This window comes from Capsicum annuum, chromosome 6 (genome assembly GCF_002878395.1).
Source record: "Capsicum annuum cultivar UCD-10X-F1 chromosome 6, UCD10Xv1.1, whole genome shotgun sequence".
Taxonomy (NCBI): domain Eukaryota; kingdom Viridiplantae; phylum Streptophyta; class Magnoliopsida; order Solanales; family Solanaceae; genus Capsicum; species Capsicum annuum.
In genome coordinates this window covers 165314304-165457870 of record NC_061116.1, presented here as the reverse complement: position 1 = coordinate 165457870, position 143567 = coordinate 165314304, and the positions used below count along the sequence as shown (strand labels likewise).

The 143567-nt window shown below is 34.5% G+C and overlaps 2 non-coding genes and 1 pseudogene across 2 annotated transcripts; 1 reads left to right on the top strand and 2 right to left on the bottom strand.

Moving 5' to 3' along the window:
* Positions 1-36203: 36203 nt before the first annotated feature.
* On the bottom strand, positions 36204-117091 carry LOC124899545 (annotated as a pseudogene).
* LOC124899819 lies at positions 46718-46824 on the bottom strand. Its single transcript, XR_007057383.1, has one exon. It is a non-coding gene; the product is annotated as a small nucleolar RNA R71 (small nucleolar RNA).
* LOC124899790 lies at positions 71862-71968 on the top strand. Its single transcript, XR_007057354.1, has one exon. It is a non-coding gene; the product is annotated as a small nucleolar RNA R71 (small nucleolar RNA).
* Positions 117092-143567: the final 26476 nt, after the last annotated feature.

Genomic DNA, 143567 nt, shown 5'->3' with positions numbered 1-143567 from the left:
CCCCCCCCCCCCCCCCAACCAACTCACCCACTCTTTCTTCTTCAACTCAATTCACCATTAAAGCTTCTATTGAAGCTTTTTTTTTCTTTAAATCATTCATTAAAGCTCCATTTTACAACTAAATCATATCATTTAACTACCTACCATTTCTTCTTCAACACAATATCTTCTTCAACACTATTAAAGTTCTTCAACACAATGTCATCATTAAAGCTCCTCCATTGAAGCTTTTTTTTTAAAAAATCATATCATTAAAGCTCAATTTTTCAGTTAAATCAGATCATTTAACTATCTTTAAAACTCTCAATTCAATCATAAAACTATTTTTTGAATTGATTTGAAAAAACATGAACGGAGAAAGAGAATGGTGATGGAGTGGGTGGGTGGGTGGGGGGGGTTTGGGGTGCTTGGGGGAGATGCTGATGGGGTGGGGGTGCTGAATGGGGGTGGGGAGTGGAGGAGAGCTGCTGGGGAAGGGGAGTTGCTAGATGGGGTGGGGGAAAAGGGGGTGGGGTGTCAAATTAAATAAAAAGTAAAATTTTATTAAAAAAATAATAAAATATATATATTTAATGTATTTGACATGTGGAAGCACCTGATTGGCGCGTGTATTTCACTCTCCTTGTTGTGACTGTGATTCAACAAAAAATGGTGTGTTTGCAACGAAATAAAAAAAAATCATGGGGTAATAGGTCGAATTCAAAGTTTAGGTGTCTTTTTGAAAATCTCGGCCAACATCAGTGGGGTAATTATGTATTTACTCAAAAATATATACACATGTATACTTTAGATAAATACTAGTTTAGATTCTATAGAAAATATATGTACATATATACGTACAATACAATATATATACTACTTTAAATAATATACATACAACATATATACACTAAATATATATACTACTTTAGAAAATATATACACATGTATTCATTAAATAGATACTAGTTTAGATTCTATAGAAAATATATGCACCTATATAAGTACAATACAATTTATATATACTGTTTTAAATAATATGCCTACAACACATATATACACTAAATATATACTACTTTCGAAAACATAAATACATGTATACTTTAAATAGATACTAGTTTAGATTCTATAGAAAATATATGCACATATATACGTACAATATATACATTACATATAATACTACTTTAGAAACATATACACATGTATACATTAAATGCCACTTGAAAGTTGAAAGATATATACATTACATATTATAGTATTTTAGAAAACACATATATACATATAAGATTACAATGTATACTACTTAATATAGTAATAGTTGAACTTTATTATACTACTTTAGAAACTTATACACATTAAATATATACTATTTTAGTCTATATAAAATATATAGACATATATGTAGAATATATACTACTTAAAATACCACTTGATATATATATATATATATATATATATATATATAAATATATATATTGCTTTAAATACCACTTGTATATATATGTAGAATATATGTGTATATATGTTTGTTATGTTTATTACTTAGTGTAAAGTTTGATAGTAATATATTAAAAGTATTTAATTCAAACTAGAAATTCAATTTGAATGAAAAAAATAACAAAGTAAGGAGTGAATGAATGTTATATTTTATTGATTTGAAAATGATCCAAAACTAATAATTTAAATGAATGAAAAATCTACAAATTTTGCATCTTTTTTTCAACTCGTCCATGTTAATATTAACGGGAACTGTCATAGGATAGTCAAAATCAATGGGGGCAAAATCATGCATTGGACTTGATTGTGTTAAGTTCCCCCTTGAAGTCAGAATTTATTCCATATTATGTTCGTCTTTTGGCTCTACCTCTATTCCTTGATTTCTTCATTCCGCTCTAATCTAATATCTAAGGCAAACTAGAACATTCATAGCATTTCTTCCCAATGAGTGTCGGTTGTCTCCAAGCTGTTGTCATCCCTAACTAAAAGCATTCTTCGATGCAACGGTTGACATTGAAACATTTAATATATCTCTAGCTAATCTTGAAAGCATAGGATATTGTCTTTCATTATTCTTTCACCAATCCACTGCGTTGATCCTTGCTCTATGATCCTCTATCGGCTGTCGAAGATAGTACTTAAGCTCTTTTCGATAATTTATGTTGTATGTTAAAGGAGAAACTATGTCCCAAATGTTTAAATCATAAAAGTAATCAGGAAAACTACTATGTGCCCTCCTTTTAGAAGATGATGGATCCTCGGGAGCTTGAGGAGAGACAATTGGAGTGATATTTTTCGGTACAGCTACATCAAATAAATTGGTATAATGGTTATATAATGCTTCTATGTAAATATTTGCATCACTCATAGCCGTAAACAAAGCTGGTTGTTCATCAGGCTCTATCTCTAAGGAATTATAAATAATAGAACTAAAGTCGCACATAGTATTATATTTCATACATGGATTTAGTATAGCACCAACCAAGTAAATTTGAGAAGCGGATAAAAATACTTTTTAAATTTAGTAAAAATAGCACCAACAGCTTCTTTGTAACCTTCTCTACTCTTATATTCTTTAAGCAAACAAGAAATATCGGCTAAATAAGTCAAAATATTGCAAATAGTAGGATAATAAGAACAAAAAAATTCAACCGTAGCTATATAAATTTTTTCCAAAAGCTTAACAAGATCATCAATTGCAGCCCAATCAAAATCATGTAGCATACACTCAAGAAAAGAACCACAATATTGATTAAAAGTCATTGTAATAGGAACATTATAAGCAAGACAAGTTTTAAATAAGTATAAGTAGTATTCCATCTAGTATCACATTCTTTAGGTATTAATATCGATCTAAGTCCATTTTGTTCACATTTAATTTTAAATTCTCTCACTCTACCTCTTCGATTATTTCCTTGAATAAAGCCACCAGCAAGCCGGACCTTTTCAATATAAAGCTTAAAAAATTCAAGACCATCTTTTACAATTAAATTATATATATGACAAGCATACCTAACATGAAATATTTTAGGTAACGGCGGATGATGTGCTAGCCTTCTGTTAGCACATTTAAGACTTTTTAACTTGAAATAATTGTAAGTTCTTAAGTAGCTACTGTTGTTTTTGATCATATTTTATGTGATTTTGTAGGAAAGTCAGGATGCATGGAAATATATGAAAGCTACGTCAAGAAGTATGCTTTTTGGTAAAAATAATTGAGTTTTGGAAACTTCACCTGACGACAGGGTTTGATAAGCTATCAGATCTCTGATAAGCCTTCAGACATGTCATTACATTGAGGCAGAGAATTAAAATATGGAGACATGTCTGACGATATGCCTGATAAGTTATCAGATCTCTGATAAGTCGTCAGACATGTCATCACACTGAAGCAGAACACAAGAAAATTAAAGTGGTTCTGACGACATTTTTTGATAAGTCGCTAGATTCCTGATAAGATGTCACATTTGGTGTCACACTAAAAAAGGTCTGACGATATTCTCTGATAAGCTATCAGATTTGTGATAAGCTATCAGACATGTCGTCAGCTAAAGGAGAAAAAGATGAATTTTAATTTCAATTTTTTCTTAAAGTACGGATATAAATAGTGGCTTTGAGAGTTTCATTCAGTATCTGGAACTTATTCCAAAGGCAAAGTCACCTCTTTTTGGGAACTTTGTGATTGGGTTGTGGGAAATTTTCTTAAATTTGGAAGAGAACGAACCTCAAACTTCATCTTTTGTAAGTTTAATTTCTTTGAATGATGAATTTAATTTTTGCTATCTCTTTCTATATCAGGTGGAACTAAAACCCACAACTGGGGTTGTGGAATCTATGATTATTCCTCCATGTATTTAATAGTTTGTTAGGGCTTGAGTGATTGTGGGGACATCTTGATAATTCCTTTGTAATGATAGTTATCCATTGGTTGCAAATAATAGATCCCGCCTTATGTTGGTTTGCTTGAACTGAGAAATAAACTAAAGGTAGCGAATTATCAATGAGGATTTGGGAAGGTTAAGTTCTCATCTAATGATTAATGTTGTAATAAGATTGATTAACTCAAGATAAAATCAGTATGAATAGAATATTTTCGTAATTTCAAGAGAATCAGGGAGTTCAATATCTAGGTAGGTTGAGAAACACTTAGATGGACTGTCAAAACTGATAATTTGGTGTTTCCCACAAGTCATGAGAATCCAGTACTACAACTATTATTCAATGAGGGGTTAATAATCATAGTGATCATAACCCTAGTTTCTCTCTATCATTGATTTGAACCATTAAAATTTTAGCTTTGAGTTCTGAAGCAAGTCAAAACTTTTATCAACCATTAAAACCCCCCCATTTTATCTTTTGGTATCATTTGTTTGAAGTTAACTTGTAGCTATAGTTTCAAATTAGTTTAATCGAACTCACATTGTTCCTCGTGGATTCGACCCCGACTCGAAAGTTGGGTAATTATATTGACGACGACTGCCTTACAGTAAATTAACGTGTAAGTTGAGCATTGTCAAAAATGGCTCCGTTGCCGGGGAACTATTTGGCGTATTGAGTTGGTTTGAAATTTTAAATTACTTGCTTGAATTCAAACGTGTAATATTTGTTTGTAATTTTCTTTTATTTCTTTTGTTAGGTAGATTTTTATTTTAGTTTATTTATTATTATGGCATCTTGGAATGAATATGAGTTTTATGGTTGGAAATCCTACCTTGATGATCCATGTCCATATTGTGATGGACCTCACTTTTGACAAGATTATAGATATGCTCCTCGGAGAGAGATGTATGCACCATCTCCATCCTATTGGGAGGATTATTATTCTTTATATGGTGGTCAAGATGGACTTTGGAGTGATTGTTCAAATGCCCCCTCCCCCCCGTTGTGCTAACCCAAATTCTAGTTCTTCTTATGATTTTGATAGGTCTTATGGTCAAGAACAGAAAGAACGAAGAACCAAAATGAGTCACATTGAAGCTTTGTTTCAATAAATTTTGGATAGCCAGGAAGAAATGCTCCAAGACATTAGTGAATGGAAAGAGGAAATAAAAAGGATAGAGGAGATGGATATAGAGGTCAATCATTCAAAGCACTTTTCAACCTTATGTTTAGATGATATCTTGTCTGTGGAATCATTTAAAATAATGAAAGAGTGTAAAGATGAGGAGCAAGAATCCTATATTGATGTTGAGTTTGATGATGATCAACTCTCGGTAATTTTCCAACCAACCGAACCAACCATGAGAGATGATGCCAAGATTGAGGAAATAGTGCTAGAAGCGAAATAAGAAATCGAGCCAATCTCTTATAAAGACTAGCCCAATTCAGGGTAAAGAGGTCGAGAAGGATGCAACTCCAAAATTAGGGAGAAGACCTCACTCGAATCACTTTTCAACATTATGCTTGATGGATGTGATGAAAGTCGAATCACCCAAGCAAATGATGAATTTTGGAAATGAGGAGGAAAATTCCTACATTTTGGAGTTTGTCTTTCTGAAAGAGCCAATCTTGAAGACCAAGAAGCTTAAAGATCAATGTCCATAAATTGATTTCTTAAGATTCTCACCGTTGCCAAATGAGCCCACACAAAAGTTTGATGCAAAATTGGGCAAGCAGTTCAAGTCTTCAAAGTGGCGTGATAAAACTTTCCTTATCATGCTCTCTCATTTGCCCAACGCACCTCAAAGATATAAAGATCAAAAAATGGGTCGATGATTCAAATCATCTAAGTGGAGGGATAAAGGATGAAGCACTTTCAAGGTATCTTGATGAATTCTGAGTAGTCAAGATAACCTAGTCGTGCCGCGATATTAAATCATGCGCTGCTTGGGAGGCAACCCAAGGTATTTTGTTATTTGTATTTATATTATGTGATTGACATCAGATCTCTGCACCTATGGTTCCACATGTATGTTTCTAACTTTCTTGTTTTAGTTTAATGCATTGGGGACAATGCATGATTTTAAGTTGAGGGTGAGATTGCTTGTAGGTGTTGATGTCCTCTTGGGGTTTTTGTTGCCGTGCCTCTTTTCGCCAGAGTTTTGTTCCTAGTAGAGCCGATATGTTTAGGTGTACTGTGTTTTTTTGTGATATATTGTGGTTAATTGGGAGAAAAATAAGTATCTGGATAGTTAACATATATTTTTTTGTTTATTTTTGGGAATGATAAATACCTCTCCAATTGTCTATTTTGTAATTGTGTGATGTTTATCTATATGCGACTACTGTGAATCTTTTTATGGCATTGATATTAGGGACATGATAATCATTTCTAATAATTGCATGAACCGGATAGGTAGTAGCTTGTGATGTACCTTTGTGCCATGTGTAGTGAGATACTATCAAGTTTTCGTTATGTGTTAAATCCAAAACTTGCCCGGTTGGTCTTTCCTTGGTTGTAGGAGATTGGTTAGAAAAGGATCATAGGCTATTTTTGATATTAGTCCACGTTTAGCCTAAATGACCTTCCCTGTTTAAATAATATCCCTTGATCCTAATTTTGAGCTTGAATGCCTATAAATATTTATTTTTTTATTATACCTATCACCTCCCCACTTGTATCACAATGAACCTGTTTTGGCCCTAGTCCTCTTTGGGCATTATGCACTTTAACTTAGGCAAATCGGCTAAGTTGAGGGTAACTATCATAGGGGTGCGTGATGTAAAATAAGTATGAAGAAGGGTAAAAAAAAGAATAAGAAAAGAAAAATTGTGAAAAAAAGAAAATGAAAGACTAAAGAACCGCATCCAGCCTGAATTTGCTTCAATAAAGAAAGGGAGAAATAAGTTAAAGGTTGATAAGTGAGACCCCAAAAAAAATAAAAATAAAAAAATAGTGTAGTCCTTGTGTATCATACCAGCGCCAAGCTTATATTATAAGCTAAAGAAAAGTCATATAGTGATCCTAGCTTAACTGTATGAAAGCCTCGGTGATAAAAATAAGGGAAAGCTTATGGTATTTGACATACATTGAATGAAACTTCTTTTTGAGAGTGAGTGTCTCTTGACCTTCCTTGCATTTACGTGCTTGATTTCATATATGAGTGAAGAGGGACTTCTCTGTTGTAAGGGCACATCAGTTGCATTTCTAGCTGCTTATTTATTTGGGTAGTGTAACTTGTACATATGTATGGTTATTCTTGCTATTTGATGTCATATCTTGATTTCTTTGTGTCACATTATTGATCTTTATTGATATATATAGTTGGGTTTGAAGGTGATTGAAATTGGAGAGGGTAATGTGTTTTGAGCAAAAATTGATAATCAACTGTCGTAGGTATCTTATGTTTCTCTTGGTTAAGCATCGTAGTATGGTGTTATGTAGTTTCTTGAGGACAAGTAATGGTTTTAAGTTGACGGTGTTGATGCGCTAGCCTTCTGTTAGTACATTTAAGATTTTTAACTTGAAATAATTGTAAGTTATTAAGTAGCTACTGTTGTTTTTGATCATATTTCATGTGATTTTGTAGGAAAGTCAGGATGCATGGAAATATATGAAAGCTACATCAAGAAAGATATTTTTTGGTGAAAATAATTGAGTTTTAAAAACTTTACCTGATATAGGGTCTAATAAGCTATCAGATATCTGATAAGCCGTCAGACATATCGTCACATTGATGCAGAGAACAAGAAAATGGAGACATGTCTGATAAGTTATCAGATCTATGATAAGCCGTCAGACATGTCATCACACTGAAGCAGAACACAAGAAAATTGAAGTAGTTCTGACGACATTTTCTGATAAGTCGTCAGATTCCTAATAAGCCGTCATATTTGGCGTCACACTGAAGAAGGTCTGACGACATTCTTGATAAGCTATCAGCTTTGTGATAAGCTACCAGACATGTCGTCAGCTAAAGGAGAAAAAACTGATTTTTTAATTTCAAATTTTTCTTAAAGTACTTCATTCAGTATTTGGAACTTATTTCAAAGACAAAGTCACCTCTTTTTGGGCCCCTTAACTTAAAATTTAATTTTCAACTATGTGATTGGGTTGTGGGAACTTCTTCTTGAATTTGGAAGAGAACGAACCTCAAACTTCATCTTTTGTAAGTTTAATTTCTTTGAATGATGAATTCAATTATTGCTATCTCTTTCTATATCAGGTGGAACTAAAACCCACAACTGGGGTTATGGGATCTATGATTATTCCTTCATGGATTTAATAGTTTGTTAGGGTTTGAGTGATTGTGGGTACATCTTGATAATTCCTTTGTAATGATAGTTATCTATTGATTACAAATAATAGATTCTATCTTATGTTAATTTGGTCAAACTGAGAAATAAACTAAAGGTAGTTAATTATCAACAAGGATTTGGGAAGGTTAAGTTCTCATCTAATGATTAATGCTGTAACAAGATTGATCAACTCGAGATAAAATCAGTATGAATAGAATGTTTTTCTAAGTTCGAGAGAATTAGGGAGTTCAACATCTAGGTAGGTTGAGAAACACTTAGATGGACTGTCGAAACTGATAATTTGGTGTTTCCCACAAGTCATGAGCATCCAGTACTACAACTATTATTCAATGAGGGGTTAATAATCATAGTGATCATAACCCTAGTTTCTCTCTATCATTGATTTGAACTATTGAAATTTTATCTTTGAGTTCTGAAGCAAGTCGAACTTTTATCAACCATTAACCCCCCCTCCCCCCCCCCCCCCCCAATTTTATTTTTTCATATTATTTGTTTGAAGTTAACTTGTAGCTATAGTTTCAAATTAGTTTAATCAAACTCACATTGTTCCTTGTGGATTCGACCCCGACTCAAAAGTTGGGTAATTATATTGACGACGACCGCCTTGCATTAAGTTGACGTGTAAGTTGAGCGTTATCAGTGGAGAAAGGTCAGCTTTTAACTTTTCAATAGCAGCCTTGTTGTTAGATGCATTATCAAAAGCAATACATAAAAATTTTCTTTCAATACCATAATATTCTGCAACTTTAGTGATAGATTCTGAAATAAATTTTTTAGTATGTCTACGATCTTCATCATATAAAAATGCTAGATTACATTTTTGCATAATAAAATTACTATCTATCCAGTGACGAGTAATCGTTAAATAATTATTTTTATTAACAGCACGATCAAGATCAGAAGTTGGAGCAATTCTACATTGAATATTTTTTAATAATGTAGATAAATAATAAATATATTGAGCATGAAGTCTAAAAATATCGGCCCGACAAGTACTTCTAGGAATACCATTAAACATAGGATTATAAATTGCTTGAATATAATGAATAAAATCATCCGAAGAAGCAAAAGTGAAAGGCAAACAACTCACAGCTATCATTTTTGCTATTTCTACCTGGTCCTTCATTTTATTATAATTCTTAATTAATTGACCGATTGTTGGGTTCAATCTGGTTTATGTGGGCCCACCAACAGCCTCACCATTTGTACAATAAGTAAATCTCTAGCATGATTTTTTCTTATATGTCTCATCAACAAACCCGTACCCTCTTGATTGCCTCCTCTTTTATGCTCATATACAATTTAACAAATATTGCATTGTATCTTAGTTTGTCTTTCTATTTTCGTAAAAAAAATCTCATGCAATATTAGTTTTTCTATGAGCTCTTGGGGCAAGGGGAGGACGGGAGGAAGATTAACCAATTCAGATCTAACATTAGCATTTCCTACTGCGGGTGTCTCACCAATATTTTCATCATCTTCATCTAAATTAACCGCATCTACTTCATTTTCTTCTTCAATACCATAATTTTCCTGAGCTTCTGATTAATTCATATCGTGAGCACCTACACCTATTTCTTTCTCAAAAGGTTAACTAACCGGTACCGGAGGTACACGGGTATATCTATTACTTGAACTTTCTCTACCAAAACCGCCATCAATTTGTTTTTTAGTACCACTACCACTTTAGGGATAAAATTTTTTGACACTTTTACCAAGGTTTCTTATTTTATCCATATTAAAAAATAAACTAAAATATTTCAAATACACATAAATAATAAAAATAAATATTCAACAATTAATACACTAATTAAAAATTAAAGGTAAGAGATGAAACGACAATACTAAATTTTGGAAGTATCTAAAGTTGCGACTTTAGAAAACTTTCACTTGTATTTGTAATTCCAAAATTAAAAAATAAAATTGAGCATTTTAGTGGATAATTAGAATATTTGAGAGAATGAGATTTGTGTGAAAAATGAATTTTGAATTGAGGGTATTTATAGAAAAAAATTTTGAATTACTTTTTTTTAAAAATTAGTCAATTGGCAGTTGGGGGTCCAAACAGCTATAATGTCGTTGGTCCAACGGTCCAATTTGGCTTTTGGGGCCAAACGGGTAAATGTCATTTTTTATTTCTTTTTTGGTTACTGGGCCGGGCCGAGCCGTGTACCCGATGGGCCTAGTCCGGGTTTGTATCGGTCCGGGATTATCGAGCCAGTCAACATGGACGACCCAGATCGGGACCGACAGCCCTATAGCCCGTGGGCTCACCGGACTGGGTCAAACTAGGCTGAGCCAAGTAAATGTGACGGAACAGGCCAGCCCGATCTGTTTGACAGGTTTACTTCAATGTTCCATATCATGTTGTGTCTTTTTCTTCCATTACTACTGTTATGTCCAAGATCTCCATTTTTTGTATCTTATCCTAATTTTTTGAATCTACACTATGGCGGAGTAAAAAAAATAAAACACTCACTAGATATTACATAAAAGTTAAAACTCATCATAATTAACCCAAAAGGTTATCTATTCAATTCATATCATTTCTTTTTTGTTTTTTCTTTTCTTCCATTGGTATTCGATATCTTCACTGGAGCTTCGATTAATCAGAATCGCGCATTGTAGGGCCTACTGGGGGTGGTGCTCCCAACAGAATTTTCTCCATATCTAGGACTTGAACTCAAACCTCTAATTAAGGATGAAACAATCCCACCACCACTCTACGACCCATGTTGGTAATTCATATCATTTCTTAAGTTAGATATTGATAACATTCAAAGAGAGTGGCGAAATTCAATTGATACAATAAATAAACAAGTAATAATGGATAAAAGGAAAAAGAATAATGAGAATAATACCTTGGATAATGAGATTGATTTTTTCTATAGATAATGTTGCTTCTTTTCTTTCTTCCCAGGTCCAAAAAAATGGTAAACTTGTTAGAAATAAAAGGATACTACTTTTCATTAGTCACTCTTCATTTTTCAAACACATTTATTAGTGAAAGTGTATAACAAATTAATTTTATACTTCCATAATAAAATTGAAGCAGTTTTGGCAAATAATATATGCAGAACATCAAATTTTCATACTCTTTCATATTAAGAATCCAAATAATCTAAAACGTAAAACAAAAATTTATATCTATAATCTATATCTATATCTATAATATATAATATATTAAAAGTGTGAAAACCCTTAGAAAAGTGATTTGAACTTTTTGTCCTTTATGAAATGATTCTACAATAGACAAAATCATCCTTTTAATATTTTTTATGAATTATTATTTAATTATTTTTATAATATTGACTCTAATAATATATGAGATCAATCCTTTAAAGTATAGAGTAATAATTCTTTTTAAGTTAGGAGTCCTAATATATATGGTAAGAGGTGACTTTTATTTTGTAATCTGTATGTTTAGTTGTCCTTATTTGTTATGATTTGTTTGTGTAAAATCAAATTTATGTTGATTATTTGTTGTCAATATCCCATTCTTTTAAAAAAAAAAAAATTGATCTGATTGTTTTTTTTTTTTAAAATTTTTTTTTATATATATATATAATTATTCACTAAGAGGTTTCTCTTTGTTGTAGACGAACTTGGCAGTTTGATCAGTTTTATCTTCCTTCATGTTAAGTTTGGAATAATTGCCATAGTTTTTGCTATTGCACAACCTATCAATGCAAACCTACGAGCGAAGAAACCTATTTTTTTTAGATCTACGAGTGAATATATATATATGTCACACCCCTTTTTCAACTTCAAAAGAGATTAATTTTTAAGTTCGAAAGAGTTTTTATCATCAAAGTGATGAAAAATGAAAATTTGTTTCAAAAAAGGATTATTTACATTTTTTATTCAGAGTCGCCACTTGGCATAAAACGGTGTACCAAGTCACCTTTGAAAAATCCTTTTCAAAATAAATTTGACTCTTTAAAACTGATCCGCGAACAGAGATTCCGGCTAAGGAATTCTGTTGACCGAGGGGAAGGTGTTAGACACCCCTCGATCCTGTGGTTCGACCACGGTCGCTTGGTAGAGCGTATCGACTAACTTTGACATCATGAGGGTATAAACCACACAAAACATGCAAAACAATCAATCAAGTAAACAAGATAAAACAATCCAAAATTTAGTGTCCAATCCAATTATACAGTCCAAAAATAAAAAAATGCGTAAAAATAAATCTTACTCTAAATTAATTCTAGACTAATGCTCTACCCGACGTCTCGGACCTTCATCACGAACGTATTCCGCCAACATAGTACGTCGGGGAATTCCCCGATGAATAAATACAATATGGCTCGGGGCATTCCCCGGCTAAATGAGTACACTTTTTGAATTAAATACGATAAATTAGAAAGAAACATTCATACGCACATTTCAACATTCCACCATGTTTCAAACATCATTCCTAAATTTGCCAACCCGAACCTAAACATCTTTTGCCTATCCAATTCAACCTACCATGATACTATCACCGTTCGACATCAACAACGAATCAAAATTACTATAATATTTACTCTTTCAATTTACGATCCCCACCCCCAAATTCCTTTTCAATACAAATCCAAATTCATATTATCATCACCTTTATACCACTGAGATCTATTACTTAAAAGCAAATAAAAAAATCAAACATCACCCAAATCAACCAACAAATTGTACAAGACATCGAATCACACCCACAATCATATTGAAATTAAAATAAAGGGAGAGAGGAGAGAATTGGACCTCAAATGAAGCTTTTGAATTCAAATAAGAGAAATAGGAGTCCGTCCAAGAACCTCGAAGAACCCCAACGAGATCTCAATCCTCCGAATTAGCCGGGTAACAGTCCAAGAATGCAACTAACTCCAATTTCTACTTTCTGGATTAGTTAAGAAACAACCAGCAAATCAATGACCAAATTCCGATTTGAACAAAATAGATATAAGAATAGAATCAATGAACGATCGAGCCCAAATACCAAAGTCTAGCTCGCACAAAATAAAACCCGCGTGGAGCAACGAGTTCCATGACTAGAATTTCATAAGAAAGAAAATAATAGAAACCCACGATACCGGAGCTTCGGTGAGCTTGGTAGCAAAACGATGGAACAGAGATTGGATTCCAAGAAACCCAGTACTTTATGGCTATATTTCTCCCCAAAATCGAGGAAGAACAAAACCTGCACCCTTAATTCTCGCTGGATTCAGTCTGAACTTTGTCGGAATTGACCCAAATAAGCTGGAATTGACCCAAACAGGCTTGTTTCAGGATGATCCGATCAGAAAGTTTTGGTTCTTGGCGACGAGTGACCGAAAAAATTGATTTTCGGTCAAAATCTTTTCTTTCAAACTCCTGATCTCGATCTCTCTCTTTGCTACTCTTTCTCTCTCGACTTCATCTTGTATCTCCTCTCTGAAACTCCAGCTTCCTTGAAATCTATCGTGTGTGTGCATATGGTGAGGTTTTGTTGTGTGTCTATGGCGTGAGGTTAGTGAAAAAAATCCCCTAAGAGTGTACTGTATATGTGTATATATGCCCCCAAAATGGAGTGTGGTCCCTGTATGTATAAAAAAAATAAAAAACAAAAGGGTTCTGGCACCTTCCTGGAAGGTTCCCTCGTGGGACCCCCTTTTTAGTGTATGTTTATCCTTTTTGCCTTTGTGGAAAAGAAATGGAGGGGTGGTGAGGTGTTGCCATTTGATAGGGTAGGTTGTTGGTTTGTTATTTTTGTCTTTTTATAGAGGAATTATCATACGGATGAGGATACACGGTAGAATAACGTAAATAGGCAAAAAATATCTTTCAGAGGGACAAAGTTACGTGTCTATATTATGCCCCCTTTGAATGTAAACGCGCAGAGTTTTTAGACAAAGAAGTAGATAATGAGACAGAATTTTATCTCGACCCTTATTCAAAAATGAAACAAAAAGAAGGAGGAAAACGAAGTATTGATTTAGGACATCCTACCTACCCAAGTTATGAAGGAATCAAGTGACGGGTATCTCAAAGGATTGAAAAGAGATGGACTATACCGAGTAGGAGAGTCGAGTGAGGTTCCACGAGGTTCCGGTCCGTGGCTCTGTCATTACATCAAAATGAAAATTATCAGTTAAAACATAAATAAAATTACAAAATCCTATCTATGTAGTTTTCCTTGACTCTTGATTCGATTTTTATCACCCTATTCTTCAAGTGGACTCCTGACTTGCAATTCCCTTAACTTGTTGTTTGGCTTTCAATTGCTTCACCTTATTGCTTGACTTTCAATTGTTTCACCCCGTTCTCCAGGCGGGCTCCTGACTTGCTATTTTTGGCTTTCAATTTCTTTGCCTTATTGCTTGGCTTTTAGCTTCTTCATCCTGTTCCTTTGATGGGTTCCCGACTTGTAATTTCTTCACCCTGTTCTTCAGACGGGCTCCTGAAACCAGAATTAAAACTAGAACGAAAATTATCCCAAACAAAGATTATAGTAAAGCAGTATTTCATTTTTGAAAGTGTAGTCCCATTTTTCAAGAGGGTCCTGAGCAGAAAGTAAAATTCCATGTTTCAGGAGGGTCCTGAACTGAAAGTAAATTCCCATTCTTTAGGAGGGTCCTGAACAGAAAGTAAAATCTCATTTTTCAAGAGTGTCCTAAACTTAAAGTAAAATTTCATTTTTAGGAGGGTCCTGAATAGAACGTAAAATCTCATTTTTCAGGAGGGTCCTGAACAGAACGTAAAATCCCATTTTTCAGAAGGGTCCTGAACAAAAAGTAAAATCCCATTTTTTGGGATGGTCCTGAACAAAACGTAAAATCCCATTTTCAGGAGGGTCCTGAACAGAAAGTAAAATCCTATTTTTCAGGAGGGTCCTGAACTGAAAGTAAAATCCCATTTTTCAGGAGGGTCCTGAGCAGAAAGTAAAATCTCATTTTTCAGGAGAGTCCTGAATAGAAAGTAAAGTTCCATTTTCTAGGAGGGTCCTGAACAAAAGGTAAAGTCCTATTTTTTAGGAGGGTCTTGAGCAGAAAGTAAAATCCCATTTTTCAGGAGGATCCTGAACAGAAAGTAAAATCCTATTTTTTAGGAGGGTCCTGAACATAAAGTAAAACCCCATTTTTTAGGAGAGTCTTAAACAAAATATAAAATCCCATTTTTCAGGAGGGTCCTGAACAGAACGTAAAATCCCATTTTTCAAGAGGGTCCTGAACAGAAAGTAAAATCCCATTTTTCAGGAGGGTCCTGAACAGAAAGTAAAATCCCATTTTTTAGGAGGGTCCTGAGCAGAAAGTAGAATCCCATTTTTCAGGAGGGTCCTGAGTAGAAAGTAAAATCCCATTTTTCAGGAGGGTCCTGAACAGAAAGTAAAGTCTCATTTTTCAGGAGGGTCCTGAACAAAAAGTAAAATCTCACAGATGTGCATTTCCAATGGTAGCTAAATTAAGTGAAGAGAATTTGCCCCTATTTCAACAAAGAAAATTTGTCAGTTAAAAACTTAGTGGTGGCTTGCAGCTCTTGGCTTCTTGGGTATCTGCCCCAGCACTCGTTCCTTTCATCTTTGTTCTAAATCGCTGACACTTGCCCTATCTTGCTGCATCATTGACCTGGATACAGATTGAGGGAAATGAGTTCTGACTTGAACAATGGGTTTCCATTTTACCATGCCTGTGAGGTGCACTCTTTTCCCAAATTTGAATGCTTCCACGAATCCAACAGCCTGTTGGTTAATAGAATTCCTTTGCTTCGTGTTGAATTACGATCATATTTCTTTCATGTGCTGGTCCTTGGATTTTCCTCATATAATTGGAAATACTGGTAGTAAATTTTGAAATCCTTTCTCGCTTGTTTTGACATAGACTTGACTTAAAATGTAAAGAAATGATGGTGACTTTTATTTTGATAAATGACATAAAAAGACAAAAAACATGAATATGTAAATGAAAGAAAAGGGCAATGTCCCATATTCAAAAAGAAAACTTATCTGAATACGACAACCAACTCCAATGAGTATGACATACATTTTGGATTAAGCTGCCTTATCTTCCTATCCAAACTCCCCATTTGTTGTTAAGTTCGTGACTTTGCCGCTGAGCCGCTTCTTCAAATCCATTGGACTCACACATCACATTCAATTGACGACATATTAACAGACTTTTGCTGACAAATATCTTTCTTTTCACTTTTCACTTTTCTCTTGAACTCGCCATCGCCTTACGATGCCCGTGAGGGTTTTCAGCAATAAGACTCTCTCATTTTTATTTCTCTCTACTCACCATCGCCTTATGGTACCTGCGAGGGTTTTCACCACTAAGACTCTCTCATTTTCATTTCTCTCAACCCACTATCGCCTTATGATGCCCGCGGGGGTTTTCACCAATAAGACTCTTTTATTTTGTATATTTTTCCTGATTTCTTATGCTAAGGGAGACAAGTGGTACCTCACAATGTATCATCATATCCATTACATGCTTAGCCTTAACATTATCAAAAATTAATCTAAAGGACTTTCTTTGGTTGTAACTTGGCTTTCGGATAAGGTTAGAAAAGGATGGCAAGAGGTTCAAACGACACTTGAAGTGAGGGTGGGACTTACAACTTTTGGAATTGACTCAAACAACACATTAACTGATACCCCAGTTTTTGTTGACTGGGTGGCTCTAAAATCTTTATTTGGTTGGACCAAGCCTAAAATAGGGCAGCCTACGTATCTCACTCTCTCGAGAGGAGAATCAGGTCGCAGGTAGTTCCATAATCTTGTTCTTTGTTTTGATTTGATTTTTTTTGAACTCTTTATTTTCTTCTTATTTTCTTGACATTTATCTTTGACTCTATTTTGATTCCAAAAGAGGAATATGAAAGAAAAAACAAAACAAAGCTCAAACGGGTAAACAAAGGATAACATAATGTTTGGATGGGAGAATAAAATGCCTTCATTATATCAATCTTAAAAAATGCAAGTACTAAACATGCAATAAAATCAACAATGTATAAAATATCATACATAATATCTTTTGACCGCATCAGCATTGATAGCTATTTCTGCCATTTTGCCTTTAATATCTGTAAAATATAAGGTTCCATTGGGCAACACTTTCTTCATAATGAAGGGACCTTGCCAGTTAGGGGAGAACTTGCCTTTCACTTCAACCTGGTGAGGAAGGATACGTTTCAATACCAACTGACCAACTTTAAAATTCCTGGGATGAACCTTTTTGTTATACGCTCGAGCCATCCTCCTATGATACAACTGGCCATGACACACAGACATTAGCCTTTTTTCCTTAATCAAACTCAAATGTTCTAGTCGGGTTTTGGCCCATTCGTCATCATCAATCTCTGCTTCTACAATGACTCGAGGAGAGGGAATTTCAACTTTTGCAGGGATGACTACTTTTGTCCCATACACTAATAAATATGGAGTTTCCCCTATTGAAGTGCGAACAGTGATGCGATAACCTAGCAATGCAAATGGCAACTTTTTATGCCATTGTCTAGACCCTTGTACCATTTTTTGCAGTATTTTTTTTATTCTTATTGGCGGCTTCTACAACACCATTAGCCTTTGGACGATATGGAGTAGAATTTCGATGTGCGATCTTAAACTGTTGACACACTTCTTGCATCAAATGACTATTGAGATTGACAGCATTGTCTGTAATGATCATCTTAGGAATTCCAAACCTACAAATGATGTTAACATGAATAAAATCTACCACAGCCTTCTTTGTCATTGACTTGAAAGTTACTGCTTCTACCCACTTTGTGAAGAAATCAATGGCTACCAAAATGAATCTATGTCCATTTGATGCCCTTGGCTCAATCGGTCCAATCACATCTATTCCCCAAGCCACAAACAGCCATGGATCGACCATTATATGTAACTCAGCAGGAGGAGAACGTATCAGATCACCGTGTACCTGACATTGGTGACACTTTCTAACAAATCGAATAGAATCCCTCTCCATAGTAAGCCAGTAATAACCTGCTCAAAGAATTTTTTTTGATAAGACATGACCATTTATATGCGACCCGCATACTCCATAATGTATTTCAACAATAATTGTCGAGGCCTCTTACATCTACACACCTCAAAAGTCCCAGATCTAGGGTTCTCTTATATAAAATCCCCTCACTTAAGAAAAATCCACTAGCTAAACGCCTAATAGTCCTCTTATGATCATTGGTGGCCTATGTTGGGTATTCTCCTGACTGAATGTATTATTTGATATCCAAGAACCAGGGTTCTCTATCGAACTCTTCTTCAACTATATTACAGTAAGCATGCTGATCATAACTCTGTATATGCATTGTATCGATGTAGACTTTATCAGGATGTTGGATCATTAAAGACAGAGTGGTTAAAGCATCAACAATTTCATTATGAATCTTTGGAATATGCCTAAATTTTACTAACATAAATCGTTGACATAGATCCTGCAAGCATTGTCGATACGAGATGAGCTTCAAATCTCACGTCTCCTAATCGCCTTGAATTTGATGGACAAGCAAATCTGAATCCCCCAATACCAATAATCTGTACTCCCATATGAACAGCTAACCTCAAACCAAAAATGCAAGCTTCATACTCTGCCATGTTGTTAGTACAGTAAAATCAAAGTTGTGCTGTTATCGGAAAATGTTATCTCGATTCAGAGATAAGAACCACACTTATTCCGACTCCTTTCATATTGATTACTCCATCAAAGAATAACTTCCAACTTGGATCAGCATCTATAACGACTTTATCAACACATAACACTTCTTCGTCAAGAAAATATGTCTTTAATGGCTCGTACTCTTCATCGATGGGATTCTCAGCAAGATGATCTGCCAAGGCTTAGGATTTCATGGCGGTTCGAGTCACATATACAATGTCAAACTCGGTAAGCAATATTTGTCACTTTGCCATTTGACTTGTCGGTATAGGCTTCTGAAAGATATACTTTAAAGGATCCATGTGGGAGATGAGATAAGTTGTATAGGATGAGAGATAATGCTTCAACTTATGTGCTACCCAAGTTAGGGCACAACACGTCCTTTTAAGAAGAGTATACCTGGCCTCATATGCGGTGAACTTCTTGCTAAGATAATAAATAGCCTGCTCCTTTTTGCCTGTGACATCATGTTAACCCAGGACACAATCGAAAGAATTTTCCATGACTGATAAATATAAGATCAAAGGCCTACTAGGCTCCGGTGGTACCAGCATGGGCGGATTTGACAAATATCTTTTGATTCTGTCGAACGCTTCCTGACATTCTTCAGTCCATTCTACTGCAACACTCTTTTTTAGCAACTTGAATATGGGCTCCCAAGTGGTTGTGAGTTGAGCAATAAACCTGCTAATGTAGTTCAGTCTACCAAGCAAACTCATCACCTCCGTCCTATTCTTGGGCAAGGGCAAATCCTGAATGGCTTTGACTTTCGAGGGATCCAATTCAATCCCCCGAAGGTTGATCACAAACCCCAACAGCTTTCCAGACGGAACTCCAAATACAGATTTTGTTGGGTTAAGCTTGAGATTATACCTGCGAAGCCTTTCAAAGAACTTTCTTAAATCTTTAACATGGTCGGTCCGACTTTTTGACTTAATAATCACATCATACACGTATACCTCAATCTCCTTATGCATAATATCATGAAAAATAGTGGTCATGGCTCTCATGTATGTTGCTCCAGCATTCTTCAAACCAAACGTCATCACTTGATAACAATAGGTCCCCCATGGTTTGATAAAAGACGTCTTCTCCGCGTCTTCATCATCCATAATGATCTGGTGATATCCGGCATAACAATCCACAAAAGAGGCAATCTCGTGTTTAGCACAGTTGTCTAGCAAAATATGGATGTTCGGTAGTGGAAAATCATCTTTCGAACTTGCTCTGTTCAAATTATGGTAATCAACACACACTCAAATTTTTCCATCTTTCTTTGGTACGGGAACAACATTGGATAACCACATGGGATAACGAGCCACTCGAATTACGTTGGCTTCAAGTTGTTTCATGATTTCCTCTTTGATTTTAATACTTACATCAGTTTTAAAATTTCTCAACTTCTGTTTGACAGGAGGGAATGCGGGATCAGTTGGCAATTTGTGAGCCACTAATTCAGTGCTTAAACCTGGCATATCATTATAAGATCATGCAAAAACATCCTTATAATCAATTAATGCTTGAATCATTCCATCTTTTAGCTGTGGAAAAGCATGTACACTGATTTTAGTTTCCCTAACAACTTCTTGATTCCCTAGATTTATTGGATTGGTCTCATTCAAATTAGGATTCGGTTTGTCTTCAAACTGTTCCAAATCTTTGCTTATTTCTTCTAGTGCTTCTTCTTCATCATATTCCCCATCCTGCTTCATTACATCTTGATTAGTTTGGATTTTAAGATCAGGCTGAAAATTTTGCATGCATGTCATGTCATTAGAATCAGCATAAAGAGAACTGTATAAAAAAAGAAAAACAAAATATATTAGATACGAAACAAAAGAGACATTGCATTTCATTAAATATAAATATAGAAGGGTTTAAACATAGATGCCAACATAACATAAACAAACTAAAATCTGAATTACAATCCTGAAATAACTCGAATAAATAGAATGAAAAATAAAATAAACTACTAAAACTCCCTCCTAACGGGGAGAGGAGTGACTTTTCAATTATTGAGCCGGACAGCTAGACCTATGAATTGTATGTCTGCCATACTGGTACCTTCTCCTTCTTCGACCATATCAACTTCAATAAAAAGGTTCTGACTGTCATCAACCAATTTAACTTCAAATTCCACATATTTCGTGACACCGCTCTTAACAAATGATTCACTGAGTAGTGGCATTGGGCGAGAGAGTGACTATGTTTCCTTTTCCCTTCCCTTGGCTTTCTTCAAATCTTCAGCCCTGGGCTCAAAACCCAGACCAAATGTACCCACGTTCTCACTTGAACATATGGGATTAACTATATCATGCATAGATGCTCCCAAACCCTTTCTTGGCTCAAATCCATATTTCCAAAGTTCACTCACCATCATGATAGAAGCGGAAGACAATTGCGGTCCCGGTATAACCTGCCATTCAAGGATACAAATTCACTGGCACTGTATCAAAAATTTGATAGACGAATGTCTCCTCTACGTTATTTGATTCAACAATAGACAAGGGAGAATCTTCACAGGTGAAAAAATCTCATTCATCGTGAATAACCACTTCTTGCCTGTTATGCTCAAACTTAATCATTTGGTGCAGTGTAGATGCAACTGCCTTGGCCTTGTAGATCTACAGCCTTCCCAATAACAGATTATAAGAGGAGTCTATATTCAATACTTGAAATTCTATGGTGAACTCAACAGGCCCTGTGATCAACATTAGTTCTATTTCGCCAATGGAGTTTGATTTTGCACCATTGAAAGCCCTGACACATACATTGTTGGGCCTGATCCTCTCAGCACCAATATTTAACTTTTGTAAAGTAGAAATAGGGAAGATGTTTGCACTTGAACCTCCATCAATTATAACATGAGTGACGTAGAAATATTCATACTTCACTGTAATGTAAAGGCCCCGGTTATGCCCTGTACCTTCAACAAGAAATTCATCGTCAGAAAAGCCGATCCAATTGACCTCAAAGATTTTTCCAACCATTTTCTCAAGCTGATTTACTGTAGTCTCCCTAGGAACATATGATTCATTTAATGCCTTCAGTAAAATATCACGACGCTCCTTGGTGTGCAACAACAAAGATAAGAGGGAAATTTGAGTAGGGGTTTTCTTCAACTTGTCTATTATTAAATATTCTGGCAGTTTTATCTTTTTTAAAAATTCTTTGGCTTCTTCTTCGGTGATAGGCTTTTTGATAGATGAAAGTCCACTCATAATTGGCTTGGACTTTCTTAAACTTTTAGGGACGAAGCATCTTCCTGACCGAGTCAAAACCTTTACCTCATCTACATCTTCCACTACTTCTTTCCCATGATAGGTCATCATAGTCCACCCATAATTCTAGAGAAACCTTTTTGTATCAACTATCAGAGGTTGGGTTACCTGTTTGAGGATAATAGGCGCTCCAAGCGTTCCTTTCACCATCAAGATACGCTTACTCGGAGCTCCTACCACTATCAACTTAGGTTTATCCTGACTTAAATCAACATACCTTCTGGCACCTTACACCGTGATCAGGGGTTTCTTTGTGCTTTCTTGGGCTTTATCTTCTCTCATTTCTTTCTTGCTCAATGACATTACTTTCAAAGACTCTGCTACATTTACCGATTTCTCCTTAATGGTTTGTATCTTGATGATAGGCTTATAACACCTTAACGAGTCTTTCCCGTCATATACCAATTCTAATATATTGGTTTCAGCATGGGTTGGCAGCAGATTCTGGTTAATGTTTGGACCCTCCGGGGCCTGGACCAGTATCTGATTTGTGTCAATTAAATCTTGGACAACTCTCTTTAAATGCCAGTATTTCTCGATATCATGGCCTGGTATATCAGAACAGTATGCACACCTTAAATAATAATCGAGATTCCTCGGCAGTGGATTTGAAAGCCTTTCTTGAATTGGGCTTAAGACCTTCAACTTTCTCAATTTATCAAACAAGCTAGCATATGACTCTGCAAGAGGTGTGAATTGATTTTTGACCGCCTTCTCTTTCTTATACTTGGACCTAGGTTAAAAATTGGGTCTAGAGGGGTTTAGGTAATTCGGTAGAGTAGAGGGGCGATTTTGTGGACCTTGCGCGTGCCATTATGGGTAAGAAGGGGTTTGGGCATATGGTTGTGTGCTATATACTGGGTACGGGGGTGGTGTAATGAAATATAAAGGGTTTGGTGGAGGGTAGTAATGGTGGGGAGAAATATATGAAGCTTGGGCGTAGACTTGGGCTTGGTATTGGGGATAGGGGCGAAGTGGTCTTTTAGGATAGGAATGGGTTCCAGCTATGACAGTCACTACGTCCTCTTTCTTCTTTTTACCTTCGAATGCACCAGATCCACCTTGAATCACATGTGTGGTGGCTTTCAATGTTGCAAAACTCACTATTCGTCCGGTATTGATTCCGTCCTCTATAATCTCCCCTATTTTGAGGACTTCAATAAAAGACTTTCCCATTGGCAGAAGTAAATGTTGAAAATAGGTCTCATCCTATGACTGATTGAAAACCTGTACTAACTTACTTTCTTTCATTGGAGGCTTTACCCAGGCAGCCTATTCACGTCACCTTATCGCGTATTCCCTGAAACCTTCAGTGCTTTTCTTCTTCATATTGACCAAGGATTTTTTTGTCCGAAATTAGGTTGATGTTATATTTAAAATGTTGCACAAACTTAGAAGCTAAGTCATCCCAGTTGTTCCACTTGTCGATATCTTGATCGATAAACCATTTTGAAGCCAGATCAGAAAGAATCTTGCCAAAGAAAGCCATGGGCAGCTCTTTCCTTCCTTCTGTAGCCCTCAGTTGGTTGATATAACGTCTCAAGTGTGCGATGGGATCACCGTTCCCTACATACTTCTCAAACTTAGGCATTAAATTGAAACCGAAGGGAAGGTTGATGTCTAGGAACATGCAAAGATCTTTATAGGAAACACTCTTATAACCTCCGATTCCCTGCAAATTCCTTATGGCCTGTTCTAAACTTCTCAACTTCCGCGCTATGACTTCTTGTTCCTATGTTGCGATAGGTTTCTCCGTATCAAATGGAAATGTAGGTGGCTGAGTATACCCATATGGTTCATTCATTCTCAAAGTAGGCTCTGGGGTATAATACTGACTATCTGGAACCTTCAGTACTAGCTCACTGGCAGATCGAGGAAGCCCCATTGTCGGATGCACAACATATATGGGAGCTTCAGGTGGTGGCAGAGTCACGAATACTGGTGTGATCGGTGGCACCGACTAAGCATCGGGTCTTGATTGGGGAGCTTCCTTGGGCACACTAGAACTACCAGGATAATAATGTCGCGAAGTGAATCCTGGCGCGTGCTCAGGTGACTCAGTAGGAGCAGAGAATTATGCCTGAGAGAGTGGTGGGCAATTAGAGATATTCCCAAGACCTTTAGGGAGCGGAGGAAGAGGCATTCCGCTGGCCCATGCCTGGTGGAAATCTATCAATTGTTGCCTGAGTCTTACCACCTCATCATTGTGTTCTAAACTTTCTTCCCTGTGATCCTAATCCGGGTCAATGAGCGAATTTTCAATCTCCCTGATAGCCATGGCAGGCTTTGCTTTAGATCTAGTAAAGTATGGGTGACTAGCCAGAGTGCTGCAAACCTACCACTGTTATCTGAAATAACATGCTTATCAAAGACAACATACGTTAGGATTAGGGCACACAACAAGCATGGGAATCACATTGGTAAAATTGTCCTAAATTCATGTCCATTTCTACCAGCTTTTGAGGGTAGCGAGGTCATTTTAACATCATCCCGATTTTTATCTACACTTATTTGCTTCTTTTCTCCAAACACCCTTTTTTTTCGCCTTTCTTTCCCTTTTTTTCGTATCAGTCTCTGTTCTTTCCCTTTATTGTCTCATCATCCTTTCTTTCTTTTCTTCTCTTGCTATCAACCTTTATTTTATCATTCTTTATGGCTTTTTTTTCCTTAAAAGAGGATAAATAATGAAAAACAACAAAATAAAATGATTAGATCGAACCCAAAAGTAGCTTGCCTACGTATCATGTTGTACATGAATCAGATCTTGCGTAGTTTGGGATGCATATGCATAAACATCACACAATTGAAGGTTTTTTTTCATGAAAAATAAAAACAAACAAATAAAAGAAAGATGTAACATCATAACATTTTGATGAATGAAACAGAAAAACATACAAAGAATTTAGGACCACTTTAAAACTAAACAACAAATACAAAACAACATTCTAGACCCCTATGACCACATACGTGAAATTACTAATAAAGACCCTAATATCAAAAACAACTTGACTTCGACTTAAAGCAGACACCACCCTACAGTGACAGAAACATAAAAGACTCAAACTGAATAAAGATAAGAAATGCTCTTTCAGACTGGTGCTCTGCGTGATGACCCCGGCTGAGATAGACCTGCCTGTGAAGTTCTCTTTCTTTCATTAAAACTTTGTAGCATATCCTGTAAAGACACCCTGATATTAGGGAAGAAGCTTCGGACCCGTATTCCTGCCTCATGAGGAGTGCACTTGGAAAGATTATTCTGACACCTTTTTACCATCTTGAACAAATCTTCTAACTGAACTCTCAGTGTCTCCACTTTGGACCCCTGACTTTCATCCTGATGATCGTCAACTATGCATTCTTCCTGTATTCTTCCCCTAAGTTGCGCTGGTAAGCGTTGGCTGATACCCTGAGGGATAAATTAAAGCCAGACCCCATATCCCTGAGTGTACCCCGGATTATCCAAACTTTCTTTGAGAGTGTCCACACCTAGCTTTGTTGCATGCTTCAAGAACTGCTCATATTTACTTTCACCTAAGGCTTGGTCCTTGAAGTACTCAACATCCTTTAGAAGATCCACTAATGGTGGCACGTCCTGTGGCCTACCCAACTGGCGCATTACCCTAGAAGGATTGTATGGTCTAGTACAATTGAGCCCTAACATAACTCGAATTTTTCCATCTTTCTTTGGTACGGGAACAACATTGGATAACCACATGGGATAACGAGCCACTCAAATTACTTTGGCTTCAAGTTGTTTCATGATTTCCTCTTTGATTTGAATACTTACATCAGTTTTAAAATTTCTCAATTTCTATTTGACAGGAGGGAATACGAGATCAGTTGACAATTTGTGAGCCACTAATTCAGTGCTTAAACCCGGCATATCATTATAAGATCATGCAAAAACATCCTTATAATCAATTAATGCTTGAATCATTTCATCTTTTAGCTGTGGCAAAGCATGTACACTGATTTTAGTTTCCCTAACATCTTCTTGATTCCCTAGATTTATTGGCTCAGTATTATTCAAATTAGGATTCAGTTTGTCTTTAAACTGTTCCAAATCCTTGCTTATTTCTTCTAGTGCTTTTTCTTCATCATATTCCCCATCCTGCTTCATTACATCTTGATTAGTTTGGATTTTAAGATCAGGCTGAAAATTCCGTATGTATGTCATGTCATTAGAATCAGCATAAAGAGAACTGTATAAAAAAAGAAAAACAAAATATATTAGACACGAAACAAAAGGGACATTGCATTTCATTAAATAAAAAGATAGAAGGGTTTAAACATAGATGCCAACATAACATAAACAAACTAAAATCCGAATTACAATCCTGAAATAACTCGAATAAATAGAAATAAAAATAAAATAAACTACCAAAACTCCCTCCTGACGGGGAGAGGAGTGACTTCTCAATTATTGAGCCGGAAAGGTAGACCTATGAATTGCATGTCTGCCATATTGGTACCTTCTCCTTCTTCGACCATATCAACTTCAATAAAAAGGTTCTGGCAGTCATCAACCAATTCAAATTCAAATTCCACATGCTTTGTGACACCGCTCTTAACAAATGATTCACTGAGTAGTGGCATTAGGAAAGAGAGTGACCATGTTTCCTTTTTCCTTTCCTTGACTTTCTTCAGATCTTCAGCCGTGGGCTCAAAACCCAGACCAAACATGTCCGCGTTCTAACTTGAACATATGGGATTAACTATACCGTGCAGAGATGCTCCTAAACCCTTCCTGGATCAAATCCATATTTCTAAAGTGCACTCACCATCATGATAGAAACAGAAGACAATTGCGGTCCCGGTATAACCTGCAATTCAAGGATACAATTCACTGGCACTGTATCAAAAATTTGATAGACGAATGTCTCCTCTACGTTATTTGCTTCAATAAGAGACAAGGGGGAATCTTCGCAGGTGGAAAAATCTCCTTCACCGTGAATAACCACTTCTTGCCTGTCATGCTCAAACTTAATCATTTGGTGCAGTGTAGATGCAACTGCCTTGGCCTTGTAGATCCACGGCCTTCCCAATAACAGATTATAAGAGGAGTCTATATTCAATACTTGAAACTCTATGGCGAACTCAACAGGCCCTATGATCAACATTAGTTCTATTTTGCCAATGGAGTTTGATTTTGCACCATCGAAAGCCCTGACACATACATTGTTGGGCCTGATCCTCTCAGCACCAATATTCAACTTTTGTAAAGTAGAAATAGGGCAGATATTTGCACCTGAACCTCCGTCAATCATAACATGAGTGACGTAGAAATATTCATACGTCACTGTAATGTAAAGGCCCCAGTTATGCCCTGTACCTTCAACAGGAAATTCATCGTCAGAAAAGCTGATTCGAGTGACCTCAAAGATTTTTCCAACCATTTTCTCAAGCTGATTTACTGTAATCTCCCTAGGAACATATGCTTCATTTAATGCCTTCAGTAAAATATCACGATGCTCCTTGGAGTGCAACAACAATGATAAGAGGGAAATTTGAGCAGGGGTTTTCTTCAACTGGTCTATTATTGAATACTCTTGCAGTTTTATGTTTTTCAAAAATTCTTCCACTTCTTATTCGGTGATAGGCTTTTTGATAGATGACGGTCCATTCACAATTGGCTTGGACTTTCTTAAACTTTCAGGCACGAAGCATCTTCCTGACCGAGTCAAAACCTTTACCTCATCTACATCTTCCACTACTTCTTTCCCATGATAGGTCATCATAGTCTGACCATAATTCCAGAGAACCCTTTTCGTATTAACTATCGGAGGTTAGGTCACCGGTTTGAGGACAATAGGCGCTACCAGCGTTTCTTTCACCTTCAAGATGCGCTTACTCAGAGCTCCTACCACTGTCAACTTAGGTTTATCCTGACTTAAATCAACATACCTTCTTGCACCTTGCACGTCATCATGGGATTATTTATGCTTTCTTGGGATTTATCTTCTCTCATTCCTTCCTGGCTCAATGACATTACTTTCAAAGACTCTGCTACATTCACCGATTTCTCCTTAATGGTTTGTATCTTGACGATAGGCTTATAACACCTTGATAAGTATTTTCCGTTATATATCAATTCTAACATATTGGTTTCAGCATGGGTTGGCAGCGGATTCTGGTTAATGTTTGGACCCTCCGGGGCCTAGACCAGTATCTGATTTATGTCAATTAAATCTTGGAAAGGTCTCTTTAAATGCCAGCATTTCTTGATATCATGGCCTGGTATATCAGAACGGTACGCACACCTTAAAAAATAATCGAGATTCCTCGGCAGTGGATTTGAAAGCCTTTCTTAAATTGGGATTAAGACCTTCAACTTTCTCAACCTATCAAACAAGCTAGCATATGACTCCTCAAGAGGTGTGAATTGATTTTTTACCGCCTTCTCTTTCTTATACTCGGGCCTAGGTTAAAAACTGGGTCTAGAGGGGTTTAGGTAATTTGGTGGAGTGGAGGGGCGATTTTGTGGATCTTACGCATGCCATTGCGGGTAAGAAGGGGTTTGGGCATATGGATGCGCGCTATATACTGGGTACGGAGGTGGTGTAGTAAAATATAAAAGGTTTTATGGAGGGTAGTAATGGTGGGGAAAAATATATGGAGCTTGGGCGTAGACTTGGTCTTGGGATTGGGGATAGGGGTGAGGTGGTCTTTTGGGATAAGAATGGGTTCCAGCTACAACAGTCGCCACATCCTCTTTTTTTTTTTACCTCCGAATGCACCAGATCCACCTTGAATCGCTTGTGTGGTGGCTTTTAATGCGGCAAAACTCACTATTCAGCCGGTCTTGATTCTGTCCTCTATCATCTCCCCTATTTTGAGGACTTCAATAAAAGACTTTTCCATTGCCGGAAGTAAATATTGAAAATAGGTCTCATCCTGTGCCTGATTGAAAACCTCTACCAACTTACTTTCTTTCATTGGAGGCTTTACCCTGGCGGCCTGTTCACGCCACCTTATCGCGTATTCCCTAAAACCTTCAGTGATTTTCTTCTTCATATTGACCAAGGATTTTTCGTTCGAAATTAGGTCAATGTTATATTGAAAATGTTGCACAAACTTAGAAGCTAAGTCATCCCAGCTATTCCACTTGTTGATATCTTGATCGATAAACCATTTTGAAGCCAGGTCAGAAAGAATCTCACAAAAGAAAGCCATGAGCAGCTCTTCCCTTCCTCCTGTAGCCCTCAATTGGTTGCAATAACGTCTCAAGTGTGCGACGGGATCACCGTTCCCTACATACTTCTCAAACTTGGGCATTAAATTGAAACTGAAGGGAAGGTTGATGTCTAGGAGCATGCAAAGATCTTTATAGGAAACACTCTTATAACCTCCGATTCCCTGCAAATTCCTCATGGCCTGTTCTAAACTTTTCAACTTCCGTGCTATGACTTCCTGTTCCTCTGTTGCGATAGGTTTATCCTTATCAAATGGAAATGTAGGTGGCTGAGTATACCCATACGGTTCATTCATTCTCAAAGTAGGCTCTGGGGCATAATACTGACTATCTGGAACCTTTAATACTAGTTCACTGGCAGACCGAGGAAGCCCCATTGTCGAACGCACAACATATATGGGAGCTTCAGGTGGTGGCAGAGCCACGAATACCGGTGTGATCGGTGGTGCTGGCTAAGCAGCGGGTCTTGATTGGGGAGCTTCCTAGGGCACACTAGAACTATTAGGATAATAATGTCGCGGAGTGAATCCTAGCGTGTGCTCAGGTGACTCAGTAGGTGCAGAGAATTATGCCTGAAAGAGCGGTGGGCAATTAGAGATATTCCCAAGACCTTTAGGGTGCGGAGGAGGAGGCATTCCGCTGGCCCATGCCCGGTGCAAATCTATCAATTGTTGCTTGAGTCTTACCACCTTATTATTGTGTTCTAAACTTTCTTCCCTGTGATCCTGATCCGGGTCAATGAGCAAATTTTCAATCTCCCTGATTACCATGGCGAGCTTTGTTTTTGATCTAGTGAAGTATGGATGACTAGCCAGGGTGTTTCAAACCTACCATTGTTATCTGAAAGAACATGCTCATCAAAGACGACATATGTTAGGATTAGGGCACACAACAAGCATGGGAATCACATTGGTAAAATTGTCCTAAATTCATGTCCATTTCTACCAGCTTTTGAGGGTAGCGAGGTCATTTTAACATCATCCCAATTTTTATCTACACTTATTTGCTTCTTTACTCTAAACTCACCCTTTTTTTTCTGCCTTTCTTTACCTTTTGTTTTCGTATCAATCTCTGTTCTTTCCCTTTATTGTCTCATCATCCTTTCTTTCTTTTCTTCTCTCGCTATCAACCTTCATTTTATCATTCTTTATGGCTTTTTTTTCTTTAAAAGAGGATAAATAGTGAAAAACAATGAAATAAAATGATTAGATCAAACCCAAAAGTAGGTTGCCTACGTATCATGTTGTACATGAATCAGATCTTGCGTAGTTTGGGCTGCATATGCATAAACATCACACAATTGAAGGTTTTTTTTCATGAAATACAAAAACAAACAAACAAAAGAAAGATGTAACATCATAACATTTTGATGAAAGAAACAAAAAAACATACAAAGAATTTAGGACCACTTTAAAATTAAACAGCAAATACAAAACAACATTCTAGACCCCTAAGACGACATACATGAAATTACTAATAAAGACCTTAATATCAAAAACAACTTGACTTCGACTTAAAGCAGACACCACCCTACAATGACAGAAACATAAAAGACTCAAACTGAATAAAGATAAGAAATGCTCTTTCAGACTGGTGCTCTGCGTGATGACCCTGGCTGAGATGGACATGCCTGTGAAGTTCTCTTTTTTTTTTATTCAAACTTTGTAGCATATCCTGTAAAGACACCCTAATATTAGGGAAGAAGCTTCGGACCCGTATTCCTGCCTCATGAGGAGTGCACTTGGAAAGATTATTTTGACACCTTTCTACCATCTTGAACAAATCTGCTAACTGAACTCTCAGTGTCTCTACTTTGGACCCCGCACTTTCATCCTGATGAACGTCAACTGTGCATTCTTCCCCTAAGTTGCGCTGGTAAGGGTTGGCTGATACCCCGAGGGATAGATTGAAGCTAGTCCCCATATCCCTGAGTGTACCCCGGATTATCCAAACTTTCTTTGAGAGTGTCCACACCTAGCTTTGTTGCATGCTTCCAGAACTGCTCATATTTACTTTCACCTAAGGCTTGATCCTTGAAGTACTCAACATCCTTTAGAAGATCCACTACTGGTGGCACGTCCTGTGGCCTACCCAACTGGTGCATTACCCTAGAAGGACTGTATGGTCTAGTGCAATTGAGCCCTAGCATAACTAAAAGAAGCTGTATTTGACAACCAAACAAGATTATCTTTGGTCGAATCCACAGACAAGTCCACAAAATGTTATCCCCGGTTCTTGACTCAAGAAATTCAATCCAAGCGTCGACTCCCACTGGTAGTGAGGATTTATCCAAACGGAACCTGAGGTCTATGGCTTTTACTCGATTGGGAATACAACGATCAACCACGTCTGGTCTAACTAAAGAAGGTGCATGCAAATGCTCCATCATCCATAACTGCAATATCAGGTTACTGCCCTTAAAAAATCTCATCCACTCCTCCACTTCGGTTAAAGCCTTATATATTTCTATTAAGATCATGGGTATAATAGTGAACCTGCCCTTTTGATTAATGACCTTGCCCTTTTGATTAGTGCCCTTTTTATTTTGATCCTTATGAAATAAAGCCATCACCACAGATTGTAAATGTGTATTAATACATCTTTATTCTAGCAGAAACCCTAAAGTACCTAACAAAGCGAGGGTGAAGACTTCAAGACGCTTTCTCTCCCACTTCTCCTTAGTCATATGAAATTCATCCCAAAAGCAATCAAAACCTTCCGAGGGCCCGAATCTAGCGAACAAACAATCCAAGGAAACCCACGAATCACTTAAACAACCCAAATGCATACCCTCACTTTTTAAACCACAAGACTGCAAAAACCTCACGCTAGTATGATTTCGTGCTCGAATCATATCTTTCTCGATATAGGGCAAATGCAACAAACCGGATATTTTTACTAAAGTAGGAGTCATTTCACATTCCATAAACCTGAACACCAAACTACTTGGATCCCAAAAGGTCAACACAGCCTCTATTAAATCTGGACGAGGGGTAACATACAGAAGTTCCGTAAGATCACCTAATATTTTAATCAGTTTCTGCTGGTCAACATAGTTAAACATTTCCCACCACTTGATTAACTTTTTGGGCACTTTGACAACCATCAGGACTCTCAACTTAGTGGACAAATGCATCCTGTAATAATACATAAGACGTTATCTCAAAAATTCGATAGGAGTAGAAGATTCCCAACCCTTGGGATTTTTGACGCAGACATATGTCGATGGGGCAGAACACTTCATGACTCCAATTTGCCGAACAAAAGTAATGAGCAAAATCAGTCTACTTAGCTAACAACTCTAGATTATGGGGCGAGAGACCTAGGCTAATAATAAGACAAAGGCCAACAAAAAGATTACCGGACCCACCGAGGGTTGCCTACGTATCCCAACCCGAGGGAAGGGAATTAGTTATGCGTAGTTCATCCAGATTGAACAATTAACGATTAACTAATAAATTGACCCTAACTTAAGAGACAACTAAAAACAAACAAAAAAACTTTTTGGATTTTCAACTAGACACTTCAACTAAGACTGACACCACCAATTATGAAGAAAAATCTTTTTGGTATTCTTGATTTTGACAAATAAGTAGAAAAGACAAACAAAACCCTCTTTTTTTGTTTGAACTTACGGTACTTTGAGAAGATAAACGCAAAACGTAAAAAAAATCTTTTTGAGTTTTTGGATCGTGAAGAACAAAAGCTATAAAGAACTCTAAAATAAACTACGACTCCTTTTGATTCATTCTTTTCGACTCACTTTTTCTATTTTTTCCTCTTTTTTTCTTTTTTTTCTTTTTTTTTCTTTTTTGTTTTTTTACCTACGCACCTTACTCCTAACAAATGTTTTTTTTTCCAAATCAGTCCATCAAATGACCACATTACCCTTAAAGATGCAACAGTTAGCACGTAGGGATGCTTTAGAGGTGAGTCTCCCACAAAGGGCCATGTGGGTCCCGCTAGATCTCAGTATGATGCACATAAGCATGACCTAAAGCCTGACCTACGTTGTGGTTCACTAACAAGGTTGTTCAGGGGAGCGTATGATCGATAGTGGCTGCTTTGCTTTCCACCTACTCCATAACACCGACGGCTCCCCCCTAAAATAAGGGTGACTCAACTAGAGGTCGTGTACAACACGTGTACTATGGACTTGTTGCAGAAAGAAGTCCTGGGGGTAGACACATAATGCCAGATATAAAAGCGGTAACATATAGGATAAATACTGTACACAAAGAGCACGAAAATATTCCACAATGATAAAAGAACAACACAAAACAACACAAACAAAATGTTTATACACCTGTAGTGCCAAACAAAGCCGATACAACTCTAAAATAAGCTCGAATTCTGAACAAGTCCCCAGCAGAGTCACCAGAGCTGTCACACCCCTTTTTCAAATCTAAAAGAGATTAATTTTTAAGTTCGAAAGGGTTTTTATTATCAAAGTGACAAAAAATGAAAATTTGTTTCAAAAAAGGATTATTTACATTTTTTATTCAGAGTTGCCACTTGGCATAATCCGGTGTGCCAAGTCACCTTTGAAAAATCCTTTTTAAAATAAATTTGTCTTTTTAAAACTGATCTGCAAATAGAGATTCCGGCTAAGGAATTCTGTTGACCGAGGGGAAGGTGTTAGGCACCCCTCGATCCCGTGGTTCGACCATGACTTCTTGGTAGAGCGTATCGGCTAACTTTGACACTACGAGGGTATAAACCACAAAAAATATGCAAAACAATCAATCAAGCAAACAAGATAAAACAATCTAAAATTTAGTGTCCAGTCCAATTATACAGTCCAAAAATAAAAAATGCGTAAAAATAAATCTTACTTTAAATTAATTCTAGACTAATGCTCTACCCGACGCCTCGAGCCTTCATCACGAACGTCTTCCGCCAACATAGTACGTCGGGGCATTCCCCGGTGAATAAATACAATATGGATCGGGGTATTCTCCGGCTAAGTAAGTACATTTTTTGAATTAAATGCGATAAACTAGAAAGAAACATTCATACGCACATTTCAACATTCCACCATGTTTCAAACATCATTCCTAAATTTGCCTACCTGAACCTAAACATCTTTTGACTATCCAATTCAACCTACCATGATACTATCACCGTTCGACATCAACAACGAATCAAAATTACTATAATATTTACTCTTTCAATTTACGATCCCCACCCCCAAATTCCTTTTCGATACAAATCCAAATTCATATTATCATCACCTTTATACCACTGAGATCAATTACTCAAAAACAAAGAAAAAAAATCAAACATCACCCAAATCAACCAACAAATTGCACAAGACATCTAATCACACCCACAATCATATCAAAATTAAAATAAAGGGAGAGAGAAGAGAATTGGACCTCAATTGAAGCTTTCGAATTCAAATAAGAGAAATAAGAGCCCGTCCAAGAACCTCGAAGAACCCCAATGAGATCTCAATCCTCTGAATTAGCCGGGTAACAGTTCAAGAATGCAATAACTCTAATTCCTACTTTCTGGATCAGTCAAGAAATAGCCAGCAAATCAATGACCAAATTCTGATTTGAACAAAATAGATATAAGAATAGAATCAATGAACGACCAGCCAAATACCGAAGTCTAGCTCGCACAAAATAAAACCCACGTGGACCAACGAGTACCAGGACTAGAATTTTAGAAGAAAGAAAATAATAAAAACCCACGATATCGGAGCTCCGATGAGCTTGGCGGCAAGATAATGGAACAGGGATTGGATTCCAAGAAACCCAATACTTTTTGGCTATATTTCTCCCCAAAATCGAGGAAGAACAAGTCCCGCACCCCCAATTCTGGCTGGATTCAGCCTGAACTTTGTCAGAATCGATCCAAATAAGCTGGAATCAACCCGAACAGGCTTGTTTTGGGATGATTCGATCAACAAGTTCTTGTTCTTGGTGACAAGTGACCGAAAAACTTAATTTTCGGTCAAAATCTTCTCTTTTGAACTCCCGATCTCTATCTCTCTCTTCGTGACTCTCTCTCAACTTCAACTTGTATCTCCTCTCTGAAAATCTATCTCTCTTGAATTCTATCGTGTGTGTGCGTATGGTAACGTTTTGGTGTGTGTCTATGGAGTGAGGTTAGTGAAAAAATCCCCTGAGAGTGTATTGTGTATGTGTATATATGCCCCCAAAATGGAGTGTGGTCCATATATGTATAAAAAAAATGGAAAACAAAAGGGTTCTTGGCACCTTCCTGGAAGGTTCCCTCGTGGGACCCCCTTTTTAGTGTATGTTTATCCTTTTTGCCTTTATGGATAAGAAATGGAGGGGTGGTGAGGTGTTGTCATTTGATAGGGTAGGTTGTTGGTTTGTTATTTTTGTCTTTTTGCATAGGAATTATCATACGAATGAGGATACATGGTGGAATAAGGGAAATAGACAAAAAATATCTTTTGGAGGGACAAAATTACGTGTCTACAATATATATATATATATATATATATTCACTAAGAGTTTTCTCTTTGTTATAGCCGAACTTGGCGATTTGATCAGTTTCACCTTCTTTCACGTCATGTTTAAAATGGTTGCCATAGTTTTTGCTATTGCACAACCTATCAATGCAAACCTACCAGCGAAGAAACCCGGAGAAGGAGAGGTTTGTTCACATCTCTTAATATTAGATTTATATACCAAAATCTTATATTTATATGTGAAATTATATTTACTTTTAACTACATTTATAATGTTAGGTCATGTCTCAAGTTAAGGCAAAATTCGTATACTTTGGTGTTATAATTTTTTGAACAATGAGACCAACATATTTTAACAATGAACTCGTGTTATGTTACTATTTGTTGCGTTTGTTGCTATTATTTGTTGTTTCTTGTACCCGACTCAGCATTCTTGAAAAACAATCGAATCAAGGGTTCGGTGGAGAATTGACCATTCAATCATGTGAACTAATCAAGATCAAAATTAAAAAAAGAGATACGAATGGATAGAAATAATCAATCGATGAAAGAATATGAAACCATTTTGTTTCAATAGAGGTACGGAAAACGGTTGGGGGCAATAAAGTCGGTGAAGTGGTTGGATTTTGTGAGTTGTTCCAATCACTGCTGGATGTAATTCCAAGATCCAAACGAGAATGAATACCACATAGAAGAGTCAAGATCAGGCTACCTAATGGAATGTTTAACCGATCTATTCCGGATTGACCAAATTGGTACGGAAGTTGTAACATGGGAAAACTACAGAAAACATGACTTATTTCAATAATCCGGTGACCTACCAATTGTATAAGTAGAATTTTTTGCAAGCAATAAGAACTTAAATATTACAATTCAAGTGTATCATCTTCTTTCTCATTTCAAGAAAAAGGTGCGGAAGAAAAAGGAAACAATGGAGGAATCCGAGGGTCTATCAGAAATAATAAAAATATATTATTGTCGATAGTTTTTTCTAAACTATTTTGTTTTGTGTTTGTGAAATTTGTAGAATATTAACCAGATATACAAAAAGAGGAGGAAAATGTCCATAAAGCAACTAAAGAAGTAGCAAAAAGGAATCTTATGGGTTCTATGGAGGGGATTGACTGCTTAGTTGAACTTTTAATTTGAAAAACCTATAGCATAAACCTTTTTTCTGGTATGACTACTTTTTGTTTTCCACATATGTTTATAATTTCAGTCTATAGGGAGTATACTAAGAAATAATTTAAAATAAGCTCTTATAGAAATTGTGTCACTCTAAAGTTAGAAAAAAAATTATAGATGTTTTCGTATAGTTAGATGTGATTAATTACCTAAAGCATGAATCTTTACAAGAACAAGAAGACAAAAAAAGCGTTGAAACCTACAAGATCTACACCTCAAAGGTGTTGAAGAAAGTTCAGATATCGATATTTTCAGTAAGTTGATGTATATAATAAATAGTTCATTAATGATATTTTGAGAAGCTTACTCAGGAATCTTTTAAATTGGCTAGGATCAACAAGAAGTCAACTATTACATCTACGAAAATTCACACTACAATGAAAATTGTTTTGCATGATGAATTGGCTAAGCATGTTGTTTTCTTAAGGGGCTAAGGTTGTAGCTTTTTGGATTAGGGTCAATGTAAAGATTGGTGGTTTTTCATGTTTGTTTGTGAATTAGCCTTAGTAAGATTACTGCTAAATGAATGGAAGTTTTTTAGATATTAAAAAAAAATATGGCAAATTTTTTAATTAACCTAATATTAATTAGCTTATTATTTTCAACTTGGTTTAATGTGTCTAAATTTCAATAGTAATATATTGAAGAAATATATCACATGGAGTATAACCTTTTTGCAATTCTGAAATACGAGCTTAAATGTTTTACAATAGCAGGTCGGTACACAAAAGTTTCCACAAATGCGGAGGTTCGAGGATGACCAGACCACAAAGATCTAGAGTAAAGCTGTTGCGTATAATAAAACATTAGGATCTAGGGTAAAACTGTTGCGTACAATAAAACATTCTCTTATATACTTTTAACTTTTTATCATTTATTAAGATGGTGGCACATTCAATTAGTAAAATTCTACTTGAAGTAGTATTTGTATTAAAAAATATAGTACAAAAAATGGCTCCATAAAAGGATAAAAAAGGAACATTACAAAGTTTAGATTGGGGTCCTTTTTCTTCTTGCAGCTGAAATTCAGAAATTGAGAGACTGTGGGTCAGCTAAAACACTTGAAGATGTCCATTATTTAATGATCGAGCTGATAATAAAATTAGAAAAAATTTGTGAAATCTAGGGTGACTCGATGAATACAACACTTGAATGAACTAATAGAAATCGTGGTTGCACATCTGATACAATGGATCTACAAATTAAATCTTACATAGTAATAAGGAGTTACTTAATATAATGTAATTTCTTTTTAAACATTAAACAACACGTGCAACACACGTACACTAAACTAGTTAATTAGAAAAACAACGGAAATGCTTAGAATGAAAAAACGTAAGCTTCAAATAAAAAAATATACAAATAGTCAAATACCTTAGGGATCATTCAAGGAAAAAAAATGTCTCGGAGCATTCTTAAAACGAAATTGGGTAGGCACCTTTATGAGAATGTGAGAACATAAAAATAAAAAGGTTTGTAACCTCTGCAATTAAAGCTTTTAATTATTTGAAGTCAATCAATTGAAAATAAATATGACCAAGATTTATGACTAAAAACTGACTTACGTAAATTCCTTCAGTATGATCTTCTTGGAAGAAAATAAAGGATAAAAAAGAAAAAAAAATTGATACTTTTTAAATAGATATATGATGAAAATTTAACTTTACTATTTAACGTTTAGTTAGATATTTAATATCATTTAGATTTATTTTTATTTGGTGTAACGACAAAATGGTAATTCAACTTATTGGAACATCTAAGTCTTAATATGGCCGACAGTAAATTCGATAAGACTGAATCCAGGTCAACTCTAAGACAAAGTCTTCTAGATAATAGTTAGAGTTGTATTATATCTCTATGAGTCTTACCCTTTATTGTAGTTAGAACTCTATGTATATCCTTGTATATGTTAAGCATATTGTATGAAGTAAACGTGAGAAATAAAATACAGCAAGTTCTTGATTTTATATGATATTAGATAGCCATGTCTGACTCTTCCTCTCTCGTCCTCTATCCCTGCCATGGCTTCCTCTTCTCCTTCTTCGCTAAATCATGGGCATCACTTTATATCTATTAATCTCACTTACACAAATTTTACTTATTTAGGAAAACACAACTTATTCCATTTTTGCGTGGTCAAAATATTCTTGGTTACGTTGATGGAGCTTTCCCGTGCCCACCTTCTCATCTTGCCAAAGAAGGAACCGCTGATACTGAATCCAATCCCGCTCATACCCTATTGGTTCAACAAGATTAGTTGATAATAAGCCTTATGATTTCTTTCCTGTTAGAAGAAACTCTCCTGCTTGTAGTTGGCCTATCCACCTCTAAACAGGTTTGGGACATCCTTACATGAGCTCTCCTCTCCTTCAAATACTCACATACTTAGTTTCCATATGTCTCTTCAAAATCTAAAACAAGATGACTCTTTCTGTTTCTTAATGCCTCCAAAAGGCAAAATTACTTTTTGATGAACCTGCCGCCTCAGGAAGGTCCCTTTGTCTCACATACCAAAATATCTATATTTTTAATTGTCTACATCCCGAGTTCAAAGATCTTGTTACCACATTATCTGCCAGAGCTGAACTTGTAATGTATTCTAAACTTCACGGTCTCTTGCTTAATCATGAATTTCTTCATGGTCCTCCCACTCTCTCCTCAACCCCAAATATCATCCAAACTACTGAACCCCCCTTCTGCCAACTTGAGTAAAAAATCCAATAACTACCATCCTTCAAATTCTACTTGTGGTAGAGGAAGAAATTCGTGAGGGAGGAATGAAAGAGGGAGACACAACTCCTTCTCTCAATCCTATAATAATTCGAGCCAACAATGGAAAAATCACCAGGATTCAAAGTCCCGATGTCAATATGTAATAGCACAAACCATCTAGCTCCAACATATTTTCAATGATTCAATCATACAATCATTCATCTACTTATCTCTCCCAATAATCGCCCATACCATAAACTCAAAATTGGTTCCCGTGACTTTCGAGTTTTTTGAAATTCAATAACATGATCATTACAAAGGAGGCGGCCAATTACATATTAGCAATTGCACTGGATTTCCTATTCAAAACATTGGTAATTCTTCCTTCCTCTCTCGTGATAGAACTTTCTATCTCAAACATATTCTTCATGTTCCTTCCATTACGAATCTTTTACTCCCTATTCAAAAATTCTCTCATGATAATAATTTCTTCTTTGAGTTTCATGCTGACTGTTTCTTTGTCAAGGATCCAACTACCAAGAAGGTTCTACTTTTCGATCGGACTAAAGATGGCCTCTACACTTTGTCAATCAAGCTTTCCTCGTTCCTTCAACCTTCTGCCTATCTCTCTACCAAGGCTTCTTGAGATTGTTGGCATCTCAAGCTGGGTCACCCACACCAAAGAATTATCTACCAAGTCTTGAAAAAGCATAATCTTCCTCTTTCTAGTTTAGTATTGCATAAACTTTGTAGTGCTTGTCAACTTTGCAATTCGAACCAATTGTCTCTTTCGATTAGTTCTAATAAAAGTCTCTCAATTTTGTAACTTTTATATGCTGATGTTTGGGTACCTTCACCATTTCATTCTTCTGAAGGCTATCATTATTTTCTAGTTATTATTGATGATCATATGAATCTTGTTTGGTTTTTTTCACTATTTCAAAAATCTAATGTTCCTCCTACATTTCTTCAATTTAAAAACCTTATGGAAAATCAATTTGATATGAAAATAAAAGCCATTAACAGATGGGGGCAATAAATTTCGTACTCTTATGCCTACTCTCACAAAATATGGATTTCATAATTGTGTTTTTTGTCCTCATACACATGAGTAACAAGTAAAAGTTGAGCGTAAATATCGTCATATTGGTGAGACAGGTCTAACTCTCATAGCTCATAGTTCTACTCCATTGAAATATTGGCATTTCTCTTTTGAATGTGTCGTCTATCTTATTAATCGTCTCCCTTCTCCTACAAACCAAGGTCTATCCCCATATAAATTGGTATTCAAAAGAATTCCAAATTATCATTTTCTCAAAGCATTTGGTTGTTTGTACTTCCTATTCCTTCGTCCATACAACAAAAATAAATTTTCTTTCCACGCTACTCTTTGTATATTCCTGGGATATAGTTCAAAATACCATGCTTATAATTGTTTGGACATTCAAACTGGAAAGATCTATTTTTCATGACATGTAAGGTTTGATGAAATACAATGTTTCTCAATCTATTTTGGGAATCGAGTCAGCCCATTTGCATTTCTGCTCTAATTCATGCTACTGTAGGATCAAATCCCATGTATTCTACCTCTCCGACCATGCACATGTCTCAACCTATTATTCACTCAACCATTACACTTACTACCGGTTTAACACAAAAGTAAAGTCATATTCCTCATCCATTAACTACAACTAATGCTATTTTACCGTCCTCTCCATCAATGCCCATTGATCCTTCTTCCCATCCTACTATTTATCCAGAGGTTGTTGACCCAAATACCATCCGATAGCTTCCCTCGCTTTCATTAGTTGTGGATTTCACAAGTTTCTCACCCCCTCAAACTAATAGAGTGTCCAAATTGGATACTTTACATAAGCCTCAACCACCTACGACTACCTTCAGATCTTATCTTATGTCTCTTCGCTCAAAACCTCCTTCAAAATATCTTGTCACTCTCCCTTCTTCTCAAAATACCCTAAATTTAGAACCTACATGCTTCATGGAAGCCAACAAATTCAGAGAGTGGTGAGAAGCTATGACTAAGAAATTTTTTTCACTTCTTAAAAATAACACATGGATGTTTGTACCTCCCAATCCTTCTATAAATATATTGGGTTGAAAATGGGTGTTTTGAATAAAATAAAATTCCTCTGGTGTCATTGATAAATTCAAAGCTCGGTTTGTTGCCAAAGGCTTTCATAAACAAGAGGGCCATTACTATTTTGAGACCTTCAGTCCGGTAGTAAAATCAACAACTATTTGGATAATTTTATCCATAGTGTTGTGGTCTATCGCACACGCAAGTGCACACGATCGTACAAGTAATATACTGACTCAAAGAATTGGATATCGTAACCACGAGGACTACTTGATTAGTAATTTACTTAAATTCTGTTTTGACAATAATGTATTCAAGTGTTTCAAAGTATCAAAATGGGTTAAAAAATTTATTGAATAATTTAACAACTAAATAAATAACAAAGTCATAAGCTAGGTTGTAAACAATATGAGGGAGACTTCCAGAGTTGAGGCACTCTTAACAATCTTATAAATCTCTATCCTCATTGTGGTCATGTTGATTATTGAATTATTGATTCATAGGGTTTAGATTATGATCATGGTCTTCCAAATCTCTAATCTTCTACGTAAAGGGAAATTGCAACTAGTTGAGCGAGGATGCAATTTAGATGCTTTAAGTTATCTTCCTACAATTAAACCAAACAAGACTTCTAGTTATATTCCTATCCTAGCGGCTACTTCACGTTCTTCGTTCTGTACAAGAATATGAACTTGCTCCTTAAACTCTTCGATCGATCCTTATGATTCTCTTTCTGGGGTTTTAAGGGATTATAAATGTATTCTAATGGTGGCCAATCATTAAAATAGTAGAGACAAGAGAATATGAATAACCCATATGATAAATCAACGTTAATGACTCTATGAATACCAAAATATAATCATGTTCTCGACCTCAACCCTAAAACAAGGGTGTTTATCCACTCATGCTCGAAATCAACATCATAGAAATATAGTTTATCATACCAAAATTAATGTTGCAAGATAAAAGTTCAAAGAACCCTAAAAGAAGTCTCGTAATTATTTTTGCCTTTATTGTAAGTATGCCAAGGTGTTCCAAAATTGTGTTTAAGTGTTCCTTTTATAGTGGGACATATTTGTACAAAAAATTCTCTTCTACACGACGTGGAGGTAAACATGGACACTAGGGTCCACGGCGTGGGGCTATAGCGAACCCTCACTGGAATTTGAATTACTGAAATAATGACACTCAATGACGTGGAGGATATAGCGGCCATCACGGTCTGCGACATGGGTCTATCACAGACCCTTACTAGAATTTGTCATTTTATGCTTATTCTTCACCACTTCATTCCATGCTTTTGTAATCTTTTTCTAGTGTCTTCGTGTTCATCATGTCACTCCAAATGCTTCCACAGTCCAAAATCCCCTTATTATTGCATCAAAGCATGTCCAATTTCACCAAAATCAATCCCTGTAATACTAATCATGTCCATTAGCTCAAGAATAAGTTTTTAGCTCAAACACAATACAATTTCCAGGTTTTAACTTATAGAACGAGTATAAATATAGGTAAATATTGGCACTTGGGCATATAAATATGCCCAAGATCACCACCCTACACTTAGAATCTTGTTCGTCCTCGAACAATCTCAGGCAATCATTATAACATAATTAGGATTTATACCACAATCTGAATAAGACACTTTTGTCAGGCACACACAGGCTACACATAACTCAAAAACTTTCACCTCAAACATGTCATTAGCATATGAAAACACAAGATAACAATTTTCAAACTCCCTAACCTCATAAGTGGACTCTAGGATGACGACAAACTTATACACATTATTCAATCAAGCATTCCTACAGGTCACCCAACTATCCTCTACATGCACCCTCACAATAAGATGATTACCCAATTCACTCATAATATTTTTAATCTATAACAAGCATGGGTATCCAAAGAACAAATTTTTCTCACTCTCGCAAGGAATTCACACATGACATATGATGAACCATAGGCTTGTCCGTAGTGTACTACTCCACTAATAGTCAAATGTTAAGATTGAGAATCAAATAGGTCTTCAATAGGTGTAATGTAAGCTAAGGGACGAGTAGGAACTGTTTGGGTAAAAATAGTGGCTAATCTCCCTAAGTGCTTTAATACATCACAAGAACATTACAAACACTCAATTAACAACACATTCTTCACCTCATCTATCTTCCCTTTTTTATTGTTTTGGCCTATCTCACTAAGCTAATTAGGATACACCTTGGAAGGGAGTCAACTTTTTTAACACATTATTTAATTTTTTTCCTTGAACATTCTTTATTCTTTTCATCACCTAACTCCTGACCTTATTGTACCTCAATTCTTGCATCAATAGGTATATTTTGGAGCTTCACTATCACCTTTTTCTTACTTTTTTTCAACTCCTTACTCGATAATTTTTCTTTAATAAAATGCCTAGGAGCTTTCGATCAAATTAAGTTTAAACAAAGAAGGGGTATAAGCTACATGTGAGGCTGCCAAAGAAAATAGGCTATAGGCTCAACAGGGCTAACTAAGGATAATTGTAAGGGTAGGTAAAAAGAGGTCTAAAACATGGCTATCAACAAAAATACCTACATCATCTCCTAAATCCAACACCCTTTTTTTAGCTTTATAAACACAACCGTGCAAGTTCTAGACATTAGTATGCATTTGGAATAACTAGAAAATCTCACTCATACTTGGTGCATGCTAGATTTAAGTAGGATCCCTATAGGCTCTCAATCTAGTAATTGCACAAATTCAAAATTAAGCCAACAAACCAAGAGTCACACAATTGAGAATAGGTGTCTAAAACTAGCATCCCTCTTTTAAGTTTGACATACTTTTCTCTTAACACAAGTGTTTTTCATGTCATATAGTCAAATGATCCAATACAAAGTATCTTGACCTAGAGTTGTGGTTGGGTTCTTCTCACTTATTTATTTCATATGACTAATCCCATTAAGATGGTCGTCATCTATCCATCATAGAGGAAGGCGCCTAACTATGACAATTTATTAAAATTACCTTTAAGGGAAAACAATTTACTCCTAAATTTGAATTAAACTTAGATAAGTAAATACAAACTAATGAATTACGAATTAAAAGTAATGTACTAAGCAAAGTAAAGAAACCACTACTAACTGTGAACTACCAATTACAACTATCATAATTACTAACTATTACAGACCGAATAGTTAGAATGTCAATCAAGGTCACATCACCATATTAACAACAACAAAAATAAATATCCATAAATAAAAAAAAAATAGACAAAGGTTTGAAGAATGAGAACCACTACCCCACACTTAAAATGTAGCACTGTCCTCAATGCTTGTAGACATAACTAAGTAATAAGGTGGTGTAACATTCTACCACCCTAGTGTTCGTGTTTACCTCTACACTGTGAAGAAGAAAAATTTTCATGCAAATATGTCCCACTATATAAGGAACACTTCAACACAATTTTGGAACACCTTGGCATACATACAACAAAGGAACAAACAATTACGAGACTTCTCTTAGGGTTCTTTGAACTTTAATCTTTCAACATTAATTTGATGTTGATTTTGAACATAAGTGGCTAAACACCTTTGTTCTGGGGTTGAGGCTGAGAATGTGATTATATTTTGATATTCTTAGAGTAGTTAATGTTGATTTATTATATGAGTTATTCTTATTCTCTTGTATCTACTATTTTAATGATTAGAAATCATTAGAATACATCTATAATCCCTTTGTAAACCCAAAAGGATAATCGTAGAGATAGATCAAAGAGTTTAAGGAGTAAGTTCATATTCTTCTACAGAATGAAGAATGTGAAGTGGACACTATGATAGGAATATACCTAGAAGCCTTGTTTGGTTTAATTGTAGAAAGATAAATTAAATTATTTAAATGGATTATTGCATCTCCGCTCAATGATGTAGTTGTAATATCTCTTTAGGTAGAAGATTAGAGATTCGGAAGACCACAATCATAAACTAAACCCTACAAATCAATAACCCAATAATCAACACCACCACAATAAGGATAGCGATTTATAGGATTTTTAAGAGTGCCTCAACCCTGGAATTCTCCCTCGTATTGTTTACAACCTAGATTACATTGCGAATGTCACACTTTTTTGTTTATTTAGTTGTTAAATTATTCAATATATTGTTTAACCTATTTTGATACTCTAAAACACTTGAATACATTATTGTCAAAACTGAAGTTAAGTAAATTACTAATCAAGTAGTCCTAGTTCATACGATATCAGATTCTTTAAGTGACTATATTATTTGTACGATCACTTACACTTGCATATGTGATAGAATGCAATAAGTTTTTGGCGCCATTGCTAGGGACTCAAATAATTAGTAATTTTCTAAATTTTTTCTTTTGATAATAAATTTAAGTGTTAACAACTTGATTTTAGCAGCTGACTTTTGCTGGAAAAGAAAAGTATCAAAATGTCAAGAGCGAGATAATTTAGGCCTTATTCAGAACTAGAACGTGTATTTCATCAAAAGAGAAGAGCAACAACACTTCACTACCCAATTCAGTAAGTTCTAATGGTAGATTAGAGAGATCCTAATTCTAATGCTCTAATTGCTCTAGCTTTACTAGCCCCAGCTCCGGTAGTTCTAGCTATTCCTACTAGAGCAAAAGCTAGAACAATTAATGAAGTGACAATCCCACTTATGAATAGTGCTACTAATAGAATCCATAAGCCAGATGTGGGTGATCAGTTTGAATTGAAACAAAATATGGTGCAACTCTTGTACTTGAGTGGGTAGTTCACAGGTTTACCTCACGAGAACCCATAACAACACATACAAAAATTTCTTGAGATCAGGGATGGCTACATTCCTGTTAGGGGTTTCTACTGATTATGTCCATTTAACTCTCTTTCCTTCTTCTTTATTATGGGAAGTAAAGAGGTGGTTCCAGGCTGAACCACTAAAATCTATCACTTCCTAGGATGATCTAGCTCAGAAATTCCTTATTCAATTCTTTCCATCTAGGAAGACAACACGTTTGAGAAATGAGATTCTAAGTTTCAGGCAGAAAGATGGAGAGAATCTTTACCAAGCTTGGGAAAGATTTAAGGCTATGCTCAGGAATTGTTCTTTTCATCATCTTCAGACTAATGATATATTGGTACATACTTTCATTACCAAGATTCTCCTGGATTCAGCAGTAGATAGGCAACCTCTAGATAAGATATATGATGAATCATATACACTGCTCAATCGGATTTTATAGGGGAATCTTGAGTGGCATGTTGATGCAAGAAGTTCTCCAAAGAAGGTTGAAAGTATATTAGAGGTTGATCAATTTAATTTTGTATCAGCCCAGATTGCTTTACTACAGAATCAACTAACTACAAAGCTTAATAATATGAATCTGGGGATCACACAGTCCACACCAATAATAGAAAATATAGTTTATCAGTCTCAGACTTAGTGTGAGGTTTACAAAAGTAGTGATCATACAGTCGAGGCTTGTGCAGCTAATCCAGTGTCTGTCAACTATGTGGGAAATATTAATCATTAGGGATGTCAGAACTTTGGTAATACTACAATCCTAACTAGCAAAACCATCCCAATTTTTCATGGAGTGGAAATCACGCACAAAAGGCAAATCAATACAGTGGGCCAGTGAATTAGAACCAGTAGTAGAATGTTCCAGGGAATCAAGCCACTACTCAAACAAACAATATTGAAGAGATGCTGAAGCAGATTATGGCTACTCAGCATAGTTAGTTGCATATATGAAGTACAAGCAGATGATTACAAAAAACATAGAGGTTAAGATGGGTCAGATTGTAGGAGCACAGAATACTAGGCCTCGAGGAGGTTTACCTAGTGATACTGAGCCAAATGTAAAATAGGTGAATGTAGTTATCACTCAGAGTGGGCTACAACTGAAGGAGTTAGAACTAAGAAAGCGAATCACAAGGCTAGTGATGATGAAATAGAAAATAAATAAGAGAAAGCTATAGAAGACAAAGTGAAAGCAAGAGAACCAAGGCAGAAAATGTGATGCCACCTCCACCTTTCCCACAAAGGTTTCAAAAACAACAAGAGAAAGCTTGTTATAAGAAGTTCGTTGATGTATTGAAACAGGTTCACGTTAATTTTTCTCTTGTTGATATTTTGTAGAGTGTTATAAAGTATGAAAAGTACACTAAGGATATTATGGACAAAAAGAACTGCCTGACTGAATATGCTACTGTGGCACTTACTGAGGAATACACATCCAGGATTTAGAACAAGTTTCCCACAAAGATGAAAGATCTAAGAAGTTTTACTCTGCAGATCATAATTGGGTTAGCCATCAGTGCTCAGGGTTTATGTGATCTTAGGGAAATTATAAATATCATGCACATATTATTATTCAGAAAAATAGGGTTAGGCAGCCCTAGACCCACCACAGTTTGTTGCAGTTGGCTGACCGATCACTTTCTAGGCCAGATGGAATCATTGAAGATGTATTAGAGTAAGTGGGATCACTTATCTTCCCAGTGTACTTCATTATTCTTGATTTTGATGCTGATCTAGAAGTCCTATTTATTTTTTGATATCCCTTTTTAGCAACTGGGTGTTCACTGATTAATGTAGCTATAAGCTAGGTGACTATGAGACCTTATGACAAGGTTGAGGTGTTCGATGTGTATAAGATAATAAAACTGCCTGCAATACTTAAAGAATTGTCTACTATTATAGTCATAGACCTTCAGTCTGAGCTCCAACTCCTATTGTCCCATGACTAACTTGAGTGACCATTAATAGAATACGACCTTTTTGTGACTTTGAAGTAGTTGAAATTATACATATTTTGGGTGTGGTAAGCATTATGACCAAAAATATAGAACTTAATCCATTTAATAGACCAATTGGTCCCTCTCCCAAGGCATCTATTAATGAAGAACTAACGCTAGAGCTTAAAGATCTACCCTTTCATTTAAAACATGCTTTCATTGTTAAGGATGATACTTTGCCTATGATTTTATCTGCAGGTTTATCTGATGTGCAGGTAAAAAAGGCATTGATAGTATTGAAGAAAATAAAGAAAGCAATTAGATTAAAAATATGGGATATCACAAGAATCAATCCTGCCTTCTATATGCATAAAATATGTATGGAGGAAGTATATAAAGAAAGTGTACAACATCAACGAAGACCGAATCATATGATGAAAGAAGTAGTCACAAAAAAAGTCATTAAGAGACTTGATGCTAGGATATTTATCCCATATCCAATAGTAAATGGGTTAGACCTGTGCAATGTGTTTTGAAGTAAAGAGGGATGAGTATTGTGACCAATAAGAATAATGAGTTGGTTCCAACTCATATAGTGACTGAGTGGAGGATCTGCATAGACTACAGGAAGTTAAATGATGCCACTCAAAAAGATCACTATCCCATCCCTTTTATTAATCAAATGTTGGATAGGTTGGCGGGATAAGAATATTACTACTTTCTAGATGGGTATTCAGGCTATAATCAGAGAGCCATAGCACCAAAAGATTAGGAGAAGAATACCTTCACCTATCCTTATAGCACTTATGCATTCAAACATATGCCCTTTGGTTTTTGTAATGCACCAATAATTTTCTAGAGATGTGCGATGGCTATCTTCTATGATATGGTGAAGGATTTGGTCGAGGTATTTATGGAATTTTTTTTTGGTTTTGGTAATTCATTTGATGTGTGTTTGCAGAACTTAGACTAGGTCTTGGCTCACTGCGAAGAGACAAACCTCTTAGTTAACTGGGAGAAGTGCCACTTTTTGGTCAAGAAAGGTATCGTCCTTGGTCATAAGGTGTAAAATATAGGACTTAAGGTGGATAGAGATAAAGTAGATGCATTGAAAATCTACCATATTCAATGTTTGTGAAAGGTACAAGAAGTTTACTTGAGCATGTGTGGTTTCACAGATGTTTTATCAAAGATTTCTCAAAGATAGCAAGTCTAATGTGCAAGCTGCTAGAGAAAGAAGTAAATTTCAACTTTGGGACTGAGTATCAGAAAGCATTTGATAATTTGAAAAGAAGATTGACAGAAACACCCATTTTGATTGCTCCTAATTGGGTATTTTTGTTTGAGATGATGTGCGATATAAGTGATGCGGCTATTGGAGCAGTATTATGGTAGGGCAAAGATAATGTATTTTACTCCTATCTACTATGCAAGTAAAATATTAGATGCAGCAAAGGTCAATTATAAAGTCACAGAGAAAGAGATATTGACACTCATCTATGTATTTGATAAATTCAGAGCATAACTAGTAGGCACGAGGTAATTGTTAATATGGAAATTGTTGATATTTAGTATTTTTTCAACAAGAAAGATGTGAATCCAAGGTTAATCAGTTTGATTCTTCTACTCCAAGAATTTGATTTGGAAGTTCATGACAAAAAGAGAGCTGAAAATCAAGTGGCTTACCACTTATCAAAACTTGAGATTCATACTCATGTAGCTGATGATATAGTATGTATTCAAGAGGAGTTTTTGAATGATCATTTGATGGTATTGGATGTATCAGAGGTTCCATGGTATACTGATATAGTAAATTTGCTATTTAGTGATAAGTATGGTCCTGGAGCAACAAGCCAACAAAGGAAGAAGTTATTTTGCGATTTTTGTGCATATGTATAGGAGGACTAGTATATTTTCAAATAGGGTGCAAATAGAATAGTGAGAAGATGTGCTGCAAAAGTTGAATCTATAAAGGTGCTTGAAAGTTGTCATTCAAAGCCTTATGGAGGTCTTTATAATGGTGAAGGAATAACACGAAAGGTTTTACAGTCTATTTTTGTTATGGCCCACACTATTTAAAAATATTGTAAATTATGTTAGATGGTGTGACCAATGATAGATAATGGGCATGATATCAAGGTGACATGAAATTTCCTTGAACATTATTCTAGAAGTGGAAATATTTGACGTATGAGGTATAGATTTTATTGGGCCATTTACACCATCTTATGGCAATATGTATATTCCGGTAGCTGTTGATTATGTGTCCAAATGGGTATAAGCTATATCTTTTCCCACAAATAATGCAAGACTAGTAATGTAATTCATCAAGAAGCATATTTTCTCTTGCTTTAGGACACCAAGAGCGATCATCGGTGATAGAGGTACGCACTTTATGAATAACTCGCTTAAGAACTTATTAGCTAAATATGGGCTTAGACACAAGGTCGGCACAACTTATCACCCATAAAAAAGTGGACAAGTAGATGTGTCAAATTTAGAAATCAAGAAGATCCTATAGAAAACAATTAATGAACAGCATAAGGATTGGTTGGCTAAGTTGTATGATGCATTATGGGCATATAGGATAACCTATAAAACATCTATGGAACCCTCCTTATCATTTAGTATATGGGGAAACATGTCACTTGCCGCAGAGCTTGAGCATCAGGTTTATTGGGAAGTAAAGAAATTGAATCTTGATTCAAACCTGTTAGGAGAGAAGAGACTGTTATAATTGAGTGAACTCAACGAGTTTTGCTTACATGCCTATGAAAATTCAAAATAGTACAAAGAAAAAACCAAAATATGGCATGATAAGCAAATTATGACTCAAGTCTTTGAGCCTGGCCAACAAGTATTGCTATTCAATTCGAGGTTGAAGCTATTTCCAGGTAATTTGAGGTCCAAGTGGTCTGGACCATTTGAGGTTGTGAAAAGGACACCTTACAGACTATTGAACTTTGGAGTAAGGACAAAAGTGAAACAGTCATGGTAAATAGTCAGAGAGTCAATCATTATTGGGTGGATCATATGGACAGGCACAAGACATCCATCACCTTTGAGGATGAATGAAGTTGAGTTTGGTTGTGCAAAGACATTAAATAAGGTGTTGCGTGAGAACCAACCCATGAATGTAATGTAATAGCATAGTTTATTTTCTGTCTAAATTGAAAAAAAAAGAGCAAAGAAATCAAAAATACATAAATATGTGTTTAACTATGACAAAAAATAAAGGGTTGCGTGGGAGGCAACCCACTTTTTCTTACATATTTCTATTGTTTTTGTTGAGAGTGTAGGGATATGCAACTTCATGGCATGGGGAAGAATAAGAAGTGCATAAATTTTGTGTTTTGGGAGGCTATCAGGTATGTAAAAGATTCATTAAGTTGATGAAAAAGGAAGGCAAGAAAAAGTGGGACAAAAATTTCCCCAAGTGCACATTCCAGTGAGCCTCCGCGATAGCCCCACATTGCGGGGCTTACCATAGAGATAAAACTCCATATCACGCTAATGGAAAATAAGCAGAGGTCACATTCCAGTAAGCCTCCGTGATAGCCCCGCATCACGGAGCTTTTCTTAAAGAAAAACCTCCGCATCACGGAGGGAAATTTTTTTGGGTTTTCACTTTAAAAGGCTAGGTTTTACCCAAGCCAACCACTCATAACCCAAAAACCCTCTTAAATCACCTCTAATTTCCCAATTTCTTTCATTAATTCTAAACCTAAGGCGCTTCCCAAACCCCTCTTTCAACTTTTTCAAAAATTCCCTCATTCTCAAAGCGCATTACGGCAAGAGTACAACCATATCCTTCAACTTTTCTTCTGCATAACTTTGAACAAGGTAAGTGCTTATGTTTTGGATTATTTAGTCTAAAGGAAGTAGTTGAACAAATGCTAAAGTTTTAATTGCTAAAATATTTGAAGTTGTCATTGCTACATGCAAATTCTTGGTTCATTGAGTCATGGGTACTTAGGTGTGACATTGATTCATTACTATGTGCGATTTGATAGGCTTTATATCATTATTCTTTCTTTGAATTGTGAAAATACTGTGTGAATACTGATGAGTGGTGAAATTACCTCTCATTTGCACTTAACATTCGTGCATACTACTACAATTTGAATGTAAAAATGAGACACATTTGGGGTTAAATGTACTAATTCCCATATTTGTAGGTGTATAAGTATTGAGCTAAAAAGGATAAAAAAGGGAATTAAAGTGTAAGATCTGGACAAGTTGATGCAGGATCAGGATCTAGCCCTCAGTTATCGCAATCGCGAGCGTTAGCCTGTGATCGTGCCAAGTAAATTTAGTCAACAAACTACGATCTCGATGAACTAACCGCGATCACGACCAATCTTCTGCGATTATGTGAGGGCAGTAAATGGCCCAAGGGCAGAAATGTTATTTTGACTAGCCGACTCCAAATCCCATTTAAAGCTCAAAACCCTTTCATTCAAGGCATCATCCATCATTCTACAAACCTACCTCCTATCCTTATTTTAGGGTTTTTTGTGATATCTTAGAGCTTGGAGCCTAAATTTGTTGTAATTTGTGGCAAGATTTAATTAGAGGAACTCCAAAGTGTAGATTTGGTTTTGTCTATTAAATATTCATTTGAATCTAAAGTGTCATTTTTCATATTTTTACTTTAATTATGAATAACTGTTATGGACATCTTGTTATAATTGTTTACATTATTCTTATGATGTGCTAAATCTACCACTTGGGGTTTTTCTTGATTAGGGTGAAAATGTGGGTGGGTTTTGATGTATTTGTGTAGATTCTAGTTTGTTGATGATGGGTTCTTCTATTGCTTAATTATATTGATTGAGATTTATGGGTGAAAGCCCAAAATACCCATATGGGTTTGATAGGTAAAATCTTAGAACTCTAGAAAGCTCAAGCCCATCTTCGAAAGAAGGGTTTTGGGTGAACTTTAGGAACCCTCATCATCTTTGAAAGAAGGATGTGGGAACCAAGGCAATAGTAGACAATTATTGGGCTTAGTTTTCTAATATTCATCATCTTAGACATAAGGAGGAATATGAGGTTGACTGTCCCTTGGGTACCATCCTAGAAATAGGGGTGCCTAATTGAGGTGTTGGGTAATTTTGATTGACACAATTGTTAGGTGCTCGAAAGAGCCAATGGGTGAAATCTTTGTGGTTTTGTTGAAAAACTAGCCTCATGGACTTTAGACCTAGCCTACCACATCATCAATGATTAGAATTTGCATTAAATTATCATGTTGCCATGCACATCTTATACCTAGGAATGCATAGTCCCAAAATCCATTTTAATTTATTACTCTCTAATTGATTTTAGCCCTGAATTAGTCCCTTAGAAGCCCAAGAATTGCTCTCATATTTGATACAATTGAAAACCCCCCAAACCATTTTGTACTATAGGTTTGAATTTAGTTATTAACTCTTATTCTGAACTTACTTAATCGCCACCCACATTGTTCCTCGTAGATTCAACCCCGACTCTTGTTGGGTAAGTATATTGACAATGAGCGCCTTGCACTCAAATTGACATGTAAGTTGAGTGTTATCAAAAATGGCGCCATTGTTGGGGAATAATTTGGCGCATTGAGTTGGTTTAAAATTTTAGCTTACTTACTTTAATTCAAACTTGTAAATATTTGTTTGTGATTTTCTTTGTTTCTTTTGTTAGGTAGATTTTCTTTACTTTTGTTTATTTCTTACTGTGGCATCAAGGAATGAATGTGGGTTTGGTGATTGGAAAGCGCATCTTGATAAACCTTGTCCATATTGTGATGAATCCCACTTTTGGTAAGATAGTAGACATACTCTTCGGAGAGAAATGTGTGGACGATCTCGATCTTATAGGGAGTATGTTTGTCCTCTATGTGGTGGTAAAAATGAACATAGGAACGATTATACAAATACCCCCTCCCCCCGTTATACTAACTCGGTAGCTAGTTCTTCTCGTGATTTTGACAGGTCTTATAAGAAAGTAAGGGAAGAACGAAGCATGAAAAAATTGGTGTTGAAGCAATGGTTCAACATATATTGGAAAGGGCAAAATCAACGGAGGATGAATTAGAATATTGGGGTGATTGTTAAAATACCCCCTCCCCTCGTGATGCTATCCCAAATGCTAGTTCTTCTTATCAGTTTGATAGGTCTTATGATGAGAATAAGGAAGAGCAATATACCGGGTATAATAGCTTTGAAGCTATGCTTCAAACTATCTTGGATCGGATAACTATAATATGGGAGAACATGCAAGACATACATTAATCCAATGAGGCATTTGGACTGGAGATTGTCAAGGTAAAGGAAAAAGGCAAGGAAACAAATCTTGAAAATTCCATTGCCCTGACCACTTCCCAAGATGAGGTTAATCAAGAAGAGAAACCAAGCTATTATGATTATCTTGGAAACAAAGTACCCTCGACTTCCCAACCAACCAATCAAATGATGACAAAGATGCCAAAATAAAGGAAATGGTGCTAGAGTCAAAAGTAAAATCAAAGCACATCTCTTATGATGACTCTAGTTTATTTCGGGTTGAAGGTGCTAAGGAGAAGGAAATAGTGAAATTAAGGGTTGGACCTTATTCAACCCATTTTTCAACATTATGCCTAGATGATATGATGAGAATCCATCCACCTAGATGAATAATGGATTATGGAGAGATGGAGTTCGATTCCTATATTTTGGAATTTGACATTCCAAAAGAGCAATTGGAACCCCATCCATCAAACGCCAAAAAGCACAACTTCCAATGTACAATGAGTGGCCTATTAATGTGTTCACCTTTTCCCAAGGAGCCATTCCAAAAGTTTAATGTAAAATTGGGTAAAACATTCAAGTCTTCGAAGTGGCTGATAGAACATACATTGTCATGCCCCTAATTTTGCCCAAAGAGCCTCAAAGATGGAATGATCAAAAGTTGGGCAAAAGATTCAACTCATCTAAGTGGAGGCACAAATGAGGTTTATAAAAGGCGTCATGTCGAGACGATAAATAAGGCACTTGATGGGAGGCAACCCATTGTTTTCATATTTTTATTTATATGTTTTTGGAATAATTCACATAATTTTCATGTTTTGTAGGTTCTTTGGACAGCTTGGAAGCCAAAAATAGGGGATAACCAAGTTTACAAGTATGGCAGCCATGCAAAAAAATTAGGCAAAATAGAGGAACAAATGGCCTCAGTTACCACGATCATGGGTTACGGGCACACCTATTTTTGGTCCGTGTGAATTTATCACTAGAATAGGAGACAGTGGATGAACCAATACATGAAGTGCTAGACAGTTTCAAGAATGTATTTGTGAGATATATAATTGCCTGGGAGTTAGAACATATGATAGAACTTTTTAATATGTTATACAATACCAGGGTCTCAGTACCAATGCAAACTGAATGATATGGAAGGGAAATGAAGATGAAAAAAGGAAAATACTCTGAGAAGTCTAGGCCAAATAGTTTTACAATCAAGTTATTACACAATAGTTTTCAAATAGACCCTATTTTCATCTGCCTAGATTTAATAGGCAAAGTTAAATAATAGTCATTTTTATGGAAGATAACACATATCTGATGAGATAATCGAAGTGTAAGATAGCATATATTTGATAGAGTAACCGAGATGTTCACAAACTAATTTGGACCAACAACAACATAACATTATGAAAGAATCATTATGCTTGCATTCCTAGAGAGAGAATGGGAATAAAATTCTTTTTCAAAAATATAAGAATCTTTAATCATAATATAAGAAGGAAATTACTAGGACATGATCATTAGCTTCATATTCAATACTTTAAAGCTGGATGTGTTACTTGTTAGGGAGAAATGACACCCTGTTCTCTTAATCTTTCTATTAGTTGGCACACCCTGTTCTCTTAATCTTGCCATTAGTCCTTAATGTAAACTAGGCATGTTATTAATTATCTTCCTTAATCAATGTGCCATCTCAATTTGGGATGGGTAATTTAGGACGGAGAGTGTATTTTATTAAAAAAAATAAAAGAAAAAAATTCCTTTAAACTAGGAAATTAGGCCTCTAACTTTACGTCTTATCAACTTGGTTAAAATGTGTAAACTAAAAATAATATTATGAGTACCTTCTTAGAAAAACATGTGAAAACTTCACATAAATATATACTATTTTCTTAAATTCAAAATCATGTGTAAGATTGATTCAAGAAAGATAGATTTCATCACTTTGTATACTTTTCCATAACCAACTTCTTTCATTCCAAATAACTGTGTATATATTACTTCATGGTATATTTTGGAATGATCACAAAATGGAGATAAAAGGCTGTGGAAGATGGAAACTAAAGAGCTACAATAACAATGCATCAGCTTGAGAGTCAAGAATGAGTCCTATGATATTTTCTTAAAGCTTTTGATATTTGAAATGATTTGATAAGCAAGCGCACTTGGTGTTGAGAAAGATTGTTTTGATTTTGAGTCAAGTTAGGAATCTACAGTTGTATATAATTTACAGATAAGATATATTTATGTTCTAGTCTTTATGATAGACCCATAAGTTGATATTAATTAAGGTGGATCTACTAATGCGTTCAGAGCTGAGTCTGGGAAGAGTATTTAGCACCGAGCAAGAAATGTGTTATCTCCCCAGAACTACGTGCCACCGTAGGATTGATATTGATAATTATGGGCCAGAGGCTGAGTATCAACTTATGATCATGAAGTTGAGGTTGTGCTCCTGGCAAGAGTACGACGCTCCCGCCAATGTAGGATTCTCTACTTAGGAGGGCAAAATATTGGACTCCATATTGATCACATGGTTTATGTTGGTTATAAGAAACTCCCAAGTCCATAATAGTCTAAGTTTCATGAGTTACCGAGCCACTCTAAGTCATGAGTCAAAGAGTTTGAGTTGAGACCAATGATTTATGAGATTTATGAAGCATGTGTTACCATTGATGATTTATGGAAATTACATTTCAAGTAATTCAAGCAAAGAAAGTCATTATTGTCAGCATGCATTATTTTCTTACACATTTATGATATTATTGAAAAATATTGCATACAACTTTACATACTCAGTACATTCCCAAGTACTAATTCCCATACTCTTCTGTGTTCTATATTTCCTTGTGATGTAGGCTTAGGTGCTCAGTCTCAGTAGCGATAGTGATCTTCGAGTACCTTCTTCTATATTTCTATAGTTGGTGAGTCCTCATGGTTTGAGGACCTATGTCCCTGATTTTGTCTTGTTAATAAATGGTTGTTTCCTTTCAGATCAGTACGAGTAGTTGGGGGATCTATTCCCAATGGCTCCTCAGTCTTATAGAGTAGAGGCTTTGTTAGACTAGAGTACCAGTATATGCAAAACTTTAGTATTTTGATTGTACAGGACAGTTTCTCTTCATATTCCAGTATGTTTATGGAATGATTATTCTTTCTTACTCTATCTTGATTTTTGTCGTAGTGAGTTTTGAAAGTGATGACAGGCTTAGAGGGTTAGCTTGAGGCCACGTGTGGCTTTAAGCACCTGCGACGTCTCATGATAGGTTCCCGGGTCGTTACAAACTTAGTATCAGAGTCTAACGTTCAAAGAGTCCTAGGGAGTTTGACAAGCCGTGTTATGTAGAGTCCTGATTATCGGTGTGTAGCATGCCACATCTATGAGTAAGAGGCTATAGGGTATTTTAGGAAAACCTATTTCTTTCTTTCAAAAGTCTATCGTGCCTATGACTATTTCTTTCTGCTGTTAATTCGTGCTCTTTTATGACCAAAAATACCTCCTTGTCGATCTCGTAGAAACAACGAGAAACCTTAACCTGTTGACCCCTTGAACGAGCATGTGTCACATGCAAAATTTTGTGCAATTTTTTAGGTGCTAGCCTAGGCAGTTACCGCCAATGCTCAATCCAACACCCAGGCTACTGTTCCATCTCCACAAGGGAATAATTCTGTTATAGGTTGGGTTCATGACTTTGTGCAGATGAATCCTCCTCAGTTCTATGGGTCGAAGGTAGGTGAAGACCCAAAGATATACTTAGATGAAGTGAGAAAGATCACCCAAATTATGTATGTAACGGAGGAAGAGAGTGTGGAGCTAGCTTTCTATCTCTTGAAATATGTTGCTTATGATTGGGTGGAGATGTGGAGGAAGAGTAGAGGGGAAGATGCCTCTCCCATGACTTGGCAGTTGTTCTAGGATGCATTCTTAGACAAATTCTTTCTCCCAGAGCTGAGGAAAGAAAAATTAGAAGAATTTATGAACTTGAGATAGGGATCTATGACAGTTAAGAAGTATTATCATAAGTTCAACCAGTTATCTAAGTATGCTCCCGGTATGATGGCTGATTTTAGAACTAGTATGAGTAAGTTTTTGGCTGATGTATCTGGTTATGTTGTGAAAGAGTGTAGGTCTGTTGTGCTTAATAGGGACATGGACCTTTCTAGACTAATGATACATGCTCAGCAGATTAAAGCGGACAAGGTGAAGGAGAGAGAAAGAGTAAGGGCAAATAAGAGGGTTAGATTAGACCAGCAGAGGTATAGTCAGACTAGATTTTTGAGAGGGATCCACCCTCAGTTCCAAATTCATTCACTTGTGTCAGTGCTACTAGATTTTTGAGAGGGATCCACCCTCAGTTCCAAATTCGTTCACTTGTGTCAGTGCCTTTATTAGCCAGTACTCCCGCATTCAGAATTAGGTAGGAGCAGGGTAATAGGCCTACTATGTCCAGGTCCCAAGACAGTGTGAGTAACTGACCTTGTCCTCCCCCATGTCCGACGTGCGGTAGGGACTATCCTGGTGAGTGCTTTGTCGATTGGAGGGGCTGTTTTGGTTGCAGTAAGAGTGGCCACAGATTTAGGGATTGCCCATATGCCATACAGAGGAGTCGTGATGTTCGTCCCCAGAGTCAGGCTATTAGTGCTCCAGCCCCTTTAGTTCGTCCTACTCTTCCTTAGGGTGCCTCATCTAGTACTACAGGTGGTCAGTACCAGAATTACTTTTATGCTATACCACCCCGCCAGGAGCAAGAACATTCACCAGATGTTTTTACTGGTATGCTTTGTGTAATTCATTTCGATGTGTATGTATTAATGCACCCTGGGTCAAGTCTTTCTTATGTGACCCCATTGGTGGCTTTGAATTTTGAAATTAGTGTTGAAAAGATTCCTGAGCATTTTCTAGTTTCTACATCCGTGGGTGAATCTATTGTTGCTAAGCAAGTGTATAGGAAGTATTCTATCACTGTCCTTAACAAAATCATATTTGCAGATTTGATTGAGCTAGATATGGTTGATTTTAACATAATTCTAGGTATGGATTGTCTTCACTCTTGCTATGCATCTATAGACTGTCGTACCCATGTATTTAAGTTTTAGTTTCCTAACAAGCCAGTTTTTGAGTGGTCTATAAATTCTATAGCTACCAAGAATCATTTTATATCCTACCTTAAAGCCAGAAAATTGATATCCAAGGGTTGTGTCTATCATTTGGTTCGAGTTAAAGACACTAAGTTCGAGACTCTGACTATTTAGTCTATTAGCATTGTCAATGAATTTCTTGATATTTTCCTGGAAGATCTCCCAGGGGTACCTCCTGATAGAGAGATAGAATTTAGGATTGATCTTCTTCCTAATACGCAGCCTATTTTTATTCCTCCGTATCGTATGGCCCCCGCAGAACTTAAGGAGTTGAAAGAGAAACTCAAAGATCTTCTTGATAAGGGTTTCATAAGGCCCAGTGTATCTTCTTGGGGACCACCCATTCTATACGTGCGAAAGAAAGATGGTTCATTGCGTATGTGTATTGACTATCATCAGCTCAACAAGGTCATAATCAAGAACAAGTACCCTCTTCCTAGAATTGATGACCTATTTGATTAGATGCAAGGTTCTAGTTATTTCTCGAAAATAGATCTGAGATTCGGTTATCACCAACTTAAAGTCAGAGAGTGTAATATTCCAAAGACAGATTCCGCACCTGTTATGGTCATTTTGAATTCTTAGTCATGTCCTTCGGGCTAACAAATGCCCCAACAACTTTTATGGACCTTATAAATCAGGTGTTCTAATAGTACCTGGATATGTTTGTTATTGTATTCATAGATGACATTCTTGTGTACTCCCGAAATGAAAATGACCATACAGATCATCTTCGAATTGTCTTGCAGAGCCTTAGAGATCATCAGTTATTCGCCAAATTTAGTAAGTGTTAATTTTTTCTAAGGTCATTTGCCTTCCTGGATCATATTGTTTCTTTCGAAGGTAATCGAGTTGATCCTCAAAAGGTAGAAGCTGTGAAAAATTGGCCTAGGCCTATCTCTCCGTCTGATATTAGGAGTTTCTTGGGCCTAGCTGGCTATTGCCATCATTTTATGGAAGGTTTCTCTTCCATTGCTGCTCATTTGACCCGGTTAACCCAAAAGAAATTTAAATTCCTATGGTCAGATTCCTGCGAGAAGAGTTTTCAGGAGTTGAAGACTGAACTCACTTCAGCCCCTGTGATGACCCTGCCTAATGGTGTAGATGACTTTGTGGTTTATTATGATGCTTCGAGAGTTGGTTTGGGGTGCGTATTTATGCAGAAGGATAAGGTTATAGACTATGCCTCCTGACAGCTAAAACCTCATGAGAAGAATTATTCGACCCATGATCTCGAATTAGCTGCAGTGGTTTTTTCCTTGAAAATTTGGAGACACTACTTGTACGGTGTTTATGTTGATGTCTTTACGGATCTCAAGAGTTTATAGTATATGTTTACTCAGAAAGAATTGAACCTTCGGCAGAGGTGATGGTTGGAATTGCTAAAGGACTATGATATGAATGTGTTGTATCACCCGGGCAAGGCCAATGTAGTGGCAGATGCCCTTAGCAGATCTTCCATGGGTAGTGTAGTGTATATAGAATAAGATAAGAAGGAGTTGGCCTGCGAAGTGCATCATTTGGCTAGGTTAGGTGTTAGATTACTTGACTCAGCTGAGGGTAATATTTGGGTTCAGAGTAGTTCCGAATCTTCCCTAGTTTTGGAAGTAAAGAAGAAACAGGATATGGATTCTCGTTTGGTTGAACTGAAAGGGTCTGTCAAAGACCAAAAGGTGGAGGTTTTCCCCAAGGTGGAGATGGTGTATTGAGATTTCAGAATAGATTGTGTATGCCTGATGTTGACAATTTAAGGTAGACAATTATGGCTGAAGTGCATGGCGCACTATATTCTATTCATCCCGGTACTACCAAGTTGTACTGCAATTTGCGGGAAATTTATTGGTGGAATGGCATGAAAAAGGACATAGCAAAGTTCGTAGAGAAGTGTTCAACTTGCCAACAAGTTAATATAGAGCACCAAAGACCTGGTGGGATGATGCAAGAATTTAGCATTCCTACATAGAAATGGGAAGAGGTGAACATGGATTTCGTGACCGGTTTACCTCTTTCTCGTCGTCATCATGATTCTATATGGGTCGTTGTAGACAGGTTGAATAAGTCTGCATATTTCCTGCTAGTATATACATTTTTCACCGCTGAGGACTATGTTAAGCTGTACATTCGAGAGTTAGTCAGGTTGCATAGAGTTTTGTTGTCTATCATCTCCGATAGAGGTACCCAATTTACTTCTTAGTTTTGAAGGGCTTCTCAGAAGGGTCTCGGTACCCAAGTTCATCTTAGCTCTGCTTTACATCCGCAAATCGACGGTCATGCTGAGAGGACTATCCAGACTTTGGAGGATATGTTGAGGGCATGTGTTCTTGATTTCAAAGAAAGTTGGAATGAACATTTTCCATTGATTGAATTTGCGTATAATAACAGTTTTCATGCTAGCATTGGAATGGCTCCGTTTGAAGCTTTGTATGGGAGGAGATGTAGATCACCCATAGGTTGGTTCGAAGTTGGTGAGGCTGCTGTGATTAGACCTGATGCTGTGTTCGAGGCTATGGAAAAAGTTAAGTTAATTAGGGAGAGGTTGAAGACAACCCAAGTCGTCATAAGTCGTATGCAGATGTGAGGAGAAGAGCTCTTGAGTTTGAAGTTGATGATTTGGTGTACTTAAAAATTTCACCCATGAAAGGGGTGAGAAGGTTTGTCAAGAAAGGAGAGCTTAGTCCCCGATATGTTGGCCCTTATAGAGTTTTGCTACGTGTTGGGAAAGCAGCTTATGAGATTGAGTTGCCGGCAGAGTTATCAATTGTCCATCCTGTCTTTCACGTTTCTATGCTCAAGAGATATATTGGTGATTCTATTGTTGTTGATCCGTCAGAGAGCTCTGATGTTCAGGATATCATTTCTTATGATGAAGTTTTGGTCGATATCTTAGATTATCAAGTCCGTAGACTAAGGAGCAAAGAAGTTCCCTTGGTTAAAGTTCTGTGGCGAAATCAATCAGTTGAGGGTGCTACTTGGGAAGCAGAAGCAGATATGCGAGTTAAGTACCGCCATCTCTTCTCCGCGAGTTCGAATCAAGCCGAAGTTACCAAATCTTCTTTAATTTAGTTCCCTACTAATCGAGCATATTCAATGATATAAATGTCCATTCTATGATTTATGCATTCTATAAAGTATTCGGAAATCTAGAGTGAAGTAAGTCGATTGAGAAAATTGTTCCCATAAAGTAATTCCAATTTTCTCTTTGGTCTTGAGCCTAACTAGCAACATTCTAGGACGAATGTTTCCAAGGGAGATATTGTAATATCCCAATCGTTCCTTAAGCCTAAATCTGTCTTTTGAGTGGATAAGGGTGGCTCCGACACCGGATGAGGAAGTTATGGCCATTTTACTAAGCGATGTCGGAATCACCCAGGCCTGACGGTAGACCTGAAGGACCACCAAGTCTTTGTTGGACCGTCAATTTTCCCATCAAGACAAGGCAGTAACGCTCTTTTTCTGGCCATTGTGCAATGGCCAAAATGGTGGGCCACCAAAAATTTGATGGACCATCAAGTCGAGGCAGAATGTCCTATTTCTGGCCCCCGAGTGACGGACGATCTGGTGGACCATCAGTTTCCTAATGGATCATCACTTCGACCGTCACGTCGAGGCAGAATATCCCAGTTTTGGCACTCGAGTGACGGATGATATGGTGGACCATCAGTTTCTCTGACGGACCGTCAGTTCGACCGTACAAACCCCGATCAGCAATTTTTAACTTTTTTAAAAGGACATTTTGGTCTTTTCCGCCCATTTTGGTCTTGTATATATATAGAGAAGAGAAGTTCATTTTTTCTCCATTCTCTTCCATAACCCACTAGAAACTAGGGTTTCTTCCAAAATCCTAAATCAAATCATCTCTAAGAAATTCAAGAATCTTCCAAAGATTTCACCAAGTTGTTCAAGAATTAAGTTCTCCATGCCAAAGGCATCAAGAAACTTAGCTGAAAAGTGCGAGAAAGAAGTTCCAATCAAGTCTCTTTATGTCAAATTCATAATCCAAGGTATGTGGGGCTTGAACAAGAATATCCCTTCATTCTTGTGCCCAAAGAATTGATTTTTACTATTGAAATTTCATGATTTTGCAAGTGGGTTTATATCCAAATTACTTTATCATTGATTTATGAGAATCGAGGTATTCAAGATTGATATACATGACTATTTCGTTGTTTTATTTCTTAAATTAAGAATTTATGCTATGAATTGCATATTGCAACTATGAATTGACGATTTCCAGGAGATAGATGATAAGAGTCATGATTTTAAGATTTTCCATGAAGAGTTGATTATTGAATATATGTATATATCGATATTGATCTTAGGAGTTAAGAATGAGTCCTATGATGTTTCCTTGAAGCTTTTGATATTTGAAATGATTTGATAAGCAAACGTACTTGGTGTTGAGAAAGATTGTTTTGATTTTGAGTTGTGTTAGGAATCCACAGTTGTATATGATTTACAGATCAGATATATTTATGTTTTGGTCTTTATGATAGACCCATGAGTTGATATTAATTAAGGTGGATCTCCTAACGTGTTCTGAGCTGAGTCTGGGAGGAGTATTTAGCACCAAGTGGAAAATGTGGTATTTCCCCAGAACTACGTACCACCGTAGGATTGATATTAATAATTGTGGGCCAGAGGCCGAGTATGAGCTTATGATCACGAAAGTGAGGTTGTACTCCCTGGCAAGAGTACGAAGCTCCTGCCAATGTGGGGTTCTCTCTTTAGGAGCGCAAAACGTTGGATTCCATGTGGCTCACATAGTTTATGTCGGTTATAAGAAACTTCCAAGTCCATAATAGTCTAAGTTTCATGAGTTACTGAGTCACTCTAAGTCACGAGTCAAAGAGTTTGAGTCGAGACCAATGATTTATGAGATTTACGAAGCATGTATTATTATTGATGATTTATGGAAATTACGTTTTAGGTAATTCAGGCGAAGAGAGTCATTATTGTTAGCATGCATGATTTTCTTACACATTTATGATATCATTGAAAAAATATTGCATACACCCCCACATACTCAGTACATTCCCAAGTACTGATTCCCATACTCTTTTGTGTTCTATATTTCCTCATGATGTAGGTTCAGGTGCTCAGTCTCAGCAGCAACAGTGATCTTCGAGTACCTTTTTCTACATTTTTGCAGTTGGTGAGTCCTCATAGTTCGAGGACCTATGTCCCTAATTTTGTCTTGTTAATAAATGGTTGTTTCCTTTCAGATCAGTACGAGTCAGATGGGGGATCTATTCACAATGGCTCCTTAGTCTTATGTAGTAGAGGCTTTGTCAGACTAGAGTACCAGTATGTGCAGAACTTCAGTATTTTGATTGTACAGGACAGTATCTCTTCATATTCCAGTATGTTCATGGCATGATTATTCTTTCTTTCTCTAACTTGATTTTTGTCGTAGTGAGTTCTGAAAGTGATGATAGGTTTAGAGGGTTAGATTGAGGCCACGTGTGGCCTTAAGCATCATGTGACGTCTCGGGATAGGTTCCCGGGTCGTTACAAGACGATAGCCAGCAATTGAATATTTTCTAAGGAGAAGAAAAAACCCAAAATCCCCAAAAATTAGGTCAAAGTCGTAGAAGAACACACTAAACTTAGAATCCCCAAATTGAAGCAATTAAAGTAAAAATTTGGGAGAAATTAAAGTGAAAATTTGGTCTGACTTTCCAACACAAATTGAGAGCTAAATTCGGTGTCACTTTCCAACACTAAGAGAAATTAAAGTGCAAAATTATCCCTAATTGCAAATCGAAGTGCAAATTCAGTATGAAATTAAAGTGCAAATTAGATATGATTTATCTTTAACTCACCAAATTCACTATGCCACATCTCACTATAGTCGGTCCGATTCAAGGATACAAATTACAGAAATATTCATCTGAATATTCTCGACCAACCAAATGACACTGTAAATCAAGGCTATGTGGTAATTATTTGTTCTTATATGACTAATCAAACACTGTATTTCTTTAACGCTACCCAAATAACACCTAAATGTTCACGGGTGAGAAAAAAGACCTTACAGATAATGAACAGCAGAAGGAAATCCTTGGAAGAACACTCCACGGCATCGATCTCCACAACGTTTCCACAGTACCACCAGCAGACCTCAGTACCAGATCATTGATCTCCACGACATTTCCACAAGCTGTAGCAAAATTAGCAGTGTAGTATGTTTAAGCGATTATAGCAGTGTAGTGTAGTAGGTTTAACCAATTGTAGCGATTTTAAAAAGTTTCATTAAAATATTTTTTGGCGGACTTACTGAAATTTATCGTGAAAATGGAGGGAATAAAACAAGCGTTGCTATAGCTTATTTTATTTATCTATTGCAATGCTTAATGTCAAAAGCGACGCTTATAGTGTTAAATTATAAATAATAGAAAAATTATTTTTTCCAACGCTTGAAACCGTTGCAATAGACCACCTATTGCAACGCTTTGTTAACCATCGCCAAAAAGTTCATTGCGATAGGGGTAATTTCCAGTAGTGTTAATCTTTCTAAATTCACCAAATGTTTACCTTATTCTGAATTTTGCTCTGCTTGGAAAAGAATTTGCTTTCTTCTTCTCTTCATTCCTTCCAAATTGATAGGTTTATGATTACTTATTCAATGAGTATTACAGTTTTGTTCATAGGCTTGATCCTTTCTTTTGTCTCCACTAATATAGATTCGATACTTTTTTCTGAAATTATTTTAGGGCTTTATAGGCTTGTAATGTTGGGCTTCAGGCTGGTAGGATAAGGATTTTCTTAGTGACTTTTTTTTTCAACTAGGGACAGTTCCTTTCTTTCATTCTCATTTTTTTTATTATTTTTTCTCTCTTTCTTTTTTTTTTTTGAAAAGACTTGAACTATTTTTTTATTTTCATTTCTCTTTCTTTTGCCATTTCTCAAAGAAAATTATATTTCCAAATTTTATGTTTTTTCATCTATTGAATACTGTTTATTTATAGTTGAAGTGAATATATGTGTATATTTGAACTTACATATATTTTCTGAGAATTAGAGTGTTAGAAAAAAAATTAGGGCTCAAAATAAAAGTTCTAAAAAGGAAAAATATGTGGGTGTGGATAGAAATCGAGGTTGAAATTTGGTATCAAAGAAGGCCTAATATCATTTTTCATAAATAAGTTACGTCCATTATTTCTCCTTGAGAACATTAAGACCAGTTTCTAGCCAAATTTATTGATTCCTCTTGTTTAGTGATCATAACTCTTCTCAATTCACAAGATTTCTGTGCTGAAGATGCTTGCTTTTTCCTTCACAAAATCAAAAATCAAAAATTATGAAAATCATATGGTGAAAATAGAAAGAAATAATCTTGACCATAATGTGAAAAATTTATTTTGTTAATTTAAAACCTACAATGCAATCATGTTTAAAGAGAAATATATAAAATGCTTTTTTGGCTTTTAAATTTACAACTAAAGAAGAAAGCTTGAAAGAAACTGCAGTCATACACCTTATATTTATTATAAGTAAATATATACATTTATATATAAATTATATTCCTCAATGTCGATGTGATTTTTACTTCTATGGAGCTTCAATGTGCCCTTCTACAATAGAAATATGATTATATAGGTAAAAATGAATAGAATAATAATAATAATAATAATAATAATAATAAGTAATGATAAATAAAAGATTTAACTAAGATTTAATAGTTTGTGATTTTAAGGATGTATATATTGCTCTCAAGGAAAAATAACTTTTCAATTTAGTTTTGATTCCTTGATTCTGTAGTGAAGTATCGGATACAAGTTTAGATATATAGTACTAGAAATAAATAATTAATTATCCTTGGTTTAATATAAACCAAAAAATTACCTGAGCCAATAATTATCATGCACACTTAATTGGTTAATCGACCAGTTACTTAGATATTCTGATCACCATGGAATTACTTCTGTGTAGGTGACTCTATTTTTGTAGAGGCCTTCATGAGATGTTCTAGTTGTACAATAACCTAGATATTAAACAAATAAATTTATTAAGAAATTAATTGACGAGAATTTATACTGGACTTATGAGGCTCCATTTCTTCACCCTCAATGGCTACAGGTAGAAATAGTAGTTTTGAGTTTAATGTCATCAACTCAACTTATTCATTGCTTGATTCATTATTAAATCAGTGTTAGTGTTGTTAATCAAATCGTCCTTCAAAATATAATTTTAGCCTATGACTATTTACCTTAAGCTTATCTCCACCTTTGATATGTGTTATTTCAATAGCTCCATAAGAAGTGATATTTGTAACACAATAGGGACCTATCTATCAAGATTTCAGTTTTTCAGGAAATAATCTAGGTCTGCTACTGTAAAGAAGTACCAAGTCTCCAATCTTAAAACTCTTTGGTCTAATCAAATTGTCATGCCATTTTTTAATTCTTTATTTAAAAATTTGGGTATTTTCATAGGCTACTAACCTCAGTTCTTCTAATTCATTGACTTGGAGAAATCTATTTTTTCAGCAGAGGTTAATTCAAAATTCAGTGCTTTCAACTCCCCAAAAGCTTTGTGTTCTAATTTAACAGGTAAATGAAAAGCTTTTTCAAAGATTAATTTATATGTAGATGTGCCAGTTGGTGTTTTAAAGACCATTCGGTATGCCCATAGAGCATCATCTAATTTTAAGACCCAATCTTTTCTCAAAATTTCAACCGTCTTTTCTAATGTTCTTTTTATTTCACGATTGGTAACTTATGCTTGTCCTTGAGTTTGAGCATGATATAGTGTTCCGGTTTTGTTAGTCACACCATATTTTGATAACAAAGAAAGAAATTATTTATTAATGAAATGAGTCCCTTGATCACTAATGATGACTCGTGGTGTGCCGAATCTAGTAAAAATATTTATTCTGAGCAAACACACACTGTATGAGCATCATGTTTTTGTGTGAGAATTGCTTTTACCCAGCTTGATACATAATTCACTGCCATGAAAATGTATGTATAAGAGTGAGAAGAAGGAAAAGGACCCATAAAATCCATTCCCCAAACATAAAAAATTTCACATACCTGTATTGATTGTAATAGTATCTCATCTCTCAATGTGATATTACCTGTTCTCTGACATTGGTCATATTTTGTGACATATGCTCGAGTGTCCTTAAAAATTGTTGGCTAGAAAAACCTATCTTCCAAAATTTTGAAGGCAGTTTGATTGGTTGCATAATGTCCTCCAATTATTCCACCATGACAGTGATAAAGTGTGTTGTCCATATCCTCCCCAGGTATACATCGTCTAATGATAGAATCTGCATAATTTTTAAATAGGTAAGTTTTGTTTCACAAGTAATATTTAGCATCAGATATGAGCTTTTTTTATTGGTAAGTGAGATCTTTGGGTATCTACTTTCTAGCCAGGTAATTTGCAATATCTACAAATCAGGGTGGCTGAGTTACAACTGAGAAAATATGTTCATCAGGAAATTCTTCCTTTATTTCTGTAAGCTCCGGGGGGGGGGGGGGGGTTCTCTAATCTAGACAAATGATCAGTTACTTGATTTTCTATTCTTTTTTTGTCTTTAATTTCAAGGTCAAATTCTTGAAGAAGTAAATTCCATCTTAATAATCTAAGTCGAGCATCTTTCTTTGCAAAGAGGTACTTTAAAGCTGCATGGTCAGTGAAAACAATAACCTTGGCTCTTATTAAATAAGAACGAAACTTATCAAATGCAAATACTACTGCTAATAGTTCTTTTTCTGTTGTTGCATATTTTTATTGAGCCTCATTCAATGTCCAACTAGCATAATAAATGGGATGAAAACTCTTATCCTTTCTAAAGCCTAAAACAGCACCTACTGCTTTATCACAGGCATCACACATAATTTCAAAAAGTCGATTCCAATCAGGGAAGACAACTATAAGAGCGGTTGATAATCTATTCTTAAGTTTTTCAAAGGCCTTTAAACAATCACTTGAAAATTCAAACTTAACATCTATAAGGTTAGTAAGAGATTTTGAGATTTCTGAAAAGTCTTTAATGAACTGTCTGTAAAAAGCTGCATGTCCTAGAAAACTTCTAATGCCTTTAATAGTTGTGGGAGGGGGTAATCCTGCTATAGTATCAATTTTAGCCTTATCAACTTCTATCCCTTTAGCAGTGATTTCATGTCCTAAAATAATTCCTTCTGTAACCATAAAATGACATTTCTCCCAATTAAAGATAAAGTTTGTCTCCTCACGTCTCTTAAGGACTAAGGTCAAGTGATAAAGACAATCTTCAAATGATTTTTCAAAAAGTGTAAAATCATCCATAAAAATCTCTAGGAATTTTTCGGTCATGTCTGAGAAAATTGCTGACATACACCACTAAAATGTGGCAGGTTCATTACACAAACCAAATGGCATTCTCATATATGCATATGTTCTATGAAGGCATGTAAAAGTTGTCTTATCCTGATCTTTGGGTACAATTGGTATTTGGTTACAACCTGAATATCCATCAAGACAATAGTAAAAATCACATCCTTCTAACCTTTCCAATATTTGATCAATAAATGGTAAAGAAAAATAATTTTTTCTGGTGGTATCATTGAGACGTCTATAATTGATACAAACTCTCTATCCTGTGACCATTCTAGTAGGCATAAGCTCATTATTTTTATTTTTTATGACTGTCATACCTCCCTTTTTTGGTACTACCTGAATAGGACTTATCCATGAACTATCAGAAATAGGATAGATAATACACGCTGCTAGAAGTTTAATTATCTCTTTTCTAACCACTTCTTGCATTGTAGTATTTAATCTTCTTTTTGGATGGACTATTGGTTTGAAGTTATCCTCCATGAGAGTTTTGTGTGTACAAATAGCCGAATTAATTCCTTTGATATCTGCCACCATTCATCCTATGGTTCCTCCGTGTGCTCATAGTACTTCAATCAATTTATGTTCCTGTGTAGCGGTCAGAGAAGATAAAATAATCATTGAAAATAATTTAGGCTCAAGATAGGCATATTTTAAATAGAAAGGGAGTATTTTGAGTTTAAATTTTTGTTAAACTCTTTATGATTATATTTCCTCATCCTTATAATCATTTTTCTCGTTTCTGATGGAGGGATTATCATCTTGTGGTGTGTTAGAATTGAGCAAACATCTTTTCATGGAATCTAGAGTTAATTTGTCATCTTGAAATTCATCTACAATATCTTCAATCGCATCAATTAAAAAGTATGCAGATGAAATCTCATCTCCTGAAAATCTTAACATTTTTTGCATATCAGAAATAACCCTTTCTTCATCTACTCTCAAAATCAGTTGCCCTTGATGGACATCTATATTGCTCTTCCCATCGCAATAATTCTACCCAGAATTATTAGTTCATTAGGACATTCTTGCATTTCAAGTACTATCTACTTTCATCAGTGCCTTCGATGTGTTTATATAATAAGTCATCAATATTTGGATGGGCTTGTAAGGGTCTTTGTTGATAGGAAGTTGTTTATTGATATGATTTAAAATTTGGTGTTTCACGATTTTGGTTCTAAAATCCAAGTGGACCTTGTACTCATTATTTTTGAAAGCTTTGAGGATTTTCAGCACCACTAGGATTGCTCCATTGAAAGCGTGGATGTTTCTATGCCAAGGGGCTACCAAAAAAGTATGGCTTATATCCGAGGACATTAATATGTTCATCCTTCGATTTGTTGCTTGACATTTATGGTTCAAATGATTTCCTCCACACATGTCACAAGCCTCGCCTTGAACTAACTGATGCGCATTCACCTGAAAATATTCAAACTTTTATGCCAAAGAAGCAATCTGTTGTATTAGTGTATTTAAAACATCTTCTTTATTTACCGTAGCGTCCTTTTTTATGATTATGCAATCAGATGGCCATTGAATAGCATTTTCTGAGATTTTATTCATTATTTGCAGTGCTTCCTCTGTGGTTTTACCCATGATGGAGCCTCCTGCAGGTGTATCTATCGTATTTCTAGAAGAAGGCTTTAGTCCATAATAAAAAATATACAATTGCATATGTTCAGGTATGCCATGATGTGGACATTTTCTTAACATTTCTTTTAATCTTTCCCAAGCCTGATAAACTAATTCAGTTTCAATCTGCAAGAAATTAGAAATCTCTTGTCTTAACTTTGTAGTTTTAGCTAGGGAAAAATATTTGTTTAAAAATTTCTGAGTTATCTAATCCTATGCGGTAATAGACCCTTGAGGTAAACTTCGCAACTAAGTTTTGGCATCTCCTTTTAAAGAAAGAGGAAATAGCCTTAACTTAATTGCTTCAGGAGAGACTCCATTGTATTTAGCAGTTTCAACTAATTCTAAGAAATCAATCAAATGACTATGTGGATCTTCACTTGGATCACCACAAAAAGTACATGATTGTTTAATTGTTTGATTTTGTATACGATTTTGTTGCTTGTAATCTGTCAAATTCAAATATAGTTTACAATATCATCCCACGGAGATTGAAAAATCTATGCTACAAACTTATGATATTTTGACTACTATTTGAGAATCAAATTGATGAAAAGAGAGTAATTTCTTAAGTTTGAAAATAAATTATGTAAAGAAATTGTGCTTACAAGATTATCTTGGAGAGGAAGTTGGGGGTTGTTGAATTCACATAGTATGTTTATTATAATAAAATCATTATTTTAGTAATTTCTATAAAATTATAAAATAACTTTCTAGACTTGATTTATGTGTTTATGAGGAATAAAGACCCCTTGCGGGTAATCTTTAAATCAATAAACTTACTTGAGAAAATATCTCCACGGAGATACAGATTGAAAGAAATAATATAAAGACCGCTTGAATCAACAATCTTATTTGAGCCAATCCCTCCGCAAGGATACGAATTGAGACAAATATGATAGAGATCACTTAAATATAAGAAATAGTTCAAAATAATCCTTCCGTGAGGATAAGGATCAAAAGAAGCAATTTCAAAGATTTGAAATAACAAGTGACTAAAAATTCTTATTACTTATATTTTATGAAATAATTATAGTATATTTAGTTTTTGTTCCTTGTGGGAAGTACAACTTAATATAACTATAACTATAATATAAAATATCATGTAACGCTAATTTCAAGTACAAGTATTTCATCATAGAGTATTTAGCTTTTAAATAGAATCAAGTCTTGAAAGAACTAAAATAAAATTTATATTATAATATTATTTCATGTTTCTTCAACGCTCCCAACACAAAGAGATCACTCCATTATGTGAGTAGAAAAAAAACTTAAATTTAAGAAACTAGATCTATGGAAAAGACGTGAAGAAATATTGATTACAAAAGACCAACACTTTGTTTTTACTAATTGTTGGATGATTAATAGTCAAATAAATGCCTCTATTTATAGAAAATTATAATGTTGAATCAATGAATGCATTCTTTGAAGTGGTGGTTGTAACCGTCGACTTGTAACTTCTTATTCAAACCTTCATTTGTTTCATTCCTTCACTTGACGGGTGTAAGTAAGGTTTGAGGTGGTAGTTGTAACCGTCAACTTGTAACTTCTTCAAACCTTCACTTGTTTATTTAATAGTTTATTTCTTCTCTTGTTTCTTCCTGTACTCTTTTTCCTGTAGAATTCGTCAGAAAATATGCGAGGATAGAATATAATTATTCATATTTTATTTAAAAAATATAATTTTATATACTAAATTATATGAATAATTTATATCCATCAAATTCCCCAATACTTGAACTTTTACTCGTCCGCGAGGAAAAAGAAGATTTTTAAAAAATTTATGATTTCCTCTTTGTGCAGACCACGGAGTGCAACCTGCACCTCATCCTGAATTTTTATGCTAATTAGGACCCAAGGTATCCCGATTTTGAAGTGAAAATTTGGGGACAGGTAGTAACTTTCTCAGCACATATTGTGAATGAAATTATAGGCATCCCCGAGGTCGACGTCGCCCCTCTGAGGTAGCTGAACAACACTTTGCCATTCATAGACATAAAAGGAAATAGGGCTACAGCTAGATGGAATCGTCACAGAGATAGTGGCCTTCACCTGACATTCCCATATGCTCAACTAACTAGGGAGGCATGCATGTGGATCAACATTATCTACCATTTTCTGATTTTCGTTAAACACATGAAAGATGTAACTCATGACAAGGTCTGCCTTATTTATGGTTTGATGCGGGATGATACTAATGAAACACCTAGGTCTTGAACCTTCAGAAAAATAATAACTTTTGGTGTCTCTAAGTTGGATGGGACTTGAAGCTTGAGTCGCACCCATGGATGCGGGTTGTATCCAATCTTTCCTCACCCTCTCGTACCTTGGACAGTATGTTAGGGTAGCATACTATTTTCTATAAAACATGACCTTTCCTTGATCGTACCCCATGCATATGAATCGTATGCAACTTAATCGTATAGAGGGTAGTTTCTATTTGGAGTGGACTATTGGGTATATGGTTTGTGTATACGACTAGGGGTGAGTTGTTCCATTGGTTATGAATCAAGGGTGCAAACTCGTACCCACAATAGTATGATTGACCTAGAATAATCCTAGGGTATAATTTAGGGTACTACTCATACCCTAGGGTATGACAACTAAGGGAATCATATGGGGGAGTCGTACCCCTGGGCGAGTTCACTTTTTAGCTTTTAACTAAGGGCTTTGTGGTTATTTCCCTTGCCTAAAAACCTAAGACCCTTCACTATATAAGGCATTTTGGACTCCTAAGCCCTCATTTTACAAGACTCAAACACTTCAAAATACTCTAAAATATTCTTGAAGCAAGATTGAAGGCTAGGGCTTGGAGGAAGCTCATCTAGTGGCAAGAAGGAGCCAAAATTATTGATGTGTCATTTTGTTTATGGCATGTATCTCTTCTCCTCTTTAAATATAGCTAAACCCATGTATTTCATACTTGGATTAGTAAGTTTACATGGTGATTTGAAATTAAATGAAAAGGATTTTGTTGCCTAATAATGAATAATATTGTTTCTTGCTTAAACTTATGTTTATACCTGTTATTAATGATGAATTGCATATATGGGTGCTTGTTGTATGTGGTTTTTCATGAGGATCTTGAGAAACCCTAATATTGATGATTTTCATCATGAAAATAGCCTTGTTAAAAGGTATGCTCATAAGGTGTTTGTGAAAATGTCTAAGAAAATTGTCTAGTCACATGTTGGTGATGTTTTGGATTTGGGCAATGGCCCAATAAGAATGAATAATTGATAAATGACATAGTGAAGGTATTGTGAGCCATGTATTGTATAATTGATGACCTTATTAGTAGATGGCTAATAAGGGATTAAAGTTCCCAATCACGAAATTGAATTTAAATGGTGTGTTAAACAGAAATGTGATGAGAAAGTGCAATAAGATTGCTAATAAAATGTGAATATTTGTATGGGTCTTGATGATGGTAAATTGAATTGAATGATAAATTGAACCAAGACATTTAGCCCATTGAAGTGATTAGTGGTTAAATAGTTATGCGAGCGCCAAATGTGTATCTATGGTATTGGTCTACTGGAAATGAATGAGGTAAGATGTTGTTAATGAATGTGAATGCTTGGTAAATGGTTGCTATAGGTCTTATTTTCCATGTAAGAAGTAAAGGGATTTCCTTGATAGTTTGTTGGTTAAATGGGACATGGTCCCTAAAACGTGAACTCGAATCATGTTTGAATAAAAGGTGTATGTAAGAATAGTAATAAGTAATGATTGGTTTGTAGAGGTCTTGATGACCATAAATGAACTTGCATCGTGTTATGAACTAAGGCCTTGGGCCTATCTATATGATTAATAGCTAATTCGCTCAGCAAAAGACCATGTGGTTTTCTATGGTATTGATATGTAGCCTTGGTGGCTATAATTACCTAAATGGGTTCAAGCCCTTTAATGTCTAAATGAATTGTATGGATGTTAATGCATGAAATAATTGGTTAGGAGTTCAAATGTCGGCTAATGATAGTAATGAGATGACTTATGGTTAAAGTCCCTCATCTAATGACTTGTAGTTAAAGTTCCCCATCTAATGACTTGTGGTTAAAGTCCCTCATCTAATGACTTGTAGTTAAAGTCCCTCGTCTAAGGATTTGTGTTTAAAGTCCCTCGTCTAACGGCTTGTGGTTGGAGTCCCTTTCTTTAAGATATCTCTTGAGGTTAAAATACCTTGCCTTATGAATTGACATATGATTAGAGTTCCATGTCCGATTGGATATGGGAGCATGTGATTAGAGTTCCATGACGATTAAATGTGAGTGCATATGATTAGAGTTCTATGCCCTATTTAATGTGAGAGCATGTTATTAGATTTCCATGCCCTATTAAAGATGTAAGCATATGATTAGAGTTTCATGCCTGATTAAATATGAGAGCATGCGATTAGAGTTCCATGCCCAATTAAATACATAAGCATATGATTAGAGTTTTATGCCCAATTGAATGTGGGAGCATGTGATTAGAGTTCTATGCCCGATTAAATATGTAAGCATGTGATAGAGTCCCATGCCTAATGAATTAATTAAATCGGTTAAATTTGTTAAACTAATTGAGTAGGTTTGAGATTCGAATCCTCTTGACTAATGTAAGGAAGAAGTTCAAGGTTATAAAATTGGTAAGGTGAAGGATTGAATGTTCTTCTCTCCATGTCTCATGAATGAATGATTTGAGAATACATGTTATAGCTCATTCCATGGTTTGGCACATTGTGTAAGTATATGTACATTTATTTTCATATATGCCTATACTTGTGTAAATATGATTGCACATGATGATTTGACTAGATTAAACAATTGCCCTGTTTTATCCTTATCCTTGAGTTACATGCTAGCGCTTTGTCCACTAACCATCTCCGGACGCTTTATCCCCATGCTACCTTGGGGCTAGAGCATCTTCTTCTTCTTCTACACAGTCATCGGGTGTTCTAGCGGTTTGGGCATTGACCTTGAAGTGGTGAGCTTCCATACTCTGGAAGACCCACCTTTCATAGTCTCTTATCCTATATCATAGACTTGTAAAGGTTTGGTAGTTGGCTATTATCGGGGGCATGTACCAACATATTATTAACTCGATTTGGTAGAGATTTTGTAGATGACTATGGATTTGGCTATATTGGCTAAACTGTTGACCTTAATGAAATGTTAGGTATTGTCTAAGTATTGCTTATTAGCCTTATATTTTTGCTATCTTTTTATAAGGTCGAGATTCACTTGACCCTTGTGGTTGTTATGATGACGATTAGGTTAGGTTATCGGGCGGACCTCCGATTCATATGGGCTTACAGTGACCATATAACATGGCCCGATTTTTGGATGTGTCAAGTTGGTATCAAATCCTAGGTTCATGGTCAGTTAGGAGTCCACAAAGTCATGTCAAGTACAGATTCGTTTATGGGTGTATAGTACGCTCACTTATAAGAGAGGGGCTATGAGACATTTAGGAATGTTTCCTTTTCATGTATTGCAATCTCAAACTATATAGAGTCTAAGGTCTTAGATTTCTCAGAATTTTGTTTGCTCATATTTCATATTATGTATCCAAGGAGATTTGACATTCAATCAAGCTAATTTGTCCCAACTGGGGGCAATATGGATAAAGCTCGTCTGACTTTTAGGATTCAGACCCGGTCAAGGGTCGTGACATTTGACAATGCTCGTGGGGTTCTACCTATTCCCACTAACCCTACTTCTGAGGGTGACATTTCTCCCCAGTCGCCTCAAAATGCTAGGTTCTATCACTACTTTGCTCTGTTGGCTCAGATTGGTGGAAAGTGGTCCAACAGAAGGTAATGGCTGGGTCATAGCCTTCATTTCATGAATAGTGATCACTATCTGAATCTGTTGGAAGGAGGGCATTTACAGATTGGTAATGATCATAGGGAACAAAGTTCCCAACTTTAGGATAGCAGGGCCCAATCTGCATTCACCTATCTTCCTTGTTGGTTTTATGATTGATCACACCATGGTTATTGTGAGGAAGGAAGGAAACAGAGTTTTAAATGTGGTAAATTGGGTCACATTGTAATACCCCAAAAATCCAAATCGCTACTAGAACCTTGCTTCAAGATCATGAGAAATAAATTTTAGTATTTTAGTAGTTTTATGAGAGAGTTTGATGTATATTAAGTTTTCAAGTAACTTCTAGCTATTAGACGAATCAAAGTATCCTTTACCGATTGAATTTTTGAGAAGTGTGTTGTCATAGTCAACTTTAAATGAGCTTACCTTTTATTTAACTAAGAATTATTGAGATCATGACCCACCAACGAGTAGATAATTGAATTATCTTTCCAGCAATACCAATTTTGCCTTAATTCGATACTCGGGTGAGAAGTTATGGCCTTTTTTATAAAAGGCAGTGGCTCATCACAATATTGCTACATTGCGGTGAAGGTTAAATTGGCAATTATTCTTTTCCAGTTAGGTGATGCGATTTCACCGCATCACGATGATGGACAAAATAGGGCTCGTCCCTTTTTTCTAGTAGCCCAACACAATTTCACCGTATCTCGTCAAGGGTTAAAATTACGCTAGCCCTTTTTCTAGTAAGGCACCGCAATAAGCACCGCGTTGCACTGCTTGTCAAAATTGGCTTCCAATTCCATAATTAATTTTTTAAAGGGCAATTTAGTCTTTTTCCCATGCCCCAAATCATGAAAAACACATAATTAAACCTATTCTAAGCACTTTATGCATACTTTTCATCAAATTACTCTCCAAGAAACCCTAGAGATTCAAATGTTAACCCTCAAGAAATACAAATTCCACCATTTGTTTTCCAAGATAACCCAAGATTCAAGATTCCCAATTCAAGATATTCAAGAAACAATCTTCAAGAGAACAAATAGGAAGATAAAGTTCAGACTTCTTCATCTATTCATCAATTAAGGTATGTAGGGTTATGGAAAAGGGTAATCCTTTCACCTTTGCGCCCAAAACTTGCTTTTAATTATGTTTGCACACGAATTTTAAATTAGGGTTCATACCCAATGATTATTATTCAAAGATTATATTACTAGAAGAGATTTGAATGATGAATTACATCTTTATTTTTACTTGTCCATACGTTTGGCTTGTTTTTCATATATTGAGAATTAAATCTCATTATTATAAGTAGAATTGTACAAAATCCCCATGATTTTGGCTATTGATTTTGATTTATGATGATTAGCCTTGAGTTTGAAATATGGGTTAATAAGCCCTAGCTTTGATATTGATAATCCAAGAGATTATGATTTTAAGCATCCCATGATATGTTCATAATCAACTTTGAATAAAGATTTGATCTTTTGATCTTTAGTTAAGGTTATGGAATTCAATTACAGCTTAAATTTTTGTCTTAAACAAACAGATGCACATTTAGCTTTCAGTATGAATCATTATGTCATTAAAGTGGATTTCCTACAGAATGGGCATATAGATTAAAGGGAGTAATATTTAGCATCAATCGGGAAGTGTAGGTTTAGCGCATCCTACTTTCCTTGAACTACGAGCCAACGTAAGTATAGTTCGTTCCATTTTTATATAGATGACAGTTACAGATGTGATCACTTAGCTTAGGTTATACTCCCTAACAAGAGTATGACACCTCTCCCCAACGTGAGGTTTTTCCCTTAGGGGAACTAGATGTTGGACACTATGACAGCTCATATAGTGTATGTCGGTTAGAAGAACCTCCCTACTAGTAAGTAATGATAGAAAAGTTTTAAAGATAGAATACTAATATGGCTTTTAGAACTAAGTGTGATAGCTCATGAGATTTACATAGTATACTTTGTTATTTAAGATTGATGATTTGTCAGCTTTCAGTTATTCAAGCCAAAGTGAGTCGTTACATTTAACATGCATATTTTATGAATTTTGATAACATTGAGAAATTATTTTTTTACTTATGCATCCACCTCTGTATGCTCAGTACATTCTCAAAGTACTGATCCACATATATGTCTATGTACTATATTGTTTAATAATGTAGGTTTAGGTGCTCAGTCTCAGCACCGTGAGTGATTTCGGGCATCTTTATCTACATCTCGACAGTTGGTGAGTCCTCATGGTTTGAGGACCCATTTATTCATATTTTCATCTTTCGTAGTGATTGATTAATTGCTTTCAGTTCAGCTTGAGTCAGTTGAGGGTCTGTCCCAACGGCTCTCTAGATCTTAATAGTAGATGATTACCAGACTGTTAGTTATAATTCAAACTTCTAGTATTAGTTATTCAGACATAATGTTCAGTTGATTTCAGCTCAGTTTAGATAATTCAGCATTCTTATTTGTTTAAATTACTTTGATATGAGTTTTAGACTTAGTAGAACACTTACAGAGTTAGCTTGAGACTACTCATAGTCTTGAGCACCGAGTGTCATATCGGGATCCATTTTTGGATCCATACTCACATGTAATAGAAGTGCCCTTTAATGACCGTCGCTTGGGAAGAAAGGATGTTGATTGCCACTTCTCTAGATTTTGTACCAAGGGGTGCCGTTTCTAGCTCTGACATTGGTCGAGACTGTCTCAATGCTCTTACTATACCTGGGGAGCCCAAGATATCTTCTAATGCTGACGCGGGTATATTAAAACTTTTCTCACATGATGAGTATCGTTTGCATGCCTAGGGTCTACTCTTTCTAATGATGAGTATTGTTTGCATACCTATTGGTCTTAAGAGTCCATAGGTTCTTTTTCTATTTCTACCCCGATAAAAGGCTCTGTGGTTGATAAGAGGGTCTATATGGGTATGCGGTATATGTTGGTAGTGGAAAGGCTCTCATAAAGTTATTAAAGTTGGATGTGATTGATTTTGATGTCATTTTAGGGGTTGGATTAGTTGCATTCATGTTATGCTTCCTTAGATTGTCAGACCTGTAGGGTCATGTTTAAATTCCCTAATGAGCCAGTCATTATAAGGGAAGGTGATTTTTTGTACCTAAGGAGAGATTCATTTCAGATATTAAGGCCCAAAAGTTGATTTCAAGGGGGTGCTCCCGTGTTTGTGTGCAAGAAGGATGGTTCCCTTCATATGTGTATTGATTATTGCTAGTTGAATTAAGTGACCTTAATTAATAAGTGTCCTCTCCCTAGAGTCAATGATTTGTTGATCAACTTCAGGGTGCGAAGTGTTTCTCTAAAAATTGATCTTAGGTCGGGTTATCATCCGCTTCAAAATTAGGGATATGGATATACCTAAGACTGCCTTTAGAACCTGATATGATCATTGTGAGTTTCTCGACTTATCTTTTGGGTTGACCAATACCTTGGCAGAATTCATGGATTTGATGAATAGGGTTTTTCGTCCATTCTTAGACATGTTTGTCATTGTCTTCACTGATGTTATCTTAATATATTCTAAAAGTAAGGTGGATCATGTACATCACCTCTATACTATGTTGTAAACTTTGAAGGATAATCGTTTAATGCCAAGTTCTCCAAGTGTAAGTTTTTGTTGAAAGTTGTATCTATTCTTGGTCCATTTATCTATCTGTAGTGGAGGGATCATGGTAGATCCCCAAAAGGTATGCGGTGGTGTGTCTTGTGATACCCAGTCCTAAGAACTCCTACTTTGGTATGTCGTGTTAGGATGGGTCTCAATTATGACCAAGGTAGTTACTATGAAGCACTTCATTCCTATAGTGTCGTGTCTCTGGTGAGGGTCTTACGTTGAATGGCGTAAGTGGTTCTTGTTCCTTAGCTCCTCCGTGACCCTTCTTGGGTTGGATAGTGGCTCGGGGAGCATGGTGATGTTTTGAAATGGAAAATGTAGAGGTCCCTAAGTGGGGGAGATTATAGGATAACTTTTTAAGGCATTGTATGGTAAGAGATGTCGTCCTCCCATTTGATGGTATGAAGTTGGTATAGGTAAGTTGCTTGACCTCGATTTAGTTCATCGAGCCTTAGAAAAAGGTGAAGGTGATTCATAAGAGGTTGAAAACCTCTCAAAGTCGCCAAAAGTCATATGCAGACGTGTGGCGTAGGAGTATAGAGTTTAGTGTTGGCGAGTGGGTATTTTTGAAGGTGTCTCCCATGAAAGGAATGATGTGAGTCGATAAAAAGGGAAAGCTTACCCCCCATTATGTTGGTCCCTATCCGGTCTTGAGAGGAGTTGGCAATGTTGCCTATGAGTTGAGTTGCGTCCTAGTTTGAACTCTATTTCCCCCGGTTTTCCATGTCTTTATATTGCAAAGATGCGTAGTTGATGCCTTGTTGGTTGTTCCCTTAGAGGATGTTGGTATTTTTGGGTTCCTTATCTTATGAGGAGATTCTAGTGAGGATCTTGGATTGGCAAGTTCATCGGTTCTGAACAGTAGGAGTGGCTTCGGTGAAGGTTCTATAGAGGGACCAATAGTCTGAGAAAGATACTTGGGAACCGGAGGAGGACATAAAGTCTATGTATCCAAATTTGTTTCCCATTTCGGAAATTCATGATTGAGGTATATGTTGATCTTCTTGATTGGTTGTATGTCTTTGGTAGACAGTGGGCTTAAGTCCTAAGCCTTGAATTAATCTAGCGTTTTGATAAATGTTAGGTTTGGATCCCAAAAGTCGATAAAACGAAATGGATGATTGATTATGATCATGATATGTGTCATATCTTTGTTGTGTGCTTTGTCCTAACTTGTTGTGAGGTTGTTTTGATGGGTGCTAATGAGTTAACTTGTGTTTATGCTTTCCTTTTCCTTCATTTATGGATGAATGATCCAAGAGGGGGAGAATTGAAACACCTAGGTCTTAAACCTTGAGAAACAACAACTTTTGGTGTCTTTGAGTTGGGTACGACTTGGAGCTTGAGTCATACCCATGGATACGGGTCGTATCCAATCTCCCCTTCTCTTCTCATACCTTGGACAGCATGTTAGGGTAGCATACTATTTTCTACATAACATAACCTTTCCTTGATCGTACCCCATGCATACGAGTTGCATGCAACTTAATCGTATAGAGGGTAGTCTCTATTTGGAGTGGACTATTGCGTATACGATTTGTATAAATGACTAGGGGGTGAGTCGTACCCTTTAGTTACAACTCAAGGGTTCCCACTAGTACCCACAATAGTATGGTTGACCTAGGAGAAACCTAGGGTACAAGTTAGGGTACCACTCGTACCCTAGTGTATGATTACTAAGGTACTCATATGAGGGAGTCGTACCCTTGGGTGAGTTCACCTTTCAGCTTTTAACTAAGGGCTTTGTGGTCATTTCCCTTGCCTAAAACTCTAATCCCCTTCACTATATAAGGAATTGTGGCCTCCTAAGCCCTTATTTTATAAGACTCAAACACTCCAAAAAAACTCTAAAAGCTTCTTGAAGCAAGATTTGAGGCTAGCATCTAGTGGAAAGAAAGAGCCAAGATTATTTGTGTTTCATCTTCTCTAAGGCATGTATCTCTTCCCTTATTTAAATATCTCTAAACCCATGTATTTCACACTTGGATTAGTAAGTGTACATAGTGAAATATTAAATATCATTTTCTGGTAAATAATATAAAATATTAAATAGTATAATATAAAATATAATATAAAATATTAAATTGTATCAAACATTTCAAATATTAAATATCATTTTCTAGTAAATAATATAAAATATTATATTTGAAGACTAGATTCCTTCTCCATTAAAAATCTAATAATGAATAGTAGTAGTAATATAAAATCCTCATGCAGTATTCCAACACAATCCAAATATTTAATATTTATCAACATGTACCATAAATAATATATTAATTTATTTCAACAATATCTTAAACTAAAACCATGTAAAACAACAACTAAAATATGACTAAGCACTAATTCCATAGGCGTAGATAAACTTTTGATTGAAATATTACATAGCAAATATTTTTCTTGACATTGGACAAATGCTAAAACTTCGAATGTGAAAGCGAACACAATCTACTATACCAAAAAAACTCTACTTGAGATTTAATTAAAGAGAGAATACCCAATTACCCCCTGAACTATACCCAAAACTATACCCAAAAGGGCTATGACACACCTCAACTTAAAGGGGGTCCTATTACCCCCTAAACTAATTAAAAGAGTAATTTTGATATCCTTAGTGCCTACATGGCACATACATGGCACAACACACTGAAGTGTCCATGTAGGCACACGTGTGTGCCACGTAGGCACTAAGGGTGTCAAAATTACACTTTTAATTAGTTTAGGTGGTAATAGGACCCCCTTTAAGTTGAGGTGTGTCATAGGCTTTTTGGATATAGTTTAGGGAGGTAATTGGGTGTTTTCTCTTAATAAAATAAGATTATGAACCTAATTCATATTATAACGTCAAAAAGGAATAATCTATTCCACATCTAAAATATGCACAACTTTGTAACATTGGAATTATATATTATTCATCGTGACATGAAATTATACAATAACAAAAAGATTGAGGATTACCTCTTGCGAAACTTAATTTCTTTAATAGCGAACGTTCAAAAATCACGAACTCAAAGCGTTGAATAAAACCTCAAAACTCGAAGGGATTAATTGGTTGTTATTTTTTTGGAACGTGAGATAGTATTTTATATGGATGAAAATTATTGTTGGATTTGGTATATGTGAGGAAATATATTTTTGTTGGTTTTCGTGTGGGGGAGTTTTTGTTGGAGGAATTTCTTTGGTTTTTACGGAGAAAAATAAAACTGTCGTAGTGTGTTGAGTTTTTGTATTGTGTGTTCTCCCTTTTCTTCTTGTAAGTGTTGTTGTATATATAGGATAGTGTATGGTTATGTTTAATTTGCTGAAAATGTTGGTTGTCGTGACTAGTTGGGATTGCTTATTTCCCAAAATAAGTACTTATTTTGAGAAAAAAATATTTTTTAAAAAAAATAAGGATGTTTGGTAAACTTGCACAAGTGATTTTAAAAATAAGCAGAAGCAGAAAATTATTTTTTTATGATAAAAATATCTCTATCACACACATACACACAAGTGTGTGTGTGTATATATATATATATATATATCTTATTAATTAATTAAGACATTTTACAAGTTTGATTAGCGTTTGATTTTTAAAATTTTACATTTCATATTTACGTCATAATTCTTTATGATTTATATATTGTTGTTTTATTTTTCACTCATTTTCTTTAATTAAATTTAAAAATATCATTGATGATGATGACTAAAGAATATATAATTTTTTATTATTAATGATAACAATTGACAGATGAATCACGTTATAAGATTGTATTTTGAAATCACATGTAAAATATTTTCTCAAATATTTAATTTTAAATAAAAAATTCATGAAAAGTGACATATTTGTTACTATGTAGTGTCTATATATGAATATGATGATTGCTTATTCGTAGTAAATTTTGACATAGAAAATATATATTCAAAAAAAGATAACAAATAACAAATAAAATTTTATTTTAAACATTTGTTATCATGTAGTATACGTATATGAATGTGGTTACTTAGTTTTAAAATTGACATAGTAAAAATATATTCAAAATAAAAGATAAATTGTAAGACCCCGCAAAATTCTTAGCTTAAATCAGTCCTTTAGGCTTGACAAGGAGTCCCAGACGTTGAATATTTTAGCTAAGTATTCAGACTTAATGTTATTTTAGCCTTCAAAAATTGGCAATCTTATTTCTCAACCTTTACGTCCATTAAATATTGATATTTGAGTTAATTCATGATCAGGAATGTCAATAGGTATTTTCGGACAAGTTTTAGATTTTTCGAACCTTGTTTAGATCATGTTTGAGTGCCCAAAATAGTGGGTCGACATGTTGTATCAACCATCGCGACGATAAGATAGTTTTCTCCAGCTTCAGTGAAAATTCTAGTGAACCAACGTGGACTCAACGTGGCGCGTTGGCTATCGCGTCGATGACAACGACGCGGTGCATTGGCCTGCGCGTTGGTAACCCTGTTTACAGGGATTAAAAATGCCGCATCCTCAGGGTTAATAAGGTATTTTTCCATGCTCTTCAACCCCCAAAACACGAAAATAAACCCTTTAGAGAGCAATTATATTCATTCTTTCACAAATTGCTCAAGAACAAGAACCCTAGGTATTCGAATTTCAAATCAAGAACTCGCCATTAACTTTTAGAAATTCATCAACTAAGGTATGTGAAGTGTTCATCCAAGGGTTCCTTCCACCTTTGGAGTCCAAGAAACTTTTTTCAATGTTCATGTAGAGTGATTCCATGATTTCCATGATTTGAATTAAAGTGTATTCATGATTTATTACAAGATTCATGTAGAGTTAATTGGTATGTGTGCTTTATCATGTGAATCCATCTTGAAACACTTGGAATTGTGTAATTGGAATTGAATCATGATGCCTACATGTTGTGTTAGTATTAGGTACATATATTGTGCCCTACAAGTGTTTGATGAATTGTCCATGTGAGTTGAATAGTGAAATTATATCATATTAGCATGTATGCAAGTGTTTACTTGAATGCCCAAATGAATGAATGATGACTAAGTAGTTAATTACCACATCTCAAGATTATGCCAAGCCTATTAAGTTTATGTTATCGAGTCCCGAGGGTTATTTAATACCTAACAACCTAGTTGCTTGTCTAGAGCCATGGCCAGTCACAGAGTGGAATCAGTCATGTCTTGATCAGTAGAATTCAGTCAGTTACAAAACTAAAGAAAGACATAGTAATACCTAGTCACTTACCAAAAATTAGTAGTATTCCGTCAGTTCACAGAACTCAGTAAACCCAGTTTAGTTCAGTTATACAGTACAATCAGTAATAGTCCTGTCTAGCCTAGTGTAGTTTAGAATTTAGTCCAGTGTCTATTTAGTTAGGAGTAGAATTCAACACCAAGTGAGCCCAAGGATGGAGAATCACCAGCCATTAGAGGGTGAAATGCTTAGAAGTAGTCCTTGTATTCCAAAACTACGTAGCCAGTGTAGGTTGAGACATCAACCTGCCAAATGAGGGTTGATGAGGTGATCTACCTGCTTGTTGAGGGTACCACCATTCTCGTTCAGAGTCTCTGCAAGATAAGGGTGACTCAACACTTATCCTTACCCATGGCATGGTATTGACACCCTTCCAACTAGAGTTGTAGGTTGGACCACAAATCAGTTAGAGAAGGGGAATGTCGGTTAGATAATTACTTCCCACAATTCGAGTTTTAGATTAAGTGTCAAAATGGAACTCAGTTTAATTCCGCAAATTCAGGACTGTTAGCATAGTCACTCAACTCAGAACAAGACTCATTATAGTTCCATAGAATCAAAACTGTCAGATGCAGTCATTTAGCTACTAGTAATCCAGTATTTAGTGTTATTATGATCTCAGTACAGTTTACATATTAATGCATGTACTCTTATTTAGTCATACTCATGTTATTTAGTTATTATTGTTCATGCATGTGAACCCATGCATTTTAGCCTACCTCAATGAGCATACCAGTACATTCAAAGTACTGATGCATACTTTTATTTCGTACTATGATGTCGTATATCATAGGTTCAGATGCACGGGCTCCAGAGCACCCTTAGCAGTTTAGATTTTCAGGAGTCAGCGTAGTGGTGAGTCCTCATAGTCCAAGGATATGGTTGTTTTCAGTATTTTAGTATTATTTTCAGTAGTCAGAGTTGGTTGGGGACTTGTCCCATCAACTCTACTATTCAGACAGTTTAGAGGCTTTTCAGACTAGAGTATTTTCAGACAGTTGTTCAGTTTTTAGTATTGATGTTCAGTTTTGGTATTGTGGTACCATATTCAGTATTATTTATAGTATTGAACCTTATGGCCAGTTTTCACCTGATTTCTGCATATTTCAGTATTATTGTTATTCAGTTATTATAGTAGGTACTAGTCATGGGTTAGCTTATGGTCCTTCAGGATTATGAGCACCGTGTAGCATCCGCGGTACAAACTCGGAGTGTCACAAACTTGGTATTATATCCTAAGGTTCAACATTGTCCTAGGAAGTCTTAAAGCTGCATATCATAGAGTCTTGTGTATGGGTTTGTTGCGCACCACACTTATGGACAGGAGGCTACGAGATATTTTAAGAAAAGTTTCCCTTCTTTAAATATTCATGTCGTGTGAGTGAGCATGAGCTCTAGTTAAACTCTCAGTCTAATCCTTTCTCTTCTGTTTACATAAATATGCCTCCAAAGAGGACAAAGGGAAGAAGAAAAGGGGATTATCCAGAACCCCAGCCAGTCCAGCCAGATACACTGGACGAATACGTCTCCCACGCTGAGCTCAAAGAAGCCTTCACCTCCCTAGATTATTCTATAGTAGCCTAGAATGAATGCCCAACTGCCATTTTAGCCAACCCAGTGGCCAATACTGCTGCTGCCAAGATTTGGGACTTTACCCAAATGAACTCTCCATCATTTATCGGGTCTAAGTAAGATAAGGACCCTCAGGAATTTATTGATCAGGTGCAGAAAGTTACTGATATTATGGGGGTGACTACTGTTGAGAGCATTGAATTATCCATATATCAGTTGTAGGATGTGGATCACTCATGGTTTAAATAGTATAAGGCAGAGAGGGTCGTAGATGCAAGGCCCATAGAGTGGAAGAAGTTTGCCATTGCTTTTTTAGATAACTTCTTCCTACTGGAGTTGAGGGAAGTGAAGGTTTTGGAATTTATCAATCTGAAGAAGGGCCCTATGATAGTGAAAGAGTATTTTGTCAAGTTTACTTAATTAGCTAGATATGCTCTTCATGTGGTGGCAAACAACAAATCTCGAATAAGTAAGTTTGTGTCAGGGGTGTCTAGCAGTGTTATCAAGGAGTGTAAGACCACAATGCTTATTAAGAAGCTGGACATATATAGGCTCATGGTCTATGCTCAGTAGATAGAGGAGACGAATAATAAAGAAAAGAAAAGAGAGAGAGAGAGAGAGAGAGAGAGAACAGGTAGTTTCAGTTTTGCTCAGCCTAAGTCAGAGGGTAGCCTAAGCCAGAGGGTGGGAATCGTTCTCAGTTCTGCCCAAAATCTTCAGTCCCAGCTCTGGCCATAGCCAATGCTCCTGTACTAAAATTTAGAGTTGGAAATAGGGATAGGGCACCAGTCTCTAAACCCTAGGGCATAGTTAGCAGTGCCCGAACCAATCCCCTTTGTCAAAAGTATGACAGAAACCACCAGGGTATCTGTAGAGCAGGTAGTGATGTGTGTTTTAGGTATGACAAGCTAGGCCACTGAGTCAAATATTATCCCAGTCAGGTTCTCAGGGTCAGAATAACCACCCCCCAGCTCAGTCCAGTAGTCCAAATCAGTAGGGTGCCACTTCTTGTGCAACCAGTAGGTAGCACCCAAACAAAATCTATGCTCTTCAGTCCCGACATGATCAGGAGAGTTCACCTGATATGATCACTGGTACGTTATAATTTTTTCATTTTCATGTTTATGCTTTGCTAGATTTAGGAGCTTCTTTGTCCTTTGTTACTCCATATATAATAGTTGATTTTGGGGTCAGTCCCGAAATTCTAGCAGATCCTTTCTAAGTCTTTATCCCAATGGATAAATCCATCATGTCAAGCGGGTATACAGGAATTGCCCAGTTATGATATCTCAGAAAATCACTTCAGTAGATTTAGTCAAATAAGAGATGACTAATTTTGATGTCATTCTCGATATGGATTGGCTTCATTCCTGCTATGCCTCAGTTGACTACAGACATAGAATTGTCCAATTTCAATTTCCAAATGAACTCGTCCTAGAGTAGAGGGGTAGTACTTCAGAACTTAGGGATCAGCTTGTTTCTCACCTTCGGGCTAGGAAAATGATATCTAAGGGATGTGTCTACTATCTCGTTCGAGTCCAGGACTCTAGTTCAGAAACCCCTACTCTTGAGTCAGTGTCAATAGCATGTGAATTCCTAGATATGTTTCCCGCAGACCTTTCTAAAGTTCCACCCAAAAACGAAATTGATTTTGAAATCGATCTTATCCTAGATACTCAGCCCATATCTATCCCGGCATATAGAATGGCTCCAGTAGAAGTCAAATAATTGAAGGAACAGTTAAAAGATCTCCTAGATAAGGGATTCATCAAACCCAGTGATTCCCCGTAGGGTGCGCCAATTTTATTTGTGCGTAAGAAAGACAGTTCCCTTAGAATGTGTATTGACTATCGTTAGTTAAATAAAGTCACGGTCAAGAACAAGTATCCACTTCCCAGAATAGATGACTTGTTTGACCAACTTTAGGGTGCCAGTTATTTCTCCAAGATAGACCTCAGATCAGGCTGTCAATAGCTCAAAGTCAGAAAATGTGACATCTCATAGACAGCTTTCAGAACTTGGTATGGTCACTTCAAATTCTTAGTCATGTCCTTTGGTCTTACCAATTCTCCAACTTCTTTCATGGAGTTGATAAACCGTGTGATCAAGCAGTACTTGTATATATTTATCATAGTCTTCATATATGACATTCTCATCTACTCTCGCCGTGAAAATGATTATGCAGACCATCCCAGAATAGTATTACAGACTCTAAAAATTATTAGTTATTCACCAAATTCAGTAAGTGCAAATTTTGTCTAAGGTCAGTAGTTTTTCTTGGCCATATAATTTCTGGTGATGGTGTTAGAGTTGATCCCCAAAAGACCAAAGCAGTGAGAAACTAGCCCAGACACATCTCTCAATCAGATATCAAGAGTTTATTGGGTTTGTCCGGCTATTACCGATGGTTTGTTGAGGGATTTTCATCTATTACATCCCCGATGTCCAGATTGATTCAGAAAAAAGTCAAATTCTAGTTTTTAGATTCTTGTGAGAAGATTTTTTAGGAGTTGAAGACTCGACTCACTACAGCTCCAGTTTTGACCTTAACAGATAGTTCAGACGGCTTTGTGGTGTATTATGATACCTCCAGAGTTGGCTTGGCGTATGTTCTAATACAGAGAGGTAAGGTCATAGTCTATGCCTCTAGGCAGCTTAAACCCTATGAGAAGAATTACCCTACTCATGATCTTGAGTTAGCAGCAATAGTATTTTCCTTAAAGATTTGGAGGAACTATTTGTATGGTGTGTATGTTGATGTGTTCACTAACTGTAAGAGCCCGCAGTATGTATTTTATCAGAAAGATCTAAACCTCCATCATAGAAGGTGGTTGGAGTTGTTGAAAGATTGCAACATGAGTGTCATGTATTAGCCGAGCAAGGCCAATGTAGTGACTGACGCTCTTAGTAGGATGTCTATGGATAGTATTACTCATGTCAAGGACAGTAAGAAGAAGTTAGATCAGGAAGTTCATCAGCTAGACCGACTAGGTGTCTGCTTAGTCGATTCAACATAAGGTAGTGTATGGGTGTAGAGTAGTTTAGAATCATCCCTAGTTTTTGAAGTAAAGAAAAAATAGGATAGAGATCCCAGTCTAGTCAAGGTGAAAAAATCAATCAGAGATCAGAAGGTAGAGGTTTTCTCCCAAGGGGGAGATGGTGTTTTGCATTGTCAGGGTCAACTATGTATGGCAGGCATAGATGACTTGAGGCGGCGAATTCTTGAAGAAGTGCATGGTGCACGCTACTCTATTTATCCAAAGGCCACTAAGATGTACCATAATTTGTGGAAGATCTATTAGTAGAGTGGGATGAAGAGAGATATTGCAGATTTTGTCTAAGTACTCAATATGCCAGCAGGTTAAGATTGAGCATCAGAAGCCTAGTGGGTCCATGTAGGAGTTCAGCATTCCTACCTAGAAATAGAAAGAACTGAACATGGATTTTGTGATGAGTTTACCTCGTACTCGTCGTCAACATGATTTAGTTTGGGTCATTGTAGACAGGATGACCAAATCAACTTATTTCCTACCAGTCCATACCTCTTACTCGGCCGAGGATTATGCCAAACTCTATATCAAGGAGTTGGTCAGATTTAACAATGTTCCATTGTCCATCATCTCAGATTGAGGTACCCAGTTCACATCTTATTTCTAAAAAGCATTCGAAAAGGGTTTTGGTACCCAATTTCACCTCAGTACATCTTTTCATCCTCAGACAAATGGTCAAGCAGAAAGGAGCATTCAGAATTTAGAGGATATGCTGCGAGAATGTGCGATAGACTTTAAAGGTAGTTGGGATGACCACTTGCCTTTGAATGAGTTCGCATACAACAACAGTTATTATTCCACTATTCAGATAGATCCATTTGAGCCACTTTATGAGAGGAGGTGTAGATCTTCCATTGGTTGGTTTAAAGTGGGTGAGGCTGCAGTGGTAGGGCCTGACTTGGTATTTAATACCTTAGAGAAAGTTTAGATGATCAGGAAAAGACTTAAGACAGCTCAAAGCCGACAGAAATCTTACACAGATGTGCACAGAAAAGATCTCGAGTTCGAGATTGATGACTATGTATACTTAAAGATCTCTCCTATGAAAGAAGTAAAGCAGTTTGTCAAGAAGAGGAAACTCAGTCCCTGATATATCGGTCTTTACCGAATTCTCAACTATTTCAAAAAGTTAGCTTACGAGCTTGAGTTGCCTTCAGATCTATCTTCAGTCCATCCAGTGTTTCATGTCTCCTTGCTAAAGAAATACGTAGGTGAACCATCAGCCGTAGTCCCCATAGAGGGTATAGATGTTCAGAACAACCTCTCTTACGAAGAGATTCCAGTCAAAATCCTTGATTATCAGATTCGCAGACTGAGGAACAAAAAAGTCCCTCTAGTCAAAGTTTTTTGGTAGAATCAGTCCGTTGAGGGAGCTACTTGGGAAGCAGAAACAGATATGCAAACCAAGTATCCTCACCTCTTCTCCATAAACTCAGATTCAGCTCAAGGTAATAGTTTTCCTTAAGCTTATTCAGTTTCATGTTCAGATTTTAGTTACAAACTTGGTATCAGTTACCATTGCATGTTTAGTTATATGTTCATGAGTCAGTTCAATTATGTATTCATGCATCATACATACATGTTAAGTATGATGATTCAGTGTATCAGTGATCTCAGTCATAAAACCATGCTTCAGTTGTGCATGCCCAGTGTCTAAGTCTAGTCCACAGTATTCTCAATCTCAGCAGTCTCATTCAAGGATGAATGTTCCCAAGGGGGAGATAATGTAAGACCTTGCAAAATTCTTAGCTTAAACCCGTCCTTTAGGTTTGACAAGGGGTCCCAAACTTAGAATATTTTAGCTAAGTATTCAGACTTAGTGTTATTTTAGCCTTCGAAAGTTGGAAATATTATTTCATGACCTTTACATCTATTAAATGTTGATATTCGAGTTAATTCATAATCAGGAATGTCAATAGGGGTTTCCGAACAAGTTTTGGATTTTTCAAACCTCGTTTAGATCATGTTTGAGTGCCAAAAATAGTGGGTAAATGCGATCTCGACACGTCGTGTCAACTATTGCATCGATAAGATAGTTTACTCCAGCTTCAGTGTAAATTCCAATGAATCAATGCGGACTCGACGCAGTGCATTGGCTATCGCGTCGATGCTAATGACGCGGCGTGTTGGCCTACACATCGGTAAACTCATTTATTGGCATTAAAAAGGCCTTGTTCTCAGGGTTAATTAGGCCTTTTCCCACGCTCTTCAGCCCCTAAAAACACGAAATTAAACTCTTTGATGAGCAATTATAGTCATTCTTTCATAAATTTCTCAAGAACACGAACCCTAGGTGTTCAAATTTCAAATCAAGAACTCAAGAACTCACCATTAACTTTCAGAAATTCATCAACTAAGGTATGTGAAGTGTTTATCCAAGGGTTCCTTCCACCCTTGGATTCCAAGAAACTCTTTTAAAATTTCATGTAGAGTGATTCCATGATTTTCATTATTTGAACTAAAGTGTATTCATGATTTATTGCAAGATTCATGTAGAGTTAATTGGTATGTGTGCTTTATCATGTGAATCCATCTTGAAACTCTTGGAATTGTGTAATTGGAATTGAATCATGATGCCTACATTTTGTGTTAGTATTAGGTGCATATATTGTGCCCACAAGTGTTTGATGAATTATCCATGTGAGTTGAATAGTGAAATTATATTATGTTAGCATGTATGCAAGTTCATGTCATGCAAGTGTTTACTTGAATGTCCAAATGAATGAATGATGACTAAGTAGTTAATTACCACGTCTCAAGATTATGCCATATTTATTAAGTTTATGCTATCGAGTCCTGGGGTATCTAATACCCGAAAACTTAGCTGCTTGTCTAAAGCCATGGTCAGTCACAAAGTGGAATTAATTATGTCTCGATCAGTAGAATTTAGTCAGTTACAGAACTCAAGAAAGACTAAGAAATTCTTAGTTAGTTAACAGAATTCAGTAGTATTTTGTCAGTCTACAGAACTCAGTGAATCCAATTCAGTTCAGTTATACAGTACGATCAGTAACAGTCTACTCTAGCCTAGTATAGTTTAGAATTAAGTCTAGTATCTATTCAGTTGGGAGTAGAATTCAGCACTGAGTAAGCCCAAGGATGGGGACTCACCTGCCAGTAGAGGGTGAAATCCTTAGAAGCATCCCTGCATTTCAGAACTACATAGCCAGCGTAGATTGAGACATCAACCTGCCATATGAGGGTTGATGAGGTGATCTACCTGACAGTTGAGGATACCACCATTCTCGTTTAGAGTACCTACAAGATAAGGGTGACTCAGCACCTATCCTTACCCGTGGCAAGGTATTGAAACCCTTCCAACTGGGGTTGCAGGTTAGACCCCAAATCAGTTAGAGAAGGGGCATGTCGATTAGATTATTACTTCTCACAGTCTCAATTTCAGATCCAGTCTCAGTATGGAACTCAAATTAGTTCCGCAGATTTAGGACTGTCATGCATAGTCACTCAGCTCAGTACGAGACTCAGTATAGTTCCACAGAATCAAGACTGTCAGATACAGTCATTCAGTTACTAGTAATCCAGTATTAAGTCTTATTATGATCTCAGTACAGCTTACATATTCATGCATGTACTCTCATTCATTCATACTCATGTTATTCAGTTATTATTGTTCATGCGTGTGAACGTATGCATTTCAGCGTACCTCACTGAGCATACCAATACATTCAAAGTACTGACGCATTCTTTTCTTTTGCGCTATGATGTCTTATATCATAGGTTCAGACCACGGGCTCCAAAGCACCCTTAACAGTTCAGATTTTCAGCAGTCAGCGTAGTGGTGAGTCCTCATAGTCCGAGAACATGGTTGTTTTCAGTATTTCAGTCTTATTTTCACTAGTCGGAGTTAGTTGGGGACTTATCCCATCAACTCCATAGTTCAAACAGTTTAGAAGTTCTTCAGACTAGAGTATTTTCAGTCAGTTGTTCAGTTTTCAGTATTGATGTTTAATTTTGGTATTGTGATTCCATATTCTGTATTATTTACAGTATTAAACCTTATGGCCAATTTTCTGCCTGATTTTTGCATATTTTGGTATTATTGTTATTCAGTTACTATAGCAGGTACCAATCATGGATTAACTTGTGTTCCTTCGGGATTATGAGCAACGTGTAGCGTTCGAGGTACAGACTCGGGGAGCTACATAAATATACTCTCATTTAGATAATTGTAAGCATGAATATAGTGTTTTCTTACTTTTAGTAAATTTTGACACAGTAACATGGATCTAAAAAAATAAGATAACAAAAAATAGATAGATTCTAATTTTTAATTTTTTTGACCTTTTCTTCAAAAAATTTAACTAAAAATATCATAATAGATATTTAAAATAAATTTTATCTATAAATTAATTTTAGTAATAAAAATTCTATTGATAGATGTCCTTTTTGGTCATTTGTCTCAAAAAATACTTCTTGGAAAAGATTATCCAAACACAATTTGTTTATCAAAAGTACTTTTCAAATAAATTTACCAAAGACAAATTGCTTTATTTTTAAAGCAGTTTTCTAAAAAGTCATTTTATAAAAGTGTTTCTCAAATAAGCAGTTTTGTAACAGAAATTCCAAACGGGCTCTAAGTTTGCATGGTTTTTGGTATACGAATGTGCAGGGAAGTTGTGAAAATGTGGGTGGTTAAGGGATTAGTGGGTAGGTTAGGGGGAATTAGGATAAGGTTGTATTTTTAAAATTAAAAATACAAATAAAATATAATGGTAAAATATTAGCTAATTGCTCTGAGCTAAATATAGGAAAGTTCAATTAGTTAGTCCTATAAATATAATTAAGATATTATTGATATTACTAGATTATTTATTAAACTTAAATTAAAATAAAACAAATTAAAGAAAAAAATTCTTTTTTTTTAATAAAAACAAAAATTTATCCTAAATGTGACTCTATTTTTGTAGTTTTTAAATATTTTAAATAAATTTATAATATATTAAAAGTGTGAAGGCTCTTATAAAAGTGATTTAAACTTTTTATCCTTCATTAAAAAGTCTGCTTTAGACAAAATGGTCTTTTACTCTTTTCCCTACAATTAAATTATTCAAAATAAATATGCTAGAATTTTTCTTCAATTAAATTCTTTCCAAATTTGTGTCCTACTTGGATTATTTCACCAAAATAAATGCCTGTTATTTTTTTTGTCCTACTTGATTTCTTTCAAAAAAAAACACTCGTTTTTTATTCCTACTTGGTTTTACCAAAAAATACCTGATTTTTATCATCCAAATTTGTGTTCTATTTGGTCTTTTCTAAATTTATGTTCACCCACCTTTTTCCCTACTTGGTTTCACCAAAAAAAATATCGGATGTTTTTCATCCAAATTTTTGTTCTATTTGTTTTTTTTTAAAATTTATGTTCCATCTAAATTTGTGTTTTATTTGATCTTTCTCAATTTGTGTCCTATTTGATTTGTTTTGCCTATTTGATCTCCTGTTTGGTTTGTACATTTTGTACTTCTATATAAATGCTTGAGATTTTTTTATTGTTCATCGTTATAAACTGTTATGATTTTCCATTGTTAATATTTGGTGTGCCCTTATTCATTATTCTTCGTCTCAACACAGTTTCAATAATTTTATTATTAAGTTTTTATCGTTATATCATCTCTCCTTTTTACATTGTTAATTTAAACACAATATATTACTTGCTATGCCAGCTTAAATTTCTTAGCTTAATTTAGCTTAATGTGTACATTAGTCTACTTAGATTGAGGTGTACATTAGACTAATATTTTGCTTTTCGCCGATTTTGTTATTACCTTACTGACTCCTGTTAGTTGAATATATTACAATTTGTATTTTTCATAACTAACCTTCTTTATCTACCCACCTGCCAACAAGATTCACATATTTAGGTATAATTCTTCTCATCTCAATAATTTACCTCTATTATGAAATTATAAATTCTTATCGTTCTAACTTTTTTTCTTAAAGCTTATTACAATGGATCCTATCACCAAAGTTGTGGGTATCAACATCTTGCGTTATATTTGATTTGTGCATTTCATACTTTTATAAAAATACTTATAAGTTTAATTTTTTGTCCATTTGATTTACAGTATCTTGAAAATATAAGAATATGTAAATATTAATCGAAAATATAAGTTTTCTCGAGTTGAGAAGTTTTGGCAAGAGTTTCATCCATGGTACCTCATCCAGATGAAAGAGACCAATATATGAGGTTGATAATTACAAACTTGGCAAAAAATCGATAATTGCAAATTTTGAAAGTTCTAAGGTATAGCTATAAAATCGGTGATTTTACTTTTTTTTATCGAATTCTGCCTCAGAAACTTTGCCGAGTTCAATTGAAATTGGAGATGTAGATAGAGTAATAGGACCAAAGTATTGGCCAATGTCACATATACAAGTTTATAGCATGACCTGAAGAAAATAAATATATTTTATTTGTTTATATTATATATCGACTTCACTTGCATGGGAAGAATGGAAGTATGTCAATCGACACTCTATTTTTTTGGTATAAGAATATGCAGTACTTTTTATGTTTTGTTTGTTGGATTCAACTTTGTATTAAAGCTGAAGAAGAAAAGGAATTAAGGCAAGGGGGTTTCTCTCCGGGATGAATAACAAGTACCAATGGCTAGCCGTTATAGCAGTTGGCTTTACTGCTTTAAGCAATGAAAAAAGAGGTAATTGAAGTTTATGATTTTGTACTTTATACCATCTTCTTCCCATTTTTATGATCCATGTTTAACTTGTATCAATAGATGCCGAAGAAGAAGAGATGAGGTATGATAGCAAGAAAATTTTCCCTGGAATATCTCACTATCATTGAGACTCATAAGGAATGTAATGCTGCTCTTTCACAATAAAAGAGAAAATGATTGATACCACTACACACGCTTCTCTTTGGATATTGCATCCCTCCCCTCTTAGATTAATGCAAGTAAGGATTATATCTTTTTTCTTCTACTGCTACTTCTCTTAGTTAGATGATAAATAATTATTTCACTTTCTGTATCAAGACCTAGATACCGAAAACATTGGACCCCATGGATGCTGTGGAGAGAGATACCCAATTGAATAATTATCCTCTTCGTAAAACCAACAAACCTGACATTTTCAGTTTCGTCTTTCGTCTTTTTATGGTCTGATAAAAGAATGTGTAAACACTAGATTGCTATATATTTGCTTGATTCTATTAGACAATTTATCTATTCGTGCGACAGTAAATAACAAGTATACCCTTTTTATATGACTATGTTAATAATTAAATCTGTAGATTCAAATATGCACATTCATATGTTATGTCTTTTCGGTCTAAATCTTTGGATATCCATTGTGGGATTTGTTTGGACGAGGTCTATGTGATTCTTGATGTTTGTATATAAGTTTGTGCTTTTGGAGTCTATATATCAGAGAATTTCTTTGTTATATTCTATTCACAATCGCATGGAAGGATATTCTATCTATGCCAATTCTTTTGCACTAGGATGCAAATTGTTTATCAGTTTGGCTTTTACTTTCATATGCTACTAACTATACAAGTTTCTTTATTTATTTTTAAATTAAACATTATAGTTATTTTAGATGAACAAGGTGGTCAACAGTGGAGCAAAAGTAACAGAGATGGTTAGTTCAGTGACCCTATAAGGATCATAAACGAGATAAAACTAGCTACTTCAATCGTCAGTGTCTCTTTTGAATAATGTTGTTCCTACACCTTCCTTCACTTTAGCCTTTATTGGACAAAGAATTTTTTTTTGTATATCTGTACTATCATGCCAGAGTTTGTCCTTTTGCTAGTTTGTATTGTCATTATGTGCTTGTTTATGATCTTGAAAATTGAGTACTACTTTGGTTAGAATAAAAAGCAACTCTAGATTCAAGAGTTGTCAACCTTTTGAACTGGAATCTGTAGCTTTTCTTTTTACCACCTTCTCTCAATAAAAGACAGTCGCATAATTGTTGACACGATGCAAGCCTGTGAGCATGACTGGTGACAATGCAAGTATTTGATTCTATTAGGGAATTATTTGGAAAACTTAAAGATCAGAAATAAGGAATCTTTGAAAGGTTTTTTCTCAACTTATGTGTTTTTTATTTAGCTTGTATATGTATGTTGTTAATACTACAAATTTACCGTGGTGTTATGTATGGTTAGGATTTGTGGGGTGTTTTAAGAAAAAGAACAACATATATGTAAAATTTTGTTAAAATACTAATTAGTGTCCTTTTTTATTTATGAATCCTGATTATAAAAAGCCTTTTAATTTTGGGTACTTCTTCATAAAAGTCATATGGTATCACAGATTATTAGAGTCATCATTGGCAAAGTTGAAAAGTTAGGAGATATTATCTTTTTTCATTATCAATTGTTCGAGGTTATAATTTGATTTTGGTGAATATGCTTAATTGATAATCGTAGAATATATTTGAATTTTTTCTAGCTTTAAATTTTCTTTTGTATTTTGTTAAAGAGCCATGTTTACCTACTCAAGCTTAGGTAATTTAAGTCATTTTTCTAATTTTGCTTAGAATTCCTAAAATTTGGAGATGTGATGCATTCTATAATGACTTGGTGTTGAAAGATGATATAGAGTAGTACATATTTATCTTTAACTCTCCTTTGCATCATTAGTGTGAAATTTATTTGTTACATCAACAAGATTTATTCAACTCTCATGAGGGGCCATGTAAATCATGATATCCGTCCCTATTAGTATATCTTTTGAGGCTTCTTTGTCGTAACATCTTGTTCCTAAATCAGCGCTACTAAATAATAAATTTAGGGGCATGAGGCATTGATTTGCAACTGATTAATCTTTACTATTAAAAACGTAGTTTTTCTAAAGGTATATGGAGGAAAGAGAAAAATGGTACAATCCGTTAGAGAGAATGAAAAACAAGAGGAGTTTGATATATTTTGGGGCTAGAAGCGGGCTTAATGTTGAAATTAAAAAAAAAATATAAGGTATAAAAGGATAAATTTTAATATTACAGTTTTGTTGATATTCACCAGATGAAGCATTGTACTGCCTTTGTGTGTTTCTTGAAGACTTTATTTTCACTGGATTAGACGTTAATTTCCTCATTCTACTCTATTATTTTGTTTGTTATACTTTGATAAAAGTGGTGAAAGCTGAAAAAGAAAATAATATTCCAAATTGGTATATCTAACATGCAGACATGAAAGAAGTTCAAAATTAGCAATATCGAGCACACATGAGACAGAAAATATGTGCAGCTATATATTAATTATCCATCACTACCAAAGAACTCATTCTGAAAAAACTCTAATCTAAAACTTTCTCACTAAATCACACATCTCTTGATCTAAAAATATACTTTAAATGAAGGTACTCTCTAAAAGTATACTTTAATTGAAGATAAAAGAAGTGATAAATAAAAATAAGAGCAAGTAATAAATAAATGTAATGATCCCTCAATTGCTGAAGAAGCTTACTAGAGAAAGTGAGATGATGAAAACATCAACAATATTATCCAAGATAACATGTAATGCAAGGATGAACACACAAATCAAAGCTTTATTGAAGAAAGTGCTAATTATTGCTTGACTGGATTTGAATGTTATCGGAGCTCATTGACGATGGATTGAGAGCTAAGAAGAGAAATTTGTTCTTGGCTTCACTTTGAAAAGTGTAAGAACAACTTTTGTCTTCTTGACTCTCACTTCATCGTCGGTGAGCTCCTATAATATATCAAAATTATTTTGTGTAACTTTTGATTATCATTCCATTTCATCTTACTTTATGTGCCATAATAGAAAATCTGAAAATTATAGCAAAGCCACAAAACTTTATATAGTGGATTATTTTTATTTGTCTATTTTAAATTCACACAATTTAAAAAGGGTAATGAAAATATTGATTTTAATTTAGAAATATGTAGAATGTCTAAAATATTATTAAACTAATAAAAATAACCTCGATCAATAGCACTAATTTGATAGTTGGTTAAAGATACATAAATAACTCTACTCTTATTCAGTAATTAAACAGTTCCTAACATTATCTAAAATACCCCTAAATTAAAAAAATGTAAGATTCTGAGAATAAAAATAATTTTCTGTAAAAAAATAAAATGCTTTTAGCATTAAAAAATAAGTACAATGACTAAATTCTATTTATAGTGTCTAAACTCTGATCGTCATTAATTCGGACTATCTCCAACAGTATACATTTAAACAAGGAATATATTTTTGACTTCATCTAATTTTGCTCCTTAATTATTAATATGATGATGGTTTATCACATTAAACTTAACTAAACTATTTTATATTCAAAGTTTCACGTGATATTTTTAAAAATTTTATACTTAACAATATAACATACACACAATAATTTATTTTTTGTATACATTTAATCTTATTTAACGATTGATACACGTGTAACGCACGTACCCTAAACTAGTTTACTAAAAATACGATAGAACTAAAATATCTAATTTGGACCCAAAAGAAATATTTAAGAACTAAAATGGTATAAAACCTTAACTTTGGTCAAAAATTAGGTGTCTACAGAATGTTCCTCTTTGCTTAGAAATATGAAGAGTTTTCAAGCAAAGAAGTAAACATCACTAATTTGTTATCTAATCATCTATTCAAAACCAGAAAAATAATAGGATAGAGATGTGACCGAATCCTAATTTTTAGCAGTCTATATATCCTAGCTTATAAGAGAATCAAGTCACGTGTAGTTCAAATGGGTGTAAAAATAAAAGAATGAGTTAGAGAGTCGAGTGAGGTTCCATTAAGATTTTGGTCCGTGGCTCATTTTATTGACATCAGAGAAAGAAAACAAAGAAAAAAAAAAGAAAAAAAGAAGAAGGAAAAAATGAAACTAGAAAACAAAAATACAAGATCCTGTCTGTTCTATTTTTGTTGATTCTCTTGCTTCAAATCTTCCTTTTGGATCTTCAGTTATTGCCTCTTCTTCTTCTGGTGGGTAACTTGTTCTCAAAATTTAATCTTGAAGTTAGTATTTCAGACTTGAACTTGAAACTTGAATTGATTCGTTGACACTCCTCCAAAGGATTGTTCATAGAATATTCTTGGATGCTTGTTCCCTTGATCAAAAACTAAGAAGATGACTCTTGTGACGTTGAGTCGCTACATATAGAAAGCTGACTTTAATTATCTTTGGGATTGAACATTCTTCTAAACTCTAACCAGAGATGGTATTTCATTCTTGAACATCAAATATGTGCTTTGTAGAAAAACCTACAAGTCATCTAAAAAAAACAAAGATGAACAAAATTTTCTACACCAATTTGCACTAGGAAAATTTTGTGAGTTATTAGACAAACTATAAAATAATTTTTAAATAAATAAATAAAAATGATAGAAATCTAAGCTAGGTATGCAATACAATAAGATTCTTGTTCACAATAATGCAATCAAGAGATGTTATACCTTGTGAATGTATGAAAAAAAATTAGAATAGTTGTTTCTTAAAATGCGAATGGGGAATGTCATACTATATGAAGACATAAACAAGAAAATAGATTTTTTTTTTATAAAATGACAACTAAGAACTGTCGTACCCTGTGAAGATATGACAAACAAGAATAGGAGAAATTATTTCCTAACATGCCAACTAGGGAATGTCGTACCCTATGAAGACATAAAGATGAAAAATAGGAGAGTTTGTATTCTATGAAAACTAGGGAGTGTTATACCCTATGAATACATGAAGAATAATAATAGAAGCGTTTATTTTTTCTAAAATGCCAACTAAGGAATGACATGCCCTATGAAGACATGAAGAAGGAAAATAGGAGAATTTGTTTCCTAAAATGTCAACTAGGGAATGTCATTTCCTATGAAGACATGAAGAAGAAAAATAGGGAGTTTCATTTTCTAAAATGACAACAAGGAAATATCGTACCCTATGAAGATATAAATAAGAAAATAGGGAAGTTTTGTTCCCTAAAATGACAATCATGGGATGTTGTACCATGTGAAGACTTAAAGAAGAAAAATAGAAGAATTTATTTTCTAAAATGCCAACTAAGGAATGTCGAACCCTATGAAAACAAAAACAAAAAATAGAAAATTTTGTTTCCTAAAATGGCAACTAGAGAATGTCGTATCCTATGAAAACTTACAAAAGAAAATAAAATATTTTATTTTCTAAAATTATAACTAGGAAATGTCGTACCCTATGAAGACTTAGTTTAGAAAAATAGGATATTTTGATTCCTAAAATGACGATCAGGGAATGTCGTGCCCTGTTAGGACTTAAAGAAGAAAAGAAATATGAATTTTCTAACATAAAATGCAATTAGGAAGTGTTGTACCCTATGAAAATTTAAAGAAAAAAAATAGAATATTTTATTTCCTAAAATGCAACTAAGGAGTGTTGTATCCTATGAATATATAAAGAAGAAAAATACAAGAATTTATTTCATAAAATGTCAACTAAGGAGTGGCATGTCCTATGAAGACATGAAGAAGGAAAATAGGAGAATATGTTTCCTAAAATGCCAACTAAGAAATACCATACCCTATGAAGACATAAATAAGAAAATAGAAAGTTTTGTTTCCTACAATGACAATCGGGGGGATGGCGTACTCTATGAAGACTTAAAGAAAAACAATAGGAGAATTCATTTTCTAAAATGTCAATTGAGAAATGTCGTATCCTATGAAGACATAAGGAAGAAAATAGAAAGTTTTATTTCCTAAAATGGCAACTAGGGAATGTCGTACCCTATGAAGACTTAAAGAAGAAAATAAAAAATTTTATTTTCTAAAATGATAACTAGGGAATGTCGTACCCCATGAAGACTTAATGAAGAAAAATAGGATATTTTGATTTCTAAAATAATGACCAGGGAATGTCGTGCCCTATAGGACTTAAGGAAGAAAAGAAATAAGAATTTTCTAACTTAAAATGCAACTAGGGAGTGTTGTACCCTATGAAGATTTAAAGAAGAAAAATAGGATATTTTATTTTTCTAAAATGCAACTAGGGATTGTTGTACCCGATGAAGACTTAAGAAAGAAGATTAGGGTATTTCGTTCCCTAAAGCGCAATCAGGAGACGTTGTACCTTGCTAAGACAAGTTATATATTTTTTTTTAAGAAAGAAAAATGTCGTAGTTTTGAATGTGAGAAACTTTAAAATTCTTTTTGACTATTTTTTTTGAAAAAAATTGCCCCAGTACTATACCTTTTAGGGATATATAAAAAAGTTATTTATTCACCGAGATCGAGCCTTATTATAGGACTGCCTACGTATCTTGTATAGTAAGAATCAGGTCTAACGTAGTTCACAAAAATGGTACCTTTTTTTTTTAGAAAATATCTGCTTTGTAAATGTCCAGAGAATGAAAATAATGAAATCAATACATTTCTTGATTTCAACTGGTACCAACAATTAACATTATGGTCGAATTATCTCTAATTACTTTCAAACAAAAATCGAAATCAACTTAGAAGTAATTTTTATAGTTTCAAGTGATACCTCAAGCATACTTATGTTTTGACAAGGCCTATTCATCTTGCCTCAATCAAGGGTATAAAATTCTTCTTATCCTTATGTTCAAGTGCCCTTACCACAAATAAAGTCATAATCTGCTCACAATAGAAGTATTTAGATTTCAGGGCATTTTAGAAGTCACTCACACTCAAAAAAATGTCAAAGTATGCATTGAGATACCATAAGCTTTGTCCTAATGTAAGTATCTGCTAATATGAGAACAATCAAAATAAAATCAAGTAGGACTTGTCATTGGCTTGTAGTGTAGGCTTAGGGATAGATAGGATATTCATTTGGAATAAAGTAACTATTTTCTCCTTAAGCATTACAATTTGCTCTCAATATCTTGCATTTCGCAGTTGATCTTCATTTGATTATCTGCTTTCTCTCATTATTTTGTTTCTTTTCTTCCCTTTAAAGATAATTTTTGAATTATCTTTTTTTTTTGGAGTTTTTTTACTCCTTATTGGAGATTTTTTTTTTCTTCTTTGTTTTTTTTTTTTTTGGTAAAAAAAATATTTCTTTGTCTATAGCTTTGTTCAAACATTTGCATATCCAATTTTTACTTCGCCATCTGACTTAGTTCTTTAGCAGTGCGCTCAGGAAGGTGGGGCAAAAAGAGAGATTATGTATTTATGCACTCAAAATGATATAGACTAAGATATGGACATTCAACAAAAGACTTTAGGCTCAAAAGGAGAAGTCTAGGAATTACATTTTATTTAGTAGGCTTCAAAGGCACAATCGAGTCAAAAAAAAGCCTACAATCCTCTTTCTAGTTAAGTGTTGCTAAAAAAACTTTTCCAACAGATATTCAGGCCAAGTTCTAGATCAACAGAACGATGACATGAAATTTTCAATCTAATGATCGCCACACAATGCACATGAAACAGTGAGGTAAAATTTATTTTAAACTTGACTTAGAGTGAGAAGAATTTACAACTGCAACTTAAGTATAATTAGAGGTACCATAAGAATCTCTAGTTCACAACAAAGTTGGTCCACTCTATCATGTCATATAATTTAACACTTGTTTTTTTCTTCATTCACATTTCCATGTATGTTGGTACCAATGACTAAGTCAAGAATTTTTGTAGATGAGACCGAACCCAAAAGAAAAATTGTGTGCGTATCTTGTGGAAAAAAGAATCAGATCGGACGTAGTTTAAAGAGCTTAAAATATGAAGATTTTTTTTTTGAATTTTGAATAAGGAGGAAAAACTTTTATTTCTTTTTTTTTTTAATTTTAATAAGGAGAAATTATTTATTTTTTTATTTTTGAAAAAACAAGATTAATATATATATTTTTTGAATTTTTGTATGAGAATTTTTTTTTGAACAAGATAGACAATTATTTTTTTAATTGAATGAGGATCACCGAATTCGAAAAAGGTTGCCAACGTATCTCATTGATATAAGAATTAGGTGTGCATAGATCGTGAAACTAGAGACATGGAGAAACACACTTTTTTATTTAAATAATGAAAAAGAAAAATAATTTTTTTAGTTGTTGAATTTATTAATAAAGATGAAAAATATTTTTTTAAATTTCGAAAAGAAATTGATTGATTTTTTTTATTAGGATCAAAACTCTTCTTTTTTTGAAAGGAAAGACAATCCTTTTTTGTAAGAATCACCGAATCAGTAGAGGATTGCCTACGTATCTCACTGAGTTTAGAATCAGGTATGCGTAGTTTTTCCAAATTGAAAAATACTCAATAATTTGGAAAACCATATTTTTTTCTTTTATTTGTGAAAACAAACCTCGCACCCCATTTGAGTTTCGATAAAGAATAGGCTTTAGAAAGTAATTTTCATCCCTCTTACATTAATGGATCCTAAAGCCGGCTAACATTCGAAACAGCCTGACAGCTAATGCAACTAGTAGCATAAAAAATGAATAGTCTTAAAATAGGATACTATTTCGACATTCTGAGACCTTTGTCGAGCTTTCACTAAGTCAAAATGCATGTGATGTAAATAAAGCGAATCCTATTAAGGATAATCATTGTCTGGGGTTTGTTGTGCTAGGCTTAACCTGATGAAGATAGGTGTCTAGATTAGCTATAAAATGAGTGGACAATTCAAGTCGGGTAGGGACAACTTATCGGTAGCAGCGCTTTCTGGCCTCACCGTTGGTCCTTCCCATCCTAAATCATGTGTGACTATATAATACTTTTCAGGAGCGTTGTTGTATCTCTGGTATGTCAAGGTTTAGGAGCGTATACCGCATATTCGAATATAAAATATCTCAAAAGACTCAGATGGGTACGCAAGAGGAACAGTTTATATTGCAATTCAAATAATATCAAAACAATAAACAGATAGGCAAATAACACATTTAGCCAACAAATATAATATTAAAAATTAAATAACGTCAAACAAGTTAATATAAAAGCTCAAAATCTGATATCCCTAGCGGAGTTGCCATCTGTCACACCCCTATTTTTTTACCACCCAACCCCCACAAAGGAGTTGGTTTTGAAGAAAAATAGATATTTTCAATTCAAGTGACATTTTGAAAAGGGATTATTTATTTTAAAGAGTCACCACTTAGAATTGAGTTTTGATGTTCCAAGTTACCTTATTGAATCCCTAGTAAAAAAAACGACTCTTTCTTTTTGGTCTGTGAACTAGAAATACGAATAAGAAATTTTATTGATCGAGAAAAAGTGTGAGACACCCATCGAGTCCCATGATTAGAGTCCCGTGATTTTAGCACGGTTGCTTTAATGACTTATGTCTGGCTTAAATTAATCTCTTGAATATATAATATTTATGGACCTAAAATTGTTTATGTCCCTCTTTCTGATTTGTTTTAAACTTTGTCCCAAACAATCTTATTTTATCAATGTGTAACTTACCACGAACTATTTGTTTCTATCTAGTGTCTCGTCATTTTCAAAAGTTAAATAGACCTAACTTTACCGATTGAAATAAAATGCAATACGTCAAATTAACAATATGATATTTCAAAGTTTTAAGCCAATCGAATCTCAGAAGATCAATCGATATTGAACAACCTCTGGTCCTTGAACTCATCCAATCAATTATCCTTTTTATTAATATATAAACTTTTTTTTTAGAATTTGAATGTATAGTCTACGTTATCCTCGTGAGAAATTAAGCTGGCGAAGTAGAAGATGAAAGTTTTGCAACAAAAAATAAAGAAAACAAAGAATTAACTTGCTCAAACACACAAAACAAAATAAATGTTGTATCAAACATTTCAAATATTAAATATCATTTTCTGGTGAATAATATTAAATATTATATTTGAAGACTAGATTCCTTCTCCATTAAAAATCTAATAATGAGTAGTAGTAGTATAAAATCTTCATGTACATGTTGATAAATAGTACATGTTGTACAGTAAATAATATATTAATTTATTTCAACAATACCTTAAACTAAAATCATGTAAAGCAGCAACTGAAATATGACTAAGCACTAATTCTATAGGCGTAGATAAACTTTTGATTAAAATATTACATAGCAAATATTTTGCTTGACATTGGACAAATACTATAACTTCGAATGTGAAAGTAAACACGATCTACTATACTAAAAATGCTCTACTTTTGATTTTATTAAATAAGATTATGAACATACTTCATATTATAACGTCAAAAAGGAATAATCAATTAACACATTTAAAATATGAGCAACTTTGTAACATTGAAATCATGTATCATTCATCGTGGCATGAAATTATATAAAAGCAGAAAGTTGAGGATTACTTCTTACGAAACTTAATTTTTTCAATAGCTAATATTCAAAAGGCACGAACTCAAAGCCTTGAATAAAACCTCAAAAATCAAAGAGATTAATTGGTTGTTGTTTTTCTGGAATGTGAGATAGTAATTTACATGAATGAAAATTGTTGTTGGATTTGGTATATGTGAGGGAGTATATTTTTGTTGGTTTCCATATGAGGGAGGTTTTGTTGGAGGAATTTCTTTAGTTTTTATGGAGAAAAAGAAAACTACAATAGTGTGTTGATTTTTTGTGTTGTGTGCTCTTCCTTTTCTTCTTGTAAGTGTTCTTGATATATAGGATAGTGTATGATTATGTTTGCTAAAAAATGTTGGTTGCCTAAGTATTAGGTTTGCATGATTTTTGGTATAGGAACATGAGGGGAAGTTGTAAGAATGTGGGTGGTTAAGGAATTAGTGGGTAGGTTAAGGGGAATTTAGGATAAGATTGTACTTTTTAAATTAAAGATACAAATAAAATATAATATTAAAATATTAGCTAATTGCTCTGAGCTAATAAAAATATAGGAAAGTTAAATTAGCTAGTCCTAGAAATATAATCAAGATATTATTAATATTACTAGATTATTTATTAAAATTAAATTAAAAGAAAACATAATAAAGAATTTAAAAAAAATAAAAACAAAAATTTATCCGCAATGTGATTATATATAAGTGAAGGTTGGTGTGTACTACCAAGGGCAGTTTAACGTAAATATGATCAATAGCGTTGTCTTGTTCACATGTTATTGGTGTAAGTATAAAATAATACATGTGTCTTTATACATGTAAAACATTTTTCAAAAAAAAAATTGTACACATATTACAATGCATTTTCACTTAATTATTCATTGTCTTCTCCACTTTACAAATGTTTTTTACCCACATCAACTAAAGTTATTGCAGAAAGCTTCTTTTCTATTGTCACTCTACCTCCTCTTCGATTTTTTTACTTTGTTATAGGTATTACTTCTTCTTCTTCTACCTGTTTTGTTTTTGTTCATAGTTCTCTTTTGTCGAGGATTTTTCTGGTGTGCTTTAGACAATAATTTACAAAATGATTCAAATTAGGGGTTAAGGAGTATCGACCATGGTATTTCCTCGCCCCAGATAAAATTATATGCTTTTTACTTGTTGTTTTACACTAATTGCCCTTGTTTCTTTTGAATTAAGGCATTTATAGGAAAATATTATTTTCAGACGACATTTGCTAATTGATTAATTTATTGAGCACAAATCTTCATCCCTTGACTGATGATTGAAATTTTGAAAAATCAAAATATCAGGTGTAAAAATTTCTGGACTTTTTAATTTCTAGGTACATCTAAATAAAGTTGGAATCTTGAACTTTTGGATAGTTTTGGGCTGAATTTCACATGCATGTAGATAATTTTGTATTTTTTCTCAAAATCAATCAATTTGGCTTGCATCATCAAATTATTTTTGAATTGGATTTCTCTTATTTTTCTTCTTTTTGTTATTTTGATGACTTTTCAATTTCTCGATACTTCTGAATAAAGTTGGAATCTTGAACTTTTGGATAGTTGTGGGTTGGATTTCATATGCATCTAGATAGGTTTGTGTTTTCTCTCAAAATCAATCTATTTATCTGCATCACCATATTAACTTCAACTGGGTTTCTCTTATTCTTCTTTTTTTTATTTTTCTAAATTATTAGTATTTTTCTATTTTTATTAGATTTTGGTTAGGCAGAATAATTAAAAAAGAATTTAAAAAATTGTGTGTGTATCTGTTTTTTAATTTGGATACTATTTAAGGAGTTGTTCTTCTTTTTCTTTATAATTTTGACTGAGTATGTGTTTGTAGCTGTTGTATGATTTCGCTAAAATATAACACACTGATTTATTGACTATGAATGTATTACCGGTTAACAATTTCTTTTTTACCTTAAACTTTCATTTCATGTTATTCTAACAAATTTTGATTATCTTTTCTATTGTGCTTCAATTGTTTCTAAATTTGTGATAAGGTTTTCGCCTTTATTTATACTCAATTTAGGTGTCTTGATGATATCAATTCACTATCGCTTTTTCTATGCTAATTACTTTATGTACTGAGGCAACTTCAGTACTCAAAACTTGATATCATCACCAATTTACCCTCAACTTCTGATCTTTGTTATTTGACGATAAACTCTGATATATTAAGAAGTCGTAAGTTGCAAGGATTGTCAATTTTGAACACTAAACAATAAGGGAGGGAAACTAATGCCACCTTATGTTGTCATATTCTGTCACCTGAAAGATTTTGATATTAAGCACCGTGGTTCACATAGCATAATTGTTGATAGAAAATTTTTTGATCGATTTGTGCATTTGTTTTTCCTTTTTATTTTTTTTTGTACCTCCCATTTAAAAAGGTCTTGCTAATAAGTATGCTAAGTATGGTGAAGTTTTTCCTAAAGTTGATGTGTATGCTTTTGGAGTAATGCTTGTCCTGAGAACCAACTCGCTCAGGATTCGAGTGGCATTTTGTGTGGACTATATATTCAATTAGTGAAGTACTGCAAGTTATCCCTACTAAAAAGCATTTAAAAAAGAGATGATCACTAGTTTCACTTTGTTTATGACAAAATAAGCAATTAGCATCATCAACTATGTCCCAACTGAGTAGTTTATGTAATACTGTTACCATATTTATCATCTTTAGTTTCTGTTACTAAATTGTCTTCGATAAGGGAATGAAGAATTGAAAAACTGTCTTCTCTGAAAAATGAATCAACAATGTATCCATTAAGCTAAAAAAAACTGTATCTTAGGTTGCTTGATCAGATAAGTCTGAGAGAAGTGGAGAAAAAAGTTTCATTTTTCAGATTTTATTAAGTAACAAAAGGATTGGCTCCCAAACACTATTATAATGTATTTCCTGCATTTTATAAATGGAGGAATCAGCACCAAAAGCTTTGATTGTTAAATTGGTAACCACCGAAAAAATGAATCCAATTTGTTTGTGATTTCTTACTGATGTTATAATCTTCGGTGGTTCCTGCGCATTGTCTATTTCAGTTATTTAAACTAATATAAATATAGTTTTAAATAATGCAATATCTACGTAAATTTTCTATATTCCATTTAGATTTCAAGCAATTGACAGTCAAAAATAAAATTTGTCTCATAGATCAGAATGAACTAACTCAAATAGTACATTATAATGACTGCCACTGTAGGAATATTATTTTATAATATGCTCTTGACTACTTTATTCATATGTTCACTACCCTATTTGATGGTTATACAGCTTTGTCCATTGGATTTATAGACCTCCGATTCATCATGGAGCACATTAGGCATCTTAGATAAATCTGAACAACGTTGAAATCATGAGTAATTGATGGATAATAACAATTTCAAGTACTAGAATTTTTCTTATCAAAAAAAATTGTGTTTCACCAAAAAAATATTATTCTTTATGCTAAGTAATACAAGGGTGCTTTTTTTCAATGAAGTCATTCATGAGCAAAGGATTTTAGCAACTAACACTATCAAGTATATACCCTTTTATCTAATGGATCGAAGAAACACCATTTAACCTTATGAAAGCTTGTATTTCAATCTTAAGATTGATATAACTGGTGTTGATTACTATATTCATAAAACAAAGAAATGTGATTGTTGGTTCTCATTTTTCAGTTCACGTCATCAGCTACTAAACCTTGTTTACTTGTATTTTCTATAATCTTTGTAGTTTCATGGATCACTACCTGTAGGTTATATTGTAGACTTCAATGGCGATTTTTTGGCTCGTATAAAAGATCTTTCTAGTGAAAATTTCATAATTTTTGTTATAACTAAGGTAATAATAGAAACTACATGATCCATAGTTAATGTCAATACTAACGTGTTGTATACTTTTTCCAACTAACATATTTTGCACTTTCTATTTTACTTTCTTAAGGTGGATCTTCTTCCAAAAGAAAATGATCTTAATTGTGTTGGTGACTGGGTTGTGGAGGCTACAATGAAGAAGAAACTTAAGTAAGTTTGAGGTGTATTACGTATCCTTTATATATTTGACTTGTACTATGCAATGTAAGTTATAGCTTCAGCTTGGATTAGTTGCTTGCTTCTTTTGAGATCCTTATTACCAGTTAGTCATCTATAATCAGTATTGCTCTTGTGTAATCCTTTTGGAGATCATGTTCACTTTGTAGTAATATGATTACTCCTCTCATTTAGTAATATTCAGTTAGTGATTGTCGTTACGGTAAATCTCATGTCAGAATTCTAATCCCTAGAAAAAAAGATCACATAAAAATTTAAAATAGCATGCTTCTTTTTTCAATGTTCATTTAACAAGTTCAAAGGCATTGGTTGGAATTGCTGGGCTGGTCTCATAAATCCAAAAATAGAAAAAAGTTGGTATCTTCTCTATAAAGATGTAAGATTACTATTGTCCATTTTGGATAAAACGCCTTGATTTTGTATGTCTACTGTTTGAAAATATGAATTTTCATTTATACAAATTCATGCACTTTTTTCTTAAAGTAATCTCGATGCATACCAACTTTCACTTGAACTAAAATACAATAAATTACCATCAGGAGTTCCTTATATCTGAATAAGATGTTTCATAGTACATATGCTAATAAATATTCCATTCTCTCAGAATCTCATTAAGCATTCTCAAAGAAAAAAATCATACCATATATTCCTTGTTTGCATTTGACATGATTGTCATTTAATCATATGGAGTACCAACGTATCACTTAGCACTTGAGATATTATTTTTCCACAATAGAATTGCATAGTACTCTTAGTTAAATGCTACAACTTAAGACCATTTTATCAATGCTATATTTTAGTGTTGTCAAATTATTCTAAATGTATATTGTATTTTTAAACCTTCATTTTTTTATTTTAGCACATGTTGGGTCCTCAATATTAGTTGTCATATTATGTAAGAATATGATTAAATTTTATTTTTTGTGGTGGAATCTTGAGATATAATGTTCATGATCCATGGTAGGATGCTAAACTTACCCTTGGGAGGTGCTATCTAAGTTGTGTTAGATTGAAAAAACGTTCACCCTCAGATTCGTATTTCACCTTGATTTAGAAGTGAATCATTTTTTTATGCTTTTTGAATATTACACTGCTTTGGGAGTTAACATATATGTTTACCAATATGCTTAAAGTAACTTTATGACTTCTGTGACTTCATGACATTATATAGTTTGAGAAGTATGCTAAAGTATACCCTGCTTTTGATTTGATAATTCCTAAATGACTTTCTTGCTCTGTCATTGTTTCAGTTTGATGAATAATTGTTTTGCTTGCAGTTACCTTGTGACTAGGTTACCTTAACTTGGTTTTTTGGTCAGTATTCAGCATCTGCTAGAGAATTGATTTCTAGCTTGAACTTTTGCTTGAACTGAAACTTATCAGTATCTAATTCGAATTGATTAGTGGTCCACAATCTTATGAGAATAAGTTTCTAATCAGTTGGAACAGTGTCGTTACACTGAACTCGGATGCAACTTCTTATTGGATGTGCTTTTGTCAGTTGAAATTTGTGATCTTAAAGTTTTCCTCTGCTTACTTGTTCTATAATCTATATTCTAACCTTTAAGTTATGAGTTATCATATGTCATCACAGGGGTCTCAGTTTACCTTCTCTGATTTTTTTTAATTTTACTGTAGCTTGGCAGCTCTTCTTGTGGTTAACTTGAGAATCAATCCTGCTTGCCTTTTGAAATTCAGGACATAGATGCACAGGATGCAACTTCACTACCAACTACAGCTATATGAATTCACATTTTCAGCTTTGGCACTTTTGATATAAAAAATTATCATATCAATGTAATACTTTTAAGCCTTATCAATATGATAATATACTCTTTGTTCCACATAATATGAAGCATAATATTGTACATCCAACTATAACGTAATATGACTTAGTATTTCACTTACTAATACTATTTTTCTCGCCATTAAAATTTCGTCCATGCATTGCACGGGCTTGGGCCTTCTAATATATATAAGATATCGTTATAGGTCTAGAATCAATCATATGAATATATTGACAAGCCTTCATATGAATTAAAATGGAAAAATTAAATTAAGTTAAATTAAATTAAATTAGTTAACATCATTGAAACATTACAAAATAATTAAATCACATCATATGAAAGTACACAATAATTTGACATACAATCAATTGAGTATAAGTAAGAGTAATGATAGTAAGAATCAATTACTCAGAGCAAACGTATGCTTTGAGAAGGACTACTACTTGTTCTCAAACATTAATTGTCATAAGAACACTCACAAACACCACTCTTTCTTACTAATTAGAATATGCGTTCAATTATTGTGGACTCTTATATGTTGTGATTTAGTTGTTTTGCATCGCTTGAATTATTTTATTTTATTTTCCCCTTATTTAGTTCTATTGTAGTGATTTAGAATAATTGCATGCCTTAAATATCACTTGATCATTTTCAAAAGTGATATGGACTCATAATTGATGTAGCTAAATGACTTTACATTATTTGGGTAGTGTTAATTGGCTTACTTTAATTTAGTTTAATTTATTTCTTTTTAGTCATAATTTTAACTTGTTCATATATTCAATCGGTTGATCATAAACCTTCACATCTGTCAAGTATTGATGTGCACAATCATTTATAGTATATTGTATAATTTATTATACCATAATAACATCAGTAGATGATAAACTATCAAGATAATCTACTATGTGTTGAATGTTCTGAACTTAATGTGTAGATTTAAAACAATTTTAGGATTTATGGATTACCATAGAAATGGTCTAACTTCGATCATCAAACATCAAGGATAACAATTATGGTAAAATTAAAGCATTGTAAAATATAAAAAATCACAATCAAAACAGAAATCAGAAAAAATGACAAAGTAGAAAGCTTTTATTTACAAAATCATACCACCATGAAAGCTTCCGCAATAAACTACAAGCAACAACAAAAAAAATTAAACTGCACTACAGCGATGTTGAGGAGGAAGGGTGATGAGATCCTTGAAGTTCAGTCATAGCCTCTTCTATATCCATATTTATTGCATCATCACCCCTGTACTTATATCCTATAGAGCTATCATCCACTGCAGGGGATGGAGTTGGAGGCGGAGGTGGAGGGTGAGGTTGATGTGAAAGCTTCTTCTCCAGACCTTTCAACAACTTTAATTCTCAAAATAAACTTAGCATCATCGGAATCAACACAAAGCATGTAGAATTCGACATGCCTATCAGTTTTTATATATGCTGGATGAAAAATTCCTCTCTCATTCATCATATAACAATGATCAATTTGTTTGAATCGCAACTTAAGTCTAGCTCTTTATTATGCTTGCAATCATATCATTACAACTTAATTTTTTGATCTCCATTGCATTTTCAATCATGTTGGCATATGAATCATTGCAATAAAGGGCAATGAACATTGTCTCCTTAGACACGAATTTTTAAATTTACCATTTTAGAGTCTCCTTCCATCCACCTAAAAATTCACTATCAATAACTACTTATTCTATAATAGACATGATATATCTAAATGATAGTATTGAATAGACTCAAGCAGTGGTTCATGAGTCTAGACTTAATAAACTGTAGTCATCTTCTTCTTACTAGATTTCTGTACAATACTTGATCAGAACCAGTCTGATCGCTTTTTCGACGACCACCAAAAAAATGCAACATATTAGAGCTTTTGAACAAGTTAAGGAGTGTTGGAATGTAGTTACTGAGCATAGAATTGATTCAAAAAAGTGGTACTAATTTTTAGGCTTTTTGACTGAAAATGGATGAAAATGTCGGGATAAAAATTGAAGAAAATGACTAAAAACAATGAAGGTAATATCAGTTTTCGATAGATACCAAAAAAATTTTAAAAAATTGTTGAAACATCACCGAAAATTGCTGAAAAATCAGCTTCATTGAGAAGCTTGTGAATTTTTAATTTATTTTTTATTTTTAATATCTAATATTTATATTTTTAAACATGAGCTAAAGTGTATTTTTAAAACATAGGGGATGAAGTGGAGGTGAGACTAAAGTGCACGTTTTTAAATTTCTGTGCTAGGGTTGATACTTTTTTTTGTGGTCCCATTAGAGTGTCTCTTTTTTCAATTATTTGAGACTAGTGTCTCTTTGTCAAAGAAAATTTATAAACGTGTCTAAAATATCAACTCTCCCTTGTGACTTGACACTCTCATTAAGAAAATATTTACGGGTAACTTACATAAATTTCTGAATCTTTAAGTGATATTACATTTTATCCCAACTATTTGATTAATTACATCTTATTCTGATTTTTTAAAATCATGATACATATGTTATAAGGTGATATATATAAAAAAAGTGATACATTTAAAACTGACTAGATGTTTATTTAAGGAAGTAACAGAGTCTCTTTTATTCTGTGGAGCAAATCTCGTACAATCAGTTACACAATAAATTAATGAGATTCAAAAAAATCAGCAATTCCCCCAATCAACTTTCAAATTTCAAGCGAATAAATTGAGTTTCTTCCTTCTTACGTGTAATACATTTGGTAAAAGTTTCATCTTCATCTGCACTGCTGCAATCCACCATTAATGCGGCTTCATCATCATCAGCACCGCCGTCAGTGACCATTCCGACCTTGAAATCCACCGCCGATGAAGCCTCATTATCATCAGCACCGCCGCAAGGAAAAATCCTGACATTGAAATTCTCAGAAGACGATGAATTCCAAGTTGAAGAATCCATCTCTATTCAATCTGGTATAATCAAAAACATGGTGGGAGTCGGATATACAGTAATCCCTCTCTTAAATGTAGAATCCAAAGTCCTAATCAAAATCTTCGACTACATGATTCATCATTCAATTGAAGAAGATGTTACTAACAAACAACAACTTGAAGAATTTGATTAGGAATTCGTGAAAATTAGCTTCAAAATAATGTCGCAACTTGTATTCGCTGCGAATTACCTTCACATTCCAGGGTTAATGACTTTGTTGTGCCAGACAATTACTGGTAAAATTAAGAACAAATCGATCAAAGCTCTTAGGAGGATTTTCAATATTACTAATGATTATACGACAGAGGAAGAAAACGACGTTATCTGTTATATTAGTGATACATTTTTATAGTTGAAATAGATGTATGTATCACCAATAATTTGACCGTAAATGTATCACTCATACATTGTTAATACAAATATAGCACCAATAATCTAACAGCAAAATGCATCACTCATACACTGTCAACAAATATATCACCATATACTGATAACAAAAGTATCGTTCATATGAATCACCGTTACACTATGAAAATGTATCCAAAAAATTAATATTTTTATATATGTATCAATCGGATTAACAAAAAAATATGTATCACTGACAAATTTCATATTAATATTAACTTAAACATGTATGAATAACTAAATAAATTTATATCTGTATCAATCGATTTAAAAAAAAATGAGAGAGATTTTAGGAGAGGAAATTGTGAAAAAAAAAAATATGTGTATAACTTGGGAGAGATTTTAAGGAAGGTAATTTTTGAAAAAAAAAATATCTTGCATGAATTAATGGTAGAGTAAAAATAGGATGTGGAGTTTTGTTGATATGTATCAAGAGTAAAGTTAAAAATCAGGATTTAATGTAATTTTTAAACAGTAAGGGATATTGGGGAATATAGTCTCCTAAGTTTGGGATTTGTGTAATTTAACCAATATTTATTAGGAGCTTATTTTATCAATTTAGTCTTGTTAGTTATACTTTGAAAATATAAATTTGAGTATATACACTTTGGTAGTCATTTAACGTTAGGAGTAGTATTGAAAAAACATAATAAATTTCTCTTGATTTCTTAAATGGAACAACTAAATTAAAATAAATATTTTTAATAAGAGTATCAACTAAAAAGAAACGAAGAGAATAATACCGTACCTCTCTATTGTTTTGGACGTTTCTGTATTGTTGTGCACGATTGTTAGCACTATTCCATATTATTGGAGCCATGAAATGGAGAGTTTTGGTTTTTGGAATTAGGTGGGTTATTTCTAAGTGTTAATGCAGCCATTATTTGGGGGTTATGGTTGTTAGAAGTTGAGGGAAGAACGGCTAGATATAAAGGCAACCAAGTATTGAGGAGTTTTGGGTATGAGAATTTGGAGGGCTATAGTTAGTGGTATATGTAGTGTTTAGGTTTAGGACAAGGGATAATTAAGTCAATTAATATTTGAAGGATGTATTCATAATTTATTTTTTAATTCAGTAGTTTTTCACTTTTACAATATACTAATTTAGTATACGTGCATCTCACATGTGTGTCACGTTAACATGATTAAGTCTAATACTATAAATATCTCAAAATATTGAATATTGTTGTAAGCATACATCATTTTTTTTTTGGATTTTTCGTTTGATGTGCGGAACTCATAGTATATAGGCTTTCGTTTGGTGTTGAATTTCGAATAGTATATTTTTATCTAATTGGCATAAAAAGGAAAAAAAAGTACTAATTCTCTGAAGTTAGCATATGAATTCCACATATTTGGAGTATAATTTGTGGTTAGAAATTAAAATTAATACAAATAAACTATGGCTTCTAAGTAATCTATCGATAGAACCAAACTTTAGGATTTTATTATGCTAGAGTGGGATGATGTCTTGTTACAATAATAATATACTATGTGTGCAACAAGTTGAGAAGGGCAGAATGTACACAAATTATATTCCTATTTTAGAGATAGAAAAATTATTTTTGATAGAACAGACAACCACACCAAAGGAAGTAAAAGAAATAATAAAAAAAAAAATAGCAAATAGTAACCGAATGAAAATTATAACAAAATAATATAATACTCACGATATATATATACCACGTAGTTCGTAAAAACATCAAATCTGTGAATGTTTCATAATATCGAAATATTTAGCATTCCAACTTTAAAAAATGTATTAAATAAATGTTAAGTATGCAACCATATCAGACACATACCACTCTCAAACATTTCCTTACATAAGAGAACTTCTCCAAGTAACCCAATTTTGTATATCTATTCGAGTAAACAAAGTATGCATTGTGATTAAAGAACAATCCATTTAGCTCCATCTTTTTGAGAATATTCTTAAAAATAGTCAAATATGTCATGTCTCTAGTTTATAAGCTAAAATAATCCTTATTTTAGTTCACCTTTCACAGTCTATTAACATTTATGTTAATTTGCATCGTCATACATAAAATAAATTAAAATGTGAAAGGACAGAAGTCGTCATAAAGTACAGAGAATCCTTCAAGAACATAGTTAGCCTATGGACATATGTTTCTAAATTGAGGGAAAGTGAAATTTAGATGTAAGTCAAGTTGGATGCTTTTATTTAATGTGCATGAAGTGGATAACCAAATTTAATATAAAAATATAATATAATTCAAGAACAAGGACAAATTATACACTTTACCACAACATCTTGAGAAAAACAACATATCCGTATGTCTCTTCCTTACATATATCTGGACAAGAAACTTCAGAAAAAATTGAAGACAAATTAGTTGTGAAGGAGAACACAAGGAAAAGAATTAAAATTGTTTCAATTCTTAGGCAGAATCATAAGAAAAAGGATAGAAGTCTACAGTGCAACCATATTTTCTTAAACGAAACGTGTGCATATTTGTTCTACAATTAATTCAATTAAGGTTTTATAGAGAAAGTGAAATATATATTTACAACTAACTAATGATTTTAATTTGTTTTCATCCTTTAATAGTGAAATTTGTGCTTTCAAATTTGACAACATCAACCGACATTTGGGAGAAATCTATAATTTCTTTACATGGCTAAACAAAATAAAAGTACAATACCTCAATGTGAAAAATGAAACAAATGCTACAATTGTGTCAAGCTTGGAGTGTGGAGTCAAAATTTTAAAATAAGAAAATATAAGACATCGATAGTAAATAGACACATCCAACGAATCTATGCAAAGGCTTTTTCAGCGATTTTATCATGAGCGATATTGGGTGTTAAATAATCATTGTCACAATTTATTATAGGCGGTTAAACTAATAAATGAAAATGATGAAAAAACTTTGCTCTCGATAGAGATACATAGTTCTAACCATGTGAGACACTTACAAAAATAGTAATATATAGTTAAAATCTTACCTCAAGTTTTACCCTTCAATTTTGCTGCAGTACCATGAAATTAAGCAACTTTCACCATGTCTTCATCAATAAATGCCTGAAATTTGAGAAATATCATAAGGAGAATAAAAGGCTAGCTTTACTGCTAATCAAAAATTGCACCAATGAATTTTCCTAGAGAACATATATTTTGTCCATAAACGTCTACATTCAGGAGAGGTTGTTAAAGTAGTTAAGTTGATGTAATATAGTGGAATAGATGGAAGCTATATACATTATCATGTTTTCTCAAACTTTAGATTATATCAATAGGAAGAAAAGAGCCAAAGTAAGATGAGTTGAGTTCATACAAGTTGTAGACACATAATTTTGTCCCTTCCAAAAATAATTTTTATCCATTTACCTACCCTACCCTACCCCCTACCTATCCCCTACCCCTACCTATCTCCTACCTCCACCTAACCTACCTACTCCCAGCAACCCTCTGCACACACCTACTTACTCACTCCAATTTTTTTCAACACACACCTCACAAATACACTATAGCACACACACACAGCAAAAGAAAAAGAAAAACAATACACACTACACAACACACCTCATATTCACACATTACACACACAATACACAATTCACACAGCAACAAAAACTCATGCACACTAATTGATCGAAAAACAGACCCACACACCGAAGAAGAAAAAGAGGAGAGAGATGCGAGAGAGATCAAGAAATAGAGGAAAAAATAGGTGAGAGAAAAATAATGAGAAATTGGCGTGAGTAAAGGAGAACCGATGAGAAATAGTTGCCTCTGGTAGTTCACGCCGAAACACGATACTACCGTCGAAAAATTCTGACCCGTTCTTTAATTTTCATCGCAGCTCTAGCACTCCGGCTTGAGTCAGTTCAAAAAACCACTGGAAAAAACAAAATCCGTCCTAAAATGTTACCCCATCGTCTGAAAGACCATCAGGTATGAGTAAAATGAGGTTCAGGGTCGAAATTTATGACTCGAAATTCGTATTGAAGTTGTTTTGCTTATTTCAAATCTGTTCGGATTGCGGTTCTCGATATCGATTTGGTTTCATTATTGTTGTTGAGGTTTTCCGTTTGAGAGTTTCGAGTTCGGAATGAAGGCATTCAAAAATTAAGACAGTGAAGAATAGAAATACATTGAGCTTGGGCTAATTGGTTACCGCCTCCTCCATTTTCCATTAATAATCTGGAATGTCTTTTTAGCTTGCCTCCAGTGTCACATGCACAATTTTCTATTTGTGTTAACACGCCACAACATGCATCAGGATTTACTTCAGGGCAACACCAACTCCTTAGAGTCATCCTCCAACTCGACAAACGTATAAAAGCCCTTCTAGGCCCGATATTCGATCCAATTCAAACAATAAAAAGGGGTAGAAGCCTAGGGATATTTTCACTCAAATGGAAAATCAGATTTTAATTTGTTTGAGAGATTGATACAGTGGGGCATGATCACTCCTCTTCTTAGGACGTTAATAATGGGGAAAGCTCTAATCATGATGATGTGCAAATCAGTGGCTAAAAGTTAGGCTCAACGATTGAGAAATCACTCTTTTCCTTACTTAGAAAGATTGTTGGTAGTTGGTTTTGATTTTTTTTCTATTTTTTGAATTATTTCAGGGTTGTAGTCCAGAATCTATCTTGTTTTGTTGTTCTCTCGTCTTCATTTAAACCCTTCTATCTTTCTTTTCAACGAAATATGGTGTCCCTTGTTTGTTTTATCTTATTTTAAGTAGTTTTTTACGTAATACATGTTATGTTGGGTCTAGTATTATGACATGTTTGTGGAATTTTGGGTCAGATCTTAAAATCTAGTTTAATCATGAAACTTTGAATCAGAGGGCTAAAGTTAGAAAAAAAAGCATCTGAGAAATTAGTAGAGTGTTGAGACATTTGGTGACCACATTGAAGCCTTCTTTCAAAATTAAGGCAATTATTTTGAGAATCACAAGAATAACTGAGTAATCAATTGAAAAGCATATCTCAATTAGGTCAAATAGTGAATGTGTAATCCTAATATCAAGAGAAATAGGAAGATAATTAGCTCCACAAAAGTATGAGTCATTTGATGTGAGGGAAGTACAACAAAGGTGGAGTTGTATGTTTGACAAGTATAGAAGAAGTGGCATATATGCTCAGTTAAAGTTAGTATTGTTAAAGTGTCACAAATGATCTTCATCGCTTACTTCATATTGCATAATGTGTACTTGCATTTTTAAGAATTGATATGATGAAGGCATTTGATTCTGCTATCCAAACATTGTTTCATTCTTTGTTTACCCTATTTGAGCTTTAATTCTATTTTCTTTCATATCTCACTTTTAGAATCAAGATAGAGTCAGCAAAGCTCAAAATAAAAGTGTCAAGCAAAAGAATAGAGTCAAAAAAGTTTCAAAAAAAAAGATAAAAATGTGTCCCAAAAAAAAAGAGTGTCAAGAAAAATAGAGCCAGAAAGTCTCAAAGAGAAAAAGAGTCAATAAAAGAAAAAAAAAGAAATTTGAATCAAGCAAAAGAATAAGTTATCGGAACTACGTTTGACCTGATTCTCCTCTCTCAGGGGTGATATATGTAGGCAGCCCTACACTTGGTTCGATCCAACCAAATGAACAATTTAGAGTTATCCAGTCAAAAGAAACGGGGGCATTAGTTAATTTTCATTGTTTGAGTCGATTTCAAAAGTTGTAAATATCACCCTACTTCAGGTGTCGTTTGAGCCCCATGTCATGCTTTCTTTCTGACCCTATGCAAAAGCCAAGTTGCAACCAAAGAAAGTCCTTCAAATCAATCTTCAATAATTTTAAGGCGAAATATGCGATGGATATGTGACAAGGTTTTGACACTATATTTTCTGCATCATCCTGAGAAAATATGAGAAATAAAAAATGAGAGAGTCTTATTGATGAAAAATCTTATGGGCATCATAATTCGATGGTAAGTTGAGAGAAATAAAAAATGAGAGAGTCTTCTTGGTGAAAATCCTCACGGGCACTGTAAGACGATGGTGAGTTAAGAGAAGCTAAAAGAAGAGACGTTTGTTGGCAAAAATCCTTCGAGGCACCACTAGTTGAATGAGGTATATGAGTTCAATGGGTTAGAAGAAGCAACTCAATTTTATAGGCATCAACTCAATAACAAGTGGTAAAGTTTGGGGGGAGATCAGACAGTTTAATCCAAAATGTATGTCATAATCACTGGAGTTGGCTGCAATATTCAGATAAGTTTTCTTTTCCTATTTTTAAAAAAGGCACACCGTCTTTTTTTTTCTTTTACATATTCATATGTGTTGTCTTTTATGTCATTTTTAAAAATAAGAAAACCACTATCATTTCCTTATATTTTTTAGTCAATTCTGTGTCAAAACAAATGAAAAAGGATTTCAAGACTTGCTACCAGTCTCCTCAATTGCATAGAGCAAAGACTGGACCAGCGCATGAAAGAAACATGAGAAGTTTATCAACCTACTGGTTTCTGAATTCATGGGAATGTCAGGATACAAAAGGTGTACCTCAGAGACATGGTAAAATAAAATTCAATGCTTGAATCAAAGTCACTTCCCTTAATATGGGTTTGAGTTATTGACGCGACAAAGTAGGGACAAGTGCCAACAATTTGAAATAAAATAAAGTGAACGAACACTGGAGCAGCCGCTTGGAAAGCCAAGTGCTGCAATTCACCACTAAGTTTTTAGCTGATAAATTTTATTTGTTGAAACGGGGGCAAAATTTGATTCACTTAATTCAGCTACCTTTGGAAAAGCACATCCATGAGTAATTAATTTTAGTTCAGGACCCTCCTGAAGAATAGGAATTTACTTTATTTTTAGAATCCTCTTGAAAAATGAGAATTTGCTTTATGTTTAGGACCCTCCTGGAAAATGGAGAATTTACTTTATGTTCAGGATCCTCCTGAAAAATGGAAATTTACTTTATGTTCAGAACCCTCCTGAAAAATGAGAATTTACTTTATGTTCAGGACCCTCCTGGAAAATGGAACATTACTTTATGTTCAGGACCCTCCTGAAAAATGAGGTGTTACTTTATGTTTAGGACCCTCACAAAAAATGGAAATTTACTTTATGTTTAGGACCCTCCTGGAAAATGGGGAATTTAATTTATGTTCAGGACCCTCCTGGAAAATGGGGAATTTACTTTATGTTCAAGACCCTCCTGAAAAATAAAAATTTACTTTATGTTCAGGACCCTCCTGAAAAATGGAGAATTTACTTTATGTTCAAGACCATCCTGAAAAATGGAAATTTACTTTATGTTCAGCCCTCTTCTGGAAAATGAAAATTTACTTTATGTTCAGGACCCTCCTGGAAAATGGGGAATTTACTTTATGTTTAGGACTCTCCTGAAAAATGGAAATTTACTTTATGTTGAGGACCTTCCTAAAAAATGAGAATTTACTTTATGTTTAGGACCCTCCTGAAAAATGAGAATGTACTTTATGTTCAGGACCCTCCTGAAAAATGTGGCGTTACTTTATGTTCAGGACCCTCCTAAAAAATGAGACATTACTTTCTCTTCAGGACCCTCCTGGGAAACGGGACATTACTTTTTGTTCAGGATCCTCCTGAAAAATGGGATATTACTTTCTGTTTAGGACCCTCCTAAAAAATGGGACTTTATTTTTAGAAAAATGAAATCTTTCTTTATCATAATCTTTGTTTGGATAATTTTCGTTCTAGTTTTGATTTTGATTTCAGGAGCCTGCCTGGAGAATAAGGTGATGAAATTGCAAGTCAGGAGCTCGCCTGAAGAATAGGGTAATAAAATTGAAAGTCAGGACCCCGCCTGAAGAATAAAGTGATGAAATTGGAAGTCAGGAGCCCGCATAAAGAATAGGGTGAAGAAATAGCAAGTCAAGAGTCCGCCTGAAGAACAGGGTGATGAGATTGAAGTCAGGATCCCGCATGAAGAATAGAGTGAAGAAATAGCAAGTTAGGAGCCCGCCTAAAGAATAAGGTGATAAAATTAATAGTCAGGGGCCCGCCTAAAGAATACAGTGAAGAAATATCAAGTCAAGATCCCGCCTGAAGAATAGGACGATGAAATTACAAGCCAGGAGCCCGCCTAAAGAATATGGTGATGCAATTGAAAGTCAAGAGCCTACCTGAAGAATAGGGCGATGAAATTACAAGTCAGGAGCCTACCTGAAGAATAGGGTGATGAAATTGAAAGTCACGAGCCCGCCTGGAGAACAAGGTAAAGAAATGAAAAACCAAGCAATAAGGTGAAAAATTGCAAGTCAGGAGCCTGCTTGGAGAATAGGGTGAAAATTTCAAATTCAGGTTCAAGTTTAGAAATACTATCTGCAAAACATGGTCAATTTTGAGTTCAATTCCAACATCAAATTTTGTATGGAGAAAGAATCTATTTCCAAGTTCAACCCAAAGAATATTAGATCTTTTGTCACTTTTGAAAGCACCGGAGAACCAAGACAAGAATCAAAAGATGCTGCATAAATAGGACTTTTGTAATTTTATCTTTTAACTTGTAATTTTTATTTTGATATAATGACAAAGTCACGGACCGAAACCTCGACGGGACCTCACTCGACTCTCCAACCAGGTAAAGTTTCTCTTTTTCAACCTCGGAACTACATGTGAGTTGACTCCCACATAACGTGGGATAGGTAGGATATCCAAATCAAGACTCGGTGGTACTCCTTCCTTCTATTTCTTTCTTTTGAATAACGGTCAGGTCAAAATTTTATCTCGTTGTCTACTTCTTTATCTGAAAACACTTTGTATTTACATCCAAAGAGGGGCATAATGTAGACACGTAATTTTGTCCCTTCCAAAAATAATTTTTACCTTTTTACCTACCCCTACCTATCCCCTACCCCCACCTAATCCACCTACTTCCAACAACCATCTACACACATCTACTTACACACTCTAATTTTTTCAACACATGCCTCATAATACACTATAGCATACGCACACAAAATAAAAGAAAAAGAAAAATAATACACACACTACATAGACACCTCACTTCACATATTACACACACAATACACAATTCACACAACGACAAAAACTCATGCATACACACGAACACTGACTGACCGAAAAATAGACCCACACGCCAGAGAGGAAAAAGAGGAGAGAGATGCAAGAGAGATTGAGAAATGGAGAGGGAAAATGAGTAAGAGAAAAATAGAGAGGATTGGTGTAAGTAAAGGAGAACCGATGAGAAACAGTTACCTTCGGCAATTCATGCCGAAACACGATACTGCCATCAGAAAAATCTGATCCGTTCTTTGATTTTCGTTGTCGTCTAAGCTCGCGGAGCTCTGGCACTCTGGCTTGAGTCAGTTCTAAAAACCACCGAAAAAACTAAAATTCGTCCTAAAATTTTACCCCATCGTCGGAAAGACCATCGGGTTTGAGTAAAACGGTGTTCAGAGTTAAAATTTGTGACTCAGAGTTTGTATTGAGGTTGTTTTGCTGATTTCAGATTTGTTTGGGTTGCGTTTCTCGATACCGAGTTAGTTTTATTGTTGTTGTTGAGGTTTTTCATTTGAGAGTTTTGATTTCGGGCTTCATCAACTCACTATTATCAACAAAGAAATCAGTTCTTTTGAGGTCCAATTCTTAATTCTACTCCTTTTATTATTTCAATATGGTTGATGATGTGATTCCGTGGTATGTTTGAATGTATTCGAGCTTTCATAATTATCGTGGTGCCTAGTTGATTTTATATTAAAAATGGTTAATCATAGGGTTGAGAATGAATTCGGGGAGGGATGGATCTTAAAAATATGAATATGGATATATTTGATTTATTGTTGGTAGTTTGAATCGGAACAAGTATTGATGTTTGTCAAATCTGATAGTATCATGTTTTAGGCCGAAATAAATGGGAAAATCTTATGTTGGGTTGGCAAACTATAGGAATCAAAATTGTTGGGTGATTGAATGTTTGTTGAATGACTTTATCGCACAGAGTTAAAATTGTATTCATTTTACTGGGGAATGCCTCGAGGAAATTGTATTTATTCATCGGAAAATTCCCCGAAGTACTTTGTACTCGGAATACCGATCGTGATCAAGGTCCGAGGCATCGGGTAAAGCATAGTATAGGATATGTAGTATAGTTTAGGTTTTAATTTCAATATTTTTATTTTTGTTTGTAATAAATTGGACTAGACTGTACTTTTAGTTTTGTGTTTGATTATTTGTTTATTATGTATTTTGTTTGGTTTATGTATTTTATAGTGTCATACTAGAGATATACTCAAAGAGCGACCATGGTCGAATCACGGGACCAAGGGATACCTAACACCTTCCCCTATATCAACAGAATTCCTTAACTGAAATCTCTGTTCGCGGATCAGTTTCTAAGTGTCGAAAATTATTTTGAAAAAAGAATTTTCAAAGGTGACTTGACACACTCGACTTTGTCAAGTGGCGACTCTGAGTTTTAATTGTTAAAAGTTTTTTTTGAAACAAACTTTTTCTTTTGTCACTCAATAATAAAATCTTTTTCAAACATAAAATTAAATATTTTTGATAAAAAGGGAGTGTGACACAAGTATATTATAATTTATTTTTAAGATAACTAAAAATATATTTTAACAACACTATCATAAATATCTTCTCCTCTTTGTTCTTGATACCTAATTACTTTAAAATAATTTGAGATGTTTATTTAACATGTCAAGAATATTCTGGAAACCTCGATTATTTCTTCAGAAGCTTAGCAGCGAAAACTATGCAACCAATCACAGCTTGAGCATCGTCATTGCTAACAAAACGTACATCAACTGCCCCTCACTTCCTTAACGTGCTAACAAAAATTAATTAAGTAAAGACAATGTTATATCAAAATATAAAGCACTAAAATGCATCATACATATTTTTTGAAACCTAACCAATATAGTAGCTGGACAAGTTATTCTTTTATCATTCTAGAATCTATTTCAATTCCTTCTAGGCTATTCGTAAGAAATTCACTTTGAGACAGCTATCAAAATACAGGAAAAATGAGGTGTTCACAATAACTCAGGTGGATTTATTATAATAGATGCCTGGTCCCACGTGGTATATTCAAGCTAGGAGTGTGAAGTGCTCTATATCAAGAACACTAAAGAAGAAAGTCAAATGAACTTTATGAGAATTCTTATAATTATAATAAGTTTTTGACAATTCATTGTATCTGAAAAATGCTAATTGTAGAACTCTTTTTTAATTTGTCACTAACTTATTCAAACAATTAGTCTCCAAAAAATCTTCACTCAAGTACAATTTAGTGGCTACTAAATCTTTAGTATCTAATTAATCGAGCATAAGACTATTACAATTTAAATTTAATAACATATTATTATATATACATCTTCATAATACTTACAACATGCACAAGTCTGTTGTCTAGTTAAACTTTCTGCGAGTGTTGCTATACTAGTAGTAATAATATATCGACAAAGCTTTGTATGATTTTTTAGTTACAGCATGATCAAATCCTAAGTTTCAGCGGTAGAACAGTAAAACCTGACAAAAAACATGTAAATATCAGTCATCTAAAGTTTCAAAATGAATTATTACATCTCAGCTAAATTAAATTCAGATAATTAATATTGTATTCATCAAATCAACAATGTAAAAAAGTGAAGATTTTATAACAAATAAAATGTAAAAATTGAATAAAAGTTTAGGACAAAATTGATGAAAAAGATGTAAAGACAAAGGTGAAACAAAAAGCAAACTGCAGCAAAAGTGAGCAACAATCATGAAGAAGAATATAAAATTATAAAGGCTTATTATAAAAGTTGAGGATTCATAAATCAAAAAGATTATTAATTAGTATTTTAGCAAGGTTTTCCATATATACTATAGTTTAATGTAGTTCTTTTTCCATAAATTTTTTTTTTTTGAAGCCTAACTTTTTAAAAATAAAAATTCGATAATTTTTCCAACCCAACAAGATATGGAATGGAGAGAATATGTGATATGTTTAAGACTACTATATTTAAAAGATTATATAAATCTTTTTAATTTAAGATTACGAGATTTAAAAATCTCTTTATATCTTAAATTTCATACTTAATGAAATCAATATACACTAAAGTTGAGACAGAACATGCATCAAAAGTATCAGTTTGCATATGTCAACCCTATGCGTCGTGGCAAATCTTCATCAATCATAACTTTGACCCTCTGTTTGAATCCTCAATCATCAATCTGCTTTGCTTGTATAAGAATTTTACATCCACAATAACAATTTCATATGCCTCCCTCTTCATTTATGAATATTCATAGATACTATAACAAATAACGTCTCAAATACTTTTTCTTACTTCGTGCCGCCTAAAGGGACGCAATCTATCTTGAAGTGAAAGTATTTACTCTCAATTTTACCAATAAAAAAAGTTGCAAATTTAAAAGGAGATCACCCACTGTTTTAACGTAATTAATGTGTTCTTGTTGAAGTTTTGGTCTAAGACATCTCCCAAACATTTATTTTTTTACCATAAAAATCTATGGTTGACAAAAATAATGCAAGGTTACGTGTTTTCCATCTTTGGACAGACCTTTACCAACCTACCAACATGATGAAGAAGAATCAGAAATTATACGAATTTACATGCATAAACCAATAAGGACGCAAATTAATATTTTATAGGATTTTCATATATTTATGTATGTTAGTAGTTCTTTTCCTAAAAAATTTTCAAAAATAACTTGCCCACTTTAGATAAAACCCATGTAAAAAAAAAACTTCCAATCATTTATTTGTTTAATTTAGTTTTTTGATATAATAATTGAAGAGAAAAGGGTGAAAAGATGATTTTTTTCTAAAGGAAAAACTTTAAGGAAGATCAAAAAGTTCGATTCACTTTTCTAAGACCCTTTACACTATTAATATATTAAAGATTAGAGACCAGAGATTAGATATTAGACATACACATGTACACACACATTAAAATTTTATTTATTTATTTATATATAAGAGATTTTGAATTTTTAATTCGTTTCGTGTATTAACCTTTTTTATACTTGAATTATTTGAATAAAATTTCTTACTCCATTTTAATTTGAGTTATCCAAAGACAACCGGCTCACGAGCTCTTTTTTTTATCATAAATAGAATGCAAGTTAGAATTCAAAAGTTAGTTAAGTACAGTGTGCTACAGAACAGAACAGTTAGTTGAGTTTGTTAGCTGTAACTGTTTAGTTAGTTAGAATAGCTGATCAACTTGTATTTTCTATTAATAGGGCATGTAATCATTCAGTTACAATCATGATATGAAATAAACCCAATTTCTTCACTCTCAATTCTCTTTATCTCTCTCTCTCTATTTCTTCGTTCTTCTAAGATTGTATCCTCGAGTTAATTCCTGGGCAATCAACTCAATCCTCGAATACTTGTGATTCCTGCAATCGAGTAACATTTGTATCAGAGCTTGACGATCCTTGGCATCAATGGTGAAGGGAGCTCGAGTAACTAGTGAATCAAGTAACGAAAACCCTAATGCAAAAATTGGGAATTTGCGTGAAATGATGCAAAATATGATAACAGGGTGGGACATCTAGCTGGGAAGGTCCCATCCTTAAAGAAATTAGATCACACAGTGATGGAATTAAGGAAATAGCTAGCTGGTGATAATTGAAGAAACACTGTTCCATTGAGGAATGAAATAGATTTTGATCAAGGTGAGAGGGTTGAATTGCATAGGGAAAGAGAATGGAGTCCTGGCAATTGCAATAACTCTCAATTTCATAATAGTCCTAAATTCCATCATTCAAGCTTCAATCGATGGTCAAGAATGCAATTCTTGAAATTCAATGGAGATGATTTGAGATCTTAGTTGTTTAAGATTGAACAGTTCTTTTCTATGGCAAATGTAGCAGCAGAAGAAAACATGACAATTGCTTTTATGCAGTTGGAAGGGGAAGCCATCCAATAGCATGTGTCTTTTATGAGATATAGACAGTATTTACAGACAATCGATTGGAAGGAATATGTTGGAGCTTTGGTTGAAAGGTTTGGTACTGACTTTGATGATACTATCGAGGAAATAAAAAATATCAGACAGACGGGAAGTGTAAGGGAGTATCAAGCAACCTTTAAGAAAAGTTTGACAAGGGTGAATCTCGCAGAAGAGAATGCTATCAGCTATTATATTGGGGGTTTAAAACCTGAGTTAAACATTGTCGTGAAGATCACTAATCCTTCCTCACTTTCCCAAGTGTACAAAAATGCAAGAATACAAGAAGCATATCAAAATGCTATAAGACAACCTGTACAGTCTCAGATGAATGTAAGGAGGATTGCAAATCATAAAAATAGCAATAACAAAGCTCTTTTGCCTACACCTGGTAACTATAATCCCAATTTTTCTAAGGGAGTGAACAGAAGGACTTTGAGAATAGAAGAACTAAATGACAAAAGGGCAAAGGGATTGTGCTACTTCTGCAATGAGAAGCATATACCTGGACATAAATGCAGAACCTCCAAGCAATTTTATTTATTGGAAATAGATGAAACGGAAGAAATAGAGACATTAGTTGAAGAACACAATGGAAAAGTTCAAGAGGAACATATTGATCCACTGGAATTGGTACAGCCTGTAGAACACATGGACATTTCTATGCATGCCTTGAATGGATCTTTTGGATTTAGAACCTTGAAGGTGATTGGTTATGACTCTAAAATGGGATTGCATATACTAATTGATACTGGGAGATCTCACAACTTTATAGATCCTGAACTAGTCAGAAAATTGGGATGTAAAGTAAGATCTATTAACCCTAAGGTAGTGGCTGCTGCAAATAGAAGTATGAAAGTAGATAAAATGACTACTATCACTTGGTTGTTGCAAAGTGCTAAATTCTGTGCTAATTTCTTATGGTTACCTTAAGGATCTTGTGGAGTTGTATTGGGAGTTCAATGGTTGTTGACTCTAGGTAATATCAAGTTGAATTTTAGAAACTTAACAATGGAATTCTGGCACAAAGGGAGAAAAGATCTACTTAGAGGTTCCGACAGTCAAGTGTTAACTCCTAGTACTGAAAAATTAGCAAAGCACACAGGAATGCAATCTCAGTTGTGTATGATTCAGGTGATCCCTCAAGAAAGTGATGAAGCAAAGTGGCATCCAGCAAAATTTGATAATGATCAGAAGAAAGATCCTACAATATTAGAGGTATTATCAGAATTTGCTACATTATTTAAAAAACATGTTAGCCTGCCACCCTCTAGAGGTATATTCGATCATAGAATTATATTATAATTTGGTATTGAGTCTGTAAATAAGAGACCTTATAGGTATCCTTCAGTTAAAAAGGATATCATTGAAAACACGGTACAGCAAATGATAGACCAAGGGATCATTCAACCTAGTTGTAGTCCCTTTGCCTCACCTATGGTGTTAGTAGGAAAGAAAGATGGTACATGGAGACTATATGTAGATTATAGAGACTTGAATAATTTTACTGGAAAAAATAAATTTCCAATCCCTATTGTAGAAGACTTATTGATGAACTAGGAGAATCCAAAATCTTCTCTAAAATTGACTTAAGGTCTGGATATCATCAATTGAGGATGCCGAAAGAAGATGTTCCTAAAATTGCTTTTAGAACTCACTCCGGACATTTTGAATACTTAGTTATGCTATTTGGATTGTCAAACTCTCCTGCAACTTTTTAAGGATTGATGAATTCGATGTTTCAGAAGTTTTTAAAGAAGTATGTATTGGTCCTTTTCTATGATATTCTAATTTATAGTAAAACTATGGAAGAGCATGTAATATGTCTGAGGTCTGTGTTCATGAAAATGACGGAATATTAGCTATTTGCCAAGAAAAGTAAATGTTTCTTTGGTGTTCAGAGGATCGAATATCTTGGCCACTTTATTATTGCTAAGGGTGTATCTACTGATCCTCAAAAAATCCAAGCTGTCAGGAATTGGCTTGTTCCTACTACATTGAAACAATTAAGGGATTTCTTAGGATTGGCTAGATATTATTGAAAGAAGCATTGGCGCAATCACCCGTCTTAGCTTTACCTGATGCTAGCAAGATTTTTATTGTGGAAACTAATGTAAGTGGTTATGGCATTGGTGTTGTGCTTATGCAGGAAGGGCATCCTATAGCCTTTATTAGCAAAGCTTTATCTCCAAAACATGTTTCTCTATTAGTGTATGATAGAGAATTACTAGCCATTGTGCAAGATGTTACTAAATGGTCACAGTATCTATTAGGTCAAAAGTTTATCATCAGAAGACCAAAAGGCATTGAAGTTCTTGATGAAACATAAACTGCATACCAATTCTCAGTTATTGTGGTTGACTAAACTGATGCCCTTTGACTACTCTATTGAATATAAAAGAGTTGCTGAAAATAAAGCAGTTGATGCCCTCTCAAGGGTTACTAGTGTTGAGTTACTTGCTCTTGTTATTTCTCCTGACAGCAATGATCTATTCAATGCTATTGTAGACAGTTGGCATACTGATCATGAACTAAATCAGCTAATCACAGATTTGCAGGTTGATCCTTCTTCTCATAAACAATTTACTTGGACGCAAGGCCAATTGAGAAGGAAAGGAAAATTAGTAATTGATAAGGTACAAAATTTGAGGACTGATATTATTACTCTTTGGCATTCTGGACATTATGAAGGTTATTCAGGGTTAGAAGCTACTCTCAAAAGGTTGTTGAAACTGTTCTATTGGAAGAACATGAGAACTAAGGTGAAGGAATTCATCCAAAAATGTGATGTATACCAGAAAAATAAGTCAGATTTTGCTGCTTACCCTGGTCTATTACAATCCCTGCCTATCCCTGAAGTTGTATGGTCTCAAATTAGCATGGACTTCATTGATGGCCTACCTAAATCTTATAGTTATGAGGTCATATTAGTAGTGGTTAACAGATTGAGCAAGTATAGCCACTTTCTTCACCTAAAACATCCTTATACAGCTCAATCAGTAGCTCAGGTGTTTCTTGACAATATTGTGAAATTGCATGGTTTTCCTGACGCCATTACAAGTGATAGAGATATGGTATTTCTTAGATCTTTTTGGAAAGAGCTCCTTATTCTTCAGAGTGTGCTATTGCAAACTTTCACAGCCTACCACCCTCAATCTGATGGACAAACTGGGGTGCTTAACAGATGTCTTGAGACCTACTTAAGATGCTACTATAGTGATGATACTTCTAATTGGTTTGCCTGCTTACCTATGGTCGAGTATTGGTACAATACTTATTTTCATTCTGCTATTCAGACTAATCCTTAATAGGCTTTATACGAGCGACCTCCTCCTCTACATTTTTCTTATCTCCCAGAGGAATCGGTTTCTACTGAAGTGGACAATACGTTACTTAATAGAGAGCTTAAGTTTAAGCTCTTGAAACACCATTTACTCAAGGCTCAACTAAGAATGAAGCAACAGACAGATTCACATAGAAGTGATAGATATTTTAAAGTTGGTGATTGGGTCTATTTTAAAGTCCAACCATATAAGCAGGTTACTATCTCTAATAACTCTACTCATAAACTGGATGCTAAGTATTATGGCCCATTTCAAATCATCAAAAAGGTTAGACCTGCGGCCTACACTCTCTTGTTGCCTAGTTCTATCAAGATACATCCTACAATGCATGTGTCCTTGTTGAAAAGATGTTATAAAGTTCCTTTTACTATGACTTTTCCTCTTACAGTGGATTTGGCTAATCTAAATTATCCTCATCCTGAGGCTGTTTTGCAAAGAAGAATGGTCAAGAAGGGCAATAAGGTTGTTGCGTAGGTGTTAGTAAAGTGGCTTAATCTTCCTACTAATGCAGTCACATGGGAATTTGTTGATGTGTTAAAAGCTCATTTTCCATCTTTTGATCCTTGAGGACAAGGATCTTCTATAAGGGGTAAGTACTGTTATCATAAATAGAATGCCAGTTAAAATTCAAAAGTTAGTTAAGTACAGTGTTCTACAGAACAGAGCAGTTAGTTGAGTTTGTTAGTTGTAACTATTTAGTTAGTTGGAATAGCTGATCAACTTGTATTTTCTATTAATAGGGCATGTAATCATTCAGTTACAATCATGATATGAAATAAACACGATTCTTTCTCTCTCAATTCTCTCTCTCTGTTTCTTCGTTATTCTGAGATTGTATCCTCGAGTTAATTTCTGGGCAATCAACTTGATCCCCGAATACTTGTGATTCCTGCAATCGAGTAACACCTTTCTTCTTCTTTATTGAATTTCTGATGGAATATAATGTCATTCTTCTATCACCATTATATAACAATTAACAGAGTACAAGTTCTTTGTTTACTTTTCTTGTAAATTAAAGACCCAACATGCCTCTCGTTTCTTCTATCCTGATCCATCCCATTTCTTATTTATTCTTTTACTTCATGATTAATTGTATTAATTCTTGGAGTTAATTCCTTGTATTATCATTGAACTATTGACAATATCTCATAAAAGTCACTTTTATTTTTTTATGATAAAAATGTCACTAAATTATTATTTTATCTCTCATATTGTCATTTTAACATTTTAAGCTACTAAACTCAATTAAATTTAAATTTAATGACAATTCATTAGATTATACCACCCCAAGTACATAATAAAAAATGGGTCTAATATAAAAAGTAATAAAATTCACCAAAATGAAATATACATTTTAAATAAACAAAAAATTAGATATATTGAGATGTTGAAAAAAATTTTAAAATAAAATACTTGAAATTTTATAGGACCATTTAAGAGAAAAGTATATACTCTCCATTTCATATTATTTAGAGAAAATATTATGTTTCTACCCTGAACTATACACGAAATTATTGAGACACACTCGAACTTTAGGAGAGTCCTATTACCCCTCTAGACTAATTAAAGTCATATTTTTGGCAACCTTAGTGCCTACATGGCACATATGTGTGCCTACGTGGACCTTCGGTATGTTGATTCATTAATTAAATTCTAAGAACAGGGAGAGTATTAACTAATATTTTTGTCCCATATATTCTAAGTTACTTATCAATTTATAGGACTAAAATTAAATTATTATTTATCCTTTTATTAATTCATTTGAAAGTATAAATATAATAAAGTTCCCAAAAAATTCTTATATTGTTAATTTTCGTGTTTATGAAGACGCTAATAGAATGTATTAAAAAAATTACAAGGTAAATTAGTAAGTTATCTTTCTTATTTATAATATTTTATGGAATGCGTAGAGAAAAGTGAATAAATAATATGAAACGGAGAGAGTAACTCCTTAAAAAAATAAGAAAAATGGGTCCTATAAAACCTCATATATTCTTTTTAATTTTTAAAATTATTTTCATCATGTATAATTTATCTTTATTTAAAATTTATTTTATTTTGGTGAATTTTATTTTTTTTATAATAAAATTGTATTGATTTTATTGCCTTTATACTAAAATCATTTTTTGTTATGTATTGAGTTGTATATTTTAATGAATGTGTCATTAAAATTGAATTTAAAATGTCATTTAAAAAAATTAAGTAAATTTAGTAGCTTAATATGTTAGAATGACAATATAAAAAATAAAGTAATAATTTAATGACATTTTTATCATAAAAAATATAAAAATAACTTTTATGAAATATTATCAATAATTTAATTACAATACCAAAAATTGACTCTTAATTCTTGTTTTTTGTGGCCTATAGAGATTCCTTCTCATCTAGGTTTGATCACTTAATATGCAAAAAGCTAAGTTACCAGAGTCCACAGAAAATATAACATCCCACATCACGATCTCCATCCTTTTCAGGTCTCTGTTGGTGAACTTTTTGTTTCTATTATTAATTAATGTTCCGTACACTTTAACTGCATTTTCCCTAAGCTGTGTCAGACGTCACTTCAAATAGACGAAATATCTGTAAAAATTAAAATCGACACTTCGACTCACGTTTTTCTCATTAATAAACACCTCATATGCAAGGTGTTTGTGGTCGTGACACCTCGCTATAAGATGGAGTTAGGATAGAACAAGAGGTTCATTCCAATTTTTTTATTAAAAAATTATATTGTATTTATATATATATAAGATTAACATTACTTAATTATATAGTAGGCATCGAATTTTCTTACCGCCGTTCTATATTTTCACTTCGTTACATGTTAAATTTTCATAATGCAGATTTTGGCTTTGCTATATTTCATTACAATTAAGACGTTTTATTACTGTCACGTGCAATTTCTAAATGTCACTTTCGTAAAAAAATAATTTGCAATTCATTTCTTTTTCTTTCTCCTGTCCGCCTTCATCTTCTTCTACCGTCTCACTCTCACCTAGGAGTGGCCAAAAAAAAACCCGATACTCCCAATTTGCAAATTCGTTCAAGTTTAAATGGGTTATTGTTCCGTTTATTTGTTAAATCACTTCATTTCAGCTTATCAAAAATTGAGTTGATATATAATTTAAATTTATTCATTAGAAAACTTATCAAAATATTTTTTATAAATTATTATTTTATTTGATATGTTACATACCCATGATTAAGAAAAGAATAATTTTATTTGATACTAAAAATTTATAAAAGAACATATAAAATAATTAAAACTTAATAAGAATTGGATGAGTTTGGTTATGACCAACATTTTAGATTATTTTAGCCCAAGTAGCTTTTGTACAGATTAATAACTCACTCATTTATTAACTCAATGAATTTAACCGCTCCGCATCTGTCACGATCTAGAAATTGAGGTGATGATGGCACTTATGTCGGCGTAATCTTGATAAGTAAGTCTAGTTCCCAAAATAAAGAAAATTTTAAAACAGTAATAAGATAGAATATGATGAGACTTCTAGAATAAAGTCAAACCGTAAATATAGACAATACAGAAATTCGAACATAATACATAACAATTCTAAAACCTGCTACTATAATTGCAAGGGCATCTAAAAATCATATTTGAATTTGAAAAAAATACATGAGTATTTCTCCGAAATAAAATAAAAAACAATAGGTAGATAAGACAAGACATGAAACCAACTCTGAAAACCTAGAGCGTGCCAGTACCTCAAAAATTATAACTGATCAAGCATGAATGAGTATGGTTCACTTGTACTCAATAGGTATCATAGATCAACCGAGTAAAGTAGAAAATAATACAAGTAAAGAAAATACTATAAACACACAATCTACAAGCACAAACGTTTCTAAACAGTAGCTCACACCATCTCCACTAACAATTCTAATGTATTTAAACAAAATCAAATGGAAACAAGCATGCATATATATATATATATATATATATATATATATATATTATGATTATTATTATGTTGTTAAGATACATAGGAACAGATTTCACATCAAGTAAACACAAAAAGGGAACACAAAATATGCAAACGCAATGCAATGAATGATGAAGTGAAAAATTGAAAGTCATTGCATAGCTTTTTGTATACATCTATCGAGTTTTTATTCTCCCAAAATAGGATCCATGAGGGGTTCGCAACCCGTATACTATCTCAAATTTTCACCAATCTCAATCTGATGTCTCAACCTATCCAATCGACACATCCCTTAGTCTAGATATTTTTAAAAGTGTCTCGTTTTCTTTTAAAAATTAATGTTCCTCAATGATACTGATATCTCATGAATGTGTGTGTCCAATGAGGATTTCATGCTCACGATCATATCAGTATTGAAGATATCAAAATCCATTCAAAACATATATGAGTGAGCTCAATAATAAATTTAATATGTCAATAATTTATGATATTAGTTCTAGGTTGGCACCATTGGAATAAATATACATGTAAGACATCATTAATATCATATCAACACATAATTCGAGTATTTTTACCATGATAAAGATAAACAATGCTCAAATAAGGTTATGATATCTATTCAAGCCCCTGCATGGGTATCATATTAAGAAATAAGTCGATTAAATGCACAAATAAAGTCAATGATGTCAAATAAAGCCCCAGTACAGCCATCACACAGTATAATAGCTCAAAAAAATATCTCATAGTTATTTTTTTCAACCCATAGAATGCTTTACTTATTCATTAACTACGCAACCCATTATGAAAAAGTTTATTCATTAACTACGCAACCCATTATGAAAAAGTTAAGTCATAACCTACCTTAAAATGATGAAATTCGGGCCTAAAATTGTTCAACATGGTGCTTTTCTTTTTGAACGATCACAGATCAACTACAACATACAAATATAACATCTACACATTAAAGAAAGCTAATGAAACTCATATCAACTATTTTTAAGCCGAGTCCAAAATGAGTTTGGAAATGAAACGGATAAAATTGAATTTTTCCTTAAGAAACACATTCCCAAAAGTTATAGGAGTCTACAATTGAAAACCCATGAGAAGACGGGTAAAAAAGAGGTCCAAATTGATTAAAAAAATAAATATTTTTAGGCTTTACCGACAAAGTCCTTAAAATTTCATTTTGAAATCAAAATTAAAGAGTTTTCTAATGATAAAATTCAATGTAAAGTAATGAAAATAAGGTTTTGGAGCTTACCCAAACTCAAATGGTGATGAAAATCCTAAAAATCACCCAAACCTAAAGTTCAAAGTCCAAAAATGGTGAAAAATCTCAAAAATAAGTATATATACAGTGATGACTATTTTAGCTGCTAAATTATTGCTAAAGCGGCTACCGCTTAAGAAATGGCTAGCTACTAAAGTTGTTTCACCAGATATTAACATGTTAGCAACTTTGCTAAGTTTGCAAAGTTGTCTATCGACCTCCCGAAATTTTTTTAGCATTTCATGAATGCAAATGAACTATGCTCTCAGGTTCTTTTTGATATTTTGTACTCAATGACGATGTTTTATTTTTAAAAAACAAAATATTATTTCACTAGTTTTTTAAATAGAAGATCGAAATGTAAACTAAAGGCTCTGAATATGAACCAACCCTGCTACTAATCCAAATTCGACATTTCAGATCTAATGGAGCTATATTAATCACCATCCAGCACTCATAACATCAAATGTTGGTCGAAGTCAACTATGGAACTACTAAAACCCCTAACATCTTAAACTCTCCCAACCCCCCCAAAGACATTAGAAACTGTGCCAACCATCCCCACACCTCAAAATTAACATATAAAAATCAAGGAAAAAAAAATTATCAAATCATATACAAAATAAAATTTTACAAATCAGGTCATTTGTAATACCCCGAAGTTTCCTAACTAATTTTGTCTCAAGAATGTATTATCTTCTAAATTGAGTGATGTTTATTCCATGGGAAATTTTTAAGATTTTCACTTTTTGTCATGTGGGAAATTCAATAAGTTTTCCATCGATATAAAATTTTCCTAAATCCGATAACCGAGTAAGAAGTTATGACTATTTCAAGTCCCCATCGTAAAATCATGCCATATTGGTCAGTGGCGCACTGCGCCACAAGATAAAATGACAATTGTCCTTTTTTTAGTGTCCCAGTACAATTTCTCCACGTTGCGCCAAACTTTCAGGTCACAAACAAAGTGGCAACACGATGGCTCCGCGTCGCACCATTTTCCTATTTCCCAATTATCAAATTCTAGTGACACGGTGCGAAAGCGCCGCATCGCACCAGGGGTCCAGATTGAAAAATTTTCACTAATTTAAAAGACGCGTCCAGGGTTAAAAGGGTTAATTTTCCACCCCTATTTAAGCCCTTTAACACGAGATTCAGCTATTTGAAATCCAAAATATACTAGGTTCTCTCAATTTTCTCTCAAGAACAAGCTAGGGTTTCAATTGGAGATTCAATTTTAAGAAAGTCTCTCCATCAATTTTCGCTAAATAAAGAACTAAGGTATGTCATGTGTTGATTCATAGGTCTCTTTCACCCATGAAGCTCAAGAATCTCTTTTCAAAATCAAAGATTTGTATATTTACGAATGTTCATGATTTGATTGAATTGAAAAGTGATGTACATGTTGTTGTTTGGTTTCATTCCATGTTATAGACTATTAATTACAAAAATTGATTCTAGTATGTGAGGAATTACACGGTATTCATGATAAACCCTTCAATTCACAAGTTGATTGATGTATCCTTGATTATTAGATGTGTTGATAATTGTATAACCATAGCATGTTCCCCCCATGTTTGTTTAAATGCCTATGTGAAGGAAAAGTGCCATACTAGTATGATAATATGAAATCTCCATTCATGTACAAGTTATGTATGTCAACTATTTGATAAAATGTCTTAGCCAATGGATTATGTATTGTAGATGTTGGTCTTATACTCAAGAAAGTCATCCTTTGTCAGTTTCCTTCTATCGAGTCTTGGGGGTACTTGTACCCGAAAAATATAGTTGTGTGCCTAGAGTCCATGTCATGTTTTCACGATATCCTCAGTTAAGCCATGATCCATAGAACTCAGTCAGTCATGTGACTCAGAAAAGCTTAGTAATACAGTAATCTCAGGACTATTCCATCAGTCAACAGAACTCAGTTATTCAGTCCAGTTCAGTTCAATAATCCTTGATCAGTGTCTATTCAGATGGGAGTAGGAATTAGCACCAAGTGAACCCAAGGATGAAAACACACACTGTTAGATGAGGGTGTGATTCTTAGAAGTCATCCTTGCATTCTAGAACTATGTAGCCAACATAGGTTGAGACATCAACACTGTCAGATGAGGTTAATGAGGTGGATAAACACTGTCAGATGAGGTCCCCACCATTCTTTTTTGGGAACACTGTCAGATGAGGGTCACTCACAACTTATTCTTACCAGTGGCGCGATATTGACACCCTTCCAATTGGGGTTACGGATTAGACCCCAACTGATACGCCCAAATTATACCTCTCTTACGAGAGAGTAAGCGGTCATTGTCAAATATATAACCCAACTAGGTTGGGGTCGAATCCCACGGGGAATATGGTGTTAATTAAGTTGTATTCAGATTAGTTGACTTTTAATCATTTGTTTCTGTAAAATAAATAGGGGGATTTGATTCGGTTCACAAATTTATGGTTTTGGATTAACAAGATAAAATATATGTAGTAGTATTAAAATTCAGAGAAATAGCAAGCTAGGGTTATGTTCATGATGGCACCCAAAGGGTGGACACCTATCTCGGGTTGGCCTTGGTTGGGGGTGTAGGTCGGGTTCGTTCCCCGTATGGTTCAGGGCTTATAAAGGGTGGGTTGCACCTCTCTCTATCAGCTATAGCTTTTAGTGAAGTTGGTTAGTGGTTCACTCTTAAGGTGTGGTATCAGAGCGGTGGTCACGGGTTCGAATCCCGCTTACACCATGCGCAGGTTTGAGGACGAACCTTTCCTAAAGAAAGGGGGAATGATGGCACCCAAAGGTGGACACCTATCTCGGGTTGGCCTTGGTTGGGGGTGTGGGTCGGGTTCGTGCCCCATATGGTTCAGGGCCTATAAAGGGTGGGTTGCGCCTCTCTCTATCAGCTATAGCTTTTAGTGCAGCTGGTTAGAGGTTCACTCTTAAGGTTAATGCTACTAAAAAAACTTGGAAGACATGAAATTGGCTCAAAACAGTCCAAACACACTCCAAAAACAGTCCAATAATTCAAAGAACCGAGGACCCTTTTGGAGACCATTCTCGGATTCAAGAATGCAATACAAGAAGGACAATATTACTAGGTGTTTGACACCTTTGCAGCCAACAACAAACTAAGTTAACAACACAAGATTAAACCACAACGAGAACAACAACAATAATAAAAATGGCTTCAGAATACAAGATACAAAATGGATACAAGATTACAAAAGGAAAAGGATAGATAGATAGATAGATAGACCACATGAAGGTATAATGTTAAGAACCCAAGAATGGTAACTCTTGGACCCTTAACACTACATACAACAATAAACCTATCTCTTACAAAGACAAAAGATCGGAATCCACTTCTCTAGCATCAATGTTTCCAAGCAATCAACAACAAAGAAAATCCACCCTATTGTTGTGTCCAAGTTTCGATTTTGCCCTATCAAGAGAAGAGAGGACTATGTGTTTTTCAAGTGTTTCTCACTTCAAAATCCATAATAATCTAAGTAAATAAAACCCTACATTGTTCTTTATATAACTATTACAAGATATAAGTTAAAATGACCAAAAGGGC